Below are 116,463 nucleotides of genomic sequence, written 5' to 3' on the forward strand. Positions count from 1 at the left end.
CCCAGTAGGCACCCGCATACTCTGCAACCCACCAGCAAAAGGGGGCCCAGGCCCATCCGGACCGGGGCCCAGTTCAGCAGCGCCGCCTGGCCCTACAGAGCCCGGGACAGCCTACCCGACCCCACCACAGAGAAAACTGCACCCACCCCGTCATCCACTCATCTTCCAGACTACACAAGACAATAGACGCCCAGGCTGAGATCTTCCTCCACCTCTCCTAACTCCTAACTCTCCTAACACAAAGCCTAACTGAAACCAACATAATAAACTCCAATTTCCCCCCATGGTCCCGAGTTATGGAATGAACCAATTTGCAGTCTTCCTTTAAAGCTCGCTCCGCCCCTTTTCCACCTCTTGGCTCCTCAAACAAGAGACTGGAGCAGCTGCAACTAAGGTAACTCGGAAAACAAAAGATTAGTCATACATAACAGTGTAAACTAAAATGTGCGCACTTATTTTAGAATGCAGTGTTATGTGGAAATGTGAATTAATTCTGAACCAAATCAGTTATTTGTACTGTAAATTAATTCTTATACTTAAAGACAAGTGTGAATGCAATGTTATGTAAAAGCCTCTACACTAATATGGTGATATTACCACTGTGTGGCTGTAAGGGCAGCCATCACATCAGCACATTTACTTTTCTTTAAGCAGGCGTGGTGGGGTCCTCCTAAGTAAGTTTGAACTTTTTACCAAATTATTTCATCAAAGCTTCTCCATCACTGAGATCATAACAGGGATTGTTTGGGTCTTTACACTCATCTCCACGAAACCTGACAAAATGAGTCTCACTTTGCTCATATAATGCCAGGAGTGTCTCCATATTCCACAGAAGTCTATGCAAACATGTAACAGTATTCCATATTTATATATATTATTGATACTATAACAAAAGCTGTCACCAACACAATTGTCCTAAGGACTTTTTAACAGGATTTCCAACATAGAGGCAGGAATCAAGAGAGTTCAAAGACTCTGGAAAGAAAACTAGTGAGAGAGAGAATGTGTGTTTAAAGACTCCATAACAAATGCTAAGAGATGAGTGAATGATTTAGTCAAGTCAGGAACTGTGGTCTCAAAGAAGACAATCACTAGAACCCTGCACAGGAATGGACTGCAAGATTGCAAACCAAGAAAAACTCAACTTCTGCAAAAGAGACACCTTCACAGCAGACTGAAGTATACTAAGGACAACCTGAAGAAAGATTATGCACACTAGAAGTGCGTCCTTTAGTCAGACGAGACAAAACTAGAGCTCTCTGGCAATGGAGAGGCTGCTTGCTGCCCATTTATCTCCATCAAACCAGCTCAAATTGGTCTGTAAAAACTATTTGCCAGTTAAAATCTTCACTGATCTCCTAATATCACACCACAAATTATAATTGCGTACCTATGTCACATTATTGGAAATTGAAAGCAGCAGAGCCTGTTGCCAAAAAAAAGCTGTCACAACAGTCATCATGTGATTGACTCATACGGAACAAATCCAAGTGAAGATGATAAGTGATAAAAACCTGCTTTGAATCCAAACACTTGCAACAATGTGTGGATGGACGCGTGCATCAGGTACGTGTGTCACACTGCAAAGTCAATATTAGTTTCTGAAGGTGGTTACTGGTTTCACCTGCGCATCCTCACAGCTTTATCTGTATGTGACGGCACCCAAGCTGTTGTAATTTAGAGTATCAGCCACTTGTCATGTTAATAAGGGCTAAATAAAGCTGAGACAGAAAATGGCCGGTGTGAAAGCTGCTGAGCTGATCGTCATCTGTTTCATGTTGCTACAAGGTAAGGCAAGAAAACATTTTATCAACACATTTCACAACAAAGAAAGCGACAGCAATGTGTTGATTTACTTCCTGCACAGTCGTAACACCTTACACATATTTACTAATGTATGAAGGATTTATTAAAATTTAGCATTAAAACTTCCTGTAAGAAAAACAAACCTAACTTAGAGACTAAAGTTAAAGTATTGCCTTCATTTCTTTATACGTGATATACATGCAGATTAATACATAACAGAGAAGCTAAATGGTTAAATGTTTAAAAACTTTCCCATCACTATTATTTTTGTCATTAATTTTCAAACGAAGGAGGTCATTCAGTTACATCTATCTCAATAAAGGGCAGCACTGGATCTGCTTTTATTTTTCAGTGTTTTCAGTACAATTACATTTTCATTACAAACAAAAGAAACGAGTAAACACACTCGGCTCTCACGTGTTTACCCGCTGTAATAAAATAAGCATCTGCTGCACTAAAAAAAAAAAATACAAATGGAAGAACTGAGCCTGCGTGTTTTCATGTTCAAGCATTTAACATAATGGTACGTTTAATTTGCTTGTTCTCTTCTTGATCTCAGGCTTTGTGGCGGCTTTGAACTGCACCAGCCCAACTCCTGCTGCCCTGTTTGATGAACTCACAAATCATTTGTTCCCTAACAAACTGCTGCGTCCTGTCGAAACCTTTGCAAAGCCAATAAACATATCCATCAGCATAACAGTGGCAGGAATTTTAGGAGTGGTGAGTCTACACAGCTTATACACAAAATATTAACATCATGTCATCTATGTGGAACTAATAATCCTTATGACTCTAATATACTTTCTAATGTTACTCATCTTTAGAATGAAAAATCCCAAACACTGTCTTCAATCATATGGCAGGTCCTGGTATGTTTTGAACAGCTCTCAGAACTAATACAATAATGTCACATTTCTTATATGATTATACTGACATTTTGTAAATTATTTCTGTTGCAGCTATTTGTATTTTCAGCACAATGAACCAATCCAGAGCGATCATAAGAATGAATCAAAATGTTTGGCCACTGAATTAATACATAAAGAATACATTACTTGTTATTTTAGATTTCCTTAAGTCTGTAACAGTAATTTCAAATATTTATTATCACTTGGGAACTTTTTCTTACAGTCTAACATGACTTAATGCCAGATGTTGTGTTTCCCTGTTTCAGCAGTTAGCATGATAGCTGTAGTGCTGTGGAACAGTTTTGCTGTTGTTCTGTTTAATGTAGGAGTGGGATATCGAAGGACTGAACTGGGATGAGAAGGAATGTGCAGCTAAAAGAGTTTCGGTTCCTCGGGACAACCTTTGGGTCCCAGACATTCACTTAAAACAGCTGTAAGTTTAATGAATTTTCTAAATCAAGTCGAAGAAACTAACTTTTAATTAAAACACTAAAAATGTCAGAAATGACAAAGCAGTCATGAGAGACATCGCCGTCCACAACTGAGCTGGGAGACCAACACTTGCTCTGTAAACAGAAAGTGGAAGAGCAGGTTTTCTTTGCTAAGGAAGCTTACGTCCTGATGAGTGCAGTGTACTTTGCTGTGGTCTGCTGGGGGAGCAGGAGATAAATAAACTAATCAGGAACCCCGACCACCCTCTGCACCACCTACTGGACAGGCTGCGACATTTATTTTCAGTGTTGTTCAATTCAAATTTTATTTATACAGCGCCAAATCACACTTTATATTGTAAGGTAGACCCTACAATAATACATACAGAGAAAAACCCAACAATCATATGACCCCCTATGAGCAAGCACTTTGGCGACAGTGGGAAGGAAAAACTCCCTTTTAACTCATTCACTGCCAGCCATTTTCAAATCAGGTAACTCCCCACTGCCAGGGTTTTTGAGCATTTTTACTCATTTTTGAAGAGCCACAGAAAACTGTGTGTTATGATCATATAAACGCTGAACCTACCAAAATGAAGAACAGACTCTCTTCTTTCATCCAAAAAAAAGCTTGTTTCTACCATTTTCCATTCTTTAGTAATCAGCTGTAGAAGAGAGGTGGGTTCCACCAAAAATGCCTGTTTTGACCAAAAAAAGGGAGAAAATGAGCTTTTTGTGAAAAATACATTTCAAGCAGAAAAGTGCCTTTGACACTAATATTTCTTGCTTTGTGACACCTCTAACATATAAAATAGTTTTTCACTTCTATAAAACAGAAATAACACTGAGAAAGGTTATGTTTTATCAAAACAATTTATTTACAAATATATGAAAAAATAAAATTCACTGACAAGCTGCCCGAGGTTGTATTCTGGCCCCTCCCATTGAAAAACGTAATTGACGTCTATAGACGTCAATGGCAGTCAACGTAAGTTTTTCAATTGACGTCTATAGACGTCAATGGCAGTGAATGAGTTAACAGGAAGAAACCTCCAGCAGAACCAGGCTCAGGGAGGGGCGGGGCCATCTGCTGTGACCTGTTGGGGTGATAGAAGGAAGACAGGATAAAGACATGCTGTAGAAGAGAGACAGAGGTTAATAACAAGTATGATTCAATGCAGAGAGGTCTGTTAATACATAGTGAGTGAGAAAGGTGACTGAAAAGGAAAAACTCAATGCATCATGGGAATCCACCTGCAGCCTAAGTCTATTGCAGCATAACTAAGGGAGGATTCAGGGTCACCTGGTCCAGCCCTAACTATATGCTTTAGCAAAAAGGAAAGTTTTAAGCCTAATCTTGAAAGTAGAGATAGTGTCTGTCTCCCGAATCCAAACTGGAATCTGGTTCCACAGAAGAGGGGCCTGAAAACTGAAGGCTCTGCCTCCCATTCTACTTTTAAATACTCTAGGAACAACAAGTAGGCCTGCAGAGCGAGAGCGAAGTGCTCTAATAGGGTGATATGGTACTACAAGGTCATTAAGATAAGATGGGGCCTGATTATTTAAGACCTTGTATGTGAGGAGCAGGATTTTGAATTCAATTCTGGATTTAACAGGAAGCCAATGAAGGGGGGGGGCAGCACGGTGGCACGGTGGTTAGCACTGTTGCCGCACAGCAAGAAGGTCCTGAGTTCAATTCCACCATCAGGTCTTTCTGTGTGGAGTTTGCATGTTCTCCCCGTGTTTGCGTGGGTTCCCTCCGGGTACTCCGGCTTCCTCCCACCGTCCAAAGACATGCAGCTTGTGGGGATAGGTTAATTGGATAATCCAAATTGCCACTAGGTGTGAATGTGAGTGTGAATGGTTGTCTGTCCCTGTGTGTTAGCCCTGCGACAGACTGGCGACCTGTCCAGGGTGTACCCCGCCTTTCGCCCTATGACAGCTGGGATAGGCTCCAGCGCCCCCCGCGACCCTGAAAAGGATAAGCGGAAGCAAATGGATGGATGGATGGATGGCCAATGAAGGGAAGTCAAAACAGGAGAAATCTGCTCTCTCTTTCTAGTCCCTGTCAGGACTCTTGCTGCAGCATTTTGGATTAGCTGAAGACTTTTCATTTAGTTTTTAGGACATCCTGATAATAATGAATTATTGTTCTCTTACACTCATCACCTGATTTGAATATATTGTTTTTATATTTTTTCAGTGTTTTATTATTGTATTCTGTTCTATTCCAGCCTGGACGAAGCCAGCTCTACCAAAACTCCCTATGTCTACTTATATAATACAGGTCATGTATATGATGATAAGCCCATCACAGTGGTCACTTCTTGCCAATTGGGAATCTACACCTTTCCCTTTGATATCCAAAACTGCTCGTTGACCTTCGGATCATATATACACTTTAGTAAGGCTGCCTGAAAATTTAAAAAAATAATAATCTCAAAGAGTCTTAAAAATTATTTTTTTAAACTCTAAAACATCCCTATAGAGCATCCATATTCTGATTTTAACACAAAACTATGTGCTAATATGCAAATAAGCAAAAGTCTTGAATGTCACTCTAGCTACGGATATTCAGATGATTCAAGGCGCCACAGCTGAAAAGGTCCTGAAAGAGTCCCAAGATGTGATAGTAACCAATGGGGAGTGGGAGCTGACAGATATAAATATTGCCGATTCCAGCCTGCATTTAGACAGTGGAAGCTACTCTGAGATCACATACTATGTAAGCGTGTTTTTACTGACTTTTTCATCCTTCTGATAATTTATTTTGTACTGTTATAGCTGATCACACTTTATTGTTTAATAGTTCCTAATTATGGGAAGCCTTTATAAACCAGTCGCTATCATATTGAACATGTTTGTCGTGAGAATGAAAGTAAAGTAAAATCAGGTGCAGATGATGCATGAGTGAAACATAAAGAAACTGAACTGTGCTGTGGTGGCACAAGACAGCAGGGATTACGTCCAGCATTTTGGAAGTAGTTTCCGTTTTAAAAGCTTCATTTCTAATATTTGATGTAATGAGACATCTCATTTATTGACCAAAATTCTGAAGCAGTTGGTAAAAACTAAGTGCATCCTATGATTCAGTGACTTTAGCAGCAACAACTTGATGTAATCATTTTCTGTCAGTCACATCGCTGTAAAGGAAAAAGATTGATTGATGCATACAATCTAACAAAATTCTTACAGGTTTAATACTTTTGTCTCTTCCCAAGATCGTGCTAAGACGGAGACCAATCGCCTATGTGGTCAACCTCCTGGTCCCCAGCTGTTTCCTAATCACAGTGGACCTCTTCAGTTTTGTGCTGCCCCCACAGAGCGTGGACAGATCCTCCTTCAAGATGACACTCATCCTGGGCTACACCGTCTTCCTGCTCATAATGAATGACCTGCTGCCTGTTACCGGGGAGAAAACACCGCTCATCAGTGAGTGTACATAAATGTAGTATCGGCTGCATAGTTCTTCTTTTGAAGAAATACACTGTGCTGTATTTATACACTTAAGGAGGTTAGAGACAGTGTTTCTGAAAGACAATACAGTGTCCTTTGGATTATGAAGGGTTGAATTCAAACATCTGTGGAACAGACGTCTCGAAATCAAATTTTCACCAAAACTGTCAGTTCCTAAAAAAACAAGTTTTCTAAACTGTGAAACTCTTCACCGAAGTACATTTTGCAAAACTGGATGATCCCGATCAGTGTCAACTTGCCAAAAGGCTCCACCTACTAAAGACACATTTATTCTTGGGGTGTGGGGGTTTTTTTTAGCTCTAGTTGTCATGTCAATGACACACAGCAAGATAAGGCATCTATGGCTGTAATCCAGACATTTCTTAAACACAATGGTAACTAAGACTGAGAAAGAGAATATGAGCTCACATGTGAAAATGATTTAATGAAAACTGTTCTGAGTTCTTCCTGTCTTTGGTGCTGTTTCCTGCAGATGTTTTCTTCTCCATCAGTCTGGCGCTGATGGTTGCCAGCCTGTTGGAGACGCTGTTCATCACAAACATTCAGTACAAGCCCAGAGAGTACAGCGCAGTGCCTCACTGGCTCAGTGTCCTCGTGTTACGTTATCTAGCTGTTCTTGTTTGTATCCCTCCAAAGCAAAAGAGCAACCGAGTCACAGTCTCCCTCAATCCATCTCACAAAGGTACGTTATTATTTTTATAGTCCCGTTATTACTAGAAGATTTTGTTAAGAGCCCAAGCTGAAGAAACAGCTGTGGCCTGTATTGACTGTAGTGGACTATGTGTTAGGTTAAACAACATAATGCTGGCATTATGGCTGAGGATTGTGTGTTCCAGCTATAGGGAGATCACATTCCTGAGCCCCCCTGGGAAAGTCTATGCCAGGGTGCCGGAAAAGAGAGTCCGTTCGTTAGTCGAACCTCGGATGCAGGAGGAACAATTTGGTTTATGTTTTGGTTGGACCAGCTGTTTACCCTCTCGAGGATACTCGAGGTGTATGGGAGTTTGCACAACCAGTCTACATGTGTTTTGTGGACTTGGAGAAGGCATTCACCCATGTCCCTGGTGAGATGTTCCGCAGAAGTATGGGGTGTCTAGCCCCGTTGATACAGGCCATTCAATCCTTATAAAAATGTTGCAGGAGCTTGGTCCGCATAGCCAGCAATAAGTCAAACATGTTTCTGGTGCGTTGGACGCCAACAGTGCTGCCCTTTGTCACTGAATCTGTTCATAATCTTTATGGACATGATATTTAGGCATAGCCAAGTGGCAGAAGGCTTCCACTTGGGTGGCCTCAGAATTTCATCTCTGCCTTTTGCAGATGATGTGGTTCTGTTGGCTTCATAAGGTGACGGCCTCCAGCTGGCACTGGAGTGGTTTGCAGCTGAGTGTGAAGAGGCAGGATTCAGAATCAGCTCAGAATCACTCTAAAATGAAAGCATAGTACAAATAAGCAATTGGAGTTTTAAAAAACAGGATGGAATCAATTTCTTTTATGCAACGCGATGATGGCTGCATGTGTTTCTTTGCAGGTAACCAATGATTTCAAAAATGACCCTCCTTTTAACAAATCCAGTCCGCTATTTTAACTCAATAAATGAGTAATAATAATGATCTCCAGCCTTGTGCTCATCAACATTCTCATCTGAGTTAACAAGAAGATTGTGGAAATGATGTCAGCAGATCCTTTTATGGCAGCGATGAAATGCAGTGGAAATGCAGGTTTTTGGAATGACGTTTATTTTCATGTCAAAAAGGACTTTGCAATTCATCTGATCACTCTTCATAACCTTCTGAAGTATTCGCAAATTGCTATGATAAAAACTGAAGAAGCAAACTTTGTAAAAAAATATTATTTGTGTCATTTTCAAAACTTTTGGCCACGACTGTATCTCGTGGTCTTGTTCACGAGTGAGAGGAGAGGGAAGCTGGAGATCTACAGACAGATTGGTGCTGCGACTGTAGTGATGCGGAGGCTGTACATCATGTTGAAGAAAGAGCTGAGCGTAAAAGCGAAGCTTTCAGTTTATCCATCGGTGTACGTTCCCACCGAAAGAGCAAGATACAAGTGGCAGAAATGAGCTTTCTCCAAAGGGTGGCTGGCGTCTCCCTTAGGGATAGGGTGAGGAGTTCGGCCATCCGGGAGGGGCTCAGTGTAGAAACACTTCTCTTCCTCTTTGAAAGGAGCCAGTTGAGGTGGTTTGGGCATCTGACAAGGATGCCTCCTGGGTGAGGTGTTCCGGGCATGTCCGACTGGGAGGAGGCCCTGGGGCAGATCCAGGACACGCTGGAGAGATTATATCTGTCAGCTGGCCTGGGAACGCTTTGCTGTTTCTCTGGACAACCTGGAGGAGGGGGCCGGGCAGAAGGAGGTCTGGGCTTCTCCGCTTAGGCTGCTGCCACCGTGACCCGGCCCCGGATAAGTTGAAAACCATGGATGGAGGGATGCAAGAAGAATAAACGAGTTGAAAGTTTCTCCTTCACTGAATTATATTAACTTGTACCAGAGAGCCAAACCACTGAGAGCTTCAAGAACTAATAGAAGGATTTTTAAGGCAAATCTGTGTGTGTGTCCTGGGAGCCAGTGAAGTGACATAAACGCTTGGGTAATGGTTATATTTGCCTATATGCAAGAACTCTGATGATGGTGTAGTCCTACAAACAGAGCGTTACAACAGTCTGACCCGTTCGATATGAACGCATGAATCATTTTCTCGCAGTCAGTTCGAGGTACCAATTTTTTTTAAAACTTGTAAACAATTTGATCCTGATGAATCTGGACACGTAAACTTTAGGTCACAACTCTCCACAGTCATGCCACGTATCTCTCAGCTGAAAAGTACGTTATGCTTATCCTTATTTAAGCCGGTAGTAATATAGTCAAGTCGATTTTAATCACCATCTACGACTTAAGAAAAAGTAACCACTTTTTGTGGTCTCAGGGTGTTTTGTTTGTGTTTCACAGCACCATCAGCGAACACCAGCGCCACAAACCTCTCCGACCATCAGAGCATCTCAGATGTTACACTTTCAGCTTCTCTGGACTCTCCGGACCCAGTTCTGGAACAACTGAGGATGTTAGGCAGAGAGCTCACAGCCATCCGAGTTCAGATGGACAAATACTGTCAAGAGACCAAAGCCACGCAGGAGTGGGAAATGATCGGGACAGTGATCGATCGTCTGCTGTTTGGCTTGTACATCATCTTCATTTTTGTGAGCTTTATCACAATAATAAGCATCTGGATATGGAATAATTCATTTGCTACATGATTAGATCAAAAACTGCATCACATGGATTAGTGCCATGGCAATCTTCACTTCACGCATGCACTTGACCCCGTGCTGATTCCTTATTTGTTTGCATATTTGTCACACGTACATGTTTCAGATCAAAGGAATTGATGACCTGAAACATTTTAGTGTGACAAATACACAAACCAAGAGCAAAGAGGGCATGAGTTAGATTTGCTGAGATCAGGAATTGCAGCATTATTTAGTATAATGAAAATAGCCCTGCTTCTGTTATCTGCATTTCATTCCTGTAATCAAAATAGCATCAGTTAATGAGCTGTAAGGTAGCTGGCCTTGGCAAACTCTGCATTTTACAGTCACAAACTGTGGTTTACTGTATCCTGACACTATTTACTGGAGCTTCCCCCCCCCCCCAAACATATCAGTAGCCAGAGAAAAATAATGAAAGAGGGACACATTCATAAACTTACAGGCCTCGGCTTACATCCAGTAACCACCATTTTCCTTGCAGATCAGAACCTTGAACACATTTAGACTCTAATGCCATTAATAGAAGTTGTACTTGTCTTTAAGATTCATTAGCAATTAAAACTATTACAACTATTATTGTATTGTTTTTCAATTTCACAGGTTGTGGTTTACCTGCATAATCATAAACAGCAATTTGTGACAAAGAAAATAAATACATGAGACATCAGCTTCTGTGACAATGAAATGTAAGCGATGGTTTCAGCTCTGCTACTTAAACAGCTTGGCATCGAAACTGAGTAACTAAAAATTACATTTTATGACAATTAAAGCTGCTTCAGTTTGAGGTTATACCGCCACCTTGAGCACTCCACATGTTGGGTTGGGCCAAGCCTGATTAGTACCTGTACGGAGACGACTGGGAGCAGGCTGTCCACCGATCAGGTTTGATTTGCAAACCACTTCAGTATTGAACCCCAAATTTGCTCCAAATGCATTCATCAGTGTGACCGGATATCACCTAAGGCAATCATTTCCAATCACCACACCAGCAGAAAATGAAGACTTTCAGCTGGGTTTTCATTTATTTTGATTTTCTGATGACTTGATTCTTCATTAACAGCTTCACTTTTGCAAATTAGGATTTTTATTTATTTTTTTAATTTATTTTAAATAGATCAAAAATGAAAGTAGCCCCCCCCCAAAAACAAACAAACAAACAAACAAAACAGCGATTAATTTTTACGGATTTATTCATTTTTAAAATAACTTGGCTTTATTTTATTAGTTCAGTTTCTTTTTCATGGAAGGACTCCAAAATTATCATAATCAGAGTTTTTAAACAGAAAAATCTATGAGATTTTGGAGCCACTTCCAATGAAGTTTTCCTATAGACTCTTATAGAAATCAAACCAAAATGATAATCGTTTGATTCACCGTATAAATAGGATTATGGCTTATTAAAGGTTCAGAAGTGCAACATTAAAAATTATACATTCTCTTTTATTTAAACTGCATACAAATTACATGTATGAAGGAAATGTTCAAAATGGGTTATTGTTAATGATCTCCTATAGTCGATCTGAAGTACCTTCATGGCCCACCAGGGGGCGCCAGCCTATTGTTTTGCAATCACACAAAAACAAAACAGGCAAAGAAAAACCTCCACCTCTGGGTCTTGGCAGCTGTGACTCTGATGTATTAAATACTAATTATGAACATACATAGCAGATGAACTTCCAAGACTTCAGTTTTATTTACCAAGAAAAGTTCAACTGAAGAATGACACTTATTAACAGTCTAGCCAGTCATTTATTATTAACATGATTACAGAACCAAAGCAAATGAACACACAATATTAATCATAATAATTAACTTTTTTAATAGCATACATTTGGATCTGTAGTGCACTGTAAGGCTCCTTCGCTCGTCCATGTTAAAGGCAACAAAACCAATAGTAATAATCATCTAAATGGAGGTTTGACAGTAGAGCTCAGCAGTCACTTTGTTCAGTGTTTCTTCTAAAAAGCATCTCAAAATTCAAAAATCAGTCTCTGGCAGTTTTAAATAAAGATATTTTATCCTTATGTGCCCAAAACCTCAACAACTCAAATCTACAGATGGGATACATACACTGGAGTTTTATCCAGTCTGTCAAAGGACTTCAGGACTACAAATGTGATCAATTCAGCTCACAACAGAGCCAATAATCAGACATTTCTATTCCTCTGTGCAATACTGGGTTTGCAAAAAAAGTCATCAAAATAAAACGATCAGAATTGTAAAGATATTTTTTGGTTCAACTACTGAAATTAATCATCTGCTACAGGTGATAACAGCACGCTCATACGTGGTCAGAACCTTACGGTCAGTTTAAACAGTTAAAGGAGACTCCAAGCTAGCAGTCCCATTGGAAAAATTGCTTTCGCACACAACTCCGTGTTCAAACAGTGAACCGTCGTGTTTACACTTTCAAACTGCTGGAAGAAAAAACTAAATTTAGCCCAAGAAGTGATAATGGTCTCTTCTACCTTGTGGATCTTCACAATGTTGAGAAACTCAACCGGCAGGAACTTTTAAGACCGTTCAAGATCAGGGTTCATGTTCCTGACACATCTAAAAACTCAAAGAGTGATGTCCCACCATCGGCCCCTCCAACAAAAACATGGGATCAGTGCAATTAACCAAACCTTCTCCAATATTCCAAAACCTACAACGAGCAGCCGTGTGCCAGTTGGGCTACACGCACAGCAGGTAGACGTGTGCGCAAATAAACACAAGCACCCACACTCACAGCACACCTCTCTCCAGTAACCAAATGCACACAAAGCAGCAGCACAATTCTTTAAAAAAAACAAAACAAAAAAAAAAAAACTCAATGCTGATTTGAAACACCTCCTCTAATGTCCAGTGTTTTTGAATGCAGCTTTGTCCAAGAGCCACACAAATGTGTGTAAAATAGCTAAAAACAGGACAGTAAGGAGCGAGGAAGAGAGCACTCCTGGGTTATTTAAATACACCGTCTTAACTGGGAAACTGATCAGCTCCTCAAATCTAACGTTTTGAAATCCCAATTTAAAGATTTAAAAGTGAAAAATGGGGACTTTCTGACAGGTCGAGAATCTTTGGCTGTTTTCACACATGAAACTACAACATAAGAGCATCAAACATCTGTGTAAGGCAGCACGTTTTCTCATTCACACACACGGAGCGATTTTATTAATTCAGGAATGATTCAGCACAGCTGAAGCAAGAAAGGTGCCCTGTTGTAAAACTCCCTTTGGAGCAACAGAAGCACTACCATACGGAGATGCTGGCAAGAATATTCAGTTCATATTTACAAGGAAATTTAAATAAAGTCATCAGCAAAGGACAGACAAATCTAATCCAATTGCCAAATCAGGGAGCTGATTTCTAAAAATCACTACCATTCTAGCAGGACGCATTCTTAGAGTAAAGTGCATGTCTAAAAGAGATTCATAGGAAAAAATCAACACCAGCCTTGGTGCTCTTTCTGAGTGATGCGGCTGCCCTGATGTAGTAAAACCTGCATGTGAGGCAATCAGCTGTTTGCAAAGGCCGTCTCGCCGGGTTACAAAGGCTGGAACAGAACGGGAGATGGTCAGCCACTACAATCATCGTCGTGTTGTGCTTCTCCTCCTCCTCTTTCTCTGAGGTTCCCCTGTTGCCAGCTTTAAGGCCCGCCTCCCTCATCTTCTTGCTCCTCCATGTTTTTGCGTGCCATCCTCTCTCTCCGGTCTGCCAGCCGCTGGCAGCGAGGACAGTCTTTACCTGTGCGGAAGCAGGTGCGGTGGTAACACGCGTGGCAGTCTGAAAAAAAGCGGAGAGAAAACATTTTTTTAAAAAGAAAGCCAGTTTAACTGAGCTTGTGTGTCATCTTAACAAGAAAGCAACACCTGCGCAGTGTAAACCAGTTTAACTAGTTTCATGTTTGGACTGCACAAACAGCAGCCAATCACAATTAGAGCTGAGGGACGATGGGTGGAGCGGGGAAGGTATAAAAGCCGCAGAAGAAAAAGGCAGAAAGCCACAAGGAGCAGGTATGTCAGGCAAGTCATATCCCGGGATAAGCTCAGCACAAGGAAACTTGTCCAGACATGTCCCGTTTCATTACTCAGCCTCATTCCCATACGATGCTCTAACGGGGATCTCTTTTTTTTCCTGTTGATGATGGACTCATGAAAAAAACAGGCAACTCAAATTCAAAAACAATGTTTATTTTATGAGGACAAAATAAAAACCAGCTTAAATAATAGCAATCAGAAGCAGAAGCTACTAAAAAGCATAAATTACACATTCACATCCATGTCGTCACCTCCGCACGTTAAAGTAGTTCCTTCGACAAAAGCCTAAATACTAAAAGAAAAGGGTTTAAAAACACAGACAGGCGAGGCAGCGTAGCAACAACAACAGCAGAGTCCAGATTTACTTGACTCTTCTTCAGCCGACATCACACACGAACAAAGGGAATGAAATCACCAGCTCAGGTGGAACACGTGCGAGAAAACGACTCAGACAAACACAAACACCCACCGAAACGAAGCATGCAGAGATGTAAACGTTTCAGAGCGACGCACCACTGTAGTACAGTTGCCACCCGTTCCCAGAAAAGCTCTTAAGAAGAATAAAAGCAGCAACTACAAGGAGCAGCGTCTCTTTCACAGTGACACACACCAACAACACGGAAGCAGCTCAGAGCTCAGAGAGAACGATGGGAAGGTAGAGCGCCAGCACCTCCACAACCTCAGCCGAAAGAGATCCACCGCAAAAAAACCCCGCCCAAAAACATCGCCCCTCCACCAGCACCGTAACTACAGAAACACACCAGACCTCAGTGACAAAAACCAACTGTAAAGGGAAAAAGATGGCTGAAATATGAAGGTACGACTACAACATCTAATAATAATTTAACACACAAGACATATTACAACACCTAAAGGGACAGTTCAGCCTGTCCTGTGCAGTTAGAGAACACCACTCTTATGTCTGCAAAGTAAAGTTAAAACTACATATTTAACACTGGATGTAAACACGTGAGGCCCAACTCGTGCATCTGCAAAGTTTAGAGACGTTTATAGGCCGTTGTTTTACCTTTAACAGGCAAATATAAGAGTGGTATCAATATAATCATCATCATCATCATACTCTTGGCAATAAGGATTATCCAACTTGGTTTCTGTAAGACTTTCTGGTTTTGGTAAACATTAATGCACAGCTACACAAGTGTTAACTGCCAAAAATGTGCGTTTGGGGTAGTAACATTTTAAATATCAAGACTGAACAATGTAAAAAAACATGTACCTCAAGGGTAGACATAATTAAATCACTGTACAATAACTGCTCGATAGTCTTATTCAAAGGATAAATAACCGTGAGGCCTTTGGTTAACTGCAACCAGAAATCCATCGCTTGTTCTGGACAAACAGGAGCTAGTTTTAATCCAGCAAATGTATGAAATTAAACTGTTTGCTGTGAGCTGATTCCAGGTTTACTCAGGTTTCCTAATCCTTTGTGATCCCAGGACACAGCCCTCCTTACTCGTGTCCTCCACCTCCCCCTGCATCATGATCTATGTCGCGTCTCTTTGTGTTCTCCCCTCTTGTCTTATTTTTCCTCCATGCCTTCCCTCATCTTCCTGCCTCTGGTTATTTTCCTGCCTTTGCGAGTTTTATGATTTCTCCAGTTACTCCGCGTCACAATTCCTGATTCTTCTTGGCCTTCCTCCCCAGGGTTTCTTCCTCTTCCTCCATCACTTTCCCCACTTCCACTACTCTCCTCCTCCTCCTTGCTTCTCCCTCTGGAGACAACAGTTGTCAGCTGATGAGATTCTAGCCTCATAACGGGATGTTTGTCAGCCACAGATTCAGTTTTCCCCGTTCTCCCAGCTTGGGCCCCATCTTTCTTTTCGTCTGCCGTTCCCCGTGCTTCCTCTGAGGATCTTTTTTTAAACTCTTCATTTCTGTCTTCCTCTTTCACTTCTGGTTTCCGCTCATCCTCCACGTCTGTTTTTGAAGAACCTTTGACTCGACTTCCTAGCACTGATGCCTTGCCACCTCCCTTCCCCTCTTTTCCAATTTCATTTAAACTTTCCACGCTGCTGCCTATTTCTCTGTCGCTGTCCCTTTTGTCTGCTTTTAAGATGCTTTTCTTTAATCTGTCCATCTGAAAAACCTTCAAGAAGTTCATTTTTTCCTTTCTTGTATGTCTGTCCTCCTTTTCCTTGCTCTGTTCCCCCTCACTGCTCTCCACCCCACCGTGCTGACCAACGCTTCCGTTGTCATCATGCGCCATCTGTTCCTTCCTCCCCAAATCCCCCCCTCTTGTCATTACCTGCTCCTCCTCATTAAGCTTATTTCGGGAAAAAGCTTTAACCAGTTTTCCAGCAGTAAAACCTTGAAATAGTCCCCCTTTCTCATGTCTCACTTGTGCTGTGTCTCTTGATGCTTGTCGCACTTCCTCCTGCACCTTTTGCTCTCCACTCCTCACCTCCTCATCTACTCCCATCCCTAAATCCTCCTCCCCACCCACCCCCTCTTTCATGCCCATCGCGAGGGCCTTTGCCAGGCTACGAGGCTTGGGGATCTTCCAATCTGGCCAGGTAAACTGAACGAAGAGGCGGGAGGAGGGCCTTGCACCACCCAGGCCTGCCACCAGCAGAGAGGGCTCACCTTCGCAACGCTGGCACTTGCTCAGGTGGAAAGGGAAGATGATGTCTTTGTCGTTCCCGCAGAACTCGCAAATAAAGCCTTTTGCTTGGCACAGCTGAGGATAAGATGAGGGGAAAGGAAATAAGGAAATTTTAGATTAACACGAAAAAAAACAAAAAGCATTGTATTTGTTGATGTTATTGTCCAAAAGCCCATTTTAATCTATAGAGGAACCTGACTCATCTTACCACACAGCCGGCTACGTGCATGGTACCAAGTTTCAGCAGCTCTTTCATTCGGGAACCCAGTTCCCCGTTGCGCACAGCAGTGAGGTCGTTGAGGGAGAAGAGGTGAAAGTCCTCTGTCAGGTGACCCGGCAGGCTGTCGAACTTGTCCAACAAGCTGAGGAGAGAGACACACACAACCTCGAATTAAGTTTGTTACCAAGCTTTGTGAAATGATCGTGGACTACGAGAAAGCAGAGATCTCTTACTCTTTAGCGAGGCGACACGTCTTGAAGAGATTTTTCATGTGAAAAAGCTGCATCCTCAAAACCTGAATACCACATTAGAAAATTATGTTTACTTCACTGTGCATGAGAAAAATAAACATGACTTGTAAGGCTGTGTTACTGTATGATGCAAAAGTCTCAAGTCAACCATCATCTCTTTATATTTTCCAGGAAAATCAGAAGTATGTGCAGTAATTCATTGAAGCACTTGCAAAAATAAATTCAAATACAGGATATAAGATAAAGACAGAGTGTGAATTATTTTCCAACACTCTTTCTTAATGATATTGCATGTTGGTGATGTTAGTCTGAACATGATAATGTCACTGCTGCCTCTAAACTCACTCGAACAGTCTCCAGAGATTTGTTTTTCTTGTACAGCTCGCTGTTGATATCGTTGAGGTTGAAAAGCGGATCTCCAGAAATCTTGCTCAGCAGGTCCCGGGAAAAGTTGCTGACATAGTATTTGCTGAAGTCCCACTTCCTCAGCACCCGGCCGGGAACCACAGCCTGAGAGTTTTCATGACAGCACTGGCAGAAGTACCGGCCGATGTATTCACAGTAACGTAGCCGCTTAATGTAGTCTGAGGCAGGGACAGGCAACAAAAACACAGGGAGGTAAGGTAAGGATGTGACCGCAGAACAATTCCTTTAGCTTTTATGTTGTTGCTGGTTATACCTGGGTCAATGCGGGTGCCACAGCCAGCACAGCGGTAGTTCTGTTTAGCCACAATTATCTTCCTCCTGAAAGACAACAATAAGTTAAAAAAAAAATGCAAACTGCAAACAGTTGTGTCTCTTACTTGATTACTGCATGTCTGAAATGATTAATAAATATAAGCATATCTTTAAATTTTCTGTGAAAGAGCCCACAGTCATCACTATTATTCCTGAAAAATATAAATTAAGTTCATTGGTGCTAACAGAACCCTAATTTAGACTCCTCTTCTCCACCTACTGTATCCACTTTAATCCCTGTAGTATGCTTTTATTTATTTTTCATACATACATTTATTTATTTATTTTTAATTTATTTTCACAAAGATGAAGATGTATATGATGTGGACTCACTTGGGTGCAGGATGAATGTTGAAGATGATCTGTGGTCGCGGCGGCGCCCACTCGAGGTTACCTCTGACCCGAATCCTTAACTTGTAGATGTCTGCGTGCTCGCCGTCATCAGGAGAGATCGGCAGAGAGTCTGGGATAGGCAACAACTGGGAGACAGCATGATCAGTTGAGTACAATGTTCAGTGCCATGTTTGGAAAACTGCAAGCGGCAGGGATATGTACCTTCTGAGGGGCATCCTGTTCTGGGACCAGCCAGTCGAGCTCAGAAGCTGCAGGAAGCTGCATGCCCTCAAACTGCCTGAGTAAACCCATGGCTACTGACTCAGCTGAGTTAGACTGGAGGAAGGAGGGGGTGCTACACACAGGAAAGCAAGACATTTTTAAAAAAGGGACAGTAAAATCCACAACTTGATTCATTTTAATGTTCAAATTTGGAATTCAACTGATTGATTAAACTAACTAAATGAAGTCAATGGAGTGTAGGAAACCTAAAGCACGCTTTGTTTTGTTTTGTTTAAGTGACTTCAACTCTGGTCTTCAACTCCAAATAGGTCCTTGTGTATTATCAGTAAGTTATTAGTATGACAATAACAGTAAGAGCAATGGGGCATGGGCACGTAGAGGAAATACTTTTGGCCTATTTCACCTAGCACCTACTTGGCTCAACTTGACTTAGTTGTAATGAAAAAGTGACCTGAGTACCATCCAATGTACACGAGCTTGATACAGCAATCCAGCTGAAAGTCCAGTGACGTCATTTGCATGCGACATGAACACCACAACATTGAGGTGACGGTATACCTGCTACTCAGTGTACGGCACTTTGTCAGCCACGGGAACCATAGAGTTTTGTGGGTAGTCATTTCCCTCGTTGCCAGGTTTCTGTGGAGATGCTCATGACTCATCAAGTGACGCCACTGAGTGTCAAATTGGTGGCATGCAGTCTGTTGATGTCAAATTTTCCAATTGCTTTAGATTGTTTGGAACCCTGGCTCAGTAGGTAATAAAAAAGGTACCTGGTATCAGGTACTGCCACCTAACAGAAAACCTGAAAAACCGAGTCGAGTCGAGCTGAGCTGCCCCCAGTAAGTACTAGAGGAAAAGGGCTATTTGAAAATGCCTGTGGTTGGGCCAGTGGCTATTATAAAGGGGGTCAGGAGACCCTCTGTCCTTGCAGTGATTGGTCTGTCTAGAACGACGATGTGGTAGTGGAGCTTCCATGATTTGTCGAGCCAGAGGGCTGTTCCTTAGTGAGGTACTGAGCCAGTTTTTAAAGTAAAACTGACAAAATTATGATGTAAAGAGAAATGAGAAAAATTTACTTACAATGAATCTGAGCTGAGAAAAGATCTGCCGCTGGAGCTTACACTGTGCTTTATGTCTGCATCTAGAAGACACAGCAAAACGTTAAAGGAGATTTGGCCGAGTGAAAACAAACAGTAACAGGACTCATTTTTAAGAGAGGGCTTCCAAAGGCTTGCAAGCAACTGGCGAGTGGATGGTGTTTCTTTGGTTTGTTGCCACTATTTGCTACAGCAAAGCAGAGTTAAAAACAAATAATAATAAAAAATTAATCAAAGAGGTTGAAGATTAAAAAGTGAAACAAATCGAGAAAGATAAATTTGACAAAAAAAAAAAAAAAAACCCCACACCATCTCTTCTCTTCTAATTCAAGCTAATTTTAAATTCACTTAAGCAGAAAACATGCAGTGAAAGCTAAACAGTCTCAATATCATCACTAAAACGTGTTCTTAAAAAAAAGAAAGAAAAGAAACTAGCGAGCAAAGACAAAAGCAGCACAGGTTTGGCAGAACAGGAGACCGCCTGCATGGATTTACCAGTTTCTTTCAGGATCAACATTCCTGTTTGCTCATATGAGTGCAGGTTACAGCCAAAATTTCAGGATTGCAGGCAATTAAAGTTGGTGCAGAACAGATAAGATGGATTTTAAAAATCTTTTGATTATGTGTGTTATGAATAGCTTCTACTAAGCAAACTCAAGACCTACAGATACAAAGGTCTGAACGGTTGCATTTGTTCTGATTGCTCGAGATGATTAAAAATCATCGTGTGAATGTGCAATTTTCAATTAGTGGCACAACGTAAATCATGTGTGCATAGAAGCTCTGACAATTGATCTTTTTGATCAGTCTGTGTTCAGAGGAGTGAGTTGCAATTACAGCACAGTTAGAAAGCTGTTAGATTTGTTGGGATATTGTAGTCAGTGGTGTTAGCCAATTTCTTTGCCTTCCCTTTAAACGGTGCATTTTCAGGAAAATGCTACGAGAAAATTAAAGCTGTGATGTCTAAATGAAATCCCCCTAAGAGATAACCGCTTCTTTGTTATTCCTCCTGAAGTGTACCTTATCAGGAATAATCCTAGCACCATTCTGGTTACTGAGCTAACTTCTTTAAATATGAACACGTGGTGGAAGGACGCATGTGTGACAACACCAGATGGTCATTGGACACATGTTGGAAGTAATGAATAATGACTGGGATGAATGAATGGATGGATGGATGAATACGTGATAACCTCAAATGTACAACAGCCACATGATGCAACTGGTTAACTCCCTCGTCTCCTCCCGAGAGCCTCTTTAAACCCCGACAGGTACAGGCACATTCGTCTTCCTGCACCACCAAAACCCCGGAGCATTGAGCAACAAGCACTAACACAAAAAGGCAAGAGCACAGTTTCACTGAGGTGAGGAGGCAGGTGGCTCATCTCCAAACTGACAAGTTCTTGTAAAGAGATTAGATACTGGACACAAGGGAAATAAAATAACTGAGTGAGTATGAGACTGAGCCGATAGCATCTTAACTGTGTTTGGTTTTTAGTTATGGAAGGAAACTACATGTTGCCACTGCTAAGAGTGGTTATTCAGCACGCTATCATTTGCAATGCAAATTTCATAAACTCACATTTTATTCTTAATAGAACAAAACACACCAAGTGCTTAAACTGAGACATATTATACACATAAATATTAACTTGTTTTGATTTGATGGCAGCAACATCTCAAAAAAAGTTTGGACACAAGAAACAAAAGGCTGAAGCCTAAGTGTTTCTAACCTATTTTGTCCACATGAACAAACACAAGATGGAGACCATCCAGCGTGTTATCAGCACTCACTTCAAACAATGGTATGCGAGTACATTATTGCCTATGGAATTAGCAGCTTGTACATCAGCCATCAGACCTGAAAGGTATATACAGGTTTTAGAGCAGCACATGCTCCTATCAGGATGACATGTTTGTCAGAGAACACCTTGAATGTTGCAGACTCCATGTTCTGAACTGGCCTGTCTGCAGTCCAGATCTTGGAGCACAATGAAACAAACGAAAAACTAAATAAAAAGTACAACAAAGACAACTGAGGACTGGAGAGCAGCTATTGTGAAATAATGAAGGGATGCTATGCTCCAGTAAAATTTTAAATGAGCTTAAAATGTTACATAATGTCAGTTTAAACATTTGACATGTTGGCAAAGTTCTTTTGTAAATAAGACAAATCTGTACGTTCTCTTTAATATACATTTTACACAGATTCCAACTTTTTTGTAATTCGGTTGTAAATTAAACCCAGAAATGTATCATCAATTTTTAATGCCTTTGGTGCACAGCTTGCATAGCTCTCAATTAAATACTTAAAAACTATAAAAGATATTGCAAAACCTTATATGCACAATAGTATAAAAATTAGTGGTGAGAGCTGGGTGAAATGGAAGTTGTTTTTAAAAAAAAAAAAAAAAAAAAGTATTACTATGAAACCAAAACACCAACTAGCACGGCAATTATGCAGGACCCACATCCAGCACAGTTAGAGCGATTAATGAAAGAAGGTTTTTCAGTTTGGAGTAGAACCACCAGCTTCCTCTCAGAGGAGCACAGCCACAGTAAACTGCCTGTAAGTAGCTGTGGAGCCACGCCCACCACTCCAGCCCGCAGATACCTGAGAAGAGGGAGGCGAGTGACAGGGAGAGGCCGTTCTGAGACATCGCCAACAGGGACTGACCCTCACAGCCATCTGAGAGACACAAACTGTCACCACATGCATACATTTTTACACTCCACAGAGTGTGTCAGTGCCACCCTGCGCTGCCGCATCCAGAGGAGCATGTATATGTGGAAGTCATGCAGGTACAAGGGTGAAAACACATGAAATGATTTTACTCCAATCTTCTCCTCTGACCTCTCGTATCAACAAGGCTTCTTAACCTGGAGAATAGCCACGCACTGGATATTTTCTCCTTTTTAGACCAGTTTCAGTAAACCCCACACATGGTTATGTGTAAAGATAACAAGTTAGCAGTTTCTCCTAAACACCTTTCTTCCCTTCTGATGCTTGGTTTGAACTTGAACACAGTATTACAACCAGCTTAATATTTTAATTAATAAGTACTTTAACAGGTATATTGAATTAAATGGCTGTTGAGTTCATATACTGAGGAAACAGTAAAATATTTTAGTTCTAGGTAAGAATGTTACCAGTAACACCACACAATAAAAAACAACAACAAATAAAACTGCTGCTTCATTATTGCAAAAGCAGGAATACATCTGAATGTATTGCAACAACCAGTAAAGAGAGTCTGTAACAAGCACCAGTGCTAAAGGACTGAAGTAAAGACGAGTTGTAAATGATATCAGGTCGACAGATGAATGACTAAATATCAGCTTCACAGCATCTGTCCATGATTGTAACTTCCTGAGAACTTTTGGGTCAAAGTTTCTTTTTCCCCCTAACAACCAACCAAACCAATTATCCTCTGTTAACATTTAGTTAAATGTTACAGGACAGCCCTACTGTTAGCAGAAATCCCAAAGATGTTCATTTCCAAGTACAGTTAAATACATGTATATACATTCATACATAAAACCCACCAAGACACGAGAAAAACCACAACCCTTATTAGCAGAATCAAAGCAATTCATAGACTACGGTTGTTTGTAGCATGAGAAATATGACAGACCTCCTAGAATAGCTACGCCTTTCAAAATGAGTATGACTATACAAATACTTAGCGTGTGTGATCACATGACTTTAACAGCTATATATAAATGGCAACAGCAGAAATAGCTAGTATTATGTGAACTCTGCACTCAGACATTCATATTTAGGGTCTTCGGTGAAATGTGACATGCTTGGTGAGCAGACAGGCTGATGAAGAGGTTATGAATTATGACCAGAAAGTGAATTAATCGAATCAATGATGAATTATAAAATCCAGGAATAAAACTAATAATTATTCCAAAATATATATATTTGATTATTTAGCCCCCCACCCCACCCCAGTGTTCCCTCATTCCCTCTCTACCTCGCAGTTCACACTCCTCCACCTCCTCCGCTGAGCCCGAGTCAGACAGGCCCTGGTAGGAGTCCTGAGAGCTCCTCCTGGAGCCTCCACTGTCAGTGGAGTGAAAAGCTGCACAGAAGAAAGGACACAGAAATAAACAACACGTGCAATAAAAATTTTTTTAAAAAAAATCATAAATGGTTTCTCCAGTATTTCTGTGGTCCATCTGTATGTGTAAGTAAGTAAGTAAAGTTTATTTATATAGCACCTTTCACAGACATGTGTCACAAAGTGCTTTACAAAAACACAATACAGTCATAAATACATCATAAAAACCCTGGTCTAATTAAAAGCTTTTTGAAATAAAAATGTCTTTAGCTGCTTTTTGAAGGTCTCCACTGAGTCCAAACACCGTAGAAATAGGGGAAGTGCATTCCAGTCTGGGTGCAACAGCTTGGAAAGATCGGTCCCCTCGGGTTTTAAAACGAGTGTGGGAGACCACTAAAAGGTTTTGGTTTGATGACCTCAGGTTACGAGTGGAAGTATGTGTATGAATCTAATCAGCAATATGGGGGGGGGTGTCCCTGTAATGCTCTTTAAAACAGGGGTCATATGAGCTCCCTTGTTCGAGCTGGTCAGTAGCCTCGCTGCAGAGTTTTGAACAACCTGTAGACGAGCTAGCCCTTTCTTGTTTAGACAAGTAAGTCAAGTCTAGTAGAGACAAGAGCATGTATGATCATCTCGAGTTCACTTGTTGACACGATGGATCTAAGTTTAGAAATGTTCCTCAAGTGAAAAAAGCAGGTTCTTACTGTCTGATTTAAATGTGAGGATCTATTAAAAGCTGATACTTGTTTTAAAGATCTGTGCATCAGTGAAAGCTACTTTAATTAAACAGACACATTGTTTTTGAAGATTGACAACTAAAAAGCTCTCTCTCTACTGAGAGACCTAGAATCACATGAAGGAAGTACTGTGTCTGTGTACAGATGACAAAAGGATTTCATGTAACTGATGTTTGCACACCGTGTTGGGAGTTTGCTGATGGCGGCAGACGGCTGCGTCTGATCTGCTGCCTTCGCAGGCGAATCTTCTGCTTCAGCTGCTGAATCTCGTTGTCACTGTCTCCTTCCTCCTCGCCCTCCTCTTGGCGCCGCATGTTGTACTTCATCAGCTCGATGGCAGCAATAAGCGACTCGGAGATGCTGAAATGGGCATTTTCCTGCAGCACACAGAGGTAATTAAAAAGGAGAATATAATAGAATAGAATAATAATTTAATTGTCCCACAAGGGGAAATTTGGTTGTAACTATCATCATATCTTCACCCATAATTTCTACATTTTTCTCCATTTCAATTATGTTTGCACTGAGATTCAATTTACATTTGCAATGAATTAAGCCCTGACCTTCTCAAGGTCTGCACAGCTGCCAAAGTCCTGCTCTGACAGGTAGCTGATGAGGCTCTGCCCCTCTGACGGCCTCCTGAACATCCCTTCTGAGGTACTGCTGGACTGGGACCCATCTGAAGTAAACAAAGCATACACAGAAACACAAAGCCATAAAAACAGACATTTACACACTGCACTGGAATTTTAGTGCCATAATGTTGCCTACAAATCAAAAGGTTCTGATTTTTGGCTGCCAGAAGAAACACTTTAATTGGGTGTTGGTCAAGACAGATTTACTTTTATCCATTTTACATAATATTGGACAATAGAGATCGAGAATGTGACGTCATTTCCGGGGTAAAACCGCAAAGGATTGTAGGTACAAGAGGCAGCACGCGCGAGCTATTACAAGACAACAGTCACACAGAGATAAACTGAGACACAAAGAATGGCAAGAAGCTGTTGTATTATTAACTGCCATAGGCGGTCACATGACAGTCACGGGAAGCCGACGGGTAAAGAGATCGTTTTTTTATCGGATTCCTTCGCGGAAGAAAAATTGTTCAAGTCATGTTTCCGAAGTCACGAAGAGGCGACGGATGGCCTGGATTACAGCTATTCCAAGACCAAATCTAACGTTCCAGCTCATGTCATCCAGGGAAGGACGGATGTTGTTTTGCTGTGCTGTATTTTAATGTGAAGTGTACATATTTATTTTTTATATTGCATGCATTGGTTATATTTTTGTGCAGTGTTTTATTTAGTTTGCATGTTTTAGTTGCCGGCAAATTGTCCTGGAGAGACTCCGCCTTTCCCCATTTTTACTAATTGGACACACCTGAGAGGAAAGGGAGTGTAATTTACAGAGTGCTGAGTGACACATAAGAGGGTTGGAGCTTGGCGTTCGAGGGAGAACGGACAGTACCAGCGCACAGGGCACCAGCGCACAGGGCACCAGCACAGAGGGCACCAGTGCAGAGAGTGACAGTACCAGCGGGGAGAGCGGAGACAGCACCAGCGGAAGGCACGGGACGGCTGTGTGGCTTTGCAGTTTTTAAGAGCGGCGGGCGGAGTTGAGAGCTCTGCCCACCCGGGGTAAGTCTTTGACTTATCCCCTTTTATTGAATAAAAACTGCCGGAAGAATAGTGACTGCCGCTCCTCCCTTTCTCTAGCATATCAAGACGCGAATGCGGAAAGGAAGGAGAGGACTCCGCTGGGTTTCCCTTTTACTTCGCTGGATTTCTTAACTCCCTGGGACTTTTATGCTGTGGTGGATTCCACTGGACTTTTAATGTTGTGGTTTATTGATTTTTATTGTGTTATCCCTTGGCCAAGGTTGTTTTAATTTATCTTACATTTTTAACTATTTAAATATAATAAATTATATTTTTAATCTTACAGTTTAAATTGTGTGTTTCCCTTGGCGGCTCCACTGCTCTGCCCGTTTTTAGGAAGGTCTCCTTCCTTTTAAAAACACAAAACAACTTGGAAATAAAATCAGCCTTTCCGCTCCGTTACATAATTGGCGTTGTCGACATAGGATACGGAGCCAAGAGCAGTTGGGTTAGCCAGGGGAATAGCAAATATGATGATGCCTGTGTATCCCGGAGCCCCGTGGCTGCCGAAGTTTAAAGGGCCTGATCAGGATGTGCAATATCAGGAGTGGAAGGAGCAGATGCGGGGGCTGCTGGGATCTCAGGACTTGCCTGAAGTGAGGAAAGTTGCTATTGTGTTGGGAGCGCTAGCAGGTGAGGCTAAACGTCAGGTCAGTGTTCTTGAAACCAGTGAAAGAGACCAAGTACAAAAAATCTTTTCTTTTTTAGACTCTTTATATGGTGATCGTGTCCCCACCCCAGTTCTTAGGTCACAGTTTTTTAGTTGCACTCAGAACTCAAGTAAAACTGTATCTTCATTTATCTTGCGGTTAAGAGAATTATACTGTAGGTTGCGAAAGCATGATCCAGATAATGTCCCCTCTGATGCAGCCCTGCGAGATCAATTGTTGCTAGGATTGCGGGAGGGCCCTGTAAGTCAGGCACTGAAGGTTTATGTGCGGCGTAATCCAGACCAAGATTTTGCTGCCATACGCCAGGAGGCACTGCTCCTAGACTCAGAACATGTACAGCCCCAGTCTGAGGTAACCTGCCTGTCTGTAAATAAGTCTCATGCTCCTTTTAAAGTTGAACAGAAAGAAGATTGGAGGCAGGTGTTAAAACAGGAGATACTGGAGGATGTTAAGGCACAAATTAAAGGATTGGCACAAGAGCTAGTAAGGGAAATTAGAGGCTCCACTCAGCCAGCTGTAGCTACTCTTCCGCCTGCACCTCAGTTTAGGAGAAGACCGCGACAATCAAATGCTAGCTGGGATGCACAAGGTCGGCCTATCTGTCGGAGGTGTAAACAAGCAGGACATATAGCTAGGTTTTGCCAGACCTCCATGTCTTCCCAGCCAAGTTTAAACTAGATGACCCTGCTGCTGAGGTCCGAGGGGCGGGGTTTTTTGGTTCACCTAAGGAATTAAGGGCCACAGAAACATTTATTGGGCAGTGTCCAACAGTGAAGATAGTGATCGAAGGGGTGGAGCTTCAAGGCTTGTTGGATACCGGGTCACAAGTGACTTTGATACAGGAGAGTCTGTTTAATGAGTATTTTTCCCAGGCTAGGCTTGAGAAAACTCCAACCGCCTTTAGGCTGAGAGCCGCCAATGGTCTGGAAATTCCCTATACCACCTATGCTGTCCTGGACATGGAAATAGAAGGTGTTAAGGTTCCTGGACGCGGGGTTGTGGTGGTAAAAGATGACCATTGCACTCACCCACTGATTATTGGTATGAATGTTGTGACTGCCTGTTGGAATGTAATTAAGTGGCCGGAAAAGACTACTCCTGCCCCACAGCAATTAACGAATCAACAGGCCTGGAGGACTGCCTTCGCAACATGCAGACGGATAGAAGCAAGTACAGTGGAGGACGGAATGGTGGGGTATGTACGGCTAGCTGGCCGACGCAAAATTAAAGTCCCCCCGAGGAGTGAAATAATGGTGTGGGGCCGGACTCAGACGGGTCCGCAAGGAACAGACTATTGTGCCTTGGTGGAGGCACTGCCTGAAACCCCTGATGTGGGGGTGGCGAGAACCCTTGTCATGGTAAGGGCCGGGAGAGTGCCTGTGAGGATTTGTAACCCACACCCCTATCCTCTTTTTATAGGTCGCTACCAGAAACTGGGAAAGCTATCCTGCGTGGATGAAGCTGACGTACATGGCTCACAGGACCTGAGCCTGTCCCTTGGGACGGACGGTGTGGTGGAGGTGGCCCTGGTCGATAGTGGCGCCCCCACGGAGGAGGAGAGATTACCTGGGGAGATGAATAAACTGATTGAAAGACCTGACCTGTCTGAACTGCAACAGGGCGAGCTACGTGCTCTATTGCTTAAATGGGAGAAGGTGTTCTCTAAAGATGACGAAGATTTCGGGAGGACTGACCTGGTGCATCATTGTATCCCCACAGGTGATGCAGCTCCCATTAGAGAGAGGTATCGTCCTTTGCCCCCCGCAATGTATAAGGAAATGAGGAGTCTCTTGGTAGATATGATGGCAAAGGGAGTTATCCGGGAAAGCTGTAGCCCATGGGCTGCACCCATTGTTTTGGTGAGAAAAAAGGATGGCGCCTGGAGGTTCTGTGTGGACTACAGAAAATTGAATGCGGTGACGCATAAAGATGCTTTCCCCTTGCCACGAATAGAAGAGACATTGACAAGCCTTACTCGAGCGAAGTGGTTTTCCACCCTGGACTTAGCCAGTGGATACTGGCAGGTCCAAATGGACCCGATGGACAGAGAAAAGACTGCTTTTACGACCCCAGTTGGGTTGTTTGAGTTCGAGCGGATGCCGTTTGGTCTGTGCAATGCACCCGCTACATTTCAGCGCCTGATGCAGCACTGTTTGAGTGGACAGATTGCAGAGTCTTTATTGGTGTACTTAGACGACATTATCATTTATTCACCTGACTTTTCGTCTCATTTACAGCATCTAGATGAAGTGTTTCAGAGGCTGTGGTGTCATGGGTTGAAGTTACAGCCGAACAAGTGCGAGTTCCTGCAACAAGAGGTGAAATTTCTGGGGCATGTAGTGGATAAGTATGGTGTAAGACCAGACCCGGATAAGATTTCTGCGGTGATGGATTGGCCGGTCCCTGATACCATCAGACAGGTCAGATCCTTTTTGGGCCTGGCTGGTTACTACAGACGTTTTGTGTCCGGTTTTGCTCAAATCGCACGCCCTTTAAATGCATTATTGACAGGGGTCCCTGTGAACAAGAGAACAGACCGTCGTAAAGTACAGTGGTCCCCAGAATGTCAAACGGCATTTGAGGCCCTCAAAGCAGCTTTAACGCAGGCACCTGTTTTGGCATACGCAGATTACTCTCTTCCCTTTATTGTGTATACAGATGCCAGTGGCCGCGGGCTGGGAGCCGTTCTGGCGCAGGTTCAAGAGGGCCAAGAAAGGGTAATAGCGTACGCCAGCAGAAGTTTACACCACACGGAACGGAATGACGCAAACTATAGTTCTTTCAAGTTGGAGCTGTTAGCCCTTAAGTGGGCGGTTACCGAAAAGTTTAAAGACTATCTGACTGGTGCACGATTCGTTGTGTATACTGATAATAACCCTGTGGCCCATTTACAGACTGCTCGCTTGGGCGCAGTAGAACAACGTTGGGTTGCCCAGCTGGCCTCTTTCGACTACGAGATCAAGTATCGTTCGGGTAAGAGCAATATTAATGCTGATGCCCTTTCTCGACTCCCCACTGTCCCAGCAGAGCACCTGGAGGGGGCTGGATCAGAGCGTGGAGTCACTTCAGCAGCCATTGAATTGACCTGTGAGGTAGAGGGGAGTGACTGGGCAGAAGCACAAGTTCACGATCCGGATATTCAAGTGGTAAAACAACTTCTGGAAGCTCAGGTCGCACCTACAAAGTCAGAACGTCAGGCATTGTCGCATGGTGTGCGGCGACTCCTACAGCAGCAAAAAAGACTTTTCATTAAAGACGGAGTATTGTGCCGTAAAGTGTCGGACGAATATACCCAGGAGACTCGTCATCAAGTTGTGTGTCCTAGTTCTAGGTGCCATGAGGTGTGGCGGAAGATCCATGAGGCTGCTGCCCATGCGGGGGTAGATCGAACCCTCTCTCGGATACGGCAGCGGTTCTACTGGGTTAACATGGAAGCGCAGGTACGTCAGTTTCATCTGGGTTGTGTCCCCTGTAGTCTACAAAAGGAGAGGGTAGAACCTAGGGCTCCACTGCACCCTATTTCAGTCTCATACCCTTTGGAGGTTGTAGGCATGGATTTTCTGTCCTTAGGCCGACCAACTGACACTTATCAAAACATACTTGTGGTGACTGATCTGTTTACGCGGTTCGCTTGGGCTATCCCTACAATAAACCAAACAGCAGAGACTACAGTAAAGGCCTTGTGGAAGTATGTGATACAGCCGTTTGGTTGCCCAGGCCGACTCCACTCCGACCGTGGGTCTAATTTCGAATCTGCATTAATGAAACAGCTTTGTGATACCTATGGTATAGCCAAAAGCCGTACGACACCTTACCACCCTGCAGGGAATGGTAGTGTAGAACGTTTCAATCAGACCCTATTGAACATGCTCCGCTCCCTAGAATCAGTTAGGCAGAGCCAGTGGGTAGGAAATCTGCCGGAACTCGTTCATGCTTATAATAATACTATCCATAGTTCCACAGGTTATGCGCCTGCCTATTTGATGTTTGGTCGACACTTGCGACTTCCTGTGGACGTGGTGTTAGGCGTGGCCCCCCAGCAGGCGAGGCAGGATGTAAGTGAGTGGGTGTATTCTCATCAACAGAAACTCTCCCTAGCTTACCGTTTGGCTGGGCAGAGGATGTATAGTGCGGCCTCCCAACACAAAAGCCAGTATGAGAAAAGAGGCTGTACCCTCCCATTGTTGCCCGGAGAGAGAGTCTGGGTACGTGACCGAAACAGACAGGGCAAAGGAAAACTGTGCTCCTGGTGGTCTCCTGAGCCATATGTGGTGTTGGAACAGGTGGGAGATACGGGCTTAGTGTATAAGGTCAAACCAGAAAAGGGGGGTAATATACAAACTTTACATAGGAATGCCTTAAAAGTGTGCATTGATCCTCAAACAGACTTTACCCCTCCTACGGAGGAGCCGACCACAGGCCCTTCGGATTTCCCAGCGCCAGTGTTTTATGGATTTTTACCCCTTACTGACTGTGTGTCACCTCACCAGAGTGATTCAGGTATGTCCCTTAGACGGTCCATTAGGGCCACGCGTGGGATTCCACCAGAGCGTTATAGGGAGATGGAGCATTAGCAGGGACTGCTAATATTTCAGTGTGGGGGGATGTCATCCAGGGAAGGACGGATGTTGTTTTGCTGTGCTGTATTTTAATGTGAAGTGTACATATTTATTTTTTATATTGCATGCATTGGTTATATTTTTGTGCAGTGTTTTATTTAGTTTGCATGTTTTAGTTGCCGGCAAATTGTCCTGGAGAGACTCCGCCTTTCCCCATTTTTACTAATTGGACACACCTGAGAGGAAAGGGAGTGTAATTTACAGAGTGCTGAGTGACACATAAGAGGGTTGGAGCTTGGCGTTCGAGGGAGAACGGACAGTACCAGCGCACAGGGCACCAGCGCACAGGGCACCAGCGCACAGGGCACCAGTGCAGAGAGTGACAGTACCAGCGGGGAGAGCGGAGACAGCACCAGCGGAAGGCACGGGACGGCTGTGTGGCTTTGCAGTTTTTAAGAGCGGCGGGCGGAGTTGAGAGCTCTGCCCACCCGGGGTAAGTCTTTGACTTATCCCCTTTTATTGAATAAAAACTGCCGGAAGAATAGTGACTGCCGCTCCTCCCTTTCTCTAGCATATCAAGACGCGAATGCGGAAAGGAAGGAGAGGACTCCGCTGGGTTTCCCTTTTACTTCGCTGGATTTCTTAACTCCCTGGGACTTTTATGCTGTGGTGGATTCCACTGGACTTTTAATGTTGTGGTTTATTGATTTTTATTGTGTTATCCCTTGGCCAAGGTTGTTTTAATTTATCTTACATTTTTAACTATTTAAATATAATAAATTATATTTTTAATCTTACAGTTTAAATTGTGTGTTTCCCTTGGCGGCTCCACTGCTCTGCCCGTTTTTAGGAAGGTCTCCTTCCTTTTAAAAACACAAAACAACTTGGAAATAAAATCAGCCTTTCCGCTCCGTTACACTCACATGTTAGTCTGCTCCAAGCATTTCCACAAAGGTAAATCTTTTGTTGTAGTTAACACGTAATTTATCATAACATAATTGTTGATGTGGGTTACAAATAAGTCTTATATGGATTTGAACTGAATTCGTTGCGCTTTGCTGCTTTGTTCACTGTGGCTTTGCCTGCTAATGTTTGTTGTGTTTTGCAGGAAAACCAGCCTACAAAATGCTGCGGTCCAGACTGGGCACCCTCTATCGACCTGGGTCATACTGAGTTTAAAGCTGCTACCACAGCGAGATTTGATCGGTTAAGAGGGAGAGCGAGATCAAAACAGCCACGAAAAGTCCGACATATATGTGCCCAAGGGTTGTATTGAAGCAATCAAGTGATGAATAACTGTTTTCCAGTATGTTGTTTTGAAATGTTTTGTGGTTCTTTTGTTTTGTTTTTTTGCATTGTTGATTTGTTTTTCACCGAAGCAGCTAATAAAGCATAATGGATTTGCCTCTTTCTTGTAAGAATCTATAATAGAATGAAACAATAATGCCAGTTATAAATAAAGACAATAAATTGAATGAATTATGAAAAACTTATTTTATTTCTATTGGATCTGAAAATGTTGTGTAAAACTACAACCTGAAAAGACAAATAAATTGCGTTGGCCTGCACAGGAGAAAATGGAAAAATTTTAACGACAGCTGTAAAATGAAATAGTCCAAATCAGAAAATAGACACACCAAAATAAACTGGACCTGGGCTTGTTGCAGGGATCTGAAGTTACTAAACATTTCGTGAGTGTATGCACTCACACTTAGGACCATATAATTCTAAATATGAGTGTGATGAAAGTTGGGCAGCACGCCAACGTCTTTAGCGCACTCTGTATGCTTGTATGGTCTGACCCTTTCACTCCTTTGATTTTTTTCCTCGTACTTTTTTTTTTTGCCTTTTCATCAAGTCTGTCTTTGTACGGACCTGCTGTGTTCGCCTTCGTTTTGTACGCAACTGTTTTGGGGGCAAATAAAATGCAAGCAGGGATTAAAACCGCAGAATGAACGATTACCGGTGCTGGAAATGCTAGCGCCTGATGCAGTGTTTTGATTTTGCTGCCATTCGTACCTACAATGCAATACGCGAAAGTCGCGTGGTCTGTCGATCTCTATTTAATGACCTAATTGCATTTTGAATAAACAAAACTCATCAAGACGTCAGCTGACATATGCGTGTCAGTATTCACACAGAAAACTCACAAGACTCCATGTAAAGAGAACTGGATGTGCTGGTATCACTGTGCTGAGGTGAGAACGGGCTGTAGTCTTTCATGCAGCAGTCCTCGCCTGCTGATTCTGAGAGACACACACACAAAAAAAGGATGTGTGTTAATACATCCTTCACCTCATTACAGTATTCTTTTAAGAGAAATGGATGCAAACATGCTTGAGTGCAGGAAAAGCAGCTGGTTAAATGCTTTGTGTTGGACAATGACGTCTAAGGCTATTGTGTAGTGTATGGCTACACTGAAACAAATGTGGCTTTGAGTGCCAACCAGCCTAACTGCAGAGTGAAACAGAGGTAGTCTATATCACTCAGTGACCCACTTTTACTTAAAGACCACAAACTTACAGTATTGTTTACATTGTCATTGCTTTGCAAATGTAAACAATACTGCATTAAAGTTATGTTTTGCATTGGGAATCTTCCTCTCTGTGAGCTCCAGAATTTATATTAAAACTTCAAAACATCAGAAGAAAAGACAAGACTACATGATTCTTTGAATACAATACTGACACGTAGTCTTAGGGAACCTTTATGGTCGCCGGTCACCCCCATCACACTTCAGTTAAAGGCAATGTTGCTTTTTGGGTTCTCAAATAGACGGGACACTCCCAGGTATTTAACCTCTAATGGGGCTGTAACACTGACAATTTTGAGAGTCATTGAGCCACCTCATTGTCATGCGAGTCGTAAGGGTCACATGAGCCAAGGTGTGAATTGTAATAGAGTCCCAGAACAAAAGAAAGCAAAGTGATAAAGTGACTTCTTCACACCAATCTGATTTGGTTTAAATAAACAAATAAGAAGAAAAATCCAAAACACAAATGATGGGCTGAAGACAAGAGTGGAAAATAAGAGGGATGGAGTTCTTCACCATGCACACAAAGAACTTTTTTTTTTTTTTTAAAAAGCGGAGGGGAGATGAGAAGTCATGTGATGGAGTACAGTGAAACTGCACCGCCAACCTGCTACCGGGTCCTCTATTATTATGGTGATTTTTCTGTGGCCCCCTCCTTTGTGCAAACAGTAGAAGGGAGAGATAAGACAAGGACAGAGCAGAAGAAGAGATGATTAATTCAAGCCAAGAAAGGGGAAACAGTCTGAGCAAACGGAGCCGATATTAACTGGGTGAAAGCTTTAAAACCTCAGACAGGAAGCGTGCGAGAACACGGCTTAACCGCATATCAGAGAGCTGTGAAAAAACACACATACTACGCAGGTAGAACTACAGCTTAACCTCACCCTTAACTGCATTAGTCAGGTACATTTCTGCTACTTACAGTAAAATTAGGGTTAGTTTAATTCTGAAAATGACCTAAACTCATGAGAAATTTACAAACTCGCTCCAGAGAAACACGCCAGACAATTACAAATAAATACCACAAGTACTACAGGCCACGTTGTGATCTATGAACATGCAACACAAAGTAACTAAGCAAGAAGTGAACTGGCTACCAGCTGAAGCTGAAGTTCACCGCTTTAGGAAGTATTACAATCAATTTTGAAGTACAAGTTTATCTTTAAATGTTTCTCATAGGAAAGAGAGGCTCCTTAATTAAACAGAAAATTGCTATACACTGTAATTTAAATAAATAAAACAATCCCTTCCAAACGGAAACTCTTGAAATCTCCTACTCACCATTCCTGAGTTTCTGATTGACCCCCGTGTCAGAGAATGATCGAGTGTGTCCTTTGAGCCCCCTCCCCGGCCCCTTCTGGCCCTCTGAAAAAGATGAACGCCTCTGCGGGGCCTGTGTAGTAGAACGCTGCAGGGATTGGTCCGTGTTCCCCCCCCGCTCGCTGCTGTGGGTGGAGCTTTGGGAATTGCGTCGATCGTTGCGTTGCCCGAGGTTACCGATGGCCAAATACTCTGGACCATCGTCAGAGTCACCGCCGCCACCGTACTCGTCAGCCTCGGGCTGAAGGAAGGAGTTTGTGTCCGTTAATGAGATTGAAGGGATGGACGCTGAGCCAGGTGGGGGTGTCGCACCTCGTGCGTTCTCCCCCGGACTGGTGACAACCACCCATTCAGATTCCAGGCTGCTGGTTTGAGAGGTAGTGTCTGCAAGACAAATGGGACAGATTAAGATTTGTACTCAGATTTTGCTTATGGGTTTTTGGTTTTTCACATATTCAAATTTTACTCCCAGAATTTTCTGCCCCACAAGGGCTTGCGTATGTAAGTATTTACATACATATAAGTATCGCGCATGTCTGTTTTTGTTTATACAAACCGACTGTCTAAAAATGGTGACACGCTGCAGAGATTTTAAATCCACTTAAGCTATTTTTTAACCACCCTTGTCCATTTCAGTGAGCACATTCAGCTCAGGACACTAACTTCGCCAACTGCATTAACACATTCTTCACCAATTGGCTTTGCCAACAAACAATCAGGCCTCTGTACGGTTAACTCAGCCTGCCTATTCACATACAAACTGTAGTGTATTCATAGCGCCTTGCCACAAATCCACCCGAGAGGGGACATTCCCCAACTCTCTGTGAATGATACTCATGGCCATTGATCAACGGTTCTTGATCAATGGTCATGAGAATTTGCATAATTATGATGAAGGAACTGACCTCCCAGCCCATTGTTCCTTCACTGGGCTGGTTTCAGTCATTATGCAAATGTACTGTTTATAAGATTGAAACCTGCAGTCAGCTGAGACTGAAGAAGTCACTTGGATGAGTGACGAAACGTTTCTCCCAATGAGAACGCGACGTCCAGATGAACAGAATCAACTTTTGGAGATTTACTTACCTGGATGATTGAGCATGCATCAAGACACTTTAAGTATAAGAAAAAATAAATCCACAACCCAGCCTCTTTTCTCACTTGTGCTGTTGCTGTTTGAGGATCCAGCTGCTGTAGTGCTTGCAGAGTTTTGGCTGGTGGCGACTGCTTCTCGCAGAGAGCAGTTGGAGGTGGTGAGTCTGCGGCTTAGAGATTCTCTACTGGGAGCCTTGTCGGCGTTTCTCCAAGCCCCACCAGATCCGGGCAAGACACACAGACTCTGGCTCTTCAGTAGTCCCAGGCAAGGTGGGCCCTTCAGAGGGGACAGCTGGGCAGCGGAAAGAAAGATTTTTAATAAAAGTAAAAGGAGTTTCTTTTCTTTGAAAAATTAAATCACTTTAACACCACTCATCAAAGATGGGTGATGGTTAAAAACTGAATGATGTGTTTACAGTCTGGTCAAACTTGAGTGAAACAGCGATGAAAAACATTTGCACAAGTGACCTTTTCATGAATAAACAGGTGATATGTGCAAAGATGTCAGAAAACCCACCCCAACAGTGTCTACTTGGGCGAGCAGTTTGGGATTATTCTGCTCCACAGCTTCCAGGCACTGGAACATGGCGGTCACATGAGGCTCGCTCAGCAGAAAAGCATCATCTGAAAGACGAGAGAGGGGGGAAAACAAAGTTAACACAACTTATACACCACAGCAATCTCTAATACAAGTATATCAACCTGGGCTGTTATTAACGTGGCTCACCATTGTAGTATTTACGCATGTGTCCCAGATGCTTGAGCAAAGGTCGGAGCTGCGATGACAGCATGTGAACCTGTAAGCTGTGAAGCAGCCAACGCTCAGCCTTGTAGCTTTCACCAGCACTCTTCATCCCAGTGCTTAGCACCGGCTCCAGGTGCCTGAACTGAGGATGGACAGAGAACAGCAGATGGGAAAGTGTTGACACAGGCTAAAACTTTTATATGTCTGTAAAAGCACATTTCCATCTCTAATTATGTGATCAAACTTGTAAACCAAAAAAAAAATAAAAATAAAAATTCGGCTGATGAGGCCATAAACATTTCCTTAACTGGATTTTGTTTTTGTGACCATTCAGCAGGTGGTGCTGGCTTTGGAGTTCATCCTTGGCAGTTAATTGTTTCTAACACCTACCCAGATCTTCTTCTATATATTTCAAACTAGTTTCTATTGTTAAAAGAAACATTAAGCCAACACTGAGTCAACCTAACTGCTCCTCTTTTGAGTTTTCCTGCAAACATTCCCCATAAGTGTTTCCCACCAGTTGGTCTAAAGCTACGAAGAGGGTTTAGGAAGAAGAGACAGAAATAGACACCAGGCTTGAAAAGAGAGAAAAACAAGTGGAATGTCAGATGATAAAAAGCAGCACAAAACTAGAGGACGGCGGCTCAGATATGAACAACAATCATCACATGGTGATTGCATTATGCCCGAGTGAGCCCTGCTGGTCTGTAACACCAGGGGAATAATGAGGATAACTAGATTACTCCAAGTCCATTTGCTGTTATACAACTCCATTACCTCCTGACAGACAGGACTGGGGTTAAAGGCAGACCGTTTTCCACAACAAACTAGGAAGCAAAAAGTCAGCAATCTAAGCAAGTGTAGTGGCTCTACCCAGGCCATCAGATCATGTGAGTTTGGGGGGGATTTTTCAAGAAATTTATTATAAGGCCCGTGTTATTTTTCTCAAACACATTCTAACATCACTTTATGGGGATTTTCCACAAAAGGGAGGCAGTTCCAGCAAATCTAGCACTTCAGGCTTGATGGGACAAGAGCACATTACAGGTTAAAAAAATAATAATAATAAAAAAAAAAAAAAAAAAAAAAAAAAAAAAAGTAAACTATCATTTTTCCTCCAGAAAAGATAAATCCTCCAAATCCAATAGTGTCATTTTCTTAAATGCAACCTTCACACTAAAGATGTGTTTGGTTTGTAGTAAACAAATGCTTCTTCTGAGCCTAAATTATGTAATTGCTTACTCTTTGCTTTTGCAGCTCTCTCAGGAAACTTGCTATACTTTCAAAACTAAAACACACAGCAACAGCAACAACATAAAAGATATAAACATGCATGTGTGCATCCCTGGTAGCTGTGAACAAGGATTGGAGAACTGAAACATTAGCTCTTTTTACAGGTTTCACATTTACAGTAAACTAATAATAAAAAATAAAAAAAAAAACAACAACACCACCAGACAGTGTTTAAAGCTTTGAACAAGATGACTCAGAAGTAGGAAACGAAGCGAGAGAAACGAAGAAAGAAACTGATTTAGAAATGAAAACCGCATTAGCAACCAATGTAGCGTAAATAAACCACACTTAGCATTAAATCACAGTAGCATATTTTTCTCAAACACTGCTAAACAGCAACTATTAATTATTTAGTTAAGGAGAACCAGAGCCAAAAGAGTGTATACTGTATTTTGCCACATTATTTAGGGGGAAAAAAAATGTAAATCACAATATAAAAACAAAAAACTTGCAGTGTTTGATTAAATAAAGATGCTTTTTAATTTTTTTTATTTTTGAACTGCTGTTCCAAATCTCTGTAAAGGCCAGCCAATCAGAAGAAAGCCGGCTTAAAGTGGGTGAGCGCTAAAGCAGCTTGTTTCAGCCAGAGGATGTATTAAGAGTCTGTATCACAGTTTCGAATAAGAAAGAAATTGAATCATGCACAGAAAGTCTAGTAGAAATATTTATGTGTCAGGAAAGATTAAGAAAAAAAAAGTTACATCCCAGCTTTAACATGGCTGGGCATACCTGTTCAACGTGGGAGGCGAGTTGTGGGCTGATGTAGCGAACACACCAAACAAACGGCCAATAGTTTCTCTGCTTGTAGTACACCTGCAACACAAGGCCAAAGGCGTGTATGACCCAGTTTCAAAAGTATCAGCTTCAACCAATACAGCAAGTCATTATGAAGAACGAGAGTTGTGTTTCATATCATATTTTCCTTAAATTTTAGAAGGGCAACTGAAAAAATATATATATTCATCCAGTTAGTTAAAAAGAAAGTTTTGGTGAATTGGTAGTTTACAGAATCGCCCTTAGTAACAATAAGTTATGATTTTCTGTTAAATTTATTAGTCTCTCACATTGCTGTGGAGCAGCTTCTCTACAACACCACTTCAGTTCATTTGCGGGCATTTGTTTATACACAGCTCTCACGGCTCCACCACAGCATTTCAATCAGGCTGAGATCTGGACTTTGACTGGGCGGCTGCACTACTGTGATTCTTTTTGTTTTCAGCCATTCTGTTGTGCTTGGGATTATTTTCATGCTGCATTATATAATTTTGACCAGGCTTTAACTGTCGGACCAACGGCTTCACATTTGACTCAAAAATACTTTGATATGCAGAAGAGTTTAACAACTGCAAGATGTCCCAATTTATGTGGCTGCAAAATAAGCCCAAATCATCACTTCTCAACTACAGTTCTTGACAGCTGGTATGAGGTGTTTGCACTGGTATACTGTGTTTGATTTTCACCAGACATGAGGCTGTGCACTATGGACAAAACTCTCCAAAGTGCTCTCATCTGTCCAAAGGACATTGTTCCAGAAGTCTTATGATTTGTTCAGATGTGGTTTTGCAAGCCTAAGCGCTGTTGCCATGTTCATTTTAGAGAGAAGAGTCTTCCCCTGGTAACGCTGTCAAACAAGCCAAACCTGTTCTGTTGTTTTTTCCCCCCCATTATACCATCATTTAGCACTTAACATGCTAACTGACGATCAAACCACCAAAACATTTGCTTCTACAGGAGGTCCTCACCCTTCCTGATGATCTGTTAATAAAATACATTTGCACTTTCCTGCGTCTTATCCTCCTAATTCACGGACGTAAGGGTGTATTTAGATTTCACAAGACTGCACAGTCCTGTGAAAACTTTTTTCCCCCACATGACTGTAAACCACCTGATAAAAATCACACGCTTCCATCCCGGCCAGATTTATTATGGTTTTATTTTTTTCCGGTTTAGTTCACATTTGTGTTTCACTTTTGTTTTTAATTTAATATGAGGGCAGGTTGTTTCCAAAGCAGGTACTCCCATTACCATGATATGGAGAGTATCTGTCAGATCAGAACAGGTTTTTCAATACAAACACAGCACTTCTGTCAATATCACTCACATAAACATCCCAAGTCTCAATACATGCATGCACCAAAACCTCATCAGGCATGCTGTGTTGATACAGTTGATCAGGGTAAATGCACCTTCAGTGCAACACAAAGTGTTTTTGTCTTCATACCAGAATCAGATGGCACAGACACAGCACGGGAAATAAGATACAAAACACACAGGACGTATCTAGCAAAATCAGCATTCTTTAATTTCCCCCAAGCATGCGAATATGCTGGTGTTATTTTAGTAAATGCCATCCTTGTTCTGTTAAAACAAAAAAAAAGGTTTGTTGTTGAGATCGATATGGGCTTCGTGTGCTGACCTGCTCATTCCTCAGTCCATGGCTGAGGATGTTGTTCATGTCCTTGTGCAGCCGCTGCAAGCCACCATACCGCGACCACACGTTAGGGTTGTTGGTGGACAAGAGGCCCTCCACTGTGGTCTTCAGGCTGGACAGCAGCTTCCAGTGCTCCTTTCTGGAAGGTAACAGGGAAGCAAGAAGACATTTAACAAAGAGGGAGGAGGTACAGAGGTTCTGGTGTTGGCAATGCAGCTGATTAATCCATTAATCATCTAGACCAAAATTCTTTTCTCAGAAACAATCAGAAATTCAATGACTTATTGGAAATGCTGAGGATTACTGAATGTGTGAGCAGTGTGATTACATCCCAACATGAACATGTTGACTTTTCCCGATAGCCAAGAGTCTGCCTATCAGGAAAGGTCAGTACGTTTGAACCCATTATTGATGTTCATGACGTTCTATCATGAACATCAATATTTTGTGTACAAATGTAAATAAAAGGCAGGTCTTGAACCTAGTGAGAGCCCACTTGAATTCTACAAGTACCTTCATGAAGTATACTGCAAAACAAATTCAGTCATTGACATGTACCCACTGAGTACTGAGTCAACCCTTATCTTTAGGATACAGTCAGCAGTGGAAGAAAGAAAAAAAAAGTCAGATACTAGATATTAGACACTCCCCAAGAGCCATAAATTGCTGGCTCACAGGACTTCCTCATTCCCCCTCAGCTCAGCAAGTCAGACTTCACCAGCAGCACACAAATGAAAAAAATTAAACAAAGAAACCTTCACGTTAACAACTGAGGGTGAACTCCTTGATTATAGGAGAACTTAACTGGACATGTGCTCCATGGTGTTAAATAAATCCAGTATAATATATAAAAACACAACTGCAACAAAATAGAGAAGATTATGTGTTGTAAGGCTGTGAAACCAGACTAAAGAGTTCTTTGATCTAGGCTGACATGGCCAAAGACAAACACAACAATTTATTTTCCTAATAGATCAAAAACAGTATCTCAGGCAGAGATGGTGTGTGAAAGTAGAACGGCCAGCTAGAAAAGTCAATAAAACCTGGAAGAAGCACAACAGTGAGCACAAGGTCTTTTCTTAGGCATCAGCAGAATTTCTGAGCAGCAGCAGCATCACGAGTTAAGACACAGAGCCAACTAATCAAATCACATAATATGTGTAACACAGGAGTGTAAGGGGGACGAGGCCGGAGGTTAGCGAGCATTCTGCACATACTGCGGAGCGTGGTGCATCTGTGAGAGGGGTAAAGTTATGTAATTAGCCCCTCCACATCCAGGGGTAAAATTCCTCTAGACTCGGAGAGATTGAGGTTTTAAGGATTACCTTCCACTCTTATCTGTGCGTGTTCATGTACGAGAAACCCCGGGCTGTGCAAACTAAGAGGATCGGCAAACATGTATCCTTCTAATCTGCTAGGGAAAACACTTGGAAATCCTTGAACTTCCCAAAAGTCTTCCAGTACTTGCACTGTCAGTAATTCTGCTGATCTTCAGTAAACCTTCATAAAAATAACCACCTGCTTAGTTTGCTGATATAACCCATATTTTAATCTTATTAGACAACAGGTACTTTATGTGGTCAGTTTAGCTGTTAGCACCATCTCACTGTATGACAGCTAACAGCTCTAATAACGCTAACGAATACAAGCCTTTCCGTCATCTTCTAAATGTGCAGTCTAACAACGCCATATTTTTTTACAACACAGTAAATAATAAACCAGGAGACCTTTGGGATAGAGCCATTAGCTCCAGCCTGTCAAACCTTGGCATGTCAGGTTAGCCTAGCCTAGCTTAACGGGTAATACTGGTATTAGTTCTTCACTAGTGTTCAAACCTACTTAGGCTCGCATTTTTTTACAGTTGACTCAGCTTAAATGCGTTCACTGCTGGTCATCTTTTTAAACAAAGATCACAGGTAACCAGTGACATAACTCTTTAGTTGCCTTGTTTATGAAACCATGGGTGTTAGCCGTATACCAACGCTGCCTAACCTGTCACTCACCTGCGCTCCTCAGATTCTCCCTCTGCCCTGATCTCCATGTCCTCAGGGAGGAACCGAGTGCCGTACAAAGCCGCCAGCTTCTCGGAGAATATCCCGTCCTGTTAGGTACAATAGAGATGTATCGCAGTAGCAGAGTTGCTTGAAAGAGTCACCCGGACTTAAAGTCTTCCGCCATCTCTACCCTGTCTGTCAGAGCCGTGGATCAAAACAGAGGAGGCCGCATGACCTGCTACAATCATCAGTGGGCGGTGGTGTTCTGCGTAGCTCTGCCCACTATTTAACGTAACAGTGCTTACTTTAAAATAACACCAGATAATACCGCCCTCAGTAACTTGCAAATAATTTGAAAATAAAAGGCTCAGTTGTGTTTTATAAATAAGTTTATAAAGAGTTATGGCTTTTAGGCGGCGGGTGAGGAAAGAGCTTTCTAGAAGACTAGATAGAAACCCGGTCCATGTCGCCACCTGTTGTTACAGAGTAGTACTGCAGGTCTGTATTTTCAAGCTGAAACTTTAAAATATTAGCAAAGATTAAACCCATAACCACAGCAAGGGAATTACCACTGACCGTTATAATTTTACACTGCAGTAGACTGAAACATTTACTCAAAAAAGAAATTATTATGATTACAAAGGACAGCCTGATATAATAAATGAGGGAATTAATCTGAAAATCTACTTGTAACTACAGTGGACTCTCTCTCTCTCTCGCTCTTTATACAAATAATAATAATTATTATTATTATTTGTATTTTTTCACGCTGTTTAAAGAGTCGTATCTATGCCTTCAATACATCTATCTATATCTATAGATCGATATATAGCGTGAAAAAATACAAATAATATTAATTATTATTATTACTTATCCCTGTGGCAGTGGTCCCACTTGACCAGTATGCACAATAATAAGAATAGAAGAATCTCTTCCGGTTTCAATTCTGTCCCGTAGAAAGATCTTTTTACTTTAGTTAAAAATGTGTTCACAACGAGACAAGAATAGAATAGAAAGAATAAATAGCAACCAGAAGAGTCAGTCGAAAGGATTATAGTGCAGAAATGACATTTTTTCACTTTCAGACCACTTTATTGGGTACTACCGGCTTGAACCCCCCATTTTCCCTTCAGAAATGGCACAGACCTTGGTTACAGCCAGCTGTTAACGGAGTTAAATATGAGTGTCGATGAGCGGTTGTGCAGGTGTACCTAATAAAGTGGCCGGCGAAGCTACTTTTCTGCCCTCCCCACATGATGGCGCCACAGTCTTACACTGTGTGTCTGCACGAGGCCGTAGGACTCTGCTGTGACGCCTGATGGCAGTGGAGAGTCAGCGGAGTACAGTGTTTCCCTGTAACAGCAAACTTTCATCCTCAGTAACTGCCAGGCGTGGTTACAAATGACTGAATGGTGAGTAATTGCCCTTGCATAACGCACATGGACATGTATAACGTGGACAGTCCCTCGCCATGTACAAATCACCCCTGTGATTAAATAAGACTTCCTTCCTCTGTGCTATTTGACAGTGCGTGTCTGTGTTATACAACGTTAGACATTCTTAGCTGAGTCAGACGTAAGGAACACTTTGACCGTAACAGAGACGTCCGACCTTATTTCCGTACTCTCTGGAAATATCAACAATGTTCAGTTTCAAAGTAGAATGTACCTCCAGAAAAAAGTACCACTGTCAACATATTTATTGGATTTACTTTAACCAACTCGAAATAACAGTTTAATTTTGGTATTAGACGGGGTAAATGCTTTCATGTGATATTTTTGTGTAATCAAATGTTCTTTAAAGAATAAGGTGTCCTGCTTGGCTCATCAGAGCTAATCTGATTTATATGATCATAGAATGTTTTTAAATTTTTAAATTCAATATTTCCATTTGAAATTTAGTGAAGCAGGAGAATGGAGTGATGTAACTTTGTACCAGCAGCTTTCCAACAGGGTTTAATAAACCATTAAGTTGCGCTCAACATATTTAATATGACCCATCTTGACCTTTGACACACATTTTACCTGTCACCTGACATGTTCATGAGTCAGAACATGTCAGGTGACAAGATCGAAGTCAAATCAAGGAGCGGAAATGTTGATTTTAGCGTTCTTCCTTCATTCATAGTGTTGCATTTGCTGAACTGTATTTGCTCACAGTGACGTTTGAAACACTCCCAGTTTTGAGCAAATACGGGGTGAACATGCTGCCGCATGACCGCATGTTATAATGTGTGGAAAGTATGTGGTTGGGAAGACCTGTCACGCTGACACAAAAACCTGGTCCATCCAGTTCTTTAGTTTTGTAGCAACGTGCAGTTTGCATCCTTTGTGTTGTAGCGTAGCCACAAATACATGCCCTTTAAATTTCAGCAGATAGAAGAAAAACTGAGAAAACTAAAGTATGAATTTTGCCATTTTGTGCAAAATGCAGATCATCTTTCATTATTCCTGGCAGAGCAATGAAAAAATTATGAATGCAATGACATAAAAACCAAAAACTTCAAATAAAGCTGTCTAAAAGTTAAGGGGTAAATAAAACAGGGCGAAATCTTCATTCTCTTTTTAATCTGACTTGAATTAACCTTGATGAGATTAGATGCAACTCTGTAAAGCTCAGACAAGGAAACTGGATCCACATGATGCCACCTGTAAACACAGAGAACGGCGTTCCAAGGAAGTCGCTGTTTTCTGCAGAAAAGTGCAAGTAAGGGCTGATCAACCAACCTGCTGTTTGACTCAGACAAGGCCAACTCCTGATACATGTTATTCCAGATTTTAGGTATAAATGTTGAAAGCATTCACAGTTTTCAAGAGAAAGAGGTTTGAAAGAAAGGGAAGCTTAAGAAAGACTCTTACAGCCCAGTGCAAACAGCATTAGCTGTATGTGTCGACTGATGTTTTGCAGTTCAAAGAGGCAAAAGGTGGCTGTGAAGAAGCTCACATGGGTTTAGAAAATTTCCCACTTTTTATAAGTAAATGTTAACTGAAGTGCAAACATGATTTCATGCTTATTCAGTTTCGTACAGAGCAGTTTCCTTAATTTATCCTCACATAATCACACCGACAGATATTTGCATGTAGCATATATTTCCAGAGAAGTCATAAATCACATATTTTGCTGATGGGGAAGGGCATTCGGTTTATTGCCTGTTCGGTCGTTGCCAAAAATCAAATTGAGCCAGTACCGAAGAGGTTATGACAGCCGAGGGTCCGTTTTAATAAATGAAAAGGATTTATTACATAAGAGTGTCCCAGAAAAACAACTTAGAGTTAAATTGGTTTACATGTGACCACAAACTCAGCTAACTGAGAGACTCAGGCCAGAGGGATACTTGGAAAAGAAAAGCACGGTATTCCGAATAAGCTGAATAAAGACCTTTCAGTTTCAGGTGTTGTAGCTGTGTTGGTTTGAAAATAACTACCTTTGTTCAAATTTATGCCTGAGATGTCAGGCAGGCGATGAGTGATGCCTTCATATGAGCTGGTGTCAGTTTCCGTCCTCCTTCAGGAGACGTTGAGGCAAGCAGGCAGAGTTACTTCCTCCTTGGAAAAACGAATTACTCAGAATGAGATATGTTTTTCCTCAGAGCTCTATCAGTCTGTGAGGAATTTTGGAAGAGGACAGATGATTGTTACGGTGATATAATGAGGTCATAGTGGGCTGCATGCTTCGTTACACATGTAAACAGCTATTTTTGGTCAGAGCTTTGTTTTCATTGTGAATTGTTTTAATTACAATCATTCATCAGTCACTTTGCTAGTTAAGTCTTGCTAGACTCCCTTTTTCCTTCGAGATGGACTTAATTCTTCGTGGGTTAGATTCAAAGGTGGTGGAAGCAAAATATGTCAAGCACATATCCATTACACCAGCCTGAGCTAGTGGTATAAGGTGGGATGGATCCATGCTTTCATTGTGGCTGATGCCAAATTCTGGCCATACCATCCAAATGTTGCTGCAGAAATCATGACTTGTCACTTGCCAACTATTTTCAATCCACCATTGGAGGAGTCCATGCAAACTGTAGTCTGGCTTTCCTGTTCAAAGCTGACTGGAAGGCCACCCGGTGTGGTCTTCTGCTGCTGTGGCTCATCTGCTTCAAAGATGTGTGTGTTCTAAGCTGCTCCTCTGCATACCTTTGTTCCTACAAGTGGTTATCTCAGTTGCCGCTGCCTTCCTATCAGCTTGAAGCAGTCTGGTCATTTTCCCCTGACCTCAGGTAACAAGTCATTCTTACCCAGAGAGCTGCTGCTTACTTATTTTCAGTCTGTTTGTTTTTTTAATTCTGGTTGTGTGGGAAAACCCAGATTAGTTTCTGATGCATTCAAACTAACCTGTCAGTTCCCAGCAACCATGCCACATCCAAAGTCATTTAAATCACCTTTCTTCCTCATTCTGTTGCTCAGTTAGAGCTAAAGCAAGTCCTCTCAACCATGTCCTCATGATTAGACACCAACATGATAAGACACTGCTGACGAATTTGGCAGCGATGCTAAGTGGTGAGCGTGAGGCTCCTCATATCAGTCTGGGGAAAAGGGAGGGGAAGATAAAATAATAATATTTGTAATAACAATATTGAATTAGGAAGAAAAAGAATAGTAAAATTAAGAAAGATATTGGTGAAGAATATATGGAATAACTAACAGTCCCCAAGTCAGCAGCACTGGAATGATGGAGAGCCGACTCACAGACTATACACAGAGGGTAGCTTTGCTGGAAGAGGTTACCCAGGTCAACAGCAATTCTGTTTTATGATTCATGGAGTGAAAATTCTCCTCTGTCTTACTGTCTTTCAATGGGACACGTCAATTTGGAGACAAGTTCGCTGCTACAGAGCTGAGTCGACCCTAGACCTGACCCTCTTTAACAGTCCCGAAGACCCAGATGAGCCCATAAGCAGGCTGTCGATAATATTAAACTGAATTCTGTGTTGCTCACAGGAATGATGATGAAAGTGAGCTGGAGCCCCTCCAAAGCAGCCCACTCTTCAAATTGACCAAGTCCTTGAACTCAAGCTCCAGCTACTGTGAACAGGGTGGAGAGTAAATAAGGTATTCAATTAATCAGTATCATTATAATACAGTATTATTAATTCATTACTAACACATAGATATAGATAATCCAGTAATGACAGGTTTTATACATACACAAGACCTTGGCAATAGTAGTGCAGAGAATTCTAGCAGTAGAGGTTTGTAATTGTATTGTTGATAAGTCTCCTAGGAGGCAAACCTCGGGGGGATGAAGGGATGTGGCATTCCAGTGTGCGTGGTGTTATATAACTGCAGCGTGGTGCCAGGTTAGCATGCAAGTACTTGTCAGTAGTAGTGCTTTGTGTGTATATCTGATTCTCCAGATCCCTTTTTCTTTTTGTGTTACTTTTCACCCATATAAAGTTTATTGTGAACAGGTGTACCTAATGAAGTGGCCAGTGAATGTAGTTTCTCATGTTTGTTATATTCATTTCACAGGAAAATTGAAGTCACGAATGTTTTCTGTGCCTCTTCAGACAAAACCACCTCACACACAATTACTAAACGTTAATGAGCCAACTCTCAGGTTGACCCCGTTTTTCTGCCATCATCGACTTCACTTCTGTATTTGTTCCCATGCAGGACCCCTGTAACCTACAGCAACTTTTTTATTTTACAGTATTGTTTATTTGCCTGTTTGACACTCTGGGAGACAAAAAGCCAGATTTAGGCAAAAGAAAAAAAAAAAACAGTAAGTATATGATTTAAAGGTGAAATCACAGGATGTGACAAATTTTATTTTGTAATTTTGCTGCTTACAAGAAAATAAATCTTGGTAATGCTGGCAGGATGACACTTTACATATCCCCCGTGTGTTGCGAAAGGAAGAATAAAGACACATGAAGACATTCTCATAATAAAACAGTAATTTATTATCTTTTTTTTGTTGTTGTCATTGACTGAAAACTAGAATTGTCTGAACAGCACATTACAAGGGCATCGTTAAGATATTTTCTCCAAGGCTCAGTGATCACTTTCATACAGTACATTTGGCATGTACACGGTATCTCCTTCAAATGAAAGAACAGAAAAAAAGAGAAGCCCATTTGCCAAAAAAGAAAAGAAAGATGACTGATTGTACAATTACCAAGCAATTTGGTTCTAAGCCACAGAGAGAGATGCCGATGGCCTGCTGACAGCAAGCGTCGGCAGAGGAGGCACAAAAGATGCAATTGCAGACAGGACATCCCATAATATGCTCATACGCAGCTGACTGAGTTCCAGCTTGAAAGTGAGAAATGTTTAATAGTTTGGATTGTTTTGTTTTGAGTATTGCTGTTTAGTTTTTGTTTTTTCCACTGTAAGCAAACTGTTATTCATTACAATTAAATGGTGCATTCATCAAAATCTGCAATGTAACAAACCCTTCTCTATGCATATGAAATTTAACAGCATTTAGATGAAAACAAAGACTGCTCCTTTTCTCGCCTCATGCACAAGACTTTTCCTTCCATTCTTCTTCTTCTTCTAACTCACACCATCAGCTACTTACTCCAACCTCCTATCAATTTTCTCTCTCGGAAACTTTCAGATTTTCATTCAACAGAAAAACAAGAGTTCTGGATAAAAACCATGAGGTACCGAAGTGGTTTGATAACAGATCACGCAGAATATGCAAAATGGCGACAAAGAAGCACAAGGAAGGAAAGAGTAGAAAAAAAATATATAAGTGCGCGGTTTAAAATAAAAAAGGAAAAGAAAGACTTACACAGCTTTGTGTCTTTGGTTATAAAGTAGGTCAAACAATTTTCACAGCTTTTCATCACCCCAAAGCCAAACCCAGCAAATTCATTTCCGTTTTGACAAAGAAAGTCTAGAAAAAGTTAATCAACAGTTTTCTTTATCAAAACATCCCATCACATATATTTATCTTAAACAACAGGTGTTCTCCCGTACAAACTGCCCATGCTCTTAATACTTTACACTTTACAAAATATACATTCAACCTGGATTTCATCTAATGTAAGCGCAGCTTTAGTGTTAGCACTATTTCATGAAGAGGCCAAAAAAAAAAGTTTCTTTTTTGGAAACTTATTGCCTACCTGTTGAGAACTACGAGTTGCAAGAATCTATCACATTTAATACCCGACAGATTCTAAAATACCAAAAAGAAAAAAAGAAGTTTCTTTTTTGTTTTTTAATAAGCATCTCCATGACATTGTTCATTTACATTATGAAAATAGCAGCCCTGAAATAAATAAACGCAAATACTAAAACTGAACTAATGAAAATTTATTATGATTCATGTCAAACGTATGGTGGCTCTGAGAACAACACAAGATTTTTCGATGCAGCATATAACAAGCCGAGGCTGTCGGCTCGATCCGCTCGAGCTGAGCCGCCTGCCGGCGGCGTCCTCTTGCGCTCAGGAAGGACGTATCCTCCAAACCACCTCTCCATCACCCTCTCTGCACTCTTGGCCTCTTCCAGCCCTGCAATGACGTTGGGTGCAGACACTGGGAGGTCAGCCCCTGCTGGATGTTTCCAAGGATCCACATCACCCCTCCGGTCCCTCGCAGGTACACGCTGCTGTCTTCCCCCCATTTGTTGCCCCACAAATCCAGCTCTCTGTGCCCTCTGACCCCCGCCATCCCCTACACAACATCAACATGCAGTTGCTGGTTTTTGTTTTTTTTGTTTTTTTTTAAATGCACACTGGCTGCCCTGCTCCCCCTCACCCCCCACCCATTTGCCCCCCCCCCCCCATCTTCTCCTTTTTCAGCTCTGTTGCAGCCAAACATAAGGCCCGAATAAGACTTTGCACAGGATGGTAAATGTCTTAAACAATGTGAAGGCCTGATGACATCAGCACACGCTGACACAGCTCTTAGTGACAAACACAGATGTTGCTTTGTTGATTTGTCCTCAAGTGGAGCACTTTGAACACAGAGCCGAGTCCATTTGCTGTTTGGGGTTAAGGGGACGGTAGTAGTTAGTTGTTGCCTTTGCCAACAGACTCCTGTCCATGGGACGTGTGTTTCTGACAGTTTATAAAGAGGGAATCACGCTGAGGTGATGTCGGGCTGATGAGGGACGCTCTGGCTTCCCTCGTGGTGAACCAGAGAGGGGGTGCTGTTTGTGACGAGCGGGTGTTGCTGCTGCAGCGGCGGCGATCTGCTGCCATGGGTGAGCTGATTGGTCAGATGGCTGAGCTGCTCCGAGTTGGCCAGTGACTTCAGCACGGCGTTCTCGCGCTCCAGCATAGAGTTTCTCTCGTACAGCTCCTTGATGTGCTCCTTCAGCACCTCCACCTCCTCACGAACAGCGTACATCAGGTGACTCTTAACCAGATCCTGACAGGGAGGACAAACTAAAATTAGCACAGAAAAATAAATGTGGTCTTTGTACCGAGGCGTCACTGCTGCAGTTGCTTTTTAACAAATCCCCGGTCAATCAAAAGGGACCAGCAGCACAGAAACCAAATGTTTGGGCAGATTTGAGGCTAATTTTTCCTCTTTCCTTCTACAAGACGTTTCTCGTTCATCCTCTTTCAAGCACTTATCTTAACATCAGCAAGGTAAAAGTTATTGTGAAATGTGTAATTGTACAGACTGGCAAGGAATCCATATCACAGGATTCATTCTGATATGACTTAAATATGCGGAAAAACTCACCATTGCCTGCTCAATCTTGTTATCGATGGCAACGACGCTGGCTCCCGAGGCACTGTGGACGGAAGAGGAGGAAGTTTAGATATCAATCTTGCTTATGCCCATCAGAGACCAGAAGCACGGGAAAGATTGAGGTGGAAGGTGAAGACATGTCTTGTTATACACACCAAACTCTGTTTCAGCAACAGCTTTATAACCCGGACTTGAAGCCTTTGCTCTACACGCCTGCATTAAGTGAAGTTGGCTTTCATCGCTCACACTATCTGTTCAGTATAAACAGCTGTCAGACTCTACTTTCAAATGTGCCACCAGTGAATCAGAGCATAGCAGCAACCCACAGAAACCAAGACAAAGTTCCACTTGTTATAACAGCTAAATCAAAATTCAACTATCTGCACATATATCCAGGTCAGACTGCATCTATGCATGGCAGACAGGGAGTCTGGTCAGTCTTGCAAAACGTGTTCGGTAATCAGATTACATCATCAGTGCACGCTCTCTTTTCTAAATTGTATCTGCATAAAATACCAAGCACCCACTTAGCTCCTCTCTGCCTCTTACATCGTTATAAAAACATCTTGATGTGGCCTCAGAGGAGCTCAACCCTGTAGTTTACATCTCACCATTTCTTCACCAGAAAGCGACGATTAAGCGTTTAATTAAAACACGACGATTAACTTACGAGTCCGTGCTACAAATCCTCATGAAACCAAACGACGCCGACTTTTCACCGTTTGCCCTTTAACCTCCTCCACAAAAAGCGCCTTTGTTTTCGAACGATCACCGCCCTGCTCCGCTGTGGAGCGAAAACAAAGGCAATCGATGTGTTCTGGAGCCGCTGGACGGCGCTCTGACTGGGAACTGGAGCAGCAGACGGAACACAATGTGCAGACTGCCTCTAATTATTGTTTTTAGAGCGTCCACGATGTTAAAAATTGGTTAACGTTATAAGAATGTGATAAAAGTAGATGTGAAACAGTTTCCTTTGAATTAAATACAGACGCAGTTATTGTGTACCGAGGTTGGGGGTTGTAAGGAGCTTAAGTTGAGAAAAAAACATTTGTTACGTTATGTTTACATCTTTTTTAAACGTAATTAGATAGAAATTAAAATTAAAAAAAGAACGTGGAAATCGCACATTGCGCTAACATCAGCCTGGTACCAGTCTATCCATCATTTACACTCCGCGTGCTAGAGCGCACGTAGTGTACGGCTCCGTGGACATCTCGTGGGGGGACACGTGGTATAAACACAGATCAAACTGATGCCATATGTTCGGGAAGAGAGTGGTCAACACTCGGAACAGCTGCTGGCAAAACACCTCAAACTATGCGGGGGACAAAACGAGCGCAAATGGCCACCGAGCAACACTCAAAGCACGTGTAAAAACATTGACAAGGAGCCAAATGTCTGCAGTTCGTAAATAAGAGTTTATAAAAAAGGATGCAGGTATGTAAATGTTTTCAGTTAGTAACGCAAAGATGCCGTAAAAACTCCAAACGCGGTCTCCATATGCACGCGTAAAATAAGCCCACACGCGCGGACACAGAAACAGCTTTTAAAGGTGTTTACCTGACGCATCGCGCTCTGTAGGCCACCAAACGCCCTGAATGTGGCGGGGATGTTCCCGGCGAGCAGGGCAGGCTGTAGCTCATTTTGCAGCGCATGGTTCCTGAAGTTTTCTCGCGGCTACACGTTTCTTACTGAGTAACAAACACAAACAACTGTCCTGTTTGAGTGGAGGCTCACGGTTTCTTAAAACCACTGCTTGGTCACATGGTGAGGCGGAGTTCAGCCTTCGCCGCCTCCTCCCTCCCCTCACCATTCATTTACTCCGAGAAGCTTCTTTCACAAGTTACATTATTCAGAGCCGAAACGTACGTGCGGAACAGCCACTCCAGAGGCACACGGGAACATATTTAAAGGCTCAGCTTTAATTCAAGGAGAGGCACAGCTCTGTATGTACCCTATATCTTGAGTTAGTGCCTTAAACTCCATCTGCACCATTACAAGGCTTCTGCAGGCCTGTTTCTCCACGTTTATTCTGTCTTTCCTTGAAATTTTGAGTCAAACTTTGCGGAGTTTGGCATATAAATTGTGCATAAAACACAACAAGGAGCGGTAAACAACAGTTGTTTTAAAAAGAATTTGGTGGTTTTATTGATCACATTAAGACTGCATTAAAACATCACAGGAATAAATTCATGTCCTTTTCGGCTAATTATATTAGCAAAGCAGTCCCTTCCTCCTCTGTCATTTCCAGTAAAAACACCAAGATTAAAACATGAGATGACTTCAAACTGCCCGCTTATTTTTCCACTCACTCAGTGGTTTACCAAGCACCTAAAATGGTTTAACTAAACGTCTGAGATTAGTCTGCGATAAGAATGGCAGCCAGGGTGTACCCCCACATTCCAGCTCGTTTGACTGCTGGGAGAGGCTCAAGCGTCTCCACTGCCCGTAATCCTGAATTGGACAAGCGGAAGCAAAGAGATGGACGGACGTCAGAGATGTGTAATGACGGTGAGGTAAATGAGTTGCATTCCAGCACAAATCTCATTCAGATATGTGATTTTAAAGTCGATAGATGACGGCAGCAGCAACAGAACACATTCCACCCTTTGAACTGAGCACTTCCACATCTGGGACAGTGAAAGAGATATGTCCACGAGCTTTGGCTGGAATGTGTTGTTATCAATAGCAAAAGACAAGAGGCATGCAGGTTGAATTAAAAATACAAAAAAAAAAAAAAAGAGAAAAGTTTGGCTTTGCAATCTGTACTTGAAGAGTTAAAGAAAAAGCTAGAAAGGAAGAAACATGTTGTTGTCATTCCATGTTCAAGGAAAACAAAGCAAACTGTATATTTTATTCAAGGAAGAAGACATGTGGTGGTTTATGTAAGGACCACTGGCTGTGTTAACCTCAACACGGGCCTTCCCCGCAGACTGCAGCAGAGTACAAATGTACTCACCACCCCCCACCACCCCCAAACAAAGTCTCCGGGACCATAGGCAGCACATTCCAGTTCTGGCCACCTCCGGCCCCGAGGCCAATGCATTCAAACCCAGACATCTGTGTCACAGCCACCAGGGCTGGCTGCAGAGTTTCTACCACGCGTGCCTCCCTTTTGACACCGAGCCCATCTCCTCTTACACTGCACGGTGTACCCATCCTCCACCTGGATCCGTGTACATCACAGCAGACACGTGCAGGAGCCAAACAAACTCCCTAAATCATCACACACTGTTTTACAGCACCAGAACGCCAATGTGTTCTCCATTAGGGTCACAAATGCACCGGCACTCGTCCCCGTCCCAAAGCACATAAACACTCTCTGTGGGGGAAGGCAGCTGAATAAATGAAACCTTTGTCTTACAGTAATAACCCCCCTCAACGATCATATTTCAAAACAATAGCTGGAGGGTGGGGGCTGCAACAACAGATGAGTGTGCTCGCTGACAACTCACTGTGGCTCTTGTACCGATGCAAACGCTGGCTGCAGCCGGCCGCTTGTTTGAAAAGACAGGAGGGTGTAGTTCTGCCGCTGCGCCAGTTGGCGTCAGCAGATGCCCCCGATTAGCTGCGATTCAAAAGTTCAGCAGCTTCAGGAAGACAGCAGTTTAGCTATGACTTCATTATTATGGCACAAATCAGCTTGAAGTTTACGTTTAATCATGACGCAGCTGTAAAATTAATTTTAAAATAAAAAACAAAGAATGTTTTTGCTCCATCGGAGCTACAGGGGACCAATTCTCTTTTTATCTGTCTGAAAGGGGTCAAAAGTGCTGCGTGACCCAGCAAACAACCAAGCAGGCTCCACAACACTCTGCTCAACTAAACGATCACTCACTCTGAAAACAAAGAAACCAGTATTTTTGCAACAGGGCGTTCTCGGCAGCAGACCTGTGAGCCCCTCATGTTTACCCATCTGCTTAAATCAATCAGATCATATCCAGTTTTTCCACAGAAACAAGTACTAAAAACAGAAAAACAAAAAGAAGAGGAAACTTGGATTTCAGTCAATGCAATGTCTGCCGACATGAACAGATTTTTTTAGAAATATGTTATATTTAGATTTTCAGTTTCTGATCACATCAGCCTAATAAATAAATCAAATCCTCACATGTGAAGCTGAAGAAACAGTTTCAGATTATTTCCTGCCACACAAATAAAACTTTTTATTCACTAGCAAAACCGCAATTAGAAACTCGTTAGTCAAAATGTTCTATATTGAAATCAGTTATCAGGAAGGGCACAATTTACCTTCTAATGTGTGTGAAACGTGTGAGTCAACACAGCCTCAATGCTTTTCATGAAAATAACCTGAAACTGGAATATTAAAAAGGGGAGAAACAGGTTACACATCCCACAGGGAATTCTTGTGGTTTACTGCAGTTTATGTTTCCTGCAAGCACATATATTTGCATACTGAACTAAAATAATCCCCCAAAGACAACAATCTCGACAAACTACTTCTGTCCTCCATGGGCAGCAAAGCTTCAAACAACTGTGACAATTGCAGGATGCGACAAGTATGTTAATACGAGTCTGTGAACGTGGCACATATTTGGATGCTGTATTGTTGGGAGCATGTCTATATAAGGGGTGGTCCATATTGACACAATGGAGTCTAAACAAAATAAGAGAGACCACGGGGAAGTTTTATTTCTCCAGCACTAAATCCAAGTCACAAGTGGGCGTGTCTGCTGCCACCGAGCTTCCTCGTAAACAGGCCGGAGGAGTTGCCCCACTGCAACCTCATCTGTTGCGCAATATCGCTACACTGCTGCACAAGCAGCTCCTCGTCTAACATACGCGATGTGACTGGAAGGGAACCGGCCCGTCCTTCCACCACATGGACAGCTCCAGCAGACATCTTGGTAAACAAAACCGGATGACCGGGGAGCATGAGAAGCAGTCAAGTCCCTCGGGGCTTATAAAGCGAGGATAAAATCTGAATTCTTCAGACGGCAGATGAACTTCGTCCATCACTGTTAATTTAAGCAGTCCACAGAAGGCCTTTTTTTTTTTTTTTTTCATAGCACAGTCTTAGACATGATGTCCATACCTACCAACAAGCATGAAAACATATCAAGAGACCAGTCGCGTACATGTAGGCCACAATTCAACTAGACAAAAGCTGCTGGTTTAGGGGACAAGCTCACCAAAGCAACATCTGCAATCTGTTCCCCATCTACAACTAACTACTGCTAGTGAAGCTGACGTTTTGTGTTGCTGCAGGAGAAGGGGCAGGCGGTAAGAAGCAAACGGACCAGCAGAAAAAAAAAAAAAAAAAAAAAAAAAAATGTAACCAGCAACCCTGCTGGTTACATTTTTTTTTTTTTTTGTTAATGGCGACTGTACTCGACCTCGACAGCTCCTACAGAAATCCATCAAAACCCATATGCAAACAGTGAGAATGCAGCTCAAGGGTCCTCTGACCATAATTACCTAAACACAATGTGCTGCAAGATCAAATTACACTTTTTCAACGCCTGAGAGACTTGAGCTTCGCCACTTGTTTGTCTCAATCTGGATTAAGACCCCCGCTGGAATGTGCATACGTAATAGTTTTGTTCCTGAGGCTTTAATGGAAAAATCCCGGCACCTCAGCGTTAACGGGCCTCTGCATTCAGGGGAGCATTTATCACAGGATCAATGACTCAGCCTCATTTGGGTTTACTCTCTGAAGCAAAGGGTGTGGGTCAGACTAATGTCGTTAGGTAGTACAGTCTAATTACCCCTAATACACATGTCAGTGTCTTTATCAGTGGCACTTCAAGGGGACTTTTGGGAAACGCTGATGTTTAATGTTCTAAACATTGCATTTTAAAAGCAACCACAAGACAATCTGACTACTTAACACCAACTAAATCGCTGTGCTTTAAATAAATGATTAACACCAGCAAAGACAAAAATTAATCTCCTCCTCAAAAAACAGGATACTGGCTTTTAATTTGGTGACTTTGCAGATTTGGTCAGACAAAATAAAACAGCCATTTTTAGTGTTTTCTGACCAATAACTGCCAATGTCCATCGTCTACTGTAAATCATATATCAGTCTGACCTCATGGTGGTTCAGCTGGTAATTTAATGGTCAGTCAGTGGCTATAGGAGATACCCTGATATATAACTAAGTGTGAATGTCTTTAACTGTTCGAGCTCTAGGAGACACGATGTTGGAAAGGCCTGTGTGTGCTCAGCAAACCCTTTCTGGATAAAAACAGATCAAATGTCAGCAGCTTCCAAAGATAAAGTAGCCAGAATGAAAATGCTGCCACTAAAACAGTACAATCTTTGTGACAAGTGGTGTGTTATGCAAGCTTTAAGATCTTTCATGGATATGACTGCCATCCATCAAATTCTCCATGAATCTAAAAAAAAAAGGTGTCCCATATGAGATCAGTGCTCTGTGCACGTCCAGTCCTGTCCTGGCTCCCACACGGCTGTTGGGTAAACTTTAAATTTTTTAAAAATAACTGTACTTCCTTAACAGATAAGACACTGCAAATGTATTGGGATGGATCTGATGAGGATAAAACCCGCCCCCAGGCTTTCGGCAATTACAATCTGAAGTAAGTCCAAGAAATACAGCCCTACAGTAAAGTACACTTTTTTTTCCTTTCTAAATAACAAAGGTGCAATAAATGGTGACAGTTTATAAAAGTTATATTTCTCAGTTCTATTTTGAAGACAACTGCAGCTAAGTTGATGAAGAAGTTTACCATGACAGTGTTGTCCAATCAGCACATCAGAAGTGAAACTTCAGCATTCAAGAGTTAAACTTTAATCCTCTCCCCAACAATGACTGCTCGTTTCTGAGTCATAAACAGTGCTAACATATCTGATCTGGTTTAAATAAGTCCCCGCTGGCTGAGCCTTGGCTGGGCCTGAGGCCACCAATCAGGTGTTCTCTGACCAAATATAAATCTGTCTATTCTTTATTATCCATAATCATCGAGTTGATCTTTGTGGACAGAGGACTGTAAAAGGGTTGCTGCCTGTGGGTTACGTGGAACTAATCACAGCCTTATAATAAATCCATTCAACACAGACAACAGATTGCTTTCCTGCTATGTTTACAAAAGCAGAGTTCAAGTTGTAATCTTGTTAGGTTAAAAAAATAAATGTGCAGAGTTTTTTTACAAGGGAAGACTAAAGCAGAGCTGTGGGGGATCAACTACAGACCAGTGAGACTTTGAGTTTGTGAAATGATGTCCAGAAACAACTCTGCATCCTGTGGTTATACTTATTAGCAGTTAGAAAACTGAAAAAAATAACTAAATCACTGCATGGGAAACCTAAGACTGAATGTCTTAGATGACATGTATTAATAGACCTCTCTGCTGAATCACTTGTTATTAATCTCTGTCTCTCTTCCACAGCATGTCTTTATCCCGTCTTTCTTCTCTCACCCCAACTGCAGCAAATGGCCCCGCCCCTCCCTGAGCCTGGTTCTGCTGGAGGTTTCTTCCTGTTAAAAGGGAGTTTTTCCTTCCCACTGTCGCCAGAGTGCTTGCTCATAGGGTGGTAATATGATTGTTGGGTGTTTTTCTTTGTATGTATTATTGTAGGGTCTACATTAAAATATAAAGTGCTGTGAGGCAACGTTGTGATATGGCGCTATACAAATAAAATTGAACTGAATTGAATGTCAAAGAGAAAAAAGTTACACATGAATGCACATTTTTAGTACAATTATACAAATATGAAGTACAAACTCACTGCCACTGTTTTTATGGGTGAATATTAAAAATTATGTTCAGTTTACCAAACAGTCCAAATTTAAATCTGTATCCTGATGTAAAAAAAAAAAAAGAAAAAAAAGAAAAAAAGAAAAAGCTATAATGCGTGCCTTCGAGTGTTTTTCGAGTTTTGTGTTTTCAAAATTAAAATAACATTTGCGTGTTTTATTTTAGTCACAAGCAAAAATTTCTAATGCAGCATTTTTCCACACGTGTCCAAAAAGGCTTTCAGCAACCTGTGGTTTTAAAACTAATTTGGGTTGTAAAGCTACAAGCTCTGCATTGCTGATAGAGCAGCAGAAGATTTGGCACCAATACGTTTTGATCCCAAAAGCCAATCAGAAACTTGTCTAAAAATGAGAAGATGAGCGGGCACTGTGCTCAACTGAGGTTTTACATTTTTCCATAAACCCACTCATTTTGAGGAATGCTTTAAAGGGCCCTCAAAACTGTTTGTGTGCAATTCCCCTCTTCATTTCCAACAAGTCCGACCTTGCAGGAGAGCTGGCTCGGGACAAAGGGAGGTGGAATGAGGCGTCTCCTTCAGGATTACCTGGGGTTAGTTGAAAAGTTCTGAATAAAGCTGCTCTGTTACTCTCAGAGCCCATAGGCAAAGCCAAGCTGGATGAGGAACAAACAGAAGCACAGAGTCTTTTGCCAGCTGTGACGACGCACTGTTGCTCAACTGCTACTGTTGTCAAGTAAACAAGGACCCTTATTTAGGTCATATGGACGATCTCGTGCTTAATGCAGTATTACGGGGCGATCGTGGCTCAAAGAGTTGGCAGTTCGGCTTGTAACCGGAAGGTTGCCAGTTCGAGCCCCGGCTCGGATAGTCTCGGTCGTTGTGTCCTTGGGCAAGACACTTCACCTGCCGCATACTGGTGATGGCCAGAAGGGCCGATGGCGCGATATGGCAGCCTCGCTTCTGTCAGTCTGCCCCAGGGCAGCTGTGGCTACAACTGTAGCTGCCTCCACCAGTGTGTGAATGTGAGAGTGACTGAATAGTGGAATTGTAAAGCGCTTTGAGGGCCCCGAAAAGCAATCCATTATTATTATTATTATTATTATAATATCACACACAATGTCTTACTGTCACTTGGCAACAGAGGTTTAAAGTCACAAGCATTGATAAACTACTCCAAAAGTCCACCAACCCTTGATGATATGTGCAATTTTAGTCAATATCCCCAAGAATGACATTTTGAAACAAGAATCATTTAAAGCTCAATAATTGTAAACTCTACTTCTTATTTCATTCTGTCACATATATATCACAGGATAAATGTTAATATATGGCATTATTAAGTCATATTTATTTTCTTGCTTCTTCCCAAGACTCCCCAGAATTTTCTGCACGTCACTTCATGACATAACAAGTCAACCGCATGTTTAAGGACTTAAACGATAAATACACCTCAACTTCAAAGTTTGTTTGCCGGTATCTGTTGGCAGCTTCCATGAGAGCACATGGGAACAGAAACTGTTTATGGTAAATGCAAACCACGGATTCCCAAGTCAAAACAAGTGCCATTCATTTGTCTGCGTTATTGACAGGTACCTATGCAACGAAACAAATAGCTTATAAAAAAATAAATCATTAAGCACAGAAAATGAAGCCTAAACTCTAAATAAAGCAAGATTGTCAAATGCATTATACATACTAGCAAACACCAGGCTCGTGGCACTTTTTCAAATTCTTCATCCCGTATTTAGCCCCGAGTGAAACGGATTAAGTTAGCATCACATTAACAGGGAGGCGATGAAATGAACGTAATAGACATCCTGAAATCCAAGGATTGTTTTTTAAAAACATAGATATTAATAATCGCTGTGTGTGTGACAGTGTTCGTGCAAAGTAAGCATACAGATATATACGTACAATATGATGATTACAGCATTTGTTGATTGATTGATTTCATTAGCAACTCAAAGCAAATCCATAGTTATGCAATTTCATAAAATTCAGCTTGGGAGTTTTACTGTAATCTTTGAGAAAGAGCACATACCTGTGCTTCAGCTCTTGTCTTGGTGGTGGAACAATGGGAATAATGAAGAAAAAAAATAAATGAATTAAATTATCACCGGTAGTATGCAAGTAAAAGCATTTAGAGGACTTAAACATTTAATAAAAGAATAAAATAAATGGATCTGGCCACACGCAAGAAATGTATACACAAATGTCTAACATAACTTTTAAGATATTAAAATAATTTAATGTTACAATTTTTTTGTTTGAGTCAATCTGGACAGCTACCTTTGTGTAGCCGTTTTTGAATGAAAGATATCGCCTCTTCTTTTATTAGACCTGTCAAAGTAATTTTTGACTACTGTCATCTTGTAGTCTATGAAAGGTAACAAGAAAAATCGAGCTCTCCCTGAAGAGACATTTGTTGGAGCTGGAACAGGGGATTTAATACTTTTTTTTTTTCTTTTTTTTTTTTAAAACTAAAAAACAGTTCTCAAATTTACACATAATCCCATCCATTATGGGTTAATATAAATCAGCTGAAAGCCAAGGCATGTTAGTAACAAGCACAATGCCACAGCTCTGACATGGACTCTTTTTTTTTTTAAGGATGAGCTTTTAAAGGTTGAGAATTAAGCTTAAGCTTAAAAACACTTTTAAAAATCACCAACTTCTCATCTGATCATACCAATGACAGGCTTACAAAAACATTGGTCATGTTATTACATTTGGATCTGCAATACTCAGTACTAAACCTCTTCAGCACTTAGCTCCACACATCGCAGGGACAAGGGAAACCTGAGCCCCAGATCCTCGTGACTGGCAGACCACAGATACGCTGAGTGTCACAGAGATGTGAAACGCTGCCAGATCAGCTCTAGTGCTTCTTCCACTGCCATGCTTTCTGCGTGCTGTACACACTCACACCTGCTGAAATGTCCAGTTTGACCAGCCGTTTAAGTAATGAGTCCCAAAGTGATGTTTCTTTATTTCAATAAAGGAGAAAAGTCTAGACTTCTTTAATAATCTGGTAATCATTCGATACATTCAGTCTTTTCCTCTCAACGATAAAATCTGTACGACACATAAGGAGCCAATTATTCTTTGGTTTAATTCTGGCTGAAAAATTGCTGTTTAAATAATATAAGTATATATGGAAATAGATCCATAGATACATCTATCAGAAAAGGAAATAAAATCTTATCCAGAACAGGTCATCGTTTTCTACAATAAATTTAAAGTACAGCTGTAGTCACTTGTAAACTATATAAATCAGGGGTGGGGAACTCCAGGCCTCGAGGGCCGGTGTCCTGCAGGTTTTAGATCTCACCCTGGGTCAACACACCAGAATAAAATGATTAGTTCATTACCAGGCCTCTGGAGAAAGTCAAGCCATTTAAATCAGCTGTGTTGGATCAAGGACACATCTAGAACCAGCAGGACACCGGCCCTTGAGGCCTGGTGTTCCTCCACCCCTGACATAACAATCATCCTCCAATTGTTTCTGGAAATTTGTGACAGATGCTCACACTGAAATTAGTAAAATCAATTAATTACTTCAGGACTCCATAAATAGATTACAGGCTGCTGAAGATGGACATTTTCCTTTAGGGTGCACAAGGTGAAAGCGGTACAGGGTCCGGTTAAGCCAGCCAGCCAAGTCAAGGCCACACACAAGTTAAAACACCCGAGCTCATACCTATCGTTGATGGGCTTTGACCCTCGTAATCGGCTAGGCCGGAAAGCCTGGTAGAAAGCAGTGGACGGGTTCCTGCATTTTAATTAGGAAGGGAAAAAGAAAGTAGAAGCATGAGTGAAAAAACAGAAATGTGCATAGTGAGGAAGTAGAGCAAGAACTTGAACCACAATGAGGTAAAACTGAGGAGAGAAACATTTTGTCAGTCATCCGAGTGACTTCTTCAGTCTCAGCTGACTGCAGTTTCCAACTTAAAAACAGTAAATTTTCATAATGACCGAAACTAGAACCACTGATTAACAAAGGGCTGTGAGATCAGTTTCATGATCATTAATTTGCGAATTGCCATGACCATTGATTACCACGAGTACAATTCACAGAGAGTTGGGGAATGGCTGCAATCACATGATTGTAAGATGGTGAGAGATTAGGTTCCCTCCTCGATTCAGAGATGGTCTTTCCCTTTTTGGGTTTGAGCAGTGAGTCAAGGAGGCTAAAGGTAAGTCTGCAGGGTACTGAGGTGGAAAACAAGAATCATGTCATTTGTATGAACAGCCAACTTAAAGCTTTGACATGTCCACTCCAAACTTTGTGGCTCATTTCCCCAGACATGGATTAAGCATAGTCTTAGACTGAAACTTGTTTCCATTGGAGATCATTGAATGTTTTTGTAGTTGAGGACTTGCTTTAATCCATGTCTGAGAAACTGTCTTACTATAATCAGCACTATTTCTAAAAAAAAAAATTTTTTTAAAAATATCCTGGACAGACGAGACTACAAATTGGGAGAAAAATAATTATTATAAGGTTCGTGCTGGTTAATATGCCACGTCTGCATCTTCAATATAAAACTTTCTATGGAGCCTCCTCCTACAGTGTCTGCAGGGGTGGTCGACCAAAATCACAAACTACGCAGGTTAAATATATACAACACCCTGGAGGACCTAAAAACAAAATCCGGCGTGGCTTAGGAATTCAGTTCCAAAACTAGAAGAGTGGGGTTAACCATCCACTACTGTATACTGTACTAGTGACTGTCGAGCCTGATCTACCACTGAGTTTTCATATGCGAACCCTTGATAGATTTATATGTGCCACTCCCAGCCAACAGCAGCTCAGTAAACCCAAGTTTTCTGCATCTCTGCTTCGGTATTTAGACACTGTCAGTTTATAGAGCTCCCAAACAACAGACTTCATGACAGCAGCTGTCACATCAACTCTGACAGAGCCAAAATACCTGGTTTTATTGGGATGGGGAAAATTTTGCATGCAAAATGAGGTCATTGTATGAAAGAAGAGGGCCGCCAGGTATGAAGAGAAGATGAGTGAAGGGGAGTCATTCAAAAATCAAGGAAGTAGAGAAAGAGGGGAAAAATAAGGGGGGGGGGAAAGCAGTTATAAGGAAATATGGAACCACCGTGTCACCACACACCTCTCAGCATTACCCTGAGCAAAAGGTTGGTTTTTCATACCACACACTATATTACAGTGCACAGGACTATAGAGACTTTGTTTGCCTTTGCATTCACTCTGTTTTAGATCTCATTTCAAGGAAATAAACAGACTTTGTTTTCTTTTAAAGTGGGCAGAAGGCTAGCAAGCTCCTTTAGGTCCTCTCTCAATAAAGCAGGTCTACTTTAGACTACTTGGCACTCGCCTTTGTGGGAGGAAGAGCAAGTAAAAGTGAAAGAAAATGTACACCAGTTACAAGGCTCCGCACTGTCAGCAACTGGTAAGAGATGGTGTGTGAACATAGCACTTCTGTTCCCCCCTAAAAAAGGAACAATAGTAAAGAAGCGCAGGTGAGGTAGATATGGTAGTCAGGAGCCTCACCCACAGGGAGAAGGTAATCCAGCTCAGAGATGAGACACCAAAGCAACAGGTTGTCATAATTTAAGTTTGTGACAGTTTAAAAGGAGCCTTTATCACAAAATAGAGGAAGCACCAAGCCTGAACACCACCAATGGCAACATGTGTATATACTGGTATATGAATCCACTCTGTCAAACATTTTATTTGTTTCTCTGGGATTTCTCCCTGATGCCGAAAACTAAAATAACAATTATTGTTCTCCTCCTTTTATTAAACTCAATTTAATTTCACATTTCAGGTTTAGTTAGATGTTGTGACAGCCACGTTACACCCTTCACTGACGCCTCACAGTGAAGCAGAGCATATTAACAGCTTAAGAAACTGAAATATTGTAATTATTGGATAAGAATATAAAGCTGTCCATTTTTAAATTTGCCACAGTGCCTCCAGTAAAGTGTAAAATGTTTTTTTTATTGTTTTACAAAAAGAATTTGCCATTTTATTTATTAGACATGCAGGTTTAGGTAGGGGTGGGCCATATAAATGGTATACGGTAGAAACGATATGAATTTGGCCAGCGGTAGAGGTTTTGACTATACCGGGATAGCGCATAATGATGGTGTCATCAAGCTGCACCGGTTTTGGTCAAAAGCATTGCAGAGACTGCAAAAGGAGAAGTTTTGGACCCAGATTACTCTGCGAGGCTCCTGACTACGGCAGCCGTAATGCTCCAACAATCCAAAACCGCTTCAAGGTCAGTAAGCACAACCAGGATACATACATAAGGCGCACCGGATTATAAGGTTCACTCTCAATTTTTGAGAAAATTAAAGGATTTCAAGTGTGCCGTATTAGTGTGGAAAATACGTTATACAGAAGAAAAATTATATATTGCGATATATATCGTTACCGCACATGCTTCAAATTTTACCGCATTATGGATTTTAGGCTATATTGCCCAGCCCCAGTTGGAGGGATCGAATCATTACCTAGTTTTATATTTGTTGTTTCCTCTTAGTTTTGGTTTGCCGATGTCGCCATCATGAATGGTTCAGTTTTCTTTCAGTCAGTTGTGCACCTCAATTTTTGCAGCCCGCTGACTAATACGGAGTATGGTGTTGGTTCGGGGCAGAGGTGACATCACAGTTTGTGTGTGACAATCAAAAAACAACCAAAGCGGTGATGCAGTCCACTGTTAACATCACAGCACTGCTGCAGAAGAAACGAAGACTGCTCGCAGCTTCATTCTCTTAACCTTAAAGAATCTTCTTGTGCTTGAAGTCACAGTCACACATGCAGAATGGATACATGTTGCTGTTGCTGAGCTGCATTTGACAAGTAAACTGAAAGTTAATGTGAGGAACTGAAGCCGTTATTAGTCATGTAAATGACCAAGGTAACAGTGAATCGTTCTGGTGTATCAAAAAAGAGTTCTCTATGAATAAGTCACTTTCGGCTTTACGAAACATAGTTCACAATTCAATTTATCTTTTGGCAATTTGCAGAATAATCAAAAATTAATGACGTTTTTGTACTTGACTTCAGCAGTCCCAACCCCCGGGCCTCGGACCGGTACGTGAGTCGTTTGGTACCGGGCCGCGAGAGTTGAGGCTCAGGTGTGAAATGTATAGTTTTCAGGAGTTTTATCGGTTTTCAGCATTATTTTGTTATCGTTTTTATCGTTAACTTGGTTTTCCTGGGTCTTTTCACGTGTATTATGAATAAATCTTCTTTTTTTTGGTACCGGTACTAGTTTTATTTTGTTGTATTTATCCGCGACACCTTAAAGGCCGGTCCGTGAAAATATTGTCGGGCATAAAGCGGTCCGTGGTGCAAAAAAGGTTGGGGACCGCTGCTTTACTTCACCTGCTGCCACTTGCATTGCTGCTGAAGGTGAATATTAAAGAGCACTGAAAACAGCTTCTTGCCCATTTGCCCTTCAGCTGCTGGGGACTTTGGTTAGAAAACGCGAAAAGACTCTTGCGCAGCCTTAAGGCATCAATTTGGAAGTCACTTATCACAAGTGCACATGACTACACTTGATCTTATTCTGACTCTCTGTCAATCAGAGTTACAGTTTACTCATTGTTCCTGCATTACCTGTTGTGAAAAGCCATAGAGTGCCTCCAGCTCGAGCAACTGCTTGCGTGACTCCTCAAAGAGTATAACAGGCCCTGAGATTTAAGGAGAGGTAATTTATGATCCATGCTGTCAAAGTACAGGTTGTCCTGGATTTATTTACCTGACTCAAAACAGTGAACAAAAATGACAAACTTAATCAGGTCACAGAAACACCAACTGACTGCTGCCAGTCGGGGAAAAAAAAACAAAAAAAAAAAAAACAAAAAACATACACTTCACCTTTCCTTATTAACTTGTACATTTTACATAAACCTAGGCAAGCAGAAAAGAAAGAATGATGTATCCATTTTATAATACAATAAAAATGTAATTACTTTAGGTTTTTCTCACAACTTTTTGGAGCAGATACACCTTATGTCCCATTGTACACTCAGGTACACTGAACAAAAGCACCATCAACTGTCTACTGCAATAAAGAAAATAGAAAATACTCTACAAAAAGATTACCAAAAAAAAAAAAAGATGCCTCCTGTTGGCTGTGCAGTCTGACATAAAGTCGCCATACTGTCACATCTGAGAGGCTGTTCCCTGGTCTCATGATGTATGCTTGACGAGGGATTTAACAGCCGGTGCTTTTGTCAATAAAGGAGGGTCGCTGTCACAGCCATTTATCACATGTGGAAAAAAGGACCTGCCAAATCAAACACGCAAGAACCATTTGGAGCAGTAACCACCATTTATGACTTTAGATACTTTGGTAATGATAACATTCTGAGAACAGTTTACATTACGTGTTCTGTTAACTTCAGTGACATAATCTCTGGTGTGACAGGAAAACATGAATGCCTCGCAATTTTTTATTTTAATAATGCATTTTTTTCTTAAATAACTTTAAAAAAAAATAAATACAAATTTAGGGACAAAACCAGACTCTATAAACCTAACTTGGGATTGCAACCCGGTTTTGAAATGCTACTTATTTTTCTTTGAGCCCACCTCTGGAGCGCCATCTCCCCATTTATGGTCACCAAAAACTACATTTGTGTGGGTGTGACCTGATGGTGGGCCAAATATACTGGAAAGTGGACGGCGGACCGAGCAGTTGTATGAATTTTTCCTCGTAACACGGTGAGCGCAAACGGCTCATCGGCCAACGGGGATGTAACCCTTTTCATGGGGTCGAGCCCGCGTCCGTAGCCGACAAAATCCCAGCAGTGACGGCACGACCCCGCCCACTCTCTTATGGGAGGCTACAGAAAGCAGGAAATAAAAGAGGTTTGTTGGGGCATCTGTGGCTCAACTTAGAAAAACCTCAATGAACAACATCACAGTTCAGGTTTTAGCAATGTTAAAACAGGCAGCAAAACACTTCAGCAAAGCAAACATGTAAAAGTCAGAGAAAACCTAGTGAAAATATGTCACGCTGATATGAGCATTCTCGTAAGCACTGGGTGTTAATTTCTGCTCGAGTTACACATAATTGTTACCATGAGCACCGATGAGTCAGTCTAATTCACAATCTGCGGTGGCTTATTCAGTTGGGTGGCAACCGATAGCTTCAGCCTGGAGCTACAAAGCCACCATTTCTGCTCAATTTCACTTTGCTGCGTTCGTGTTCACTGACTTTGCCGGTTAAATAAAGTGTAGAATCGGTTCCTGAAGCATGACACTGGCCTACTGAACTCTGCCACACTGGCCGTCAGCTCTGTTTCTGTCTTGACTCGTCAGCTGTTCTGTACCAACAGTGGCCTGTCACTCACACGTAACTCTGAGGTCAAGCAGGAAAGCAGGGCGACTCAGGGAGCACTGTTATCTGACAAGTGCTCCCTGAGTTTAGTTTAGTGACTATAAAAGCTGGGTTGGGAGCAGTTGATTCCCTTTATTGTTTCCGAAAATAAATAAAATAACTCACACGTAGCAACTTCCAATGCAAGTGCAGCTGCTTTGATTTAAGGCCTGTTCTTCAAGACCCTCCCAGCTGTCTGTGCATTCATACCCTCATGCAGATGAAGCAGTAGCAGATTCCTGTGACAAATCACAGCCAACTCCTTTAAAATACCACACACTGGGTGTGTCTCGTGGGCATTTCACTTACTGCCCTGAGGTAAACTCAACCTGATATAGATCTTTATCTCCTACAGGGAGGGTACAATGCAAAGGTTCATTTTACTTCTTTGCAATGATGTCAAATATAGTGCAAAGTTATCATGTTTGTTAGTGAAAAGTCAGTTACATTAAAATGCACTTTTGCAATTCACAATGCCTGGAAAGCTGGATGAAAAAAAAAAAAGACTTAATTGTTGCAGACTGCACTGCAACACAGAGAGCTTTCAGATCACCCCTGCCACTGTGCCAATGCTCATTATAAGCTACTTTTTCAGACTGCATACAGCAGGATCTATCAAACAACTACCCTTCAGTGCTTCTCGTGGTCTCTCGCAGCAACTAGTTCAGCGATAAAATCCCAACGCACTACCCTTCTTGGCCTTAACTGCTGCCTTGCTTCATGTGGTACACTCCACTGACAACATGGGAAGTGGTAGCTGAATATTTTCCATTGTTTGGTACTGAGTTTTTTTGGCTAACCTCGCTCTGAGCTAGAGCAAGGGGGGTGGCAAAGTGATGAATTGGATGAGTGGTGCACAGAAAACAACAGTGCTTTTTTAAGGATGATTAGCCCTTAAGTGCAGAAACTATAAATATGGATTCTTGAAGCGCAGCGCTGTGTCAGCTGTGTTCATGTTTCACAGCTCTGCAGCAGCTGATAAGAATGTGGGTGAAATATTTTAACATGTTAAACATAGAGGCTGACTCAGACGTAAAGTAGAAAGGCACGACGGTGTGAAAGCTCAGAAGGAACCAGTCATCCCATCTCACCACGGTGATGTCTGAGAGGTCAACTTGTCTCACACTGATTAATGTTTTTCAAAAAAAGAAAGAAAAACAACAAAGTATTAGTGCTCGCAATTAAAGAGTATAAAAGGGGGGGGGGAAACAACATGGGCGTGATTAGTGCTTCTACAAATTTCTGCATTTTCCCCCCTGAAGAAATCAAGTCTGATTCATAAGGGGATGACACAACAGGTTCAACAAAGCGTTATGAAAAGAATAAATATTTCATTGAGCTACACCCGCAGATACTTGAAGATAATTAGAGGAAGTTATTTGTTAGAAGCTGGGATATAAATCTGCAAAGGCTCCCTAAGTAAAGACAACAAGTTTAGGCACTTATGACAAATCCATCCTGATGCAGTGATAAGCCAAGGTGCCATCTGTTCAGATGTTGGTTTGAATGAGCGACTGTATGGTTATCAGACTACCCAGCCACAATGACTCACGTCCGTTTCCTTGCAGAAGTCTGCTCATTGTAAGACATCAGAGAAGGTGTTTCGGTGTTGGGGGCAAACTTAAACTGCGGCATAGTGCAGACAAGAGGAGACACTCGAGACAAACTCAACTTCAGAAAAGGAAAAGGGGGAAGACGGCAGAGGAAGCGGGCCACTGAATATGAAAGTGTACATCAAAGTATGAAAGGAAACGGAAGTTCTTACAGAATTTGCACATTTCTCAGTTGATGACAGAAATGGATGCAAGATTCATCTTGCAAAAGAAATATGATCTCGGCTGACCTTTCGAGCAGGTTGTGCTCGTCTTCCTTACTTGTAGAGAACTTGTGACTAAATCATTCAAAACTGACTGCAGTGCTGCACCCACATAACCAGATTAAACTGTGTTTTTGAGGGGGAAAAAATGCAAAAAAAAAATAAAGGAAGCCACTGTAACGCGTTTTATTTTCTTTGCCAAAATTGTCCAGGTCAAATGAGGTGCAGATTTTAAACTGATTTGTCTAACTGCATAGCTACACACTCGAAATACCTCAATGGGAAGAAGACGGACTTAAGGAGAGGGAAAAAAAACTGGCAGTGATTGGTTACTGAAAAGGACAATCACAGAGGCAGCCAAACATGAGCACCGTCCTAAAGTCTCAACTTCACTCTTTCAGTCAGTCCCACGCTGCCATACTGCAACATACACAGAGGAGGACCAGAAAGCAGTGAAGAGTCACAGGCACCAGTGAGCCAGACTAAACCCACTGAAAGCAGGAGAGAGCTCTGAGAGGATGGATGACTCAAATGCAGCTGCCTGCCATGCTTTCCACACATCCTCATTACTCACTATGTAGACATCTTGGGCTCTGCGGGGCCCGAGGCTCTAAAACCTCGTTGTTCAGCCATTGCTTCTCTCTAAGAAGACTGAATGGCTCGACACACAGCTCCGCATTTTCTAAAGCAACTGGTTGTTGCTGAGCAGAAGACTTTTATATCCCACAGACTTGCAGCCGACTGGCTTCTATTCGTGAACAGCTCTGATCTGCGGTCAGCCTTGAAAGCCTTGAACCACAAAAAGACATTATCCCAGAACTGCTGAATCACCTCTCCACTGCATTAACCCCAAATTATTTGAATGTTCTCGTTCTTCCTGCCCTTCCCCATTACAAGCTCCTTCTCCTTCTGCCCTCTTTTGATTTCTCATTTTAAGCATTTTTTTTTTTTTAGAATTAATCAAAAGGAGAATAAGAAAGTGAAACTTGGTTGTGTGACCAGTTCTGCCCAGTTGCCCTAAAATCGTAGCATCTGACACTTGCAAAGAAACAGTCCACGAATAAACTTTGACAAGCTTTTCTCTCTTTCACTTCCTCTATTTTGTATCAGAATATCTTACTTTACCGTAACCCAACAGATGGAGATAACAAAGTCGGACATAAGTGAGGTGACTTCTGAGGAAGAAGACACTGAAGCGCCACAGTCGTCAAAAAGAGTACCGTTTTAAACATGCAAAAGTGCCCTAATGGTCACCGAGTTGCATGCAATTTTGGTCTGAACAGGCCAGTGAAAGTGGAAAAAGGATTTTCTTGGCCCTTAGCCTAAACTCACTTCCTAAAACTGAAAGCACTAGCAGTCGCAAAGAGAAAAAACAAAACTACATTTAGACTTTAAATAAAGAAACCTCAAGAAAACAAACCATGATACAGTTTCCTGGTAATCACAGATACCGCTGGTAAGCATTTTATCATCTGCTACATAACAATTGTACACGTGACAAGCTTTTCACTGACGGAGTTTGATCGGCACATCAAATGCTGTTGCACTAATAAGTTGACTGGTGAAAAGTCCACATGGTATCCACCTGCACCGATGTGCAAATAGCACGTGTAATATCAGGTAAATTCACAGCCAGCAACAGGTCAGCCAACCTTCTGCATGCATTACTAAGCAGAGATGCAACGATCCAGCATTTTCCAATCCAATCGAATACCTTGGGTGTGGGCATCTACAGCTACCAATCCGATACCAGTTTTAAATTAATAAGCTGTAATCCTAACTGTGAGGATTGTGTGAATTAAATGAAAATTGTTTTAAAATGAAAAGGCGCTATTAATCGAATTTATTTACTTTTCCTTCTCATAGGCTTTTTGCATGGGGAGCTGCCAAACAGCTGGAGTAAAGTGTCATATAATCGAATTGGGGAGAATTCGTTATGTTACTAAAAACTTCCCAACAACTGTTAAACCAAATATAATATATAAACCAAATAACAAGCGTCGAGAGAAAGCATCGCTGTGGTGAAGTCTTTCTGATCATGTCGATTCATGTTCAGCGTTTGTAGCTAAGAAAACACTTTTGCAAACACACAAACAGAATGTGTGAGTGTTGCAGCTGTGAAATATCTCCAACCTGCAGCCACATCGCTAAGCTTAGTTTTGCTGCTAGCAGCTAAGCTATCGCACAGTCAACACACGACACTACAGGACTGAATGGATCAAACCATGGATCAGTTCATTGTTGCCAACATTCAATCCAGCTTTTTTGCTTTTTCAGTATCAGGCTGCACCAGTGTACGTCTTCCACATGTAGTTTTTCCTTCGTTTGTGGGTTTGCTTCTTCTTACAGCATGATAAGGCTAGACTTTAAAACGTGTAGCCATATGCTGTCCCTCACTGCCTCTGTACATCCGCTGTCAACAGTTTCCAAATAAAAAACAAATAACACTGCGTTTTCAGAATTTAGGTATCGATTGGTACAGCAGAAGTATTGCTTCTGGTGACATCGCTAACATGGACTGGAATATTACACATCAGTCACATGTAGGAAGTACAAACTGGCAACGAGGACCTGTCAACAGCTAGTCCCTCACCTGGGAGGCCACCCTTTGAAAAGAGCTGAAGCATAACTATCATACTGTAACCACTCAGTCGAACCTGTTTTATACTCAGATTTGAAAAAACACCATCGGTTTACAGACATTGTCCTCATTCCTGGAACGTACTCAGGTTGATTTAATTGCTTTGCTTCCAGCACAAACTGAGTTAGCTACAGTGGCCCGCCAGGCTCTTGGCTGTTTACTTGCCTTGGCAGACCCGTCCTATTTGGAAGTGATCCCCTGACCACATCTTGCTGCGATAACAGGGTGGGTCCTGCTATGCTAACTTTTTCCGCCACTTTACCTCACACCACTGACCTCTGTGAGTCTTTATTTATAAAAATAAAATAAAATAAAAAAACCTAAGAAAAAAATCTTAAAATCAATTTACTGTGCCATCACATGAAGAGGGCCATTTTTGGCCAAGTTAGTGAAACCAGTAATCAGCACTGTAAGGGTAGTTTGAGGAGGCACGATTAAAAGCCAGATTTGGTCGGTTATTAAGCATGTAAAAAATGCTGGTGATTGCTCAACCCCTAAACTTCCAGCACAAATTTAAAGCAGAGGGAAGCCCAAGTATGACCTGAGGCTTCTGATGAAAGAACAGCACTGTTATTTAATTAAACCAGAAAAGACAGTTATGGCAAACAAAAAAAACTGCATCAGCAGTTTAGAAACAGACAGAGTGTGTTACCAGCTCCGTTTCAAGAAACAGAGCCGGCACGCTAGACGGAGACAGACAGGAGGGCAAGCTGAGAGGTCTCGCCCAAAAACGGAGCTGTTGCAGACCCGCTTGCTCAGTCTCCAGCCCGGGGCATCCCACAATCACAGCCATTCAGCAGTCCTGGAATATGTCCCCTGGAAGTTCAGGCAGGTCAGCTATCTGTGGAAAATAGCTGCTGCCTTGTCTCCAGGCACTATAGAAACCAAACCAACCAACACACACACACACAGACACCATCCCCAAACCTGCCTGTTCATCCCACACTGTTCTCAATCTTTTCCAACTACAAGTCAAAGGGGGTAAGGCACTACAACACATGCACATTCAGACTATCAAAACTGAAAGTAGACATGCTTTCTTAAGGAAAAATATTACCAAAAGTTACCAATAGGGCTGCCACGATTAGTCGACTAGTCACGATTACGTCGACTATCAAAATCGTCCACGACTGATTTAATAGTCGACGCGTCGTTTGAAGCTTTGTAAGATCCCAAAAGACGCAGGAATAAGTTGTAGGATTTAGGAGTGTAATAACGGACTGAAACAGAAGATGGCAGCACTGCATGTACAAGGATGCCAGCTGCCGTTAAACCCCGAAGAAGAAGAAGCTGTGTCCCAGAATTCATAGCGCAGCCCAGCTCAGTTTCCAACAATGGCGACAGCTAGTTAGTTTTAATGTTACTCTTATTATTCTTTCTGGATCACAAAATAAATGTTTAACATATTTTCAGGCGAGAATGTAGCTGTGGAAACCTCAAATATCTGCTCAGTTTATCAGGACACCACATATTTTCAAAAGCGCTCCGACGTTTTCGGAGAAGTCTGTTACCCACTAGCTCGATAGCTAGCCGGGGGCAAGGCTTACCGGCAAATCGTTTTCAAACCCACTGCCGTCTTTCGCTACTCAGGTTAATATATATATAAGTCACTTAGATAACTTCAAAATGTTATTGTTTGGCTTTTTTAGTATTTTATTTGTTCCTGAGAAAATCCTGAGATTAAAGTTATAGTTTTTACACAGCTGAATAAACAACTGATTATCAGAAGTGTGAGATGCTCAAGAATATACTCCGGTGTCCTGTTATATTTTAGATAGCAAGGAGTTTATTAAAATTCACCGAAACAATCTGCAAATTTCATTAAAATTTAATAAACGATCATCTTGTCTTTATTTTTAGTTAGCACAGACCTTAAACACTTAAAGCTGTCAGCTAATGATAGTTATATAAGAGCAGATGCATGCTGGTGCAATAAGCTGTAGTTTTACGTCCAGTGGATGATGATCTGATTAGTCGACTAATCGCAAAAATAATCGGTGACTAGTCGACTATCAAAAATAATCGTTTGTGGCAGCCCTAGTTACCAATATATATTATAGGCATGGAAGAGAGAAACTGTGGAAAAGGTGGCTTAAGTATTCTTCTTTAGATGAGATCCAAAACAACTCATTTGTGACAAAATAGTCAGCTGAGAACCATTACAGGCTAACCGTTGAGCTACTCGCTAAGCTCTTACTCAGCTTTAAGTCAATCCACTGTTAACAGATTCTTGCTGGCAGCTGCTTTAAAGAATGCCATCTGCATTAAATGTTGCCCCCCTTCCAGTAAAATGACTCTCCACTAACTGAGTATCACTCTTCCCCTAAAATGCTGCAGGAGTGTAACTCCTCTGGAGGCAGATCAATCACAGTTTCCCCTAAAACTGAACTCACTGTGCGTCTGACCTTTCACAAAGCTTTGTGTGACATTCAATGTGAATGAGGAGAAATTCACAGCGTAATATTTGAGTTTCCGCAACTTTACTGTGCTGACATTAGTGGACTGTCAGGGAAGTTGAGAAAGTCTGGCAGCTGTCTTGCCCTCTTTTGGTTGGCACATGTAGATCAGCTTGCTTTGCAGATAAGAGCAGCAGTCTTTTAATCTGGTGGAAACCTAAAGTTTATAAACCAAAGCGTGTGATTATATGGTAGCTGTTTCAAACATGCAGAATGACCGGAAATTTCCCTTCACTTGGGTTACTGCCGTTCATATTCTTCGCATACAACTCAGTGTGGAGCTCTCAAATATGAAGGTGCTTATATGCACAAAGGTGAGGAAAGGTAAACAAGCCATTTCCACATGTAAACCTCTGACAACGTCATGACAATCAGTTTACGGCACTGCCCTCTCTGTCACCACATGATGGCAGATTCTGCAGATCGGATGGGTCCTCACTACAGAAACGCTCTTTCATGTTGTTGGTGAGAGTAGGTGTCTGAGCAAAACATGTCAGACACATGACACTGCTTCTCTTCCCTTTTAAAAACAAAACAAAAAAAACATGGACTTTGTACTGTTGGTCTGTTGAGGTAAAGACTGATTCGGACGTGGGCTTTCTCACCACCAATCTGCTTCTGTAAAGGTCTCAAAGCCATATAATCTACATGATCACCACCCATACAAGATAATCACTTGCAACAATATACAGAAGCTGTAATTAATCTTTCATTTTCACCATTTTGGAAGCTTCATCTCAGCCAAACCTACACTTTAGCACAGAAAATGAGTCAAAACAGTATTTCAAAAAGACAAACAGAAAACAAACGGGACCTGCCTGAACTTCCTCAAGAAAAATGGCAACGGTATCGGGCAGGGAAAGGTGGACGCTGTGCGGGAGCAGCTGAGAAAAGTCAGATGTAAGGAAAAAGGCTCTAGTAAGAAGTGGAGGGCATGGGGCAAAGTACCGGGATATAAATAAACCAGGAGTAGTATTTTTTAGTAATAACACGTGAAAACAGAAGGCATTTTTAAAGCATAATCACATGACCTACAGGTACATAATCAATCTGATTTATGTTCAGTTCCTGAAAATGAAACAACAAAATGGCAAACAGTCTCAGAATTAGCTGCAGACTGCATTTTATCCTGTTGCATAATTAAGCCTCCACTGCTGGGCCGCTTGAAACAATGTCATCAATTACACATTATTAATTAACATTCCTAACTGAGGCGTTACAACAGTTAGGAATGGGAGAGTTGAGAGCCAACTGCTCCAACTGATGGAAATCGATTTGTCCCGGGGCAGCTTCATCACTTTATTTGGCGAAGACCGCCGAGCATAGACACTAACCATTCCAAGCTGGAGGAAAATCATTGTCATCTCACAACTCCACCCCCACAATGCTTTGTTCCACTTTTTGTGATGCACTCTAATTCAAAACAGAACAATGAAACTTGGAACAGATTCCTAAGCGAGACAGCGATCGTTCACCCAACGGGAAGAGGACAAGCTGGGTGTGTTTCATTAAAAACTTTTCCTTTTTTACAATCCGTTTCTATCTGAGACTTACAAGAGTTATGAGTTACAAGTTAACATGACACTTTAAGAGATGTGCATAAAAATGATGCCACCGGCAGCCCAACTCGTTTTTCCCCACAACCTCTCCTCACAAAGGTTTTGAGGTCATTGAAAAATGAGCACGTGAAACAGATAAAATGTTATATTTGTTTCATAAATAGCAACATGCACTTGCAGCCACGAGCAGCAACAAAGGAGGAAAAGTGAAAAACTGAAGTACTGACATATGAACTTTAACCAAAAGGTCAACATCTACTCTGTATGCTTGTAACAGGGCACAGCATCTCTTACAGTTTCAGGTCAGACCTCGGGGCAGGGAAAAAAAAAAAAAAAAAAAAATTTTAAATAAAAAAAAAAAAAAAAAAAAAAAGGCTTTTAAACAACATTTCTAAGCATCAGAAAGCGTCACCCCATGTAGCCGAATGAGCTCAACTAGTTTTTCATCAGTTGAATATGCCCCATGTCATGTGCAGGACCAAGAATCTTTGAACTGGAATTTTAACTAAACCTATTGAGCCTGGGTTTAGAGGGGCGGCATTTGATATTAGATCAATGTAACACTATCCATGTTGCTGTAATGCTAATTGTGATGGACCTATGTCAGCACACAGTACTGCTACAATGTTAGAGCAGAGCGAGTGCACACAAAGACAATATATCAGAATATCATGAGTCAACACTGAATGAAGTTGATGTTTCAACATTGACGACTCAGAACAGACCTTAAAGTAGACAGAGCAGAAGGTAGCTATCGTTCAGCTGACTTGGTCAGCTGTGTCATTGCTGACACACAAACAGCTTACGTGCCTACTATCATTTCCACAGGTGTTTGTCATGTAGGTGTGTGTCTCCCGTCTGTCCACACCACCTTCTTGACACGTCCTGTCCTGTTGCCACAATCTACACAATCACTGATGTCACCTTCGTTCACTCAGTCTCACGCACGTGCACAGCAAGAAATCGGCACTTTATGATGACGCACACTGCGATCCGCTCATTATATTCAGCCTTGTTTAATGCTGCTAAGACAAAAAATCTCCAGCAAATATGACTTGCTTCATCAGTATCTGGACTAAAGGCAATAAAAATCAGGACTCTTCTCCTCAAACACACACACCCTACTGCTCTAACTATGTCATGCACAATAAGCACATTAATAAACAGAGACCAACACACGTGTGTGTGTGTGTGTGTGTGTGTGTGTGTGTGTGTGTGTGTGTGTGTGTGTGTATACACGCCATCCAGGTTATTCTTGGCTCAGACATCACCTCTCCAGCAGTACTGTCTGCGTCGAAAAGACCAGCAACATTTCAGCTCAAGGTCTGCAAAGGCCATTCGACAGACCCTAAAGTAGACCACGTGTACATTAGAAGCCCACTGTGTAAGCAAGTGAGGCGTCTGCATTAACAAGGTTGGGAAGACTGGGAAAACTGCTCATGGTGAGTATGCTAACCATCTCTCGACAGAAAGGAGAATTTTTTTTTTTTTTTTTAAAGCCACATTTGGGGAGGTGGCTGCATAACACCTACTGTCTGTGTTGCAACTTATTCGAGAGCCCGTTATCGTCCAGTCAAAAGCAGAGACACATTCTGTGGCTGAACAGGAGTTTAAGGGATGGTGAAAAGACAACTATTCAGTATGGACTTGATCCAGTGTGAGTGCCCCATTACTGACAAAGACAGAAATTAGCTCCCATCTACACCCGTTTTTATTTGCCCTCTACTCCTCGAATCCAAACTTCCTCAAAAACATAACTCGGAAAAAAAAAATTAAATACTGCTTTGTGTTTGTACTACTGAATACTTAGTCACAACATGCTTTATTTGGGCAGTGATGACGAAAGAGGTGTTCTACACAGTGTTGAGTATGACCACACTGCTCCAGAATGAAACAACAATGCTTAGTGTGAGGGCACACTTCCAGATACAAAGTCGCTAGCTGTAGAAGTCTATTAGTGCTAGATTTTAAGTACAAATAAATAAATGAAAATTTCTTGTAGGCATTTGTTTACTCTCTTACCTGTCCCCGTCCATATCCATGGTAATATGGATGCCAAAGAGGCTGTTGACAGCAGGAGAGGGTGGGTTGGGGCCCTCGCTGAGAGGATTCACACCATCTTTTTCTGGCACCACACCGGCAGTGTGCTGAGGTAGGGCATCAGTATTCGGTCCGCTATCATCTGGCTGGTTACTGAAGACGGGGGGAAGGCCTACTGTGGCTCCTCCGTGAGCCCCCTGGAGCTGGATATGTCCTCCTGGGTGTCCGGGACTTGGCACACCCGGAGAAGTGTTGGTTATACTGGGCACTGTGGAAGGCACATTATGGCCACCGCTGTGAGAGGTAGTGGTGGTGGAAGGTGCAGGAGCAATGCCTAACCCTCCTGAAGGCTGAGTCTGACCAGCGGCCTGACAGGGGGCTACCATAGATGGTGCGCCACCAGCTTGCAGCGATAGGCCCTGGGCTGAAGCTGCTTCTCCACCTGGCACCACTGATCCAGGACCAGTAGGGGTCATTACAGGTGGGGACACTTGTCTAGTTGGGGGTCCTACAGCAATGGAAGTCACAGGAAGGTTCTGAGCGCTCGAGCCAAAGTGGGGCTGATGAGTTGAGTAGGGAAACTGCTGGGCCTGTGGGGCAGCAGGCATGGAAGTATTCTGCTGCATTGTAGATTGGTGCACACCATTGAAGCTGTTAGAGGGGAAGGTCTGAGCAGCTACAGGCAACATATTAACCTGAGCCTGATATGATTGCTGTGATGATGAAGTTGTGTACCCCGTGGGTTGGAAGGCACTTGCTCCGCTTCCTATCTGAGAAGCCAAGCTGTAGCCTTGCTGCCAAGACTCTGAAGGGTGTGGGTGGGCGGGGTTTCCAACAGAGGCAGAGTAGCCGCTCTCCGTGGTGGTGTCCAAAGTCTGAGAACTGCTAGTGAAGACAGAATTACCAGTGGCTCCTAATCCACTGTCCCGGTCTAAACTGAGGTCATGAGTCAAAGTGGACTTTATACTGTCACTCCGATTAATATTTGAATCTGAATCTCTCTCATAGTACTCAGTACATGTCCACCTGCCCCGTCTGAAGGGCTCTCCAGTACCATGGTCAAGTTTGATAACTCTGAAACGGGAAGTAAAGTTGGTGCTCACGGGAGCTGTCTGAGCAGCAGTGCTAGATACAGTGGAACCAGGGACCGCAGTGGTGGCTGAGCCTGAAACAAAGGGCTGAGCTGTAGCTGACATGCCCACACTTCCTCCAACACTATGTGGGGTAGCACGCCCAGAGACCATACTGATATTATGAGAGAGCCCCCCGTTGACAGGCCCCGTGTTAGGCAGCTGGCCCTCCTGAGACTCCCCGGCATTGCTTAAGGTTTCCTCGGATGAGCTCCTGTCACACACCCCCAGTTCACCCCGAGAGCCGTCAAATATTTCCGACGACACATCCTCCGTCCGGGATTCGTCCGGATCGTCCAAGCTCTCGGCGTCGTCAGGGATGGTGTTCGCCGCCACCTGAGCCTGCGTTACACTCGTGATCTGGAAACAACTTTTCTTCTTCGCCTGCATTTTCGACATGTTGACTAACTGCGTCAAGTTCTGTCAGCTCCCAGATGAAACCAAGAGCTGTGCTTACTGCTCTTGCTAAGTGTTCACAGATAAAGGATTTGACACAGGCATGTACCGTCACAGTACATTTCCATACCGTTCCTCTTTCTTCTCCCTCCTGTCCGAGGAAAAAAAACGTGTCACAACCGAGGCCAGACCACGACAGGAGTCCCGCAACGTTTCCGCGGTGTCCGGTCGCAGCAGACGGGCCGAAGCTCTTCTCCTCCTCCCGGCCTCTCTCTCCCTCTCACACACTGTCCCTCACACACATACACACACGGTCGGCCTTCCTTGTGTCCCGGCAGCGGAGTTGTAAACAGGCCCTTGTCAAAGTTCTTGCTGAGCAGCTGCCACCGGTACTTTAGTCTGAGGCGGGCCCGGTGTCTCAGACCACTCTCCTCTCTCAGCTATATATGTACTTCTGAGCAGTTAGCCAAGTTATCTGATGTTAGCTACTTTTCCCTACCTCGGCACCAGCATGTGCGACATCATGATGTAAACAACTCCTCGGCTTGTCAAAAAATAATATATAATCCAGCAGTGTGGGAAGAAAACGTCCCAAAGTCGGCGAAGTTTGGCTCTCGCCGTGGGGACAGCTCACTTTTGGCAGCAGCTACTAGCAACTAGCTGACAGATAACCACTTTACTACGGCGGCTGTGAGCTAACGGGCAGCTAACTCCTGCCCGCCGCTCTCCTTACGCGACAAGATGGCAAGCCGAAGTGCATCCTGGGTATGGAGGTCAAACTACTTTTCGGATATCTTAAAAGTGAATTTCACAAATTAAAGGCACATTTTTAAATATATCAAATCTTTCAATTTAAACCTGCCAAAAATAAAAAAAACTATAGTTTATTTTACGTTAAAACCTTTTACATTAAAAACGACTCCGTTCATTGCCGTCGTCAGTTCCGGTTGACGTCACACACGCAGTGGAAGCGGAACGATTCCGCCAGTGTTTCGTTTATAGATTGAACTGTTTTGAGTTTTTTTGTGTTTTCAAACTGATTTTAAATCCACCTTTTGTGTATTGCCATGTATTACAGCGTTTCATATTCGACAGCGCCCCCATAAATCTTCTTAGTTAAAAAAGCAACAGTTTATTTTTAGCTGTACGCCTTTAAACTGACCTCTTTTACAAGAATCGGTTTCTATACGGGAATAATGCGTGACACATGTACTTTTGATCCATACCTAATATTTTATAGAGTCGTGGCAGTGAGTCATGACGGGTAATTGTTTATGGATGAATCATTTAATTAATCTTAGAGCGCCTATCATAATCATTCAAAGCTTGCTTAAGTAATTCAGCTTAGTGCTGTGTATTAATATCTGTGACTAAAAGTTACTACAACTTAAAAGTGAAAAACAGATCATACACATGAGAAGATCTCACATTAGGCTGTTGCTGCTGGAAAACGTTGACATGAAGCTTTTATCACACAGTCCCAATTCTAAAGAAAGTAAGGGTGCTATGTAAATAGAAACTCAATGTAATCATTTTCTAATCTCAAAAACCATATAATGTAATATTTAATATAACTATTTCATAGAAAATATGAGCGAATTGTGAATTCAAGGGGAGCAAAACATCTCAAAAAATTTTGGATGGTGCAACAAAAAGCTGGAAAAGAAAGTGATATTTGAGAGACACAACTGGAGGACCATGCTGCAGGTTAGGGTATCTGGCAACATAATATAAAAAGAGCAACTTACAGATGCAGACTTCACAAATCTGCAAACATCCTCCTCCACAAATTTGGACACAATTTCAGAAACACTGTGAACACTGTGTTTGTTATGCTATCCACAAACGAGGTTAAAGCTCTATCATGCAAAAAAGAAGGAAAACTGTTGAATCAAAATTTTTAATTCATTTTAGTAAACATGGACGTTCCATCCTCCTGACTAAAGAGAAGAGGGACCATCAAGCTCATTATTTTATCATTAGTCCTTTAAAAAGCCTGTGTCTCTGATGGTATAGGAGTGCGTTAGTGCCTACGGCATTGACAACTCGCACATCTGGAAAGGCCCCATCAATCCTGAAAGGCTTATACAGGTTCTACAGCAACATATGCTCCGATCCAAGTCCATCAGCTGGTCTCCTTGGGCTTATGGACTGCTGTTAAAAGGTGATAACGGTGATAAACATGGCCCTGTCAAACCTTTTTGACACGTATTGCTGCCATCAAATTCAAAATGACCTTATTGTTTCCTTAAAGTTTTGGAAGTTTCAACATTGGATGTGTCTTTTTCATTGGATTTATGAGAATTGAAAATCACTGTGTTCTGTTTTACATTTTACACACTGTCCTAATTTTGGGGGGATTGTGGTTGTAATTTTTTTAAAATATTAATTTACCACCATTAACGTCTAGCTGATAATTACACTCAGTCTTAAAGTTTTATCCCTCACTGAAATCTGTGAGCTCACACATCCTAACAGAAAATACGGGTCCAGATCAGTTGTGTCATTTGTCAAAACAATTAATTCCAATACATCACAGTTGTTGGAAGACTGCCAATTGTCACTCCCAGTTGTGTCCATGAGACAGGAAATGATTCACTTGGCTCATGAGCAGGTTGACCAGAGGTCAAATTATATGACAGAGTGTTTGTGAGAAACAAATAATTAGTGTTTTTGTTTTTTTGTCTGTGTGTGTTTTTGTTTTTTGTTTTTTTGTTGGGGGTGGAGCTGGGGGGGTTGAGGGGGGTTGCAATAGTCAACATGTGGAAGAATGTACACATGGCCAAGCAGCGTGGCAGGGACCAGGAAACCGGTGATCCCTGTTTCAATCCAGCGGTTCAGTGTGGACAATGGAGGACTATAAATACCTCGGAGTACATATAGACAATAAACTGGGCTCTGTTAAAAACACCTCTGCACTTGGGGCGGCTGAGGTCTTTCAACATTTGTCGGTCAATGCTGTCAGAGTCTATTGTGGCCAGTGCCATCCTCTATGCTGCTGCATGCTGGGGCAGCAGGTTGAGGGTCTCAGATGCCAACAGACTCAATAAACTGATCCTCGAGGCCAGTAATGTTTGGGGATGGAGCTGGACTCCCTTAAGGTGGTGTTGTAGAGGCGGATGTTGTCCAAGATAAGGGCAATACCTTATAATACCTGCTAGACAATACCTCCCACCCACTCCACGACATGCTGGCCAGTCACAGGAGCACGTTCAGTGAGAGACTGAGATTACCGAAAAGCACCACTGAACAACACAGGAAATCATTCCTGCCTGTGTCTCTCTCTCTCCATACAATTCCTTCATCTTGTTGTACAGTACACAAGTACATTAGTTACACCCTTTTGCACATCCTCTATAGTGAAAATAACAAATAACAAGTTTTATAGTTTACAGTGAAATGTCAATCATATCATATATTTAATCGCTGTAATATTGTGGATATTTATAATTACATTCATTTAAATATATTATATCATTTAACTTTGCAATAAATTGTATTATTTAATTTAGTTCAGACTGTTACTGTTCTTATTGTCTTGGAGTTTCCTTAAGGATTAATAAGGTATTTTTCTTCTGATTCTTGCACACAGGATGAAGCGGCTTTTGCACAGTTTCAAACTAATTTATTTATTTATTAACCTTTATTTAACCAGGAAGATCCCATTGAGATTAAAAACCTCTTTTTCAAGGGAGACCTGGCCAAGATAGGCAGCAGATCATAACTAACGATTCGTTTTCATACAATATCTGCAAAAATGGTGCTCACTCTGTGCCCCAGGGCAGCTGTGGCTACAACTGTAGCTGCCTCCACCAGTGTGTGAATGTGAGAGTGAATGAATAGTGGAATTGTAAAGCGCTTTGATGGCCCCGAAAAGTGCTATATAAATGCAATCCATTATTATTATTATTATTATTATGAATATGTTCACACAGTATTTGTTTTTTTGTTAAATTCAGTGCACACAGGGTTAAGCTGTTTGTCTTTTGAGTTAGAGATAATTCTGTAAATTGTATATGTGAGTATATCTGTGGGAAACTTGTTTCACAAGCTTTCAACTGCTTAATTTGGACTATAATTCAAACAAATGTAAAATGAAACAAAATCCACATTTATATCTTTTTATTTGTTGAAACTGCCCACACGATGAAGCCTTTTAATCCTGGTACAAACTCAGACTGTCTGGGTTATCATCCGGCATGACCGGACACGAAGAGCTGCTGTCAGTGCTTTCCAAACATGGCCTTTGTGTCATTCCCATTAGTTTGTCATTCTTGCTGTGTAATTTCCATTATTATCTCAGATTATCATTTTGTTTCTCTAAGTTTGTTAAAATAAACTGGCCCTCTGACCACTGGTGGTGGTCAGAGGGCCCGGTGGCGCCAGTGTCCAGCAGCCTCGCCTCTGTCAGTGCGCCCCAGGGTGGCTGTGGCTACAATGTAGCCGCCATCACCAGTGTGTGAATGTGTGTGTGAATGGGTGGATGACAGATTGTGTAAAGCGCTTTGGGGTCCTTAGGGACTAGAAAATAAACAAATACAGGCCATTTACCATTTAAAAAAACATATTCTTAAAAAGTAGCTTTTGTTATAGTAACGTAAAGGCCCATAAACTGGAGGGCATTAACACATGTGGCCTTGAGCGCTCACTCCTCTGGGGACAGAAATATTTTCATTATGGACAGAAGTAAAACCTGTTTAAAAATAGAAGGGGAGGAGGAGCGGGAGGGTGGAGCCCGGTTGTGACACATCTCATATCTGAGTAATGTGTTTGCTGGCCAGGTGATTTCACAATGCAAACTTGAATTCATGCGGCCGCAGTGACTCAGACAGCATGAGTGGCTCTATTGCTACTCACAAGATACGAATCCCAAGATGTGAATCACACAGATTTAATGATATGGGCTCATAAAACCTTTGGCAAAATGGGGGGCGTGTAGTCTTGTGTATTATCTCAGAGTGTACATATTGTATATGCATGTGTTCATATATTGCTTGCACTTTGGATTAGATGGCAAACTGCTCTTTATTGTTTGAGTTCTATACTTTTTCAGTGACATTAAACTAAGTCTAATCTAGTCTAGTTTTCAACACCATAACCTATTTTTCCAGATTTTATCCACACTAGTAACTGATATTGACTTATTTCCAATGACCTGATGGCTAGAGGTTATTGCGTCAGAAAAAAGCAAAGGCTTGTGCTCAACTGCTGGGTAGTTTGTCACAAGGTCAGTGCATGACACAAAGAAAAATAAATGTGTCATAGCTGATTATTTCAGAGGCTTCAGTTGCTTTACAGTAAAGAAGGATTGTTTTTCATGACTTGTCACAAAGCTTACATTTCTCTGTTATTTTTGCTTGTAGTGGTAAGTTGTGAAAGCTTGCAAGGGATCTGAAAAATTGAAATGTCATGATAGGTTACAACACAATTAAATTTATATAGCGCCACATCACATTAGCAGTCACTTTAAGGCGCTTGTTATTGTAAGGTAGACCCTACAATAATGCAGAGAAAATCCCAAACAACCCTGTATGAGTAAGCACTTGGCAAAAGTAGGAAGGAAAAACTCCCTTATAACAGGAAGACATCAGCTCAGGATGGGGCAGCCGTCTGTTGCGACAGGCTGGGGGGAGTCATCATGGTGGTTTGAACAAAGCTGCAGTTAAATTTCCTTCAAGGGTCCTTTGTTGCATCTCTTTCCTCTCATTTCCTGTCACTTCTCATCTGTGATTGTTTGCAAAGGTTAAAATGTAGGAAAATAAATTGATTTATTTACTTTCTTCTTTGCTGTAGCTAAATGTGCACAGTGACATCCACGTCCAAGTGAAAAATTCCATGTTTCTATCATCAGAATAAATATGTTTAAAGACTTGCACAGTGTAGTTAGAAGTATTGCTTCATTTCTCTGTTTATTATTTGTATTTATTATTTCATGAGGGAAATAAAGATGTTAATCTGCCTTCACAAAGGAAGAAGGTTTCTTGGGTTTTTTCCCCACATAAAACAAACAAACAAAATTATGTTTTTAAGGTCAGCACCCTTCATGCTCTTTTAATTTAGTCAAATATAGTACAGATGTTCCAAGTAAATGTATTTAACTCTTTTGTAGAGTTCATTTTTTTGTTACTCATCCAGCATTTGTGGGTCTTTAAAGTCAATACAGCCATGATTATTTAAGTAAAAATACTTAACAGATATTTACTTTATTCCAGTTCCAAACAATGCAGACCACATAATTAATATTCAGAATTGACCCTAGTTAAAAAGGTGCCATTCGTTTTTTGTATTTTTGTCACAAACAGAAAATTATGGGTGAAAAAAAAAACATGTTTATCTTAAGCAGAGTTCAGCCCAGTTGAATAGTCTGTTTGTGCCAGCCTATAAAAATATCTGTGTTGTGTAAGTGCTTCTTGTACTTGATGATGTGTCGTCCTGCCAATCTTTCACACACACAATGCAGCTGTTCTTTTTGAATCTAACAGAATTTAGATTAAATCAGGGAGCATCTCCTGTTTTGAATTTCTGAAAAGTTGGCTCATTTCAGAGTTCACTGATGCTTCTTCAAACTCACTTTCACTACACTCTGAATTGATTTTGTTGCTACAGCACCTGGTTGAGCCGGTGGGCTGTCTACTGAAGGTTGGAGTCCTTGTTGTATGGTTCTGGGTTGGAGTCCGTTTCCTGCGTGTTGACATGGAGGAAACAAGCAGCAATGACTGAGCAGGCAACGAAGGACCAGGGTAGGACATTTATACACATGATAATGAGGTGAGGGATAAACAGCTGGGAGATAGATCAGGAATACCGAGGAGAGGGAAGTTAAACTAGACAGTGCAGACAAAGGACCGACAAAACAGCAAGTAACTAAACATGAAATCAAAGACAAAATCAAGACAAAGCAATGCAAAACAGAACACAGAGACATGAACAGACATAAGAACATTAGAGAGGAAAGAGATGTAAACTAAAACCAAGATAGGAGCCAGGGGCTTAAAACCAAAGAAACATCATTGAATACTGCAACAAGGCCCAAAACTCAACACTCTGTCCTGGACTCAGGAACCCTAACACTATCCAGTAAAGTCAAAAGGACTCCCTTCTTCCTCTTCATCATCTTCCAAATCTTCTCTCTCGTCTAAAATCCCTGAGCAGAGAATCTTCTTCAAGTGTCTTCATCAAATAAACAGCTCAACACAGGAGAAGCTGTTTATTCCCAACCCCAATTTACAGCTGGTTACCTCTACACTTTCATGACCCACGGGTCCAGTGGACCCAAACAACACATTTTTCATTTCAGATCAATTTTACTTATAGCACCAAATTACTACTGTCGCCTCAACACATTTTCTATTATACAGTAAAGACCCTACAATCAGATGACTTACAGCTGTCTTAAAGCTCCTGGTGAGAGTGGGAAAGAAAAACTCTGCTTCAACAGGAAGAAACTTCTGACATAATTGGACATAGTAGAGAGCTGGAGTTTAAAATTAATTACTGTATAAATAAATGTGTGATGCCAGTGTGAAGTCCCACAATGCCACACAAAGGTTAAGGAAGCTGCTGTCAGTGTTTCATTTTAAAAGAAACACTCAAGCAAAGTATGAGAAGGACAAGGTTGCACTTTATTGCTTCGGTCACTTCCTGCAAGTGTTCAGAACAAAATTGGAAATATTTTGTTTGATGTAAAACTAAAAAGCCGAATGAATTCTGTTTGAATGCAACACAAGGACACTTCACTCAGCTCAGAGACTCCAGATTTCAACCCCTACGACCTCTACCTCCACTCTGATCTTCTTTGCATTTTCATTAAAGCTTTTTTTTCAAGGATGATGAATAGCGCAGGTTGAAAATAGCATTGCTATGTTATTCCCCTAACACAACTCGCTCTCATTAAATTACACAGTTACATAATGTCCAGATGGCAACTCACAAGGTCTGCTTGACAAAAACAATTTCATTTGGTTCTTAGATAAGACAGAAAAGATGGAAAACAGCCCACAACATGAGAATTCATGACTAAATGTCAAAGCAATAGACCTCATTTTATTTAAAATCTAATGAAAGCAGAAGCAAGAATGCAAGTGTTGAAAACTATATAAAGAATCTTTTTAATCGTTGGGTAGCACAGCAGGGAAAAGCCACACTGTTGAAGTAAAAACATGTAATTTTTCTGTTGCACACAGCTCTGGTATGTTGTTTCACGGTTAGATATGTTTTTATTAGCTGAACATCGCTTTGTGTTTCTCTCTAAATGGACCTGGAAACAACTCCTTGTAAAAACAATATTGCAACATCAGTTGCAACAAGCCCTCTATACTTAGATGCTCTCCTTTAGTAGCAGGCTGTGCGTGGGCTTTCCCAGCCCCAGCCAAAGTGTTTGTGTAGCTGGTTGTGTTTATTTACTCTGGTCTGAGGGCGAAGACTACCAGGCTGTGCTGCGAAGCGTGTCCCAGTCCAGCACGCTGGGTCCACTTTCAGTTTGCCACCACAGGAACAAGACAGGCCTTGTGCCGCCTGTATTTTGGGGCCCGGGGTCCAGGCCAGCGGTCACTTTCAGCAGCCCAACCTGAGGAACTTCTGGCCTTTAGCAAAGCATTGTGGCCCTTGAGAGTACATGATTAACAAACAGCCTGACCAAACATCAATCAGGACTCGCTAAAAAAAGAGATTCCCAAGAGAGAAGTGTACAAGGGGTTGGTTCAGGGCAACTTGACCAGCCTGAAAGTGAAAAAAAGTCACATCCAAGTGAACCTTGTGCACGGTTTCAGGTTTACTGGGCTCCGTTTCCACAGAAAACACACCTTGACTTGTTAGTCCTGACCGGGAGCATTTACTTCTCCATGTCTGACTGCTAATAAAAGTAAGTGTTAAATAAAGTCAAACTGCCATGATGAGTATGCTTTTCAAGGTGCAGCTCTGTTCCCCCCACATGAGGCCGGCTGTGAGTTCCAGCAATGCACAGAAACAGCTCAGAGTTAAAGTCTGCTATATTTTTGGAGGCTACTGCTCATAGTTTTCTCTCATTCCATAGTTTTACCTCATAAATCCTCTCAGGGGAAGCCTATTGGAAGCCCAGATGAGTTGTTGCACAATATTCTGACATTATATAACACAGTATGTGATGTAATCCATAAAATGCAAAGATTTCCCCTATATGGACATGGCATCGAACCGAGCTTTCAAGTAATGTTGCAATACATAAATAACGTGATGTTCGGTGGCTTGTTTTGACACTGAGTGTACTGCATATGTCACCTAACTCGTCGAAACTCACCGGAATAATCGTTTTTTTCCTTTTGGAGCTTTTTCCACTAACTGTGAAAACTCTGACTAATAGAGTTGACTTCCTTGTGTGTTGAACATCAACACACAAGGAAGGCAACATCGGCGTTGCATGTGAAATCATTTCTGCTGAACCTGCTTGTGTAACATGTGTTTTTGTTCCTTCTAATTTCCTTCAAAACCAAAGGCAGGTTGCATACAATGTCATGCTTCAGGAGACTACCAGGGAATTTGGACAAGATTTTCCCTTCAAACTCTGAATCAGAGGCATTGAGTCCCTACGCAGCTGCATTCATCATCTTCAGTGCAATCCCTTCAGAATTTTAAGCTGGGACAAAGAAGTGAGAAGGCCCTGCTTTTGTCTTCTTCCCCGAGAAGAGGGCTTCATGTCGTTACAGAGCAACAGAGCGGTTTGTCAGTATTACTTAGATGAGTGCACATACACTATAATGATACATGTAATGCAATTTATCAAAATCTAATTATAGCTGGAGGACTAAGACTTCAATGTCATCTTAGAACATGTAGGCTAATTTAATGTTGGATCTGGGAGCCAAATCACAAGTTCAGGGAACTGCTTTCTAGTTGTGCTGAGATTTACAGTGATGTCTGCATTTGTTTTTCATTTATTGAAACTAACAGAAACTACAGTAAAAATTAATTAGCAGTCACTGCTGGGAGCACCAGTCATATGTGCTTTGACTCACCTTTTTGTTGCACCACCTTAATTTCTCCAGAAAAACCACAAAATTACAGTGCAGGAAAGATGCAGAGCAAGCATGGTTTCTATGAGCCATAGCAGCATCTCTCTCTTTTATTTTACCCAAGGATATTTCCCCATGCAGACTGGAGGAGCCCACTTTACCTCCTGAGCTACAGCCGCCCCAACTGGTGATGATGGTGCAGTGTGATCTTTTGCACACTGGTCTAAAATCTCATACAAGTGCTACTCAGCGTTGCACTAGAGACAAAGGACAAGCCTTTTTGGGGGTGTTTTACTCCTACACTGTGTTGCAAACTCCCGCTCCTGAACAAGACATAAACAATAAGAGCGCAGACATGCATATAATATGTAAGGAGTTTTCCAACCGTACTCCCACTATAAAGCACTGCATGAATTCATGTGTGATGGGGTGAATGAAGCTTGTGATTAAAAAAAAGTACTTTGAGTGCTCAGTCAGAGTAGTGACGTGCTATTTAAAGCCTGAATGTGTCTTTGCTTGAAATAGAAATGCATATGTTCCTATGTTCCGGTAATTTTCTAATAACAGTTCAAGACGGAAGTGCTTAATTTGCCTAATTATGAAAATACCAAGCCACCAATAATTAGAAGGACACAGTTAAAGGTCTTGGAGGTTTAAAACCCTTGCAACACGTTGAATAACGCTGTTAGGGGAAGTGAGAGAACATTCCTTGGGAGGGCAGATTTTTGAGCTCTAATCCTGAACGAGACGGCTTCATGGCTTCATTGTGCAAAAAAAACGCAGCAGCGACCAAATAAAACAGTAGAAATCTCTTTTATCCAACCACTAGGCCTAAAGGATTATCTCTCAAGTGTCTGAGAGAGAGAAACTCGATGATTCATGAATCCAGCTACAGGTTGCTGAGCATGCAAACAATAGTGTGCACGCCCACTTAGAGCCGACCTTGTATGTTTTTCATGCTTATGTGGAAAGTTTAGAACTGCAGCAAAACAATAACAGAGCAAATCTCCAATCCCCTCGAACAGTTTCCCCTTTTTTTGGGATTTTGGGTTATTTCGTCGAAGCTACTGTATGATGTAATGCAGGGGCGCATGTTGCCTAAGCAGAGCGAGCATAAACAGGCATTTGTGAGGGAAAGGAGAACTGTCTTTGGTGGAAAATTTGCAGTTATTATATTCTGTTCTACCTTCAGATGTTTATCTCGATCGTTCAGCTGAATCATTTTGACAAAAACATCTCGTTCCCAGAAAATGATTTATCTGATGAAACAGAGTCTTTATTCCTAAACAAACCTCCTACATAGTCGGAGGATTGCAAGCGTCTTTGTGTCTCCAGCACACACATAACTAGCACACAAATATCAAAATGTAGTTTTTGTTTTTAAAAAGGTGCCTGTTTGAGCGCAATATTTCATGTTTATAGATTTTTGTAGTTACATTTGTGGTTGTGTTAGAGGTGAAAAGTCAAACTTGTTCTTTGATCCCAGCCTTTTATTTCAAGCTACAGATGGCTCTCGTGCATGTCAGCATGATGAGATGTGGGTTATTTCAAGTAAAATCAAAAGAAGCGATGTTTAAAACATCCAGCCGCCTCCTTCTGCAGTCGTTAAAGCTAAAATCTATGAAGTATTCATCATTGATGCAGAAGAACTTCTCAGGGCTGCAGCTCGCATCCTTGCATGCTCTGAGGCCTCCAGGGCCGGTGTTCTGCAGGTTTGAGATGTGTCCTTGATCCAACACAGCTGATTTAAATGGCTAAACGACCTCCTCAACATGTCTAGAGGTTCTCCAGAGGCTGGTAATGAACTAATCGTTTGATTCAGGTGCGTTGATCCAGGGTGAGATCTAAAACCTGCAGGACACCGGCCCTTGAGACCAGGAGCTGAGGAAAATATTTACGCCAGAATGACCAACTCTAAATAATTTCATTACATCCGTGTTATTTAGCTACATTTTAAAACATTAAATTTCATAGAATCTGGTCAAAATAAAATTTACTAGATTAGTATACATTCAGTTTATACCAAGCATATTTTCCTTAATCGTTAATTATTTAAATACATAAACCTCGGCTTTTCTATTGCAAAATGATTGCTTCATGTTTATGAGGGCAAGCATGCTGACACCTATCTCTGCTGTGCCCAAGACTTTTATAGGTTAATAAAAGCGGCCTATTTTAATGTGATTATCAGCACTGATAAGCAGTGATGAGTATCTGATAGCCAGGAGATTTGGGACGGTGAGGTCACAGACAAACAGACTCAGGGACAGCTTTTATAGCCCTGATCAGTGCTAATACCTGATGTTGCACACATACTTTTTTAACTCTGCACATGTTGTCTATATTTTATTCTATACATATGGTAATTATTTATTGTGATTTGATTGCCTTTCATGTAGCGGTGATGTGGGAAGGTTCTCCAGTTTGACACTGTGACTGTGCAATGAAAATAAAGAGTTATATATATATAAAGAGGACTATAATTTGTTAGGCAAAGATACAAAGTTTGTAGTTCTACCTCTGTACACCACTACAGATGTTGTTAAATCAAAGAACCAGCATGTGATTGAAGTGCAGACATCAGCTTTAATTCAGTTTAGTTTAAGTCACAGTCCCCTTCTTCAGAGGCTCCTAATTAATTGGACAACTGACTGATGACTGGTGAGGCCTGTTCCCTTGGTACTTCAAAAGAAAGTGACAAAGTTTTGAATTTGTGTTTTATAGCTTTTCACTTTAATTTCAAATATGAGGCCCCAAGAGAAGTCAGTTCAAGTGACGGAGGCCATCACTGAGCAGAAAAACAAACAAACTTCTCAGAGAGATAGCAGAAACTTTAAGAGTTGCCTAATCAGCTGTCTGGTCCAACAGGCCTGAAAGACTACAGAAAGCAACTTAAGTCTATAATAAGACAAGAAAAACAACTTCACAATATCTAACCAGGCCAAGAATGCTCTCGAGGAGACAGGTGAGTCGCTGTCAAGGTCTAAAATCAGAGGATGTACAACAATGTGCAAACAGGAAGCCAGCGTCGTCTGAAGCATCCCACATTACTGTCGAAGATGGAGGCGGCAGTGTTACGGTGTGGGCACGTGTGGCTGCCGGGGGAACGGGGTAACTGGTGTTTCTCGAGGACATGAGTGTTGATAGAATATTTAAAATGAGGTTAGTTTGTCCAGACTCCAAAATTGCTGTAATTACTAAAGAGCTTCTGTGAACCTTTGAAAAAACAACAACAAAAAAACACTTCAATTAAAGCTAAAAGCCTGCACTTGGGTCACACGTGACTGTTGTGCTGTACAGAGGCAAAAAAGAAAAAGTCCAACAAATTATGGAGCTAACCGTACGTCAGACATCGAGTTAAATGGGACAGGGAAAGAAGGAAAGTGCACTGTACTGTATATATGTGCCTACACTTGATAGAGTATTTGGGTCATCACCTGCCCCCTATGACTCAACGAGTTTTGCTCTGAGCAAATTACATATATGGTTTCTTTATAGGATAGATTTCAAAATAAGACGTACTTTCTGGGCGGTGTTGACTATTGCTACGCTGCAGCGTTAAAGGAAAATTGGGCAATTTTGATAAAGTTGCCCAAGTCAAAAATCTGCATGACGATTTATTGCATTACACTAAATGATTACCGACAGCCTACTTAACCTCTCACTCTTCAAACAGCACATCTGCAAACATTCATTGTGTTATCCTTCCTACTCTCTTCCTCCCACCAACCTTACAGGACTCACTGTCTTGCGACCTTTGGCCTGACGGGCCATAATGTTCCCCTACTGTTTTTCCAGCAGGTGTACTTCCATCTCTTAATCTCCTCATTGTGTTCCAAGTCCTGAACAACCTATTTTCTTAATTGCCAGACTTGATCTAGATTACAGTGAGGGCCATCAGGAGGGTTTAGGTTGGGTTGAGAGGTGCGCATGGGTGTCCCAATCTCCAGCGATCTATCCAGCTAGCACTGGAGATTAGGACACCCACGCGCACCTCTCAACCCAACCTAAACCCATAAACAAAATGAATATGGTCAGGCCCACGCAGGTTCTGATCCTGTGCTCAAAGGGGGTGACATTGGTTGGTTTTGTGAATCTGGCTTTTAAAAGCTGAGGATGTTAGCATGTAGGAGGCAAAGAGGGTCTTGCAGGAAGACTCAGTTCAATACTGTGCCACCAAGAACTGGGGCACATTTAATCTGAAAATCTGCTGCGGTTTCCAGGATGAATGACATGTTTCCTTGAATGAGTGTGCACCCTGCTGTGCAGGAGCATCGCAAAAGCAATTTCTATGTACATTTTCTATCAGAATGTGACTGCGTTGAAGCCTACTTAATGAATCAGCTATGACAGCTGCACCAGAGTGTGCTACTGGGGCATAGCGGACTTTTAACGTTCGACTACCTTTGGAGCATTAACAGCATTCATTTTGTTACAGATGTTTTAATATTGTCTGATTAAAAATTAGATTGTTGGTGTTAACTGTGCAGGTCATTTGATTTCACTGTGAATACATGTGCTGGAATGACGATAAAAACCTTGAGTCGTGAATCTGGGACTCTCCACCAATTGCTCTTAGAACTGAAGAAGCTTCTTGGATGAGAGGTGAAACCAATGACTGTAGAAAACAGCAGAAAAAATCTTTTATACAGTCATTGGGTGAAAGGTCTTGAAGAAACTTAAAGAAGTCCAGACGCTTTTCTTTCCAAGCTCCTTAGACTACGATGACTTGGATGACTGAGAATCTTCACAGACATCTTTAGTCGTGAATCTTCTTGCTCCTAATTACAGAAGTTGGCTCCAGTGTTTCTAAAAATGATCTCTCAAAGGAAAATGTCTTGATGTGTGAAGAGCACAAGAAACAGCACAAAGCTGCTGCCTGGGAGGACAAAACTGCGCCAATGTTTCATTTTTATGTATCTTTAAATTAAAAAATAGACAAAGAACATTAAATAATCGGATAAAACAGCTTAAACAAAAGTGTGACTTCTTGCTGTTTGCTAACACTGACACCAGATCAATAATCCTGCAGAAACTAATGTGTTTCCCCTACAGCAGCTACGCCTATTATTTTATTTGTTTGTTGTCAGATTAAAGCGAGGGCGGTCTTCACGGCAGGTAAATGCCTGCAGAATTTTGAAAAGATGAATCATTTTGAAATTTTAATGTGACACAGCATAGAAAGCTCTCATTATAGAGACAGCCTGCAGAAAACCTGTGGTGAAGCTGTAGGACCTGAGCAGTTGAAGTCTGTTCCTGTGCCTTTAGATGAGAAGGTGGTATATGGGTAAATCACGGGCGAGTGCCAGCATGTGTGTGTCTGTGTCATCTGTTAATACTCGAAACAAACCTGAGGACAGCAACAGAGTTTTGGCTTAACTTATTCAACAACTTTTCCCACCGTACTTACTTGCCAGCTTTCATCGATTTGGAAGAGTGCTATGATGTAATTCTACATAAACTTCCCTGTTCGCCGAGGACCTCTCGCGGTGACAATGCCAAGTCTTTTATTTCCCCTCATCCAGCAGCTCTCCAGCACCATCTGTGTCAGACTGCCATCATGACGCCCCTGGGCTGCTGCAATAAACACTTACAACCACAAGGTGTCGTCATTGGGCAGTAAAAGCACTCTCTCGCTTTCTCTGTGTGCATTTAAATATCTATTCATATATAAACTGGGATGGTTTAAAAAAGCTATTAAGAGATTATAATAAAATAAAAAATACATCAATAAAACAAAGGATAAATCAGATTTAAAAAGAGAAAAATAACTAAATGGATTAAGAAAAATTAAATTAAAAAAACAAAGAAGAATGCTGCTCACACATATAGCCCACAACCCACAGATGATGAAGGGAAATGGAGGTCTTGTTAAATCCTATTACTTGGTCCGAGTGTGCAACATTATGGCTCCATAAATCAAAAAGCAATTAAAAGATCCAGCAGAGTAAAATCAAAGATCACTGGTGTCAAATGAACTCACTCACACGCACAGACATACACACAAAGCGATATATGCTGCAGTGGCGCACCCCATTTACTATTCTTTTGACTTGCAAATGACAGCTGCTCTTTTAAGAAGACTTGCATTGTGGCTGTGAGTTGTGTGGGTGAGTGGGTGGCTAGTGGTTTGCGGGTGGGTACCGTGCAGATATGTGTAACTGTATTCATATACGACAGTGGGTGGGGTTTTCAAAGGGTTAACCAGGTGTCGCAAATGTGTCCTCAGAGCTTTATAGTTAATTGAATAAATAAAGGTCAGTCCAGCAGCTCACCAGGAGCCAAGCTGTCATAAATGGACACCTTCAGGAGTGTGTCCACCTGACCGAAGGCATTTGTGCATAAATGTTTACTGCTGTGTTAATCAAATGAGCATGAAAATAACGCAAACAAAACATCCACAAGTGGTGACTCAGTTTTGCTCTCTAGGATTTTACCTTGTGGTTTCGGTCTTCTAAAAAAGCCACTCAGGAGCTGCTCTGAAGTGCATCAACTGGAGTTTTTTTAGCTCAACTTGAGTTTCGCAGTGTTTTGAACCTGCTTCTTCTCCACCAACAACACCAACAACAACACAATGACAGTCAATGAGCTCCCATCTTCAAAATAGACCTCTTCTGCTCATCTCAGGATGATGCTTATTTGCCTTAAACTGGGTTTTTATGAAGCCAAGTTTCTTCTAATTATCTGCTCCTTACACACAGATGTTGTGCCTGAGCTGACCACATGGCCTTACAACCACACTACATCCCACCTGCACACACACTGAGCTCATTATTCAAAATCCACCACCGTAACATTGTTCATCTGACAGAAAATAAAGAAATTATAACAACTCCAATTTAAACCGGCTGGTGTTGTTCTGTTTTTTGACAGAAAGAAACATATGTCTTTGTGATTGTTTCAAAGATGCTGTAAAAACTGCACATTTATCGGCTTTGAAGATCATTTCCTTTCCCATTGCTCTTTTACAATGGCAGTAGCATGTTTCGATGTGCAGTGCACACCGCTGTGGGTAATGATATCTGTGTGTTCATAATGTTTCATAGTTACCTCACATTAAGATCTATTCTGTCTTCAAAAACACTAATGTGCCACTGGTGAATAAAACCCTCAAGAATCTCACTATTTTCAATCTGAGCAAGTAGGAAGGTAAAACAGAGAGATAACAGCACCACCTACAGAATCTCAGAGAGAAAATTCATAGAGACGGCCACAAAGTTTGGATAAGGAACAGGTGACTTTTTCATAGTGCAGGGCAGAAAGAGCCAAGAGGTTTGACTTGAAGGAAACAGAGCGAGGAGCATCATGCATGCCTTTGTACATCCCAAGACCTACAGCATGTCTAAGTCGCCATATATGAAATGATATTTCTTACTTATGTTACACTTTCGAAAATTCAGTTTCTATAACATCAGTTTATTTTCACATAAACCTGCCACAGGTATGTTTATCTATCTGACTGCTCATGAGTGCGCTTCACTCTGTGCGACCTGCGTACGACTGAAGATGTCTTCAAAACAATACTAAAATGAACAAGGAGCTACAATCGTCATAAGAAGCTAACACAGAACAAAAAATGATCCGAGGATGAAAATAACCCTCCACAATGAGATTCTGATTCTCTTCATCCTTCACTATGAATCATGACTATTCATCTGAGCAGAACACTGGTGCTTTATATCCAGTCCGTACATCATACCACAGAAGCACCAGTGAATGCAGAGCTGCGTTTACAGTAGCGTGCTGCTGAAAGGCTGCTTCACTCAAAAATGATGGATTATAAATACAAATAAAATCAGATTCATTCCTTTGTCTTTTTATTACCTTTTTATTTCAAGAAGACTAAAATATGGGTGCTGGAATATGAAGAAGAGTCTATCGAATCTTTATCGTCATTCCTAAGAACAAATAGGAAATCAAAGAAGTTCATCTCTACTTTCTCCAGGTTTTTCTTTTCCTCTAACCTCTGCAGGCCAGTCCTTCTGGCCACATCATCGTCCTGGGGGTGGGTTTACACAAGGTAGCTATCGCGTGTGTCGTGGACTACGGGTCACGCGTATTTGCATGCCCACATTTTACAAGTGTCTTCACATGAGAAAACGTTTGTGTGCTGAGAATCCATTTGCATGTGTGCGTGCCATCCACACTTACTGTCACGATCAGTGTACGTCCACTCAAGCTGGGTGGGTACCTGTGTGGAGATGTTACTGTTGCCATGAAATTTTGTATTTCAATTAACCAATAAATATGTTTAAACTTTAATTCTCCAGCTCTGCCCTGACCTTATTGGATAAAAATACTTTATATTTAAACATTTCTTGAAGGGAAATTCATCACATGCATCTATTAAAGAACCAATGAAAATGCTTCTGATGGCTCATCTGTCAAAGCTGTCCATGGGCTTTCTCAAATGGAGAGCATGTGTGCATCCACTGGTGAGTATCCATCGCCTCCTCAGTCTTGGCTGCTATTGATTTTCTATTGTCTGTGACAGCCGGGACCTGGTGAGCAGAGAGGAGACATTTTCTAGGAAAGGAGCTGCTCCAGCACTCCATCTTCTCTACCTGCTGCTGCTCAATATTTAATGCACTGCACCCAAGCTGCCCCAGGAAGGAATTCAAGTTAAAAAACAAACAAACAAAGAAGCACAGTTTCCTTTTTAAACCATGTCTGTTACGTTGTTACGTTGGGGTTTGTTTCATGAAACAAGCAGTCGCATTGCTGAGCGTGTGGAAAAATGCAAAAGAGAGCACGCTTTAGCATTAAATCACCCAGCATAACTCTTTACAGCTTAACAACCCAGTGACAAACATACTGTATTTTTAAAAATGTGTGAATTGCGCACAAAAAGTTTGGGAAATAATTTTGTCCAAAACACTGATTTATTCAGTGACTCTGAAACATCTTAACTAGTGCTATCAGCGTTAATATTGTTAAAATGACATTAACGCCATAACCGTGTTAACGCAGCAAATCTCCATTAGTGAGTTAACGCAAATCACGGCGCTAATGCGTTAACGAGCTAACCGCGCTAACGCGTTGACGCCGTGCAGCCCCATGCACAGGGCGATCCTATCGCTATCGGAGATTTGCCACGTTAATGCAGTTATGGAGTTAATGTCACTTTAACAAGATTAACGCTGACAGCACTAATCTTAACCTTTGAGAAATTTCATGTCCCATCCATCCATCTTCTGCTTATCCGGGCCAGGTTGCGGGGGGAGCAGCCTAAGCAGAGAAGCCCAGATCTCCTTCTCCCCGGCCACCTCCTCCAGCTTCCTCTGGGGGAACACCAAAGCATTCCAAGGCGAGCTGAGAGATATAATCTCTCCAGCAAGTCCTGTCCTGGGTCTGCCCTGGGGCCTCCTCCCAGTGGGACATGCTCAGAACAGGTCATCTAAGAGACGCCCAGGAACCATCCTTGTCAGATGCCCGAACTAGCTCAACAGGCTCCTTTCAATATGTAGGAGCAGCGGCCCTACACTGAGCCCCTCCCGCATGCCCAAACGCCTCACCCTACCTCTAAGGGAGAGGCCAGCCACGCTTCAAAAGAAATCTAATTTCCACCACTTGTATCCACAATCTCGTTTTTTCGGTCACTACTCACAGCTCGTGACCATAAGTGAGGGTACGTAGATCGATCAGTAAATTGAGAGCTTCGCTTTTACATTTAGCTCTCTCTTCACCATGACAGACAGGTACAACATCTACATCACTGCAGCCACAACACCAAACTGTCTGTCCCACTCTTCTCCCGTCACTCATGAACAAGACCCTGAGATACTTAAACTCCTCCACTTGGGGAAGGAACTCGTTCCTGACCCGGAGTGGGCACTCCACCCTTTTCCAGCTGAGGACCATGACCTCAGATTTGGAGGTGCTGATTCTCATTCCCACTGCTTCACACTTGACTGCGAACGAATCTAGTGCAAGTTGGAGTCCTTCACCCGATGAAGCCAACAGAACCACATCATCTGCGATTCTAAGACCACCCAAGTGGAAGCCTTCTGCCACTTGGCCATACCTAGAAATTCTGTCCATAAAAATTATGAACAGAATCTGTAACAAACAGCAACCCTGGCGGAGTCCATCACCCACTGGAAACAAGTCCAACTTATTGCCGGCTATGCAGACCGTAGCTCCTGCAGCAGTTATATAAGGATCGAATGGCCTGTATCAACGGGCCAGACACCCCATACTTGAAGCACCTCCCATAGGATACTCAGGGGGACACGTTTGAATGCCTTCTCCAAGTCCACAAAACACATGTAGACTGGTTGGGCAAACTCTGATGCATCCTCAGGTATCCTCAAGGGAATAAGGAGCTGGTCCAGTGTTCCACAACCAGGATGAAAACCACACTGTTCCTCCTGCATCCGAGGTTCGACTAACAGATGGACTCTACTACTTTCATATGTATGAGTCAAAAATAGGTCCTTTTTTTCCTGCTGCTACACAAGACAAAGACTGAACTGGGGGTCATGAATAAATAATTTTGTTAAATTGTGGTGAAAAAAGGTCCTGAAATGAGCGCAGTTCAGGCTTCTCAAGACAAAGCAGAGCTACCTGCCGATTCTGCCGTGCAGGACTAAAGGTTGGTAACTTCTAACCCTCCTGCTCTAGTATTTATAATGTTACATTAAAAATAACTCGGCTCTTTGCATCGTAAACATGCTGGTGGTCACTGTTCATACATTTCTTCTTCTTTTGGCTGCTCCCTTTAAAGGGCGACACAGCAGATCGTCTGCCTCCATCTCACCCTATCCCTAGTATCCTCCTCTGCCACACCAACCCTCTGCATGTTCTCCTTCACTACATCCATGAATCTTCTCTCAGGCCTTACACTTTTCTTCCTGCCTGGTATCTCCATAGTCAACACCATTTGTACAATATATCTACTATCCCTCCTCTAAAAATATCCAAACTATCTTAGCCTTGCCTCTCTAACTTTGTCTTCAGCATTGCTTATGAAGCCTTGTTATCATTTATCTTTCAGTGCCATAGAGCTGCCTTGAAAACATGCAGTGGAGCAATTCATGGATATTTTCTTCAATAAAAATACAGAGAGAACAGCATTTTTTTCTTTTACAATATCTTCAGGCTGTTTGAGTACAGTGAGCTCATTGTTGTGTTCAAGAAACCACATTGAGATGATCTGAGCTTTGTGACATGGTGCATCATCCGTCAGAAGATGAGTGCACTGTACTAATAAAGGGATGAACACGATAGGAATATTCAGGTAGATTGTGGTGTTGAAAAGATACTCAGCTGGTACTTAAGGGCCCACAGTGTGCCCAGAACATATCTCAACACCTTGACACAACGCCGCTTGATAAAAGGCAGGATAGAGCCACGTTTTCATGTCCTTTACGCCAAATTCTGACCCTGCCATCTGAATGTTGGAGCAGACCAGGTGAAGTTTTTCCAATCATCTGGTGTCTAATTCAGGAGAGCCTTTGAGAAGTGTAAGCTCAGTTTCCTGTTCTTAGCTGACAGGAACGGCACCTGGTGTGGTCTTCTGCTGCATGTCTACATGCCTAAATGCACTGAGTTCTGCCTCGTGATTGGCCGATAAGATATTTGCATTAAGGGGCAGTTGAACAGGTGTGCAAAACATCTGATAAAACCCTACATTGTCTGAAAGCATAATTGCCTTTTTTTATAAAGCAGGAGTGAACATGTTTGACCTGTTTTTTTTTAAACCAAAAAGGTTGTTTTTTTTGTCTTGTCCCATTAGTTTATCAAGAAATACTCCACAAATATAAAAACGTATTTCTTTAAAGGCTTCTTCCTCAACCTGCATTTGCAGTCCATGACAGGGGTTATTGACGATGAACTTCCTTGTGATGCAAAGTCCAGGTAATAAATAAATAAATGCAAAAAGGCTGTGCAGTGCAATTTGGTGCACATATAATCATATCAATGTTTGCTTCCTTGTACTCTGAACATGTCCTGCTTTTTTCAAAATGCCTCGACACAGCCTGTTTAACAGGATACCACAACACATTTGTTGAAATCGGGGCGTGCGCTACACTACAAGAAAACACTGAAAACTTTTTTTTCTCCAATCCAGTCTATTCATTTCAGTGAGAAAGTGAGACAAAAAACAAACTGCAGCAACTTTATCCTGCTTTTATTCACTTCATCAGAGCATATGAAAAACTTTCATACCATTACAAACACTGATCCTTGAGAACTTTAAGTTCTGTCATGCTTGAAAAATAAGGAATGCATACATTTGCAAAAAGGAAAAGGAGTGGGGTGGCTGAGGTGGGCGGCGATATCAAGCTATGATGACAATGCTCTTGTCCAAAAAAGCAAACCTTTTCTAAGGCAAACAAGTAAGCTCTTTTCTGTATCTCCATGACTCATGTGGAAGCTGAGTGGTGTGGTTGTGAGTGGTACTATTTTGCCCAAGCAGAAGTGCAAAACAGAGGTGGCCATGGAAACTGTCGGCATCCAATGGGAGATGAGGATATGGGTGTGGCCTGACTGACAAGTCATTCTGCCCTGCTCAAGTCCTGTACCTTGGTCAATTAATAACTTTCTTCGCGCCCATTCTTCTGCAGGAAGAAAGAGAGAACAAGGATTAAGTAGATGTTTCTAGAAAGAGACAAGACTGTCATGTGCTGAAAAGACTCAGAATGAGGAACCTGTGTATATGGCACACTTAAAAAATGCCCACAATGTAAAGAAAAGCCATTTTACCTACAGTTGTTTAATCTTTTTTCACATTAGTTTGAGTCTAAACAATTTATCTCCAGTTAGTGTTTTCAATTTGATATCCAAATCCTGCAATGGTTCCAAGTTCCCAGTTCATTTCACTTGAATCCCTCTGGGAAGTTTTTGGCACGCCAGCTTCCTAACACATGTCATTTCACTGAGAGTCACGTTAATCTGGGCGGCAAATGCCACTTTCTCCTTTCACTCTTTGTCACTGAACACGCTGGCTGACCTCTGTTTGTTTTTGTACACCTGCCAAATAGAGGTGGCCACCCAAGGTGCCTGAGCACATACAGTGGGGCAAAAAAGTATTTAGTCAGCCACCAATTGTTCAAGTTCCCCCACTTAAAATGATGACAGAGGTCAGTAATTTGCACCAGAGGTACACTTCAACTGTGAGAGACAGAATGTGAAAAAAAAATCCATGAATCCACATGGTAGGATTTGTAAAGAATTTATTCGTAAATCAGGGTGGAAAATAAGTATTTGGTCACCTCAAACAAGGAAAATCTCTGGCTCTCACAGACCTGTAACGTCTTCTGTAAGAAGCTTTTCTGTCCCCCACTCGTTACCTGTATGAATGGCACCTGTTTGAACTCATCATCTGTATAAAAGACACCTGTCCACAGCCTCAAACAGTCAGACTCCAAACTCCACCATGGCCAAGACCAAAGAGCTTTCGAAGGACACCAGGAAAAGTATTGTAGACCTGCACCAGACTGGGAAGAGTGAATCTACAATAGGCAAGCAGCTTGGTGTGAAAAAATCAACTGTGGGAGCAATCATCAGAAAATGGAAGACATACAAGACCACTGATAATCTCCCTCGATCTGGGGCTCCACGCAAGATCTCATCCCGTGGGGTCAAAATGATCATGAGAACGGTGAGCAAAGATCCCAGAACCACACGGGGGGACCTGGTGAATGACCTGCAGAGAGCTGGGACCAAAGTAACAAAGGTCACTATCAGTAACACACTACAACGGCAGGGAATCAAATCCCGCAGTGCCAGACGTGTTCCGCTGCTGAAGCCAGTGCATGTCCAGGCCCGTCTGAAGTTTGCCAGAGAGCACATGGATGATACAGCAGAGGATTGGGAGAATGTCATGTGGTCAGATGAAACCAAAGTAGAACTTTTTGGTATAAACTCAACTCGTCGTGTTTGGAGGAAGAAGAATACTGAGTTGCATCCCAAGAACACCATACCTACTGTGAAGCATGGGGGTGGAAACATCATGCTATGGGGCTGTTTTTCTGCCAAGGGGACAGGACGACTGATCCGTGTTAAGGACAGAATGAATGGGGCCATGTATCGTGAGATTTTGAGCCAAAACCTCCTTCCATCAGTGAGAACTTTGAAGATGAAACGAGGCTGGGTCTTCCAACATGACAATGATCCAAAACACACCGCCCGGGCAACAAAGGAGTGGCTCCGTAAGAAGCATTTGAAAGTCCTGGAGTGGCCTAGCCAGTCTCCAGACCTCAACCCCATAGAAAATCTGTGGCGGGAGTTGAAAGTCCGTGTTGCTCAGCGACAGCCCCAAAACATCACTGCTCTCGAGAAGATCTGCATGGAGGAATGGGCCAAAATACCAGCTACTGTGTGTGCAAACCTGGTAAAGACCTATAGTAAACGTTTGACCTCTGTTATTGCCAACAAAGGTTATGTTACAAAGTATTGAGTTGTATTTTTGTTATTGACCAAATACTTATTTTCCACCCTGATTTACGAATAAATTCTTTACAAATCCTACCATGTGGATTCATGGATTTTTTTTTTTTCACATTCTGTCTCTCACAGTTGAAGTGTACCTCTGGTGCAAATTACTGACCTCTGTCATCATTTTAAGTGGGGGAACTTGCACAATCGGTGGCTGACTAAATACTTTTTTGCCCCACTGTACGTTTAAGCTAGTTTGCGTAGAGCTGGAAGAGAAGAAGAAACCCCAGAGTAGGAGGAGCAGAGCAGTCTTCTAATTTAAGAACACTGATCACAAGAGTGGCCTGATTATTAATGGTTTCCATGGAGCAAACACAAACAGATAGAAATACAAAACACAGCAGCCTCTGACGCACGGCTGACATCATCCGTAGGTGTGTGACTGGCTGGTGCGCGTCCTTAACCAAACTGCTGCACCTGTAGAAGCTCAGCGTCCTCATCACCCCTATATTTGTGGTCATCAGAGCATGCTGGACAGATGCACACATGTGCACTCTGAACTCTTAAAAAAACACAGCTGTGTTTATTCCTTTTATTCCAACTGCCTCCCAAAGAACGAGCTTGTTTTATGTTTATTATTTATTTATGGTTTTTTTCCCCTTTGTTTTCAGTGGGTGCGGTTATTGTGTGAGATGCTGTGAGGCTTTTCTTTTCTTTTCTTTGAGCTAAACTTGCAAAGCAACACCAAATAAACAGTGAAATTGCAACAAAGAAATAGTTTTGGAAAAGGTTAAAGGACAGTTTAGGCCTGCCACCATAAAAATCCTAAATTTACATACTTTGTGACAACTGTCATACTGCCACACTGTAAGAGCACTTCTAGAGAAGTAACACAGAATAAAATTATGAGCAACTCCCATAAAAAAGTAAACAAACATGATTGCTCCGTATTCACTGGAATGCATTCTCGAGCATAAACCATGCTTAACATGTAAACATTAGGCACATATATGGAAAAAAACTTTTCCCTTTGACACAGTGCTAATGATGGCTGCCTCACATTATATTACATTCATATTTTTCTCTTGGGATTATAAGATACAGGTTTGACACATGCACTACCCAACAGGTACAACAGGTTTTCTCTCATGATCCTGAGAGCTTAAACAATGAAATAATTTTCAGTTACCTCTCTCTGTTTTCACCTGTGATCTTTTGAGAGTGCTTCTTCTGGCAGGTGTCATTCTGTATATGACACAGTAACTCAAATGACCATTGTAGTTAACAGAGTCCAGGAAGAATTTTCTCAGATGCTTAACTGGACTGCGTAGCCATCACTGGAATGTTAAATCAAGAACTATAAAACTTTTAATGTAATTTTTAATATTAACAAAAAACTCTAATTCAGTGTTTAAATAAAGAGATGGGTGCCAGCGTGTCTTAAATGATCAATATAAAGTGAAAAAAATAAACTGTGTAAAAACAAAATGCCTTTTTAAACTTTAACTTACTGAAGTCTAAGCTTTACATGAGCCTTAAACCATTAAAATTCTCCTTTGCAAATGTAAACTTGTTTTTTAATCAAGTTTAAGGCCTTAAAAAATCTGGAAGATTGGCTAAATCTTTAATGCACTTGAGAAAAATACCGTTTTCCTTATTGCTGTCGCGATAAAGCATGATATTCCTCCGCCGCTTCCTATATTATACAATGGGAGGAGAGACGAACAACGACTCGGGCGGAGTGATTTAGTCAGGACTACACCCAAGCGCCTGTCCGGTTGCAGCGGCTCCTCTTCGTTGCCTAGACCAGAAGAAAGCCGGGACGTAACGGTGCCGGGGGGGTTTTTGCTTGCTGGAGGCCCGTGTAACCACCGATAAATACAGCTTTCTCACAGTTTCTTCGTCGTTCAAGAGGCGATCGTGACTTAGCTTACTTTTTTCACCTTAAAACTAATTTCACAAACATGTCCTGGCAAAGCTACGTGGACAACCTGATGGCCGATGGCAGCTGCCAGGACGCGGCCATTGTTGGGTATGCGGACGCCAAATATGTCTGGGCATCTTTTGTCGGCGGTACCTTTGCCAACATAACGGTACGTATGTGCTGTACGTCGGTATTCCTAGTTGTGTATGAGCATAATGCACATTTTTGCATGTCGCTTATACGTTTGTCTGCATGCCAGGCCTTGTTGAATGGGGGATAAGCGAAGCAGTGTGGGTACACATGGTATCCGGTGGTCACACATAGGATCCACTGGCATGTGTGCGCCGTTGCTTTTCAACCTGTCGCCTGCAATTCCCACCTTTCTTTTCCCGCTTTTATTGTACGTCTACTATCTTAACGCTTAAGCCATTTTCCCTTTTAAAATAACTGTGCAGCACCGAAGCGCTCAAGCTAGAGATAATCGTTGCCGCGAACTCGAGCTAAAGCGGCTAACTTGGCTGCTAACAGTAACTAGCCGCATTGGAAAAGCTACAGTAATATAAGAAAATTAAACGGCAGTCCTATAAAACTATTGTATCCTGAATTAGTCATTCGCATGTTTAAAAACTGCTTAGTAGTTTCGGCTACCATAAGCTTTTCCATGCAGACTAAGTCAGTGTTACCAGTGATTAGCGAACTACACGGTTAGCTCAAATCGGGCCGGTCATCTCCCTCCCCACCACCATCATCCTCAGTCATTACTAGCTAACGCTAACGGCGCAGGGTTGGCGGCGCTCGCACGCATTCCTTACGTGCTGGCGTTCCGTTGGTCCTTTTCAATTTTCCTATTCGGCTTCTGTGAATCTCTCCACCGCTACCGCCCATCATTTTTCCAAGATGGCGGACACGCTCCCAGTTTCTTATTCATTTTTGTCCATGGGAGCTAACCGAGACGTCTGGGCTCGGATCTCGGTTTTTTTCTCATTAGCATGCCACCCCGTGTTATGGACAGCATGCGTCGGATGCTCCTATTTTACAACAAATAAAACTCAGTCGACTGAAAGTAAAGCTAACTTGTTTAACAGACACATTCGGGGTTTTCCTTCATCCTCCATTTTGTCCGTTAAATTTATTTTGCCAGTCATCTACGTTTTTAATCGGGACTCCTCCGGTTCCAACGTGAATATAACGAAGATTTAGCAGTTCTAGCTGGCTATTATAAAATAAAAAACCCCGCTCATGTGGCGGGGACTGTGGTTTCGTTATCTGAGGTTAACTGGGAGTGCCCACTCGGAGCTATGGAACGGCAGCGTTTTCCTTTTGAAATACAGCAGTTTCCTTAATGGACTTTTTAGCGTGTAAAAGAAGCTTGCTTTTACCGGCTGTCAACCAGCATGCCCGGTGGTTGCATTTGGTAAAAGGAATCCCCTTTTAATGAATACAGAAGGTTTTCAGGGGATCTGAAGTCGTTTTCATGTGGGGATGGCGGCTTTTCATTCCCGGTTGAAGTGACCAAATTAGCAACCCTGGCCTGGGCTTGTAGGTAGCCGCCATGCTATCGTTATCTTACGACGTGCTTTGAGTTTGCCGTTTTCCCTTCCTGACTGTGTGCCATGACTCTGCACTTCTGGACTCAAGGGGCAACGCCTTTTGTTCTGCAGTTCGCTCCAAATAAAGTAGTTTGAGCAAGAAAATGTGTATATGTGTGTATATATATATTTTTTTTTATTTTTTTTTTTACTGTACTGAGTTTCAAAGAAAACAAATAAGTTGTCCCCAAAAGTGAAATATTAGCAGCTTAACGTTTTCGTCATTGCGGTATGGTCGAGATTTCAGGACTTCTCCACCGGTAGCATAAAGGAGACTCCTTGAAACAGACCACGTGCTTTCATCTGCCCTGGGCTGGATGGTCCTCTGTATCAGTCTAAATACTGCCCTCTGTGCTAAGATGACTAATAAAAACCATTACACACTTAAAAAAAAAAAGGGGGGGGGGCACTTTTCAACAAGACTTAATCTTTTAAAGAGAAACATCAATAATACAGTGTGGTTTGAAATTTGTTGACTGGGGTTGAGGGGGGAAAGGGCAATCTGTCAAAGATGGAAACTATGACCTCATACATTTTAATGACTGAATTGTAAACCATATTAATTAAAATATCCCATAGGTATATTTTGGGCCTCTTGCAGAGTAATCCGTCAAACCAAATACTTCATGATAATGCAAATTTAGCCTGGAGGTCTTCTGTAAAATACATTTTTATGTTGGTGCCTTAAATGGGTCCTGGTGCAGAACAAACTCGTAAGATGTACAGATTAGTTTAGGATATACTTCCTGTTAGATGTTGAAACCCCCATTAACTATATATAGATTAAGGGAAATCATTACACGACAGTCCAGCCAGCTCTGGACATCTTGTGCATAAATTCAGTCATAGTTGAATGTTGTGCAGTAGTGGCAATAAATACTAATTCTACCCTCTTGTAATTTAAAAGCTGCAGGTTAAACATGAATGCAAGCTCTGGGCACAAGGCTTTCACAGACTAGAGTTGGGCATTTATCATTAGAACTATTTTACTACAATAAATTCCAAATTATTTCAGTATGTTTCTCAATTTATATATTAAGCAATGATGTTTTTGTTGTGGAGGGACAGCAGATTCTGAGCTGAGAGGAGGCTGGGCAATTAAACTTGAGGATGGAGCAGTTGTGAAATCTGGGCTGGTGCTGATGTGTAAAAGAAGTTTGGCTGATCTTCTTGTGCCAGGGAAACACAGGAAATGAGTAACTTCCCTGTAATGAGCGTCTTTCAGCTCTTGATCAGCATCATCTTGCACCAATTTTTAAAACTGCCAAAATTTGATCGAAGACAACAGATTAACACTGGACAATGCAGCCAACAGCCAAATAATTTGGTGTGTGTGTGTGTGTGTGTGTGTGTGTGTGTGTGTGTGTGTGTGTGTGTGTGTCTCTTGCTCAATCTCGAGGCTTCACAGCACCCACATTATGGAGCAATACTTGTGTTTGTGGAGAAACCCTCAAGTGTCTCCACATAAGCAATATTCTGCATTGATCTTAACGACGATGTACCTGACCTCCTGATCTCTGTGCTTCCTCCTAGCCTGAAGAAATTGATGTGTTAGTAGGAAAGGACCGAGAGGGATTCTTCACCAGTGGGCTGACCCTGGGCAATAAAAAGTGCTCCGTAATCAGAGACAGCCTCCAAATTGACAACGACTGGACAATGGACATCCGAACAAAGAGTCAAGGAGGAGAGCCCACATACAATGTTTCTGTAGGCAGAGCAGCCAAAGGTAAGCATCAGGTATACTGCTGTTAGCAGCATAAATCTTGAGTAGTTACACAGTAACCTGCTTTGAGTTTTACCATTTTAGTTTAGCTGTTTATTTTTGCTTTTAAAACGATATTATTGTCTTGTGCAAGCATGTGGGGTAGATGTTGACTGCACCTTTCCTCAATATATGACAGATGGGTGTAAAATGTCTGGATATTACTTTCAGTGACGGTCGATAACAGGCCGCAGTTGCTTCCATGTAGAAATGCATATTCAGGTTGTTTGAGCTCAGGAAGTTCATATTCAGAGATTATTGCTATGACTATTATCCAAGAGTGAGTTTATTTCCCCGCTAGAGTTATATTGCAGTTTAATTGGTATGGTTTACCTTTAACACTTTAAGACTAAGCAGCTTACAAATGAGAAAATCATAATCAGTTATGGTTTAGTAAAGTGTCTGTATGTTTACCTTTTTTTTTGATATGTGAATTTAATAATTTTGCCTCCAGTTTATTCAGAACTTCTTACAGCTGCCAAGAATCGGAACAATTAAAGGGTATCATTTCTTTGTGGAAATGGTTATAAAGTAGATAAATTGTTAAGCTTCAGTCTTAAATGTGACCATCAGTAGGTTAAATTAAAGGCTTTTTAAAATGTATTTCTTGTCATGGGTCACAACCTTGATAATATTTCAGTAAGCTGAAGTTGAGTCTTTAAGGACTTGCCTGAGAGTTGTCAGTTTTCATGTTGCCTGTGTGGGCCCCGATGTCCTGTCCTGCCCAGTTCATGCCACAAGGTACTCTAGCTAACAGACTGAATCATCAGTTTCTGGGCTCACTTTTGGGATCAGGATTTCTGGGAAATCCTTTCTGGAATGCATGCATCTTCCTCCTTTCTGGTTTAACACCCCCCCCCCCCCCCCCTTTCAAATTCATCACCTGTTTTTCCCACTTGCTTCCACTCTGTCCTAGTACTTGAGGCACATGAGGGTGTTTTGTTTTTTTAAACACATGTATTGAGGAGAGGTATGCCAAGCATGCTGCTGCATTAGTGATGGTTAATAGTTCCTAACTTCACTTTCTTGTTCTTTGCTGCTGTCATGGCGCATAATGACACATTAAACAGACTGATAGGAGCAGAAACAGCCATGAAATGCTAGGCTTTGTGCCCCACCCTCTTGGCCAAACAACAGGTATTATTTGGATATTTTACTCATGTAACTAAAATGGACATAGAAGCTACTCTTGCAGCCATTTGACCTGGTAAACAAAGACTGACTCCCATCAGTGGCTAAAACACTGACTAGATAAACTTCAGCCTCTCTGCATTGAATTTGTTCATCACTGTAAAGGGACTTTGGACTAGTTTCAGAGTTCTGTGGTCTACGTTTAGCAGTTTAAAGTGTAGTAAAGCCCTGATCTGGCTTTTAGCTCATGTTAAACCACAGCATGCTGGGAGAGCAGTGTCCTCTTAATAGTTTATAAAATAATAAACGATACATTGAGTCTTTGTGGCAGTTTGCTATTGCACCGGACTCTGTGCTAACTCCAGCTCTGTGTCTCTGCTTGTTTGGGCATCACAGATCTGACGACAAGGCTTTGCATGCATCCTTCACGTTTATTTTCCTGTTGCACTTACTGTCTTCCTAACTGTAACGTGACCTGTCGCCACCAGCAGCACCGATAAGAAAATGAATGTTGGAGCTCTGCACAGCCTTCAGAGTTGAAGGCACCGCTCTGCTTTCTGTGCCATTGTCTTCCTTTTGTAGCCGTCTCGTCTGCCTTTGCCGCTTTAGCTCTGTGCTCTTCTTCTTTTCATTGTGTGATCTCCGCACCTTCTCTAAATGTCCCTTCTCTGTCTCTTTTCTTTCAGTCTTGGTCTTGGTAATGGGCAAAGAAGGGGTCCATGGAGGCGGATTGAATAAGAAGGCATACTCGATGGCAAAATACTTGAGGGATTCAGGGTTTTAGTTTAGTTTTGATGTAGCTTATGCGGTGTAGGGTTAAAAAAAACAAATAAAAAAAACAAAACAAAGGAAAATTAAAAAAAAAAAAGCATAAAATTTTGGGGGGGAAAAACAAAGCAAAAAAAAATCTGTTCCATCTAATGTTGAGCCCATGTTTTCCCCCGCGTCCCCGAACGGTCCCGTTTAAACAACCCCAGGAGCATTTCTAAACGGCACAGGGTTCGAGCTCTGTCCCCATATTTGGCCGAGATGGCATTGAGTGTTATTCTTTTTCCAGCCCTGCAATCAACATGCCTGTTCATTTTATTTTGTTTCTTTTCCTTTGTGTACTCCAGCATTGGTTATTGTCATGGGGAAGGAAGGTGTCCATGGAGGGCAGCTCAACAAGAAAGCATTTCAGATGTCTGAGTACCTGAGGAAGTCCGGATACTAAAGCAGCCTGTACCCAGCTACCTAGCAGCTCACCCTTACCACCCTGTTGCATTTCACACTACTTCCAGTCCTAGTTTGTAGTTTTTGTTTTTCTCCCTTCTCTTCTCCCCATTTGTTATCTGTCTTTGCTGTGTGGGTTTTTTTTTTTTTTTTTTTGTCATTACCCCAACCCACTCATCCACCCCCCCCCCCCCCCCCCTCAAAGCACTTGCTCTGTGTACTCTTTAATACCCCTCTAAGCACTCTTCAGTTGATCCATAGCAAAGATGAGCATGTTGCTAACAGGATGTCATGACAAATTTGTACTTAAAGACCAGCAAAAAAAAAAATTCTCGCTGAACACTCACAGTTAAGGCTTTAGTGGTTAATTTGAAGCTTATTCTTTTATTATTTTTCGTCCACATTAGTGCCCATCACTTAATCACACACACACTCCCTCCCCGAGCAGCCGATGCCTTTGGAGCACTAAAGCTCGTCACGTCTTCCTCTGTCGTTGCCCCCACCCACCCCTCCACGTCCTGGTGGGGAGACTGCGTGCATCTTGGACCACCGTCGCTCCCCTCTCTGATCCACCACTACACATCCACCCCAATCTTTGAAAGTCCCTCTTGCCAAATTTTCACTTCCTCCCTCCCTGCTCCTCCCCTTCCTTTTCAAATCAAGTAAACACTAAACCTCACTGGGCAGTCTTCAAACACTACTCGCCACTCCGGCTCCCATCCCGTCAGATATCACCCGTTAGTCTGTTTTGTTTTTTTAAAACGAACAAAAAATGCAAGGATGCTCTGGGGCATCACTATTTGATCCTGGCGAGATCAGCCCCTCTCCACTCCCTGTAGATCATCTCGAGCCCACAGTAGATTGTAAGAAGGGATCCAACTGAGGACTTTTGTGATCACCTCTGTCCTTCCAAATGTGGTGGTGGTGTGGGACTCTCCTCCTGGCATAGCAGCCCTCCCCTATTACACGAAAAATGACAACCCACGGACATTCCACAATAACAACGGCTCAGGCACTTAATACTTTTGTTTGCCAGCTCCTGTAATGTATATTCTTTAATTTCTTTTTGTTTTCTTTTTAAAGGCTGCCTTTTTCTTTCTTTCTTTTTTTTGGACAGTAGACATCCCAGCATATAACCTTCTGGAGTGTGTCCAGTTTGAATTTCTTTTTCTTTATATAGGACCAAGTATAGTTGAAGGTCGGGTATTTGTACACTCGCTCTAAATCATGTGAAGGATGGCTGCTTTTTATTCTTTCTGATGAAGGAAACACTAACCAGACAGTAATACTAAAGTTTAAAAAAAAAAAAAAAAAGTGAAGTATCAGTGGAGGTAAGGGTGGGAGTTTATGAAGAAAATGATCATTAGGTTTTGTTTTTCCTCTTAGAAGAAACACAACTGCATTTCAGCAGCCCCATGCTGTGTTGACAACTATAATACTGTGGAATAAATTGCCTTTTCTCTAGTCAGTTGAGCTCTGGGGAATCAGCCTGTCCACGCTCAGCACTGCTAACAACGTCCAAGTGGGGGGAATAAAAAATAACAGTAGAAATGACTCTTAATGGGAGATGGGATTAGTTGGAACAAAGACGCTCATGGCTGTTTTGTCGAAACTTTAACTGCAGAACCTGTGTATCCTGTGCCATAACGTAGAGAGATCTGTTGCTGTTGTAAAACGGATTGTTACCCACTGTCCATGAAGGGGTCATTTCATTGGCACTTTTTCTTTATTTTTCTAGCTTCAGCTCCACTGTTTAGGCCTTGTGGGATATGTGTACTCATTAAAAAAAAAAAAAGGAAAAAAAATTGTTTAAAGTCCTGTTTGCCGGTCTATTCATTTTCTTTCCTCACCACTTTTTTTTTTTTTTTTTTTTTTTCTTCTTCTTACATCTGGGATACAGTCTCTTTAATGCATTTGATTTCATATGCATAAAACCAAGAAATGCCATAAATTGATTTATCACCTTGTTTACAGACAGATCAAATAAATTTATTCCAACCAGATTGTGAGTTTACTGTCTTCTCTGTTGATCTGAACACTTTACTCTCAGTGAATCTGTGGTAATGTTTGGACTGAGCTAACTGCAGGTGTTACCGTCAGGTTAGGCCTCATCTAAGGTGCCTGAGCTCCCAGACACGGGTTAAGGCTAGTCCCAGAACATAAGTGTTTCTTCAGATCTGAGTGTAAGATTGTGAAGTCCTTCTCAAATGAGTTTTCCTCTACAGAAAAGTTTAATTTATTTTCTTATGTCACACCAGGCATGAGACATTACTGCTTTCATTACAGCTGTTCAGGAACTTAAGGTGGCTTTTAATTACTTTAACAGACATTCAAGGTCCATCAAAACGCATCTCATCTTTACTCTCAGATGTTTAAGGTCCATAAAGTGCTAAGAAAAGACCATAATGTGACATTTCCTTACCACAAGTCCACAGTTCCTGTTAATGGAGATGATTAGAAGGTTGCTGTTGTGATTGGTGTGGGGGTACGGACAGGCTTGGGGGCGTCAGGATTCCCCAGGAGCACCTTCCTTGGAGGGCTCAACCCGGGATTGCGGTCATGGCCTATTAAGGGCTCTGTTGGCTCTTAGGTGACGGTTTCCTCGTGGCTGCGTGCGGTAGGGGAGGGTCTGTGCTGATGGACGTGGGTTACTGACCTGGTAGCCTGGGTGGGTCCGGGACAGGCGTGGGGTTCTGGGGGTGCTCGGTCTCTGGGCTGGGGCCCTGGTTGGTGTGTTGCCGGGGTTGTGGGTGTAAGGGGGGCCCAGCCCTGGCGCAGGGTGCCGCCAGTGCATCGAGCCACCTGGGGGGCTCTTCAACAGGTGGGGGAGGCTGTTACATCTTGCAGGAGGTCTCCTCTCTTCAGGAACTCACTCTGCAGGAGGGGGAGATACAGGAGAGGTGGAGGAAGATCTCAGCCTGGGCGTCTATTGTCTTGTGTAGTCTGGAAGATGAGTGGATGACGGGGTGGGTGCAGTTTTCTCTGTGGTGGGGTCGGGTGGACTGTCCCGGGCTCTGTGGGGCCGGGCGGCGCTGCTGAACTGGACCCCGGTCTGGATGGGCCTGGGCCCCCTTTCCCTGGTGGGTTGCAGAGTATGGGGGTGCCTACTGGGGTCAGCGGGGGGAGCTGGCCCCAGGGAGGGGGTCACTTGCCCCGCCCTTCCTTCTCTCCCCATCTCCAGCTGCCTCCCTCTTCCCGCTCCACCACAACCACCCACACATGCAGGGCCTTGGGGTAAAGGTGTGTCACCAGGGTGCAGAGGAGGCTACCCCCCCCTCTGTCCCCTTCTGGCTGCCTGTGCCTCAATTTTATCCCACAACTTAGACATTCACGTTACTCACACTTTCATAACACATACATATAGGACCTTGGGGGTGGGCACGCTACACGGAATCCACAAGACCATCAGGGTGTACACCTCACCCCTGGCGTCGTTGCCCACCTCTCAATTTTAAATACACGTAGACATTGAGGGCTAGCAGGAGGGACCATGCACTTACCTGCTGCTCTCTGGCAGGTAGCTCCATGCCCTCCTGGGTTTTAAATGCACCTTAGAACACACATGCATCAACACTACAATGAGCGGGTGGAGGGAGGTTTGGAGTCCTCACACCCCCGTTCTCTGCGGCCTGTTGGAGCGGGGGGTCTGGGAGGAGGAGTTGGCTGTCCGATTGGGGTCTGGAGTGTGGGGCCTCCCTGCTGCTGCGGAGTCGGGGCGGTCTGCCTCTCCCCACCGCAGGGAAAAGGGTAACACTACCTGGGTCTGGGTGCAGTTTCCCCCTCCAGGGGCGGGGGCACCTAGACCCGGTTCGTAGAGTACGCTTGGGGAGTGTGATTGTGTGTACAGCGTCTCTTTATGTCTGTCTCCACGTTGGGTGAGTGTGGAGTAAGTGCATATGAGAGCATGAGGGTGGGAATGGATGTTTGTATATGTGTGTGCCTGTATGTCTGTGTCTATATGTCAGGTTGGGTATCAGACGCCACCTCTCTGGGGACATCTCAGGCCCTCTAAGGTATGGAGGTCTATCTCCCCCCTCCACTTCCCCTGCCAGTGGCAGATGCCCTCAGACATCGGTGCGTTGGTGGTTCTTTGTGTCCGGAGATGGGCGTCCAGGTACACACCGGCTCACTCCTTGATGGCTGCTTGTCGGGGCCTGGAGCCTGGG

General features: G+C 42.2%; 5 protein-coding genes and 1 pseudogene across 10 annotated transcripts; 3 read left to right on the top strand and 3 right to left on the bottom strand.

The window, feature by feature from the left end:
* Positions 1–1,664: 1,664 nt before the first annotated feature.
* LOC147313613 (5-hydroxytryptamine receptor 3A-like) lies at positions 1,665–10,469 on the top strand. Its single transcript, XM_086263286.1, has 9 exons — positions 1,665–1,788; positions 2,366–2,526; positions 2,631–2,675; positions 3,041–3,147; positions 5,380–5,549; positions 5,710–5,870; positions 6,367–6,577; positions 7,095–7,304; positions 9,587–10,469. Exons 1-9 carry the CDS (start codon positions 1,734–1,736, stop codon positions 9,889–9,891), a joined length of 1,425 nt encoding a protein of 474 aa, XP_086119412.1. The 5' UTR covers positions 1,665–1,733; the 3' UTR covers positions 9,892–10,469.
* A 587-nt stretch (positions 10,470–11,056) lies between these two features.
* On the bottom strand, positions 11,057–42,982 carry rubcn (rubicon autophagy regulator). 3 transcript variants are annotated; one of them, XM_086263287.1, is made up of 22 exons: positions 42,549–42,982; positions 40,531–40,684; positions 38,844–38,927; positions 36,804–36,963; positions 36,594–36,700; positions 36,143–36,368; positions 34,943–35,365; positions 34,269–34,316; positions 33,279–33,374; positions 24,801–24,916; positions 24,419–24,614; positions 23,414–23,521; positions 22,048–22,122; positions 19,417–19,477; positions 18,313–18,445; positions 18,091–18,236; positions 17,699–17,763; positions 17,365–17,603; positions 17,002–17,063; positions 16,757–16,910; positions 16,530–16,623; positions 11,057–13,671 (listed from the first exon to the last, which is right to left on the bottom strand). In XM_086263287.1, exons 1-22 carry the CDS (start codon positions 42,584–42,586, stop codon positions 13,535–13,537), a joined length of 2,922 nt encoding a protein of 973 aa, XP_086119413.1. In that variant the 5' UTR covers positions 42,587–42,982; the 3' UTR covers positions 11,057–13,534. The 3 variants fall into 3 exon arrangements, with proteins under 3 accessions (XP_086119413.1, XP_086119415.1, XP_086119414.1); XM_086263289.1 differs by lacking the exon at positions 22,048–22,122; XM_086263288.1 differs by lacking the exon at positions 34,269–34,316 and having other exon boundaries at positions 42,549–42,980.
* Positions 13,680–16,155, bottom strand: LOC147313615 (uncharacterized). Its single transcript, XM_086263290.1, has one exon. It carries the CDS (start codon positions 16,150–16,152, stop codon positions 15,466–15,468), a length of 687 nt encoding a protein of 228 aa, XP_086119416.1. The 5' UTR covers positions 16,153–16,155; the 3' UTR covers positions 13,680–15,465.
* LOC147313616 (uncharacterized) lies at positions 26,369–28,700 on the top strand (annotated as a pseudogene).
* A 7,295-nt stretch (positions 42,983–50,277) lies between the features above and the next one.
* Positions 50,278–81,148, bottom strand: tsc22d2 (TSC22 domain family 2). 3 transcript variants are annotated; one of them, XM_086263292.1, is made up of 5 exons: positions 78,768–81,148; positions 62,597–62,668; positions 60,938–60,955; positions 51,187–51,238; positions 50,278–50,865 (listed from the first exon to the last, which is right to left on the bottom strand). In XM_086263292.1, the coding sequence occupies exons 1-5, from the start codon at positions 80,312–80,314 to the stop codon at positions 50,575–50,577; spliced, it is 1,980 nt and encodes a 659-aa protein (XP_086119418.1). In that variant the 5' UTR covers positions 80,315–81,148; the 3' UTR covers positions 50,278–50,574. The 3 variants fall into 3 exon arrangements, with proteins under 3 accessions (XP_086119418.1, XP_086119419.1, XP_086119420.1); XM_086263293.1 differs by lacking the exon at positions 60,938–60,955; XM_086263294.1 differs by lacking the exons at positions 60,938–60,955; positions 62,597–62,668 and having other exon boundaries at positions 78,768–81,144.
* Positions 81,149–106,407: 25,259 nt separating this feature from the next.
* pfn2b (profilin 2b) lies at positions 106,408–114,300 on the top strand. Of its 2 annotated transcripts, none has more exons than XM_086263296.1 (3): positions 106,408–106,772; positions 109,726–109,918; positions 111,772–112,194. In XM_086263296.1, exons 1-3 carry the CDS (start codon positions 106,644–106,646, stop codon positions 111,867–111,869), a joined length of 420 nt encoding a protein of 139 aa, XP_086119422.1. In that variant the 5' UTR covers positions 106,408–106,643; the 3' UTR covers positions 111,870–112,194. The 2 variants fall into 2 exon arrangements, with proteins under 2 accessions (XP_086119422.1, XP_086119421.1); XM_086263295.1 differs by lacking the exon at positions 111,772–112,194 and adding an exon at positions 112,201–114,300 and having other exon boundaries at positions 106,414–106,772.
* Positions 114,301–116,463: the final 2,163 nt, after the last annotated feature.

This window comes from Aulonocara sp. 'chitande type north' Nkhata Bay, linkage group LG15, assembly GCF_057382095.1.
Source record: "Aulonocara sp. 'chitande type north' Nkhata Bay isolate Kocher_YH1m ecotype deep benthic linkage group LG15, A_spYH_male_GT1.1, whole genome shotgun sequence".
NCBI classification, from domain to species: Eukaryota; Metazoa; Chordata; class Actinopteri; order Cichliformes; family Cichlidae; genus Aulonocara; species Aulonocara sp. 'chitande type north' Nkhata Bay.

Bases quoted from the DNA above. Each gene is read 5' to 3' on its own strand.
- LOC147313613 (XM_086263286.1), top strand. From the start codon at position 1,734: ATGGCCGGTGTGAAAGCTGCTGAGCTGATCGTCATCTGTTTCATGTTG. The intron at 5,550-5,709 runs GTAAGGCTGCCT...ATGTCACTCTAG, and splicing joins CGGATCATATATACACTTTA to CTACGGATATTCAGATGATT. The intron at 5,871-6,366 runs GTAAGCGTGTTT...TCTCTTCCCAAG, and splicing joins ACTCTGAGATCACATACTAT to ATCGTGCTAAGACGGAGACC.
- LOC147313615 (XM_086263290.1), bottom strand. From the start codon at position 16,152: ATGGCGCATGATGACAACGGAAGCGTTGGTCAGCACGGTGGGGTGGAG.
- rubcn (XM_086263287.1), bottom strand. From the start codon at position 42,586: ATGGAGATCAGGGCAGAGGGAGAATCTGAGGAGCGCAG. The intron at 22,123-23,413 runs GTAGAGAGGGAA...TGTGTCTCTCAG, and splicing joins GGAGGAGTGTGAACTGCGAG to ATGGCTGTGAGGGTCAGTCC. The intron at 16,624-16,756 runs GTAAGATGAGTC...TCTTATCCTCAG, and splicing joins TGCACGTAGCCGGCTGTGTG to CTGTGCCAAGCAAAAGGCTT.
- tsc22d2 (XM_086263292.1), bottom strand. From the start codon at position 80,314: ATGTCGAAAATGCAGGCGAAGAAGAAAAGTTGTTTCCAGATCACGAGT. The intron at 62,669-78,767 runs GTAAGAGAGTAA...ATTAAAATGCAG, and splicing joins ATGGATATGGACGGGGACAG to GAACCCGTCCACTGCTTTCT. The intron at 50,866-51,186 runs GTGAGTTTTTCC...CCTCCCTGTCAG, and splicing joins ACAAGATTGAGCAGGCAATG to GATCTGGTTAAGAGTCACCT.
- pfn2b (XM_086263296.1), top strand. From the start codon at position 106,644: ATGTCCTGGCAAAGCTACGTGGACAACCTGATGGCCGATGGCAGCTGC. The intron at 106,773-109,725 runs GTACGTATGTGC...GCTTCCTCCTAG, and splicing joins GTACCTTTGCCAACATAACG to CCTGAAGAAATTGATGTGTT. The intron at 109,919-111,771 runs GTAAGCATCAGG...CTTTTCTTTCAG, and splicing joins TGTAGGCAGAGCAGCCAAAG to TCTTGGTCTTGGTAATGGGC.